We start from the raw sequence: 130,148 nt of genomic DNA on the forward strand, positions 1-130,148 counted from the left end.
ATGGACAGATTCTTCTTAGTATGTCATACTTTAAAAAAATCGGTGTTTGCAAAATGATACCTATCATTTTGATATGTCTCTAAGGCGATAAGATAAGGGAAAAGAAAGAGAGAGCTAAGTTCTGATAGAAACCTGGCAGGACTGCCCCCCCAACATAAATGATACATATCAGTTATATCTCATCATATATATGGTTAGACATATATATGAGAAATTATATAATTCATTGTGTTTCTCTTTTTCTTTAATTTCCAGGAAGCCCAGTTCTAAATTTTGTACTCAATCCCAACAACTTAAATTGGGTTCACTTTCAATTACCTATTACATGCTTTTGATCACTTATCATTATTGCAACATCCCATAGAGCTAGCTATCTTTTATTATAAACCAGTTTAATTCCTTGGTGTAGGCAGACTATAAAAATTAATGCATACATACTAATTTATTGATACACAGATATTAATAGTTTCTCCAAAAAAAGAACTTGTTTCTCCAACATGACCAAGCTTCTTGAAAACAAGCCTACATATAATAGCCTTTCCTATAACCTCAAGCACAATCAAAAGGCAGAGTTTAGGGGCGCCTGGGTGGCTCAGTGGGTTAAAGCCTCTGCCTTCGGCTCAGGTCATGATCTCAGGGTCCTGGGATCGAGCCCCCCCACATCGGGCTCTCTGCTGAGCAGGGAGCCTGTTTCCTCCTCTCTCTCTCTCTGCCTGCCTCTCTGCCTGCTTGTGATTTCTCTCTCTGTGTGTCAAATAAATAAAAAAATCTTTAAAAAAAAAAAGGCAGAGTTTATTATATTTGCTTGATAACATTCTTAATGTATATTGATTTCTTTATTGATTGATCAAGACCAACATCACATTTTGGTTACAAGTGAGTAAGCTAAGTTGCACAATTAATTGTTATCTCCCTTTCAAAAAGTGGACAAAGATTTGTTATAAGTGAGAGAGCAGGAGTTATCTGCACAAAAAAGAGAACCTGACTTGGTGAGCTAGATAGGAAGGGTCCACAGGCACAGCTAAGCCTGACACAAAGTTTAGTAGGAGACAATCTAGAAAGTTGAAAAGTTCTCCAAGAAAATTCCCTTGGAAAAAACTGGTGGAGAGAGTGAATTAAGGGGGAGAAAAAAATTTGAGGATGTCTCAGGACTGCCTTGAAGAAAGGTGAAGGTATTGGTCCAAATCTTGCTGGAGTAATAATGAAGAACCCTTGGCAGGGTGGATGGGGTTGAGGGGAGTTGGGATAAATTGGGATTAAAGGGATGGGTGCAGTAGATGACTGTTACTAACACTGATTGAAAACTGCAGGTGGAGACACTAAAGACATCCCTTTCATCTACTTGTGGGCCCCAGACTCAGGTTAGAGAGACAAGATAGGGCAAAAGAAAGGGAGAGCTAAGTTCTGACAGAAACCTGGCAGGACTCCCCCCTCACTGTTAATTCTTGACATTCAGCCCAAAGTCCAGCAGAAATGTTAAAGACCAGCACTAACCACGAAGGCCAGCAGCAGGAGTAGATGTTGGCATGATAGATAGAGCAGTTGTCCCCACTGGCATCTTTCCAGCTGGCTAGGCCCTCCACATCTCCATAAAACTCTCTGGCAGTGGCCACAGTACTAGACAAGAACAAGGTTTTGGATTTCTGTAGGTATTTCCCCACCACTCCCCATATGCCCCAATTCTACAATTTGCATTCCTCACACCAAGAGAGGGCCTTGAGATCCTCCTCATTAAATAAGACAGACAAGCACAATCAAATAAAAACGGTAAACATCCCGCATCCACGGCCTGTTTCAGCACCCAGAGCCCTCTAATGGACACTTTGCTCAGACATTAACATCTTCATAGGAGCCCAGAAATAGCCAGGACAAAATGTAAAGTTTCCTCTGAAAATTGTGCTAAAATGACTGCATGTTAGTCAGAGGGACTTACATAATACATCAGGGTCTTTGGACAGTTTTTTTATGCTCTTGGAGTACAGTTCTCCACTGCTGAGACATTTACCTATTTCAGAACAGAGAACAGATGGGAGGGGCAGTTTCAACACATCAGGGAGAGAACTCTTGCTCAAAGGGCCTTTGCCCTAACATTGGACCAGACCTAGAACCAATAACATCTTTAAAACCCCTTGTGATTACTCATTAAGAGATGCACTATTAACCACACTAAGAAATCAAGCTACAATGATGTGAGAACTGAGAGATCATTCATAAATCTAATAGGTATAGGCAGACCAATTGGAATACATTCACGATAATCTTGGAAGAAATCACCCACTAACAGCTTCCACTCCCCTCCATATGGCACAGCCATATCCATACAAGATCACCTCCATCTTTAACACACATCTTCATGCATACTTACCCATGTTCCAAGCATGATGTTACAGCACCATCTTATATGCCTCTCAACAGCCCTGAAAGGTAAATACAACTATTATCCCATTTCACAGATGAGAAAACTCATCAAGTAAGCCCTCACCTCATTGATAGAGCCAGCATTTAGACCCGAGTGTTCTGTCTCAAGAGCTCCCACTCTCAGTCTCTAGACTACACAGACTCCCACAGGATGGCACAGGGCCATTGACAGAAATGTCAAAATGAAGCACATCATCCCATGCAATGGCCTCTGAAGACAAAGATGGTCGCAACTGACCAGGGTGGATTTACATGTCAGAGGCAGAGGAGATACATCCTCCTGAAGCTCTGAAGACAATAACTCTGAATACAAGTGGCTTTGTTTGCTAAATTAAACCATATTGTGAGCTAAAATTTTAGTAATGCAGCAATCACTTTAACTTTCATCTAGTTTATATTTGAAGTTTCCTTCTAAAAAACGAACACTTTAAGCTTAAGAAAATACCTTCTAAATGATTTCTGAAGAGATGAAATAATTGTAAGGACACTGCCAATTGGTCTCAATGCAGAGATACGCTTACACTAAAAATTTTAAGCTCTGGGCCTCAAATCCCTGCAGAATACCACTACACACACACACACACACACACACACACACACACACACATTTATCACATAAACATCAAACACATACACAAACTACACAAACAACATACACCACAAGCAAACATATACACACCACATATAGTACAGACAACAAACACACACAAAATCCACACACCGCACACATACCACACACTCCACTCACACACCATGGCACACACTTATTCAACACAAAAAAATACACCATAAATAACACACATACACCACACACACATACATAACACATATATACGCAACACACAAACCACACGCTCATCACATGTGTACACATATACCACAAGATACCCGTGCCATACAAACACACACTCAACATACACACACAGAACACGTACCAACCATAAAGTTGCCTGGGCTGCTTGTGCTTGTGATACTTATTTGTGGTGTGATATTTATTTATGATGAAATTCATTTTCAATTTGAAGAGTACAGCTCTGTAGGGGCAACTGTTTTAAACTTGAGGATAACTTGATTAAATGACAAGTTTAGTTAATTGTTATAGACCAAAATGCAGTTTATATTAGCAAAAAAGAAGTATGGGGCTTCAAAAAAACATACCCTTAAGCCTACTAAATCACTGCAATTTTAAAATCTTGAATCTGCCATTAGTGGGGAAAGGAAATCTATTTTGCAATCTGGCACACTCTTATGATGAGTTTCTTACTGTGACTCATGCCATAGATGCCTTGTGCAAATGTATAAGAAAATAACCAGACTGATATGTGAGGAGAATTTCAATGATAGGAGAAAAGCTGTTTGAGCAAACCAAGCCCTTCCCAGTCTTCCCAGTCTTCCCAGCCGTGGGGCTGTTCTGGCTATACACATCATGCTAAAAAAAGGAAAGTATTCTCAGAAGGTAGGGAAGAACTTCACAGGACACCAGTAGAGGAAAAAAAAAAAAGAGAGAGAGAGAGAGAGAGAAGGAGAGAATTTCTAAGTTTGCCCTATGTCCACTGAAAAACACTCTTAAACCTAGTAGCCTGCATTCTCTTTTCTTCCCCTAATTCAAAATCTTACAGCTAAAAGCGAGCAGCCTCAACTGCCTTCAAGCTTAAAGCTGGGGAGAGAGAATGAAGGTGAAGCAAAAGAAGGAAGTTGAGGAAGCTAGTTAATGGGAGATTAGGCTGAATGGCTTCCTCCCTGAGTGGGTTTCTCAATGGGGGGGTGGCAGAGAAGAAGGGGTGAAGAACATATGGCCGAGGAAAGTATGAGATGCACATAACTAAGAAGTTCTTGCCTAATTTTTTTTAACTTTATTATATTTAAATTGAGTTGATTGGGGAGCCTGGGTGGCTCAGTGGGTTAAGCCTCTGCCTTCGGCTCAGGTCATAATCTCAGGGTCCTGGGATCGAGCCCCACATCAGGCTCTCTGCTCAGCGGTGAGCCTTCTTCCCCCTCTCTCTCTCTGCCTTCCTCTCTGCCTCCTTGTCATCTCTGTCTGTCAAATAAATAAATAAAATCTTTAAAAAAACTGAGTTGATTAATATATAGTATATCATTAGTTTCAGAGGTAGAGTTCAGTTATTCAGCCATTGCATATAGTTCTTTCCTAATTCTTGACATAATATGTGCCAAATAACTTTATTAAGTCCACTTTGCACATTGCTTGAGTGAGTTTGGTTTCCATTACAATTTGGGGTTATCCAGGACCATGTAATTATCTCGCCCCATTACTTACCACATTGTGTTAAAGTTGACAGGGGGCAAAACTGTCAAGAACTTTTTTACCTTTTTTTAATCTACTAACATAGAAGAAATCAGATTTATGTTTTTATATAAATGTTGATTAAGATCAGCCTTTAAGAAAGGGCTTAGAAGTTTACAACAAACAATGTTTGAGCCATTCATTAATCTTCTTAACAAAAACCATTATTAAAATAATATAATTTGTTTAAATAATATTTCATAAGTGTTAGAGACAGTAAATTAAACAAAGGGATTATTGTGTGCTACAAGAAAGGAAGAAATTTTTTATTACTAGAAAAATTCTTATCTTCTCCTTGGATGTCAGAAGGTGCACAACAGTTAGTTCAATCAAAGCAAACGCATTTGTCTTGGAGACTTTTCCTGAATGTTCAAAATCTAATTTACTGATAAGTTGACTTCTGTTCTTTTTTTTTTTTTAAGATTTTATTTATTTCTTGCCATTTGCGACAACGCGGATGGAACTAGAGGGTATCATGCTTAGCGAAATAAGTCAATCAGAGAAAGACAACTATCATATGATCTCCCTGATATGAGGGAGAGGAGATGCAACATGGGGGGTTAAGGGGGTAGGAGAAGAGTAAATGAAACAAGATGGGATTGGGAGGGAGACAAACCATAAGTGACTCTTAATCTCACAAAACAAACTGAGGGTTGATGGGGGGAGGGGGGTTGGGGGGTGGTGGGGTTATGGACATTGGGGAGGGTATGTGCTATGGTGAGTGCTGTGAAGTATGTAAACCTGGCGATTCACAGACCTGTACCCCTGGGGATAAAAATATATTATATGTTTATAAAAAATAAAAAATTTTTAAAAATTAAAAAAAAAAAGATTTTATTTATTTATTTGACAGAGAGAGAGAGACCCCGAGAGCAGGAACACAGCAGGGGGGAGTGGGAGGAGAAGCAGGCTTCCCACTAGCCGGGAGCCCAATGTGGGGCTCGATCCAGGACCACGTGATCATGACCTAAGCTGAAGGCATACACCTAATGACTGAGCCACCCAGGTGCCACTGACTTCTGTTCTTAAAGTAAAAATTCATATTTTTGTTCTTATAATTTGTTTTCTTTCTAAAGAAGGATTTATGTGATTTTCTTACATACCCCAGTTGACATAATTTGAAAATAACACATTTTCATGGTACAATTTCCATCCTCTAGTAATCCATTACAAAGCATTAAACTTAGGGAGCAATTTCCCTCATTTAACTAAATATACATATGCCTAGAGTACCTGGCTGGCTCAGTCAGTGGACCTTGTGACTCTTGATCTTGGGGCTGTGAGTTCAAGCCCCATGTTGGTTGTAGAGATTACTTAAATATCAAGTATTTAAAATAGGAGCACTTGGGTAGCTCAGTCTTTAAGCATCTGCCTTTGGCTCAGGTCATGATCCCAGAGTCCTGGGATCAAGCCCCACATCATGCTCCCTGCTCAACAGGGAGCCTGCTTCTCTCTCTCCCTCTGCCTGCCACCCCCCCTTCTTGTACCCTCTCTCTCTGTGTCAAATAAATAAATCTTTAATACATGTGCACACATGCACGTGCACACACATACACACACGCTTGAACAGAAAATAAGAAATCAAGCCCCCAGGGCACCTGGGTGGCTCAGTGGATTAAAGCCTCTGCCTTTGGCTCAGGTCATGATCTCAGGGTCCTGGGATGGAGCCCCGCATCAGGCTCTCTGCTCAGTGGAGAGCCTGCTTCCTCCTCTCTCTCTCTCTCTGCCTCTCTGCCTACTTGTGATCTCTGTCTGTCAAATAAATAAATAAAATCTTTTAAAAAAAAAATCAAGCCCCTTATAAATACAGATTAAAGTTTTAAGATCAAGACAGATCAAGATCAGACAATATTACAGCTATTACTTAACAGTTCCTTAAATATTCTGGCAAATGGGAAGAGTGAGAAGGCAATAAAAAGAAACAAGTATAACTATCAAAAACGAGAAAGAATTTTCACATGAGAATCTATCTAAAAACTTCAGGATAGCAACAAATCAGAACTCATCAGAATATTCACTGAGGAGCTAGTTATGAAACAAATTACCCAAATTACTAACTTTCCTATGTATTAACAAAAAGTCAAAAATGTGATGAAAAATTTAAATCCCACTCCAACAGCAAAAGGATCTCTTTACATATAAAGAATTGTGGGGCGCCTGGGTGGCTCAGTCGTTAGGCATCTGCCTTCGGCTCTGGTCATGATCCCAGCGTCCTGGGATCGAGCCCCGCATCAGGCTCCCTGCTCAGTGGGAGGCCTGCTTCTCCCTCTCCCACTTCCCCTGCTTCTGTTCCCTCTCTCGCTGTGTCTCTCTCTGTCAAGTAAGTAAATAAAATCTTTAAAAAAAAAAAAAAAAGAATCATCACAGGACACCTAGGAGGCTCAGTCAGTTAAGCGTCTGCCTTCGACTCAAGTCATACTCGCAGGGTCCTGGGATTGAGTCCCACATTGGGCTCCCTGATCAGCCAGCAGGAGTCTGCTTCTCTTTCTCCCTCCACCTCATCCCCCCTGCTCATACTCTGCCTCTGTCTCTCACTCTCTTTGTAAAATAATAAATAAATCTTTAAAAATAAAAATAAAATAAAGAATAATCACTCTGAATAAACTTAAGAAATGTGGAGGACATACATTGAGAGAAAATTACAAAATTATGCTTAAGACATAAAGGAAGATTTCAATCAATTTCCAGGAAAGTTCAAGAGTTGTACAACTGAACTCCATCCAGGCCCACTGAGACCCCACCTAAGGCCAAAACCAGTGACTTTGGGATACTCAAGCCTGGAGAACTGGGCTTCTTTCAGGACCCTAGTTATCTGGACAATAAGGACTATGCCAAAAGGCATTACCTGGTCCATTTGTCCATGTTTTAGTGATAATGAGACTTCACTCACACACACACACACACACACACACACACACATAGTGGAGGTGAACTGTTTCCATAGGCTGCCTTCCTGGACTCGGACTATGTTACCCTGTATTAGTTGACAGCAGTGCTTGCCACTATAAAGATTAGCCACATTTTTTCAATAGCTGAAGAAATGAAAATAACTTTCTTGCTTATTAAAAAGTCTAATCAAATTGGGATAAGGAGAAAGGACAGGAACCAGGTTGGTGGGGACCCTGTATCATCAATACAAATAAGAGGACGCCTATTTAATATTAATATGAGTTAATCAAATAAGCACTGATTTTTTTTTTATAGACCAAAAAAAAAAAAAAAAAATCCAAAAAAACAAAAGTAGAGTTTTGACCTCAGAGTCAATCTGTTAGAGAGAGCAACTTCCAGGAGTGTTGATAACTTTCCCCTTGGTAGACTTCTGCTTAGAAATCTGCTGGATTCCATATTTTTTAGATACCGCATTAAAAAGAGTTTCAAGAGCCCATAAAAGCCCTAGCAAGCTCATAATAACCTAGTCACTCTCTAATCTATACTAGAATTACAATGAAAATGTACTTAGTTGGGAAATAATTCTGGATAACTATACTGTTATAAAGGCTTTTCAGAATCTACTTCACTTTTCTTACAAAAACAGTGATCATTAAGTGTGCAAAACCAATATACATTTAGTAGGGTTTTGCCTCCTCTTATATACGAAGGGGATCCCACAAGATACCTTCTGCCCAGCATTTTCTCCCTACCATGCATGAATCTCTATAGTCATGCACATGGATGAAGGCATGAACTCCAGAGGACTCCTATTTAAATGAAAATACATTCACTGGAAAAGTAATATATCAGTTAACTCTACCACAAAAATGCTGCTGCTGATTTACCCAAAACCAAGAAGAATGCAACAGGAATTATTTATTTTTATGTTCATAAATCTGCAGATCTGCTGGGACAGCTCAGCCTTATACTGTGGATGTGTGAATTGATTGGGGCAGCTCTGCTCCACATGTCATCATTCTTCTGGGACTACAAAGGAACCCAGGATATGTTTATGGCAACGCAGAAGCACAGGAGACAGGAGAGCAAGCCAATCATGTCAGCACATTTGAAGCCTTTGTTGTCATCATGTTCGCTAACATCTCATTGGCCAAAGCAAATTACATGTTCTATCCCAACATCAGTAGGACAGAAAAATATATTCCATCTCTAGCAAGAAGAACCACCACAAAGTCATCTGACAAAGGGCTGACACCCAGGGAGGGTTGGAGAATTGGGAACAACAATGCAATCTTCCAAATGTAACATGAACTCACTCTTAATCAATAATACAGTAACATTTCAGGGCACTTGGCTGGCTCAGCCAGTAGAGCATGAGACTCTTGACCTTGGAGTTGTGGGTTCAAGCCCCACACTGGGTGTAGAGATTACTTTAAAATCTAATAAAAAATAATTACTCAGTAACATTTGTTTTCATACTTATCTAGTCATAAATGCAGGACACTAAAGAAATAGAAGGAAGGGAGGAAGTAGGATCTAAAAATGTGTCACAATTCTAGAAGGGAGGTAAAGGTAGGGGAGGTGCCACAGTGGAGGTCCTTGGTAGAGAAAATAATAAAGCAGAACACCCTCATGAATGAAATTCACTGATAAAAATTTAAAAATGAAGAAAAATAAGATATGACAGTAGAAAGACAGGTAGGGTAAAAGAAAATTCTAGAGAATGACAAGTTTTAAAAAAAATGCACAGAGAAATGTAAGTGTTCAAGCATAATTTTTTCTCCTTTTGAACCTGGAATTCCTTTTATGGCCATCCCTAATCTATTATCTATGGCTTGTGATTTATAACCTGAAAGAGTTTGCAATTTATAATCTATAAGAATCTCTCTGCAACAATCCTTTCTACAAGAAAATAAAAAAATTCTGTTTGTGTGTGTACACAGAATTTTTCTTTCAAACCAGGCAGATCAGAAACTTCCTAGAATTTAAACCTTGAACGTAGGGACACAAAACTGAAAATGGTAAGAGTTCATTTATTCTTCCTGAAGACGCTGTCTTGTGATTACTGCTTCCCAGGTTCTCAGAGTTGCTCTATATTCCAGACTCCACCCCCAAAACCTCCTGTTCACACTTCCTTCAACTCTGTGAACCATCCTTTCATCCTACCAGTAAATATATTTTTGCTTCAATGAGTAAAAATTTATTTCTGTTGCTTTTAATCAAAGAATTGAATCAGGTATAGGTCCCTTTCCCATTTTCTATCCTCCAAGGAAATGAGAAAGAAAGAGAGAGAGAGAACACTAAAGATGCCTTAAAGCAAGTAACAAGGCATGCCATCATTCAAGAATCCAGTATCTATGTGCTCGCTTCGGCAGCACATATACTAAGAATCCAGTATCTAAAATCATTTCATGAAAATGACTGTTACCACGGCAACCTTTCAGTGTGCATTCAGCGATTTTATGTGCATTCATTAACATTCTAATGTAAACCAAACCGTATTGGGTTATTTGGCCTTGATTCCTTTTTAAATATAGATTGCTTTGTCTCATAAAAGGTATCAGAGCTTCTATTCAAGAGGGCTGTCTGTCCATCAGTAAGGATGAATACCCAACTTTTGTATCAAATGGATGGGACTGGAGGAGATTATGCTGAGTGAAATAAGTCAAGCAGAGAGAGTCAGTTATCATATGGTTTCACTTACTTGAGGAGCATAAGGAATAACACGGAGGACATTGGGAGAAGGAGAGGAGAAGGGAGTTGGGGGGAATCAGAGGGGGGGATGAACCATGAGAGACTGTGGACTCTGAGAAACAAACTGAGGGTTTTGGAGGGGAAGGAGGCAGGGGGTTGGGTGAGCCTGGTGGTGGGTATTAAGGAGGGCACGTATTGCATGGAGCACTGGGTGTGATGCATGAACAATGAATCTTGGAACACTGAAAAAATAAAGTTAAAAAAAAAAAAGATGGTTGTCTGACTAAACAAGTAAATTTACTTAACCCCTAAAATTCTACTGAGATGACACTGTAAAGAAAAGCCCTCCATGTTTACCTCCCACCACCACCACCCCATACACACACACGCACATGCACACACACACGTACACACACATACTCGTAAAATCCACTACAGTCCCAACTCCTGTCATTGGAATCTGTTCTGCTTATCCAACATGGTCAAAAAGGTTAATATTCCTCCATTAGTTGATAAATTAAATACGATCAAAGTCAAAATCCTAAGTTTTTTCTTTTTATTAGACTCTGACAAGTTGAATAGGATGATCATCTGGAAAAGTGACTATAGACAAGCCAATAAAATATTGAAGAACAATGATCAGAGAGGCCATTACCATACAGAAAGTCAAAGTGGGCTGAGCAAAGTAGCCCAAAGAGCCTGGGGAGACAGAGCCATAGGGAGAGGTGTGCCTATTTCTCAACCTGCTGAACCACACCCCAGCATTTCCTCATTATCTGCATCCAGGACAAGTTCAGCCAAAACTTGAGGTAGCAAATGGTTTCTACAGCCATATGAAACCAGTAAGCATCTCGGAACTCTCATGTGCCACCTGGTTCTGAGATTCGGCAGCTCACTGACTCAGACAACAGCTTCATCCTTCCTGAAGATACCAGTCAGGCAATCAAAGAAAATAAACAAAAGGAAATACAGAGGTGACTCCGCATATACTGAGATCAACAATCATTTTTACATCTTCAGAGAACTTAGGGAAAATTTTAGAATATAGTGATAAAGAGAAACAGATTTTATACACACACAGTATCCAAAGGATTGAAAGGATGAAGCACAAAGAACAAGTCAACTAAAAGCAGCAATCCTTCCAATGCCAGCCTCCCACACAATGCAAGACCTGGAAGGGGTGACACCGGGCAGCAAAGAAATGGGAGGCTGCTGAGTATGAAAAGGATGAAAATTCTACAGTGAAGGAAACAGAGATGGAAGCCTATGTTCATTTGTCTCATCTTCATAGGAGCATCCAACAAGCGTGGCTAGGTAAAACAGAAGTAGAGAGGAGAAGGGAGGAGGAGCGGGGAGAAAAAGAAAAAGAGTGAAAAATAAAGAAACTCTGCAAAACTATGGTAATGAAAACTGAGGTGTGAGTTTAGTAATAGCTCAATGGAAATGGAATAGGGAGCCCATAACAGACTTGTGTACATAGCAAAATTTAGTTCACCGTACATATGGTACTTCAAATGAATGAGAATGAAGACTAGTTTAAAATGAGTTGGGAGTTCATTAAATAAAAATTTAAAAAATAAAGATAGATCCCTATGTCACACTAGATCAAAATTTATAAATACCAGATATAATGAAGACCTAAAGTTAAAAAAAAAAAAAAAAAAAAAAGGCATAGGGCGCCTGGGTGGCTCAGTGGGTTAAGCCGCTGCCTTCGGCTCAGGTCATGATCTCGGGGTCCTGGGATCGAGTCCCGCATCGGGCTCTCTGCTCAGCGGGGAGCCTGCTTCCTTCCCTCTCTCTCTCTCTCTCTCTGCCTGCCTCTCCGTCTGCTTGTGATCTCTCTCTGTCAAATAAATAAATAAAATCTTTAAAAAAAAAAAAAAGGCATAAATGTACCAAAAGAAAATATGAAAACAGCAATGTCTGGGTGGCTCAGTTGGTTAAGCAACTGTCTTTGACTCAGGTCATGATCCCAGAGTCCTGGATTTGAGTCCCACATTGGGCTCCCAGCTCAGCAGGGAGTCTGCTTCTCCCTCTCACCCTCTCCCCTCTCATGCTCTCTCTCTCTGTTTCTCAAATAAATAAAATTTTTTTTTAAATAAAAGAAAATATGAGAGCATATGGATAAGGAAGGACTATTTAAGCAAAATATGAATTCCAGAAACAATGAATTTTTTTAAAAAAAGGAATGCATGTTTCAGTGACATAACAATTTTAAAGCTCTATATCATGAGATAGCATACACTAAATTAAAAGATTAAAAGATCTAAATTTGTAAAATATTTGCAATATAAGTAAAAAATAAGAAAGAGAAAGGCAACTCAATTTTTTTCATGTGCAAAAGAACATTGGCAGAGACTACAGAGACTGTTCGATATCTCCGATTTTCATTCTGTGCTGCTTCTGTACTAATAAAATTTTTAGTTGGATATAGATTTGCCCAAAATAAAGGTTATATTTCACAACCTCCCTTAAAGCTTGGTCACCTGTGGCTTGTGGCTGAATTCTGGCCATGGTAATACAAAAAGAAGAGTCATGAAGGAGATTCCAGGAAACTTCTTCAGAGAGTATTTGTGAGTCCTTAATCCCCTTCTTCATCTTTTCCTCCATCCTCCTGCCCAGAACACAAATGCTTCCATCTTGGACTTGAGGTAAAGATGAGGAGTTGGATTTGAACAGGAAGGAATTCCCTTTATCCTGTGGAAGAAAGTCAAGAATGGTATGTGTGTAGGTAAGTCACAATGAGGGGATGGAAAGTTGAACAAGATAATGCTTCACAGCTTCAATTTGTTTGAAGAAGCAGGAGAAAACCTAGCTAAGAGTAAGAGAAGGGAGAAATTAAGGAAAGTGGTATTGGCATGGCACTATTGTTGAAGACAATGAAGAAAGAACCTGAAAACAGCAATGCCACAGAATGGAAGGAGAGCCTGGCAAGAGTTTAAGGCCATAAATGTGTAGTGATAGCCATCTGTAAGGTTTATTATAAAGTCTACTGATTTTTTCCCCTAACCTTGATTAGCTAATCTTTTTTTTTTAAGATTTTATTTATTTATTTATTTATTTATTTATTTGAGAGAAGGCATGCACATGTGCAAGCAATGTGAGAAGCAGAGGGAGAGGGACAAGCAAACTCCGTGCTAAGCGTGGAACTCAACACAGGGCTTGATCTCACGACTCTTAAGATCATGACCTGAGCAGAAATCAAGAGTTGGAGGTTTAACTGACAAATCCTCCCAGGTGCCCCCGATCAGTTAATGTGAAGATAGGAGCAAAGAAAGCAAACTGAGGCATCAATTCAGTGTTAGGATATAGGACAGTGGGTTTAGCGTAGAAGTAAAAGGGGTAGTTGTGGGGAAATTATTTTAGAGAATCAAATATGAGGTTCATGGAGAAGAAAGCAAATCTAAGATGGGGATACTAAACTGGGAGGAAGTGAAAGGACCGAGAAACTGAAAATCTAGACAATGGTGAAAAACAGATATAGTGGAAATGAAGCTATGCAAAAGCAGGAGGCTGGAGTCAGGGATCAGGATACCTGAGTTTTACTCTATACTGGAGTGTTCTCTATATTTTATAGAGAATATTCTATATTGGATATTCTATAATGTTCTATATTCTATATTCTATAATGGAGATGAGAGAATGAATATTTATAATGGAGATGTTCTAGAAGAAGGCAAGTTTCAGAATATGACCACACAAAAGACAGGAAAAATATAACGCAGTGGTAAAAAGCATGGACTTTGAGCCAGGAAGAATTTTAGTTTTATTACTTACCTTCATTTAGCTTTGGTTTCTTCACCACACCTGTTCATTAGATTGTTGTGAGAATTAAAGGAAATTTTAATTTCTTTGAATTAAAGAGCTCTGTTCAGTGCCCAGCACATACTAAACTCTCAGTAACTGATAGTTTAAAAAAAAAAAAAAGGAGAAAAAAACACACACATCCCCTATTATTCTGTCTACCATTAATTAAGATGTACAACCCAGGGGCACCTGGGTGACTCAGTCAGTTAAGCATCCAACTCTTGGTTTCAGCTCAGGTCATGATCTCAGAGTCCTAAGGTCAAGTCCAGCATCTGGCTCTGCGCTCAGCATGGATTCTGCTTGACATTCTTTCCCCCTCGTTCTCCCTCCCCACCACTTGCTTGTACACTCATATGCGCACTTTCTCTCTCTAGAGCAAACAACAAACAAAACCTTTTTTAAAAAAGATGCACAGGGGCACCTGAGTGGCTCAGTGGGTTGAGGCCTCTGCCTTCGGCTCTGGTCGTGATCCCAGGGTTCTGGGATCAGGTCCCACCTCAGGCTCTCTGCTCGGTGGGGAGCCTACTCCCCCCCCCCCCCCGCTTCTCTGCCTACTTGTGATCTCTCTCTGTCAAATAAATAAATAAATAAAATCTTAAAAAAAAAAAAAAAGATGCACAACACATCATGTGGGTGGAAAAATGTAATACCTATAATACCGATGCTGATATTGCCTATGGGCAACAAACATTTCCAAATTTTAAGCAAATGCCTAACAGGAAAGAAGTGAAAAGCCTAATCCAGTTATAAGCTCTTCCTTTCCCTTCATTGTAAATGTCTAAGAAAAAAAATGTCTAAGAAAATGAGTACACACAATAGTGATTAGTATTCCAGCAATTAACAAGTCAGCAATTACAGCAAAACTCAACCCCATCAACTAAGCCAACATTTTGAAGAGGAAAGAAATATTTTTAAATGAAATATATTTTAAATGAAAAAGAACCTATTTCCAGATAACAAGTAAAAAATAATGGTAAGGGGCGCCTGGGTGGCTCAGTGGGTTAAGCCTCTGCCTTCAGCTCAGGTCATGATCTCAGGGTCCTGGGATTGAGGCCTGCATCGAGCTCTCTGCTTAGTGGGGAGCCTGCTTCCCTCTCTCTCTCTGCCTGCCTCTCTGCCTACCTGTGACCTCTCTCTCAAATAAATAAATAAAATCTTTAAAAAAAAAAAATGGTAAGTAAACAAAGAGCCAGTGTGCTTAGAGATAGCAGAATTTTTCCTGGTAAAGCTGAAAAGGAATGTCAGATTTACCTAGTGCAATCAGTATGTTCAACGTCAGAAAGCTTTCCCTACTCCATATGTCCTTATCACTCCTCCCCCCCTCTTCATCATATGAAGTGTGGGAAATGTATACCTATACATCAAAAATATTAAATAAATCAATTCACCAGAAGCCCTTACAGTGCAGCTGGAGACCAAGTATAACTGGGTCATGGGCTAAAGGAATGACTGCAGACTTGTTGTCTGTTACTTATGTGTGAGGGCACATGGTTTGATCTGTGACATAACAAACTCCATTTAACTCAAATGGCTTTAAACCACACAGCTGGAGGGCACTACCTGCTGTTCTCTGCCTGGCACATAGTAGGTACTCAACAAATATTAAAATCCATTGGTTCATTTATGTAGCCAACATCTTTTAAGTCCCTAATATGACTCAAACATTACTCTAGATATCAGAAATAGAGCAAACACATTTTTAAATTTTTTATTTATTTTGCTGTTTGCATATGAAAGTAATATATGATTACTGCAAAAAGTAAAACAATACAAAGAAATGTCAAATTTTCTTTGTGGTAAAATATGGAATCAACTATTTTAAATGTTCCATGAACATATGGGTAATAAAGTGTTTCTTCTCTATTCAAAGGAAGTACGGTCCTTTTCCTGTATTCAAGAGTGTATATGCACACTCGGGTGTATGCGCACACATGCACAAAGTTAACTTGTTACATTGTTCAATTCCTGTATGTCCTTACTTATTTTTTTAACTACTGGAGATGCCCAATTTTCATATGCACATACTAAAATCTCTTACTATAATTATTTTATCTCACTAGTCAATGAGAATTAAGGTTAAAGAATCATAAAACAATGAATCGAGATGCAAGAGCTAAAGTAACCCCTTTGTTAAGCACCACATGAATCAGAAAAACATTAAATGAATCTATCTATATTAGTAGAATGTCTGTAGCTAAATACATTGTGGATTAAATTATAAGATTTTTTTTTCAGAAAAATCCTTTTTCTGTTAACGTCAAATTAAATCCCTCAAGCATAAGCACTATATATCAGATCATTTACCTCTTCTGTGACTCATAATTATTCCCACTGGCTCATTTTTTTTTTTAAGATTTTATTTTTTTATTTGACAGACAGAGATCACAAGTAGGCAGAGAGGCAGGCAGAGAGAGAGGGGGAAGCAGGCTCCCCGCTGAGCAGAGAGCCTGATGCGGGGCTCAATCCCAGGACCCTGAGATCATGACCTGAGCTGAAGGCAGAGGCTTTAACCCACTGAGCCATCCAGGCGCCCCGCCACTGGCTCATTTTTAATGCTGGCTTTTGTATGGTTGAAAACGACTGTGCAATTAGGTTAATTTTGTTTCTGTTAAAAGGACAAAAATTCGGTTTCTCTCAAGAAACAGAAGCCATATGAATACAGTGATGAGAAAGTAAAAAAACAGTTCAGAAACACTTTTAACTGTAATACAAAGTCCTATTAGGCTAGCCAACAAACACGATTGTGAGAGAAGAGCCTGCCTGCATTGTCCATCTTTAAAGGTCCTTCACTTTTCTTTTGGACAACTCCTCTTCAGATCTTAAATAAGGAGAAGATAATGTGCAAAATACTATTATTTTATGTAGTCCCATCTAGAAAGCAATGAGCCACAGAAGGAGACGCCCAGCTGACAATCTATGCTATTAGTCACATTGGTTTAAAACCTCACAAGTTTTGTGAGGATAAAACAAAAAGAAAACCTTCCCATAAGAAAGAATCCAGAGGGTGGACACTATAATGACAAGTGTGTATAATTATATAAAATGTTCACTTTTCATACAGGCACAACAAATTTCATCTGCACCAGGCCAAATGGCAGCGAGTTTAATCTTGAAGTTGACTATAGCTCCAAACGCCAGTGAAGTGAATTCACCTAAAATCTTCAGATTACCGTCCCACTTAAAAACTTAATAGTTTAGGGTATCTGGATGGCTCAGTCATTAAGTGGCTACCTTCAGCTCAGGTCACGATCCTAGGGTTCCAGGATTGAGCCCTGTGTTGGGCTCCCTGCTCAGCAAGAAGCCTGCTTCTCCCTCTCCCACTCCCCCTGCTTATGTTTCCTCTCTCGCATTGTCTCTCTCTGTCAAATAAATAAATAAAGTCTTTTTTTAAAAAACGTAATAGTTGGGGCGCCTGGGTGGCTCAGTGGGTTAAGCCGCTGCCTTCGGCTCAGGTCATGATCTCGGAGTCCTGGGATCGAGCCCCGCATCGGGCTCTCTGCTCAGCGGGGAGCCTGCTTCCTCCTCTCTCTCTGCCTGCCTCTCTGCCTGCTTGTGATCTCTCTGTCAAATAAAAATCTTTAAAAAAAAAAAAGTAATAGTTTATTAATTAATGTGGAAACTATTGCTGTAAGCTCTTATCTTTAGAAGAGGGACTAAGTTATTTTTCTTGAAATTCTTCTGCATTAAAAATAACTTGTTTTGTCAAGGATGCCTTATTTGGTCCTAGGGTATATATATATTTGGCATCTACTAAAATGAGTATTTTAAGACTGTTCATTGTTGTATATAGTTCCTTTTGTCAGCAAGCAAACAAGAATCCCTACGAAGAGACTGAACCAATTCCACCAACAAGTTTCCTTCAAAAACAACTCTTAGCCATAATCATCATAGTTATTTAGTGACCATCTACCAAGCGTTCTACCCACATTACTTCATGTAACCCTGCAAGGTAGATGGTATCTCAGCTCTTTTATGAAGAGCTCTTTTATGAAGAGCTCAGCTCTTTTATTCTTTCTTTTAAGAAAGAATAACGTAACATGCCATAGGCATCTGAGTTACCACCTTCACCTCACCAGGCTTGGTCATTCTCAACTTGCCTGCTAACACACCTTGACTGAAATTCAAGGCTCAGGAACCAGTTTAAGGGAGATGTTATGTGTGGATACAGGAAGGGAACCTGGACATGGGGGAAGAGCTCTGTCTTCAGATTATCCAATCCCTCACCCCACCTTAATCTGTGTCAGAACCATGCTGAGTTGTAGATTCCTCAGCAAAGTGAAACTAAAGCCACCTACCCGATGGCCTTATTGCCAAGGCTGGTGGCTGGCAAAAATGGAGCCTCGATACAGTTGAGTTAGTGCCTCTATGGCCAGTGGACCATATTACTTAGGATCCAGCAGAAGTGAGGGGAAAAAAAAAATCTCATCTTGAGGGGACCAGTTTCTATCTCTCATGGCAAACTTAGCACGGGAACTCCTTTTGTCACCAAAGACCTCCATGTCCTCACTGCTTACCCACATGCCTGGGCAGCCTGAGGCTCTCTGTGCCCACCTCCTTCTCATGAATGAGTTCCCATCTCTTTCTCAAAAAGTAGATGCCACTCTGGTGTTCCTGCCACCACCAGTAACTGAAAAACAAACTCTTCCATTAGAGGACACTGTGCTCAGCAGGTCAGCCAGGCTCCTGGAAATGCAAACTGGAGTTTCAAAAGATGAAAAGATTCCTGGAGGATTTTGTGGTGTTTTGGAGAGTGCCTCTGCGCAGATCGCACACTGTGACGAGTTCTTCCCAAATTGTGACAATTCAATCACACCTTCTACAAAGAACTGACTTTTCACACTTAACCATTGGTGGTAGCTGCCCTTGTTCATTTTCCCCCAAATCTTGAAGAGAGTTTGGGATTATGATACCAAGACAAATGCATGGTTTTCTGACCATTCCTCCCATTCCATGGTGCCTGTGAACTGACAAACAGGCACAGAAAGGAGGTAAGGGAACTCTACTGATGGTTACACTGGAGTTGGAAAGTTTGGCACATAGAGCCCAGAGAATGCATCCCACCCCTCTCAGCCCCACAGGTGTCAGGGGGAAAAAAAACAAACAGTTGGACAGGAAGTAGTCTAAACTGCATGGCCTTCTGCTAGCAGTTTTATGCTTTTCCCTTTAAATTCTTTTCTTTAATCACAGATTCTCATTACAGGGATGGAGACATTGGGAAGGAAGGAAGAAAGAAAAACGTCATATAAAAAAAATTACCCCATCAGGTAATGCTTAAAAATCCTTTAACTAGATAGTCACATTCAAAAAATAAATAAATAAATGAGGAGCACCTTGGTGGCTCAGTCATTAAGCATCTGCCTTTGGCTCGAGTCATAGTCCTGGGGTCCTGGGATTGAGCTCCCAAGCCCCCACACCAGGCTCCCTGCTCAGCGGGAGGCCTGCTTCTCCCTCTCCCACTCCCCCTGCTTGTGTTCCCTCTCTCATTGTCTCTCTCTGTCAAATAAATAAATAAAATCTTTAAAAAAATAAATGAATGAATGGATGAATGAATGAATCTAGACACAGACTTTACACCTTTCACAAAAAAATTAATTCAAAGCAGATCACAGACCTATATGGAAAACACAAAACTATAAAACTCCTAGAAGACAACATGAGATAAAATCTAGTGACCTTGCATTTGGTGATGACTTTACAACACCAAAGGCATAATCCATGAAAAAAATAAGTTGTACTTCATTAAAACTAAAAATCCTTTAACTGGGGACAAAATTTTTTGTTGTATAAATAAAGTTGAAATGTGAATTCCTATCTTGAAAAGATAATGTTGAAGTTTAAAACCATACAAAATAGGGAAGCCTGGGTGGCTCAGTTGGTTAAGCATCTGACTCTTGGTCTCAGCTTAGGTCTTGATCTCAGGGTCATGAGTTCAAGCACACTGGGTCCCATACTAGGCATGGAGACCACTTTAAAAAATAAATAAATAAAATCATACCAAATGTAAAAGACTAATCGGGGCACCTGGCTGGTTCAGTTGGTAGAGGATGTGACTCTTGATCTTAGCATCATGAGTTTGAGCCCCATGCTGGGTGTACAGAGTACTTAAAAATAAAAAAACTTTAAAAAAATTTTTAAATAAATAAATAAAAGACTAATGGCAGATCCTTGTCCAGGTCATATTGTTTCATGGTTGTGGTACAGGTAAGAAGAAAAGAGATGAGAACACCCTAACACAATTACTCATTTGTAAGAGAACAGGAAAAAATATTTGTGAAACATACAAGGTACAAAACCTTATCCTAGGGATACCATGCCATTTCCACTTTACCATCTTGAACACATGCCTTCTCTTAGAGACACAAGGAAACCTGATGGTTCAGGTGTTGAAACTAGATTAAATATTTCCTTGTTATCAACAGCCAAGGCCATCTCCATAAGTCTCAGGTCCAACCCAGCATTCAATTCAAAATCTTTCATATTTTTGCTATTTAAAAAATTCAATTAATAAGAAGAAAAGAAATGTTTTAATAATAATGTATATGAACTCAGTATTTGACTCAAAAAATTTAGAAAATATAAAGAGAAAAGAAATAATGCAAAAACAAATTATAAAGAGAATCATGAAAGTAACAAATTCAAGAATTACTTTTTTGAAAAATAACAATAATAAATATAAGGAAACATCTAGCAAATGTAATCAGTAAAAGAAATACATAATGTAAAACATAAGAAACAGAATTAAGAACAGAAATCAAAACTTTAAAAAAAAAAAGTGAAGTATGTAGCATTTGCTCACATTTATCAAAAACCATTAAAGAGATCAAGTTCCTATCCAGGGAGAAAAACCCTTCTTCAAACTCCCCTCACTCATCGGCAGTTTTCCAGACGACTCTAAAGCTCTTACTTCCCAAATGCCTCAAAGTCTTCCCCAAATGTTTACCTCATGTATCTTTTTTTCATATTTCTCCTCCCTCCCTCTTTACCATGCAGGGTTATCATGGAGAAGTCAGATCACCTTTCCCATTACTTGAATGTTCTACCACAAAGGATATCCTGGGAACTGACCCAGGTCTTAACCATTCTCCCCGATTTTCTGGTCTCATTTGCTCCCTGCTCTTCTCCTGATACTTTATATCAGAAGTCTGGGTTCCAGGCCACAAAACTTTCACACATGAATCAATCTATAGAACTCACCCCAAACCCCATCCATCAAAAATGTTTCCTGGAGTCCAAGCAACATTGAAAAAGTAGCCCTCAGGGGTGTCTGGGTGGCTCAGGTCATGATCCCAGAGTCCTGGGATGGAGCCCCACGACAGGCCCTGGAGCCTGCTTCTCCCTCTTCCCCTCCTCCCCCCAATTATGCTCTCCATCTCACTCTCTAATAAATAGATAAAATCTTAAAAAAAAAAAAAAAAAGAGTAGCCCTCAGGATCTAAGAGTTTCATTCCAAGAATTCAAGGATGGCTCAATATTGGAACTTAATAGAACATGCCACATCAACATAACACTCAAGAGAAATTATGGGACCTCAGTGGCTGCTAAAACACATTTGAAAATACAGTTAAGTAGTTCTAGAACAACAATTTTGAACAAAATGTAGCTGACATCTCTGTGAAAGAGATAGAGATTAAGGTTGGGAGCAAACAGAAAATCTACTTTTCTAGATCTAGTAACAGGGAAATCAGATCCAAAACTTGAATTACCTTCATTTGTGTCATCCTCAGGCCCAAGTGAACCTGTTACAGCTTGGAATTTGGCCTTGCAGGATGTCTTTCTGCCTCTAAAGGGCTGGAGAACTGATCTGACTTATTAAAATTATTAGCCACTTTTTATCAGCTATTAATATAAGTAACTAATGTTGATTGCATTCCCTTGTGATCTATTACTTTAAAAAATAAAATCTGGGTTTTTTTTCACATTCCCAAACACATATTCACTGAAGCTAATTAGAAATCTGCACAATATAACAAAATTTAAATTACCTACCTTCTCACCATCCAAAACCAACCATTAATTAACATTTTGTGTATTTTCTCCAAGCATGAATTTGGGAATATAAACACTCTTGGTGTTTAATAAGGATATAAGTTTGTCATGGTATTATAATAATCACTTCTGTGTCCCAAACCCCTCAATGGGACACCAGAGGCTACTCGATTAAAGAGAATTAACAGATTCTCAGGGCAAGAGATTAAACACTTAGCTGCCCAAAGCACCAAGGGCATTAGATGCCTCTCCCTGGTAGTAAAGTGACTTTCTGTGTGTGGTTTGGAAAAAAAGCCCTACCAGATGGTTCAGAATAATCAGGGCCTATGGAATGCGTGCACGCGCGCGCACACACACACACACACACACACACGTACCAGTTGAGAACCTCTGCCCTAGGAAATTCATGGATAATTGGTATGTTGAAAATGTTTGGAGACAGGGTGCATAGCTTTCACCAAATTCTCTGAATCTGTGACTCCTTCAAAATGTCAGAAGTCCTGGCTTATAAAATTCTTTCCAGCTCTAATATTCTGGCCCTATTTGAGGCTGGGGGATTTATTCTGCCTGCTTAGAAGACAAAAGTCTCAGAAGAGCTGGAGGACAGAAGTGAAGCTGGGTTCTTCTATCACAGAGAGGTTTTGAGGGAAGCTGACCCATGGAAAATGCACATATAGCCCTTTACCGTATCTGTGTATCAGTTGTCTTGCTTTGACAGTGTTTCCTCTAATATCAAACCATCATAGACTTAACAACTATGTCAATGTAAAAATAACACCACTTTTCAGCTTCTCGGCCTTTTGGCTAAGATCAAGTGTAGTAAAATAACACCACTTTTCAAGGATATGTCCAGAAGTGTCTGCTCCCAGTGCTGCTCCCAGTTATACTTGTGATGTGAACAAGAGTTACTAATCTTGGGGTCAAATTAAGAAATGGGAGGAAATGAGCTATCGTATTTTCAAGGCCTACCATGCATTTGAAATTCCTCAAGACCCTCATTTGATAAATTTCAGACTCAGCTTTGAACCCTGGCTCTAGCTACTTTTAGAGTCTAACTTTGGGGCCAAACAGCCTCCCCTTAATAATCATGTATGTTTTGTATTCTTACCTATACCCTGGTTTTCTCTCAAACATCTCTTTTGATTAGGACATCAGTTAAACACACATCAGCCTTATTAAAAAAAAAAAACTTACATATTTTATTTTGAAGCACTGATTCTGAAACATAAAAAAATTAGGTGAAACTAAATTTTGGATTAGAAAACAGATTAAGAATTTAGTGTTCAAATGCTGCCATCTGGTGGCCAAAGATAGTAACCAAAAAAATAAGCCTCTCCTTGAAAATATATGGAATTACCCCAATAGTCCTAATTACCTAGTTTGCTAGCAAAGATTAAAATCTGGAATGTTATGTAGGAAAATATTATCTAGAACGTTATATGAGAAAATATTAACATGTTTATGTTCCCCTAATTCTGATCCATATGAGATACTGTGTCCATAAACAATGGCAACAAGGTTTATTAAATGTTTCTAAAAGCCAAAGATGCAGTCTCACCAGACACACTTGACAATTAAATTCAGCTGCAACAGAGAGGGTTGTTTTCTTCATGTTTTCAATGAAACATGAGGTCTCATCCACTCAAAATTTTATTGGGATCCTATTATGATCCAGGTACAATGAATTTCATTGAGTACTTGATGGAGAACCAAAAAAACAGCGTCTGTTCTAGAGAACTTCATGGTCTGGTGAAAAAAAAAAATGGGTTCCCAGAAGCCTGTAAGGTTTGGCATCTATGTGGGCTAAAAACCTGCCTGCAAGGTGCGCCTTTTCTCATTCACATTATCAGGACTACGGTCGATCAGCTTCTCAAACAGGTAATTCAGACAGGTATGCCTAAGAGGGTCTCTTCCCTAATGCCTGACCAGCCGGAGGGATCATATTTTAGTATTTGACCTATTTCCTATCCCCGTTCTGTCATGAACATTTTCTCTTTTCTGGGTTCTGGAAAGCAAAAATAAGTTTCTTTTCCCTAGTCATTGGGCAATTCTCTAGGTATTTAGTAACCCAGAGAATATTTGTGATAGTGAAATTCCTATCCATAGTGGATAAGAATCCAGCTGCTCAACTGGCTTTTCAGGCAGCCTTCGAGGTCCTCTCCTCTGCCTTGGCCCTGGCCTCCTATCTCCAGAATCCAGCCAAGGAAAGGGCAGCAAAGGTGACAGTCTACTGGTAACACACCAAGCAGATGCCCTAGGACGGCAACTCCAACCAGCATTTTAAGAGGACGTCCTATAGCTTTTGGGGACATTTCTGTAAAAGGTCCTTGGCCAGTAACTAATCATTAAATTTGAAAATACGATCCAGTTTTTCTTCCAATCAAGGCAAATACAGGTCAGCAGTGGGGGCAGTGGATTGTGTCAACTTTTCAACTTGTAGCTGCCACAAGTCCAAGACAGTTTGCCTCCTTTTTAGTCTTAGATCCGACGGCAACAGTGTGGGGCCAAAGAAGTTCCCAGCTATGGGAATTACGCATGCAGTCCAGGAGTGGTAAACAACGAGTGTTTTGCAAACTGCTCCTCCTCCTTCCGTGAAATTCTAGTGTGGCCCTCCACCCCTCACCTCAAAATGTCCTGTTACTTGAGATGGCCAGAGTATGCCATCCACCAGAGACAGTGATTATTCTAGAAATGATTATGTGACTTAAGCAAAGAAGTCAGGGTGCTTCCTGTGTTTTGGCAGAAATGTGGAGGGGGGGATGGATGGGGAGGATCAAGCTCAGCCTGCAGCCAGAAGCTATTTGTGCTGCTCCCTGGACAGAGGCAACACAGGAAAGCAGAACTGAGATGAAAAGGGAGTTTAATGGTATCATTTAAACCCCTAGATTCAACTATGCCCTTTGCCTTTCCCATGGGTTCAGAATCAACATAAAACCGGGGAAATGAAGACTTCTTTAAAAACTTACTTTACAGGTTAATGCATAAGTGCAAAGAATTTCTTGCACTTTAGAAAGCTCATCTGCCAATTTCAGTCTTAGTGGGGGAAAAAGACCTTGAAGACAGAGCAATGGGAACTAATCACCTGAAGGCTGAGGACTCAAATCTTACACAGAGGACTTTAAATATAATCTAATCCAAGGCTCTGGTTTTAAATATATAAAACCAAGGCTGGAAGGGGAAAAGGGCTTGCTTGAGAGAATATTCACCAAGGCTTTACAGATCAGATGGGGTTAGAGTTTGGCAGAGGAGACAGGATTGAAAGCTGGACCACCCCAGTGCCTGGCCCTTTCATGTTCATGCTTGTTTAATCCTCAGTTAACCTGGGAGGTACATACTTTATTTCCATTTGATAGACGATGAAATTGAGGCCAGAGAGGTTAAATGATTTCCCTAGTGCCACATAGCTAACATGGAACACAGCTGAGCCTCAAATATAAGCCTAAGGTGATTTTTTTTCATACTCTACATTTACATGAAAAAAAATATTATGAAGCAGGACAGAAGCAAGTGGGACTTAGGAGAGCAGCTAATCCTTATTCTCAAGATGTCACTGTCTAGGGCACTTGGCTGGCTCAATCAGTAGAGCATGGGACTCTTTATCTTGGGATTGTGAGCTCAAGTCCCACGTTAGGGGCAGAATTTACTTAATAAACAAACAAACAAACAAACAAAAGCTGCCAGTGTCTAAGAGGATCTAGGAAGAGTCGAGAGGAGGACTGCAATAAAGGCCAAGATCTGGTTTAAATTGCTAAATGAGCCCCTTAAATCTCCAAGTCCCAGCTGCCTTCTAAAAATTGAAGAAGTTGAAATAGATGGTCTCAAAATATTGAAGAAGTTGAAATAGATGGTCTCAAAATAAATTTTTTAAATGGACAAGGAAAATGAGTTGAGTAGTGAATGGCCCAGAATCTTAGAGGTCTAAACTCCTAAACTCCTTTCCCACGGCTCCACAGCCTCACATTCCCTTCCCTGAGGTTTGGGTAGTTAGCAGCTGCTGATAAGGGAACACTCTGGCCCTTGAGTGTGGCTCTCATTTGATGAGTCATTCAACAATGGCCTAAACAATGCTAACAATGCATCAGACCACTAATTAGTATACTCTAAAACCCAAAACCCATTCCTTGATGGTAGAGTTTATTTGCTAATAATAATAATAATAATAATAATAATAAATGAAAAGATATAAAGAGTAGATTACTCTAGTTCAGAGAGTCTAATGCAATTTGAGGGCCTTTTCTCCAGCTCTGACTTAAGATCTGTTATAAACTATTTAAGGTTTACTCTTCATGGTCTCATATAAAGTATTCACTTGCTCAGTTTCAGGTTCCAGTTCATCTCAGTCATCATAGTACCTTCTCTTTAAGCAACAAAAGAACTCAATTATAAACTGGCTTCTTGGCTAGGGTTAAAGTAACCGAATAATATTTGACCATTTTATTTTAGTAAAACTGCTGCCTTGCCTGGCTATGATGGGGCTAAGGTAGAAAAGAATAACCCCTAATGGATGAAATACAACTTGGGAGTCCCAAATATGAGTTATATGCATTTGCTCTGCTTTTTCATCCCAGTATGCCCTGTACCTTGAGAAGACTCCATCCAATTGTAACATAATAATACATCTGGGATAAAAGGCAAAGAAAGATCACTTTTTCTAGTGATAATGTAACAAAAGCCCACTTGAGAGAGGGGGTGGTAAGGGGTCTATATACCTCAATATTTCATGCCCTTTGCCTGGCCCCTCAAAGTCGTTATTCACATTTGCTGTCCCAAAAATTCAATGACTCAAGGTCAGAGTAGCCTGGCTGAACAAAAAATGTAGAGGTGGTCACCTCACTCTTCCAAATTTCCCTTCATTATATCTCACTGTGATATAGTTTCTATTTGGTTGCAGTTTCTTATCAAATATTTTCATTTTGATTTTAATATCAATATGCTAAGCTACATAGCATTGTTGATAAGGTAGAAAATTAAATTGAATGTTCTTGCAATATCTATGTTTAAAAAGTTCACTGGGCACCTTCTCTGAAGTTTAGCTAAATGTTCTACTATTCTCAAGTACACTGGCTGAGGCCTCAATGAAATCTTTGCTGTAGTCAGAGATTACTTACAGAGTCCAGCACAGTTTGGACTATTAACCTACTGTACCCAGGAGATATTGCAACTCCCACTATCCTGGGATACATTCACGAGGTGGCTGATCTATTAATGCAGATTACTGCTTTTAGGAGTGTAGATTCACTGCCTTTTAGCTAGCTCACGATAAGTCTGTCAGCCACAGTTCCTGAACCCCTCAGACCCACGGAGGATTTCTCTATTTCCCAAGATTCCTGTCTCCATGTGGTGGCTGAACTAGAGCCAGAAGTCAGAAGCCCTCAGGATGTACATGTGCCAAACGTTGAGGGAGGAGCATTGAGATCAAAGGAGAGCATTCCAGGGACATCCTAGAGATGAGGTCTCTCCCCTAGTCCTCCATAGTGATCCCAGACACCTCCTAAAATCCCAGATGCTTAATGATGACTTTTTTCTCCAGAGCAGAGGTTCTTAAGTTGGGATCCACAGACCCCTAGGGAATCTATGGAAGCAACCTCAAGGGTACATAAGATACGTATACCTACATTATTCTGGGGAGTGAACTTCATAGCCTTCATCATAATTTTTCTTCCTATCTATGGAATAATCTTCAGAGCACTGTGGAAATCTTTAAGTTATAGTTACTGAGATAGAGAGAGGCAGTTAGGCCAATTCTGACACAGATCAGCCCTGAATCTCTGATATCCAGCCATATCCAGCATATGTGACTGACTACTATTCCAGGCTCCAGAAAACATCCCTGAAACTGCAAGGACTTAGTGACCATCTCAACTATGGTCTGGTCCCTGAAAGGACCATTTGTACCTGGATATCTCAGAGACATACCCAGAAGGAAAATATATATGCTCTGAGCCTAAGGTTAGATGAGTTCATCACAGATCCCAGGTCACGCCTTTGAGACTGCCCTCTGAGCAGGAGGAAGAAATGGGAGTCACTCAAGAGGAAGAGTCATCAGCTCTAGGCCTTGCCCCTAAAAGCATGGGGCCCAAGGGCCTCTTCCCAATCCCTGTAGAAACAAAGTACTGGTCCCAATAACAAGTCATTCTCCCTTATCTAATGCCCAGGGTTTCCCTGGATTCTGAAATAACACTGACCCTGCAAAGGGAAGGAAAGCCTACAACTAGCCCAGCAGGGCAACCAGAAAATGGTGTGTCTATCTTCACAGGGCAGAGTCAAATCCAGGAGTTTCAGAAATGCAAGGTGCTTTGAAGCCAGAAATTCATTTATACTGTGATTCTCAAACTTTAGTATGAATAACAGTCATCCTGAATGTTTTTGTTGTTTTTTTGTTTGTTTGTTTTGACAGAGAGAGAGAGAGAGAGTACTTGAGGAGGAGGGGTAGAGGGAGAGGGAGAACAAGACTCCCAAGCAGGTTCCATGCTGAGCACGGAGCCCAATGTGGGGCTCAATACCATGACCCTGAGATCATGACCCAAGAGAAAAATCAGGAGTCAGACACTTAACCAACGGAGCCACTCAGGTAACCACTGAATGTCTGTTTTATAATACAGGTTCCTAGGCCCAAGAGATTGTGATTCAGGTTGTAAAATGAAACTAGCAATTCTGATCTCAGGCATCCACGGAATATATCTTTAGGAAGTATTCAAGGTTTCTAGGGGCTTTTAGGCATCAGATGTGAAAAAGGGGCTTTAAAGGAACTGACAATCCTCAGAGAAATCATTGAAATGCCATGGACAGCTTTTGGTCAGCAAAGGGGGTCTATGGGGGTCTATGGGCTCCTACTGGTTAGTATTACATTTATATTCTTCAACTAATAGGGAAAATGAGTTTGACGCACCAGAACTAAGACCAACTTTGAAGCCCAGCAACCTTTATAGATGATTAAATTTTTATCCTTTAAAGGGTCATCACGAAGGTACCTACCCCACAGAATTACATACAAAAGTAAATTAAATGATTTGAACAAAGTGTTTAGCATAATGCCCAGACACACAGGAGCTGAGCAAGTGTTACACAGTAATCAAGTGTAATCATTAATTACTACTAATTATGACTATATCCATGCTCACCAAGAAACCACTATAACATCTTGTTTGTGAAAGACTGAGGTTAAATGTGGTCTCTACAGATTGAGGTTTTCTCCAGAGAGATGTTATTATTAAGGGTATTTTTTTTTTTAACTCAAGAGCAAAAAGAATCACATCCTCAAATAGATCACCAATGTAATTAGAAACATTTTAGAATTCCCTTTACCTTCAGTTCTGACATTAACCAAAAATCAAAATGCTCCAACAGTGCCATCTAAATTTGCTCTGAGTGAAAAATGAAGCTATGGGGTTCTGTGCAACTTTTCAGTCTATAGTGACCTCTGCATGCTTCAAACTAAATCTGTGACTGTTACCTGAACTCCCAACAGTTTCAACTACCTAAGAGAGCTGCCCCAAACAAATAAATTTAACTTCCAGATGAAAGATCCAAGCAGATCACCAAGAAGGCTTGACAGCCGAACCTGATGAACATTTGGCCAAGTATTTCCTCACCAGCCAGGAACCCCTGATATTAGAAAACCCCATCTCTCCACCCCCTCACGTAGCCTGTTTGCTTAAACTGTGTAAGAACTGGTGAGACACACAATTCCTGAGAAGGGAGCACTGGTGGTTTTGGATAGAAAGGGCAGAAAAGACAGATGAAGATAGAAAAGACAGAAGCAACTAAGTTTCTCCATGAAGAAAGTAAAGGGAAAGAATATTACAGAATAGATTAATATCAGAGAACAAGACCAATTTGAGCTTTCAGGATAAATATGAGACCTCTTTAGCTGCTCTGATGAAGGGTACCACATGCCTCTGGGGAGAAAGGATGAAATGCATGGACAGAAATATATAGCTCACCCTCTCCCATATCTTCCATTAGGTCAGTGTGAACATGGCTTTGCCCCTCATTAGTCATACTTGACATGGATCCTGGAGACTGGGGGTCAGGCCTGTCCCAGCCACCATCACCAGAGAACACATCCATGACAAACCCAAATTCCTAATTCCTAAACTACTTCAAGCCACCCCATATTGTAGCCACTCAGGAACAGAAGTTTTGTTTTAAAAAAAAAAAAAAAAAAAGGCTGCATGTTTTAATTCAAGAAATAAAAGTTCACAGGCAATCCAGAACAGGTGCAAGGAATTTGTTCTAAACAATCAGCCACACCTGCTGCAAAAGTCCAGGCTCCATGGAATCACTTTGGCCAATGCCTCCTGAGATGCTCTTTCAGCTGAGGAATGGAAGGCAGCAGCTGCTGACACTCGTGACAACGGAGAGGCAGCTTCAAGAGCTCAGGCATCCCATCTTGGACACTCACTCTGCCAGTGTCCTGTACCATCTCTATCACAGCTGCAAGCAAAGAAAAACGTTCAAAGCCCATCTACTCTGAAAAGCCAATGTAGGATAACCCCCAGAAAAGCAAATCTGACTCCAAATAAAAACATGCCAGGTATCCTAAAGCTAGTAAACTTGAGGTTAAACTCACTGTGGAGAAAATGTGTTTGATCAGATTCTAAATCTGAGCAACCCGTTTTTGAAATAATTATATTCCTTTGGGACACACTGTAAGCAACCCATGTTATTATGTCAAGCACTTACCACAGTGCTTTATCGCTGGTAAGCCTCTGGTAGCTGCCATCATTAATGTCCCAGCATACTGCAGTTGCACAGTATAGACCCTGGAAAATGCCCTCTTCCACATACACACAACCCTCCCCTGTTAATTAACCACTCATGACATAAGGCAGCCCCCAATCTCCTATCCAGCTGATGGCAGAAAAGACAATTGTTGAGAGCTTTCACATCCATGAACTCCAATAATTCTCAGGACAACCTTTAAGTCCCCTGTCTTTACAATAAAACACCTTTCTGGCTCTGACATAACAGCTTTCTAGGTCCACCCCCGCCACTTCAAGAAGGCTGCTCAAAGCAAAGTGGCAACACTACTCAATTCAAATAATCCAGTTTCTCTTAATGGGTCTCTCTTTCTAGGGACAGAAAGTTGTATGTGGGCTTTTAAGGTGGGGTAATTATCTAGGGAAACAACTAAATCAAATATAAGAATAGCTGAGAAAATGAAACAAATGTGAAAACTAAAGAACTCTGTTTACCTTGTGATTCTAGGAAGTATTCTGTATTGAAAGAATTCCAATGTTTTTTGTTTTTAAGGTAAGGAGAATCAAAATCCTGGCTGATCACATGAAGGTGTACATGGCTAGTTGAAAGAGAAGGAAAATGACCATTAAATCCATTAAAAACTATGGCTTAGTCAAAATGACAAACAATAAAAATATGGGTATACAAAATATTGCTAATGTTTCCACTTAATCCAATTCATTCAATCCTTCACTTAAGAACATTTAATGCTCATTAAGTACCTACTAGAGCCAAGCATTATTCTAGCACTGGGAATTTAGCAGTGAACAAAATGAGAAAGGCCTCTGCCCTTATAATTATAGTCTAATAAAGAAAGACAAATTTTGAAAAGAAAAGAAATATATGGGGAAAATTCAAATCATTAACTTTGGTTTTTTGGGGGGTTTTTATGTGTGTGTGTGTGTGGTTTTTTTTTAAGATTTTATTTATTTATTTGACACAGAGAGAGAGAGAGATCACAAGTAGGCAGAGAGGCGGGCCGAGAGAGAGAGGGGGTAAGCAGGCTTCCCCGCTGAGCAGAGAGCCCGATTCGGGGCTCGATCCCAGGACCCTGAGATCATGACCCGAGCTGAAGGCAGAGGCTTTAACCCACTGAGCCACCCAGGCATCCCAATCATTAACATTGTTAAGGAAAAACATAAACCAGGGAAACGGGACACAGAGTGCTCAGGGGTTAGAAGTTACCTCTTTAGCTATAGTGTTTGGGGAAGGCCACTCCAGGCAGTGATTCGAGCTGAGTAAGCAGTCAGGCAAGCAAAGATCTGGAGAAAGAATGTTTTGGGGAGCCAAGTGCAAAGACCCTAAGATAAAAAAAGAACTTGCTGCAATTAAGGAACAGAAAGGTGATAGGTAAGGCTGGAATGGTTCCAGCTGAGAAACAGAGACAAGGTAGGAGTCAGAACATAAAGAATCTTACAGGCTGGGGCAGCTGGGTGGCTCAGTGGGTTAAAGCCTCTGCCTTCCGCTCGGGTCATGATCCCAGGGTCTTAGGATCGAGCCCCACATCGGGCTCTCTGCTCAGCGGGGACCCTGCTTCCCCCCTCTCTCTCTGCCTGCTTCTCTGCCTACTTGCGATCTCTGTCTGTCAAATAAATAAATAAATCCTTAAAAAAAAATGAATCTTACAGGCTGACAAGAGGTCTACAGTGTATTCTGCTTATATTGTCCCTGATTTGCACTTTTAAAAGATCAATCTGGGCTGCCCTGCAGGGAAAGAACTATAAAGAGGGTAACAATGGATACAGAGACGAGTTAGGAAACTACTACAGAAATAATCACGCCTTAGATTAGAGCTGTAGTGTCTGGAATATAGTTTGCAATGGAACCAACAGGACTTCCTAATGGATTGGATGTGGTTTGGGGGAGGTGCCACTTACAGAGATGCAGAAGCTGAAAGGAAAGCAGGTTTGGGGCAGAAAACCAAGAGTTCTCTTTTGGATTTGTTAAACCCGTAGGATGCCTTTTTGCATAAATTTGACTCTTAGAATCATTCTGTTCTATTCTCCCAATAAATAATCAAAACCAACCAATACATCCAAGAATCCAAAATGGAATGAAGGCAGTAACAAACAATAAACCTAACAGTATTACAAACGAATAAGGGAACCACACTGAAGGGGGTCAGGAAGAAAATAACTTGGGAAATGAACTTTGGAAAACTAGTCTGGATACCATAAAGATGGAAAGAACTATATAGAAATACTGTGAGTAAATGTCTAGCAATTCTGTAACTATTTTATGTGTATACTAAGACCAAACAGGAAAATGAATTTATTAGAGCTAATGAGAGCCAGATTTTTCATCCTTGGAGAAAGAAACTAAAATAAAGGAAAGGGGGAGACAAGAATGAAATTTGCAGAATTAAACTGGAGTCAGAGATATCAGTATAAATATGTGCTTTTCCATACATATACACAAGTAGATAAAAAAACAGGAAGGTTTGTCTATCTGTGTGGATTAGGATTCATTCATGTACTTCCTGGCCCTATCTGCCGAAAGGACCTAGGAGCAAAAATACTCTGGGATCAACCAACTTCTCTCAATATAGAAATATAGAAATATAGTATCCAAGTCTTGGTTTATAAATATCTCCAATAAAAGGAACTAAAGAAAATAAAAGTTTCATTCCAGGGCTAGAACAGGAAAAATACAGGATGAGCCTGGAATATCTTGTTCCAGAAAATAAAGAAGTGTTCAAAAAATGTCGGGGCCCTGTCAAATGATTCAGGACCCAACTTAAAGGAGCTTCCAAGGACTAAAGCTAGAACAATTTGAGCAACAAAATGAATAATGATAGGCTAAATTAAAACCTATAGAATAGGGGCGCCTGGGTGGCTCAGTGGGTTAAAGCCTCTGCTTTCGGCTCAGGTCATGATCCCAGGGTCCTGGGATTGAGCCCCACATCGGGCTCTCTGCTCAGCAGGGAGCCTGCTTCCTCCTCTCTCTGACTGCTTCTCTGCCTACTTGTAATCTCTGTCTGTCAAATAAATAAATAAAATCTTTAAAAAAAAAAAAAACCTATAGAATATGGGCACCTGGGTGGCTCAGTGGGTTAAGCCTCTGCCTTCGGCTCAGGTCATGATCTCAGGGTCCTGGGATCGAGCCCCACATCTGCCTGCCTCTCTGCCTACTTGTGATCTCTGTCTGTCAAATAAACAAATAAAATCTTAAAAAAAAAAAAAAAACCTATAGAATAAAATAAATATCCGTAAGTCCACATTGACAAATAGCTGAATAAATACATACTGGGGGAAAGGGACAACTCTTTTATACAGAAGTTAAAAGAAAATGAGGGAAACATAAAATCACCAGTAGGTAAACACCACAGTAATAACTCTCACAGGCAAGACCTTCCAATAAATGCTAAAATCACTGGGCAAAAAAGTTTGGGGAGAAACGAGATACTAGCATAGTCCCTAACTATCCAAGACATTCATCAATAACAAAGGGAAAAATAGTAATTTTGAGAAGAGAAATGTGGCAGACATCACCATAACAAAGTGATCAAGGTTAATATGAGTAATAAGCCATCTCAACATCACCTACTCCTTGATATGATGTACTGAGAAGGAAGCAACATCACCTCTGTGGTATTTGGGGAATTAAAAAAAAAAAAAAAGGCATAACCTCAATCTAATCAAGAAAAAATATCAGATAAACCCAAAATGAGAGATATCCTATAAAACCAACCAGTAATCATCAAAAGTGTCAAGGTCATAAAAACTAGGAATGGAGGAAGAAGTGTCACAAGTTAGGGGAAACTAAGGAGAGACAACAAATAAATCCAATGCAGGATCCTGGATTAGATCCTGGAGCAGAAAAACCTAAATATTAAAAAATAAAAAAGGTGAAATTCAAATAAGATCTAGAGTTTAATTAGTGGTGATATTATGGAAGATCTTTGTTCTGCTTCACACTTTTTTTATATTTTCTAAATGGAAAATATATTACTTTTACAAAAAAAAAAAAGTTACCTTTTCCTTTCCATGGTGTTTATTCAAAATTATAAATAGTGATTGTAAAAGAATATGTAAAACGGCAACTTACTGCTCATTTTGCTTCCCACCAACAGTTGCCACGGCTCTTTTTAAAATTCTTAGAATAACAGTTTTTATTACATAAAAAAAGTACGGACACTGAGATTACCATGTGTAAAGCACTCTACAGTCAAAGATCTCTTTTAGCCATGGGCTGTGTAGCACCAGAGAAATAGGATTATGATTATGGGTGACTTCTGCCCTAAATTTCTGAATAAGGCTTTAACAATAAAAAGTTATATAGAGTTGATCCTTAACTGACCCCCCACACGATCAAAAATCCAAAAATGTAATTTTTGACTCCCCCAAAACTACTAATATCCTACTGTTGACCAGAAGCCCCACCAATAATATGAACAATCCATTAACATATATTTTGCATGCTACGTATATTATATACTGAAATCTTACAAAAAGTAAGGCAATGAAAAGAAAACATTAAGAAAGTCACAATGAAAAGAAAATACACTTACAGTATTTTACTGTATCAAAAAACATGTGCATATAGGTGGACCGGCACAATTCAATCCTATGTTGTTCAAGGATCAACTGCATTTTTTAAAATGAGGCCCAACATACATCAACCCTGTGACCTAGCAACTTCATTTCTAGGAAGTTACTGAAGACCAAAAAAATGGAAGGATGTGCATGACATACACAGCAACATACATGAATCTCAAAATCATAATGCTCAAAAAGGTCCGATAGAAGAAAAGTATACATTGTATGATTCCACTTATATAAAATTCTAGAATAGGCAAAACTAACCTATGCAGAAAGAAATCAGAACAACGCTTGAGGGTTGAGGGGAGGATTAACTGAAAAGAAGTGCAAGGGAACTTGGGATATGACAGAAATGTTCTGTATTTTTATCAGAGTGATGTTACATGGTATATATGTTTGTCAAAACTGACCAAACTATAAATCCTGTGAATTTGTTGTTTACAAGTTATGCCTCAATTTAAAAAAAAAAAAAAAAAGTACTGATGGGGAAAAAATGTGGCACAAAAAATTCATTTGGTTAAAGTGGTCCATCACATAAGTCATAATTACCTGAATAAAATGTGAAGAATCTTGGGCACTTAAAAAAAAAATAACCAAAAGAAAATTTGACACATGCTACAACAGAGATGAACCTTGAAGACATTATCGTAAATGAAATAAACTAGTCACGAAAAGACAGACAGTGTTATGATTCCACTTGCATGAAGCACCTAAAGTAGTCAAATTTATAGAAACAGAAAGTAGAATGGTAATTGCCAGAGACTGTAGGGGAATGGGATGTAGTTTGGGAAGATGAAAAAGGTTTGAGAAGCAAATGATGGTGATGGTTGCACAACAATGTAAATGTACTTAATGCCAAAGAACTGTATACTTAAAAATGGTTAAAATGGTAAATTTTGTTAGGTATATTTTATCACCAAAAAAACAAACGAACAAATACAAGATAAAAACTCCAAAATCCAATTAGTCTGCTTATCTTGTTGCTTAGCTCTAAAGAGCTATGGAGATCTGCCTTGCTTGCATTCTTTAAAAAGACTCAGTTATTCCTTTCTGAGTCCTTCTGGGTATGAGCCAAAGGCAAAGAGGCTCTATATTTTTCTCTCATTTTATTTTAAACCCTAGGTCTACTGAGCTGTCAAGACAAAAGTCAGTGATGTTTGTCTCCTTCAAAGCAATGGTCCTTAATCGTTTAGGGGTTTATAGATGCTTCTGAAAAATCTAATAAAAGTCACAGGCACGAAAAACTACAGGCAAGTCAGGCAGAAGGATGGAAGTTTCAGCCCACCTTCCTTGGAAACATCCCACCCTAGTTCCCTGGGCCTCAGGACTATCAGCACAGGCTGATATATCAGCACAGGACTATCAGGCTGAATCCATCTGTCTGCCCAGACAGAACAAGAATACGCTAGCACTACCCACAACACTTACCTCATGCTGGGAATGGCATGGTAACCCAATCGGAAGCGGAGTTTGCTGGACCCAGCAAAATCTGTGATCATCTTTTCCCCCACAGTGTGCATGTGTTTGAGAAGCTCAAGGTGTTCTCTGGTCACAACCTTCAGACTGGAAATGGCAGCCCACGGTAAGACCAGCCAGTGGTGACGAGCCTTGGGATATTTATCCTTAATCACCACCACCTGCTCATCTTTGTAAACCTAGAAGAGGGGCGTAAGAGAAGGAAACAGACATCTACCACACATCTTCTGCATGCCAGGTGCTGTCATATTCACTAACTCACTTAATTTCCAACACAGTCTTATGTAAAAGGTTTCCATATCACAGTTTTATCAGATGAGAGCTGACACTTGGATGAGTGTCTTGCAAAGTCACATAGCTAACAAAGTGGGAAGTCTACGACTGTAAACCAGGTTGACTCCAGAGCATGTGTTTTCAATCACCACACTACAAAGAATACACAGAAAACGCACAGTACAAAATAGTTCCTAAGGATCTGCTGTAACATCCTTGCAAGCATTAATTCAAATGCACCCTTCTCCACTCTAACCCAGTAGACCATTTGTCACATCATGTGTTCCAAGAAGCCCTATCAGATCTGGCTCCTTGTCACCCAGGATGTAATTTAAGAACTCAAAGACCCCTCCCAGGATGATGCCTGACTATTAATCCCAGGGCAGCCCAGCAACTACAGTCACAATATATTACCTGACACTCCCTTGAAAGAAACCCCACTAAGGTTAGCACAACTTCCCTTAATAGCACCCAGAAGTTTAGAAGGAACAAAGAAGAGGGGATATTCATTTGAAGAACTTAGCTTCTCTTCGAAGAATCCAGTTGCTAACTTACTAATAATGGGAAAAACCACTTGTTCTCAGAAAATAGCCCAATAAAACGAACCTCATTCAGAAGGACTGATCTCCTTTGCTTTCATTTGTAGTTATGACCTCTGTGGATTAGCCACTTAAAACATGAAGTGTATTTCAATGCCAAAATGTTATTCTGACCTGCATTTTGGGATCCTGCATAGAAATTTTCAAGCCTTGACTCCAGTGGCCCAATGATTCCTGAAACAAAAAGGGGCAATACAAATTGCAAATGTCAAGTTATATTCAGGATTAGTTAATATTGTACATCAGCAAAGCCCAACTGAACTTAGTAATGAGATTAGTTTTTAAGAATTAAGCTATATCCCCTTTACTCAATCACTTGCCTTTATAATCTAAACCAGCTCCATTTTCTTCCTATACAGGATTCACAGTTGTGTGTCTAGACAAAGGCTGGAGATGCCAGAGTGTCAACTGCATCTTCTTTGCCCTCTCCCACTCCACCTACAGCCTAACTACACTTCCACTTTGACATGAGGATGCGAATCACATGATCTATGAACAGTGTTCCAATGCTAACCTTCTACAGATAAACATATGACTGACCCATTTCAGCAGTTCAGTGGTAACTACACCACCATTATCTCTCTACCTTCAAGTGGCTTACCTCAGGAATTCAACAGTAAAGTACACAAAGGGACCTTCACTCGTGACTGGTGACACAAACAAGTGACTCTTTCATCGTGGTTAATAAGCCTTTTCATAGTTAACAACCTCTTACGCATACCTGGGCTTTACAGTGCACAAAACAATCAGGCAGTCATCACATCTCATTTAATCTCCATATCATCCATCAAGCACATGGCCCTCACCTTTTTGGTAGATACATCTTTCCCCTTTTTTGAGGGCAGAGCAGATTGGCTAGGATCACTCCCAGGTTCCAGTCCTGTACAGGACTCCGCTTCCTGGGCAGCATCTCTTTCTATAGAATCACTGCTGCCTGACCTCTTTCTCTTCCTGGGTGTTTCCAGGCCAGGGTTCTCTGCCTCTTCATCAAATTCTACGATATATGGATAAAGTTCATTCACCATGTGGAGAACCTGGCCAGGCTGCAGCTTCACCTCTTGGTCCTTCCCAATTATGACTGAGTCAATGCTGGTGGGATTGACCCCTACCTATAGAATAATCAGAAAATAATCACAATGATAGCAATAATACCACTAGCAGCATAGCCACTGCTATGTTAACCACTTACAGCACGCCAAGCACCATGCTTAATGCTCACTTCCACACATGACAGAGAAGCTTTTATTGGCTGGCACAAACACTGTAAAATCAATAAGAAAATCATCAAGTATAAAATGGAAATCCAAATTACAAATACACATACCTGCTTTACCTTGACGTATCCTTTGTTACACTCTGCTTTCAACTGTACTGAAAGAGATATTAAAAAAGTTAAACCTAAATGCCACAAAGAACCAAGCACTTGCTCCTATTCTCCCTACAGGATAATGAAGCCTCACTCCAGGAGGCAACTTGACTGGGGTTTCCTCAAAGGCCTATGAGCAAAACTGCCTGTTATACAGGTGGCTGGGCTCCAAATCCTTCCATAAAATGTCAACAGCACACATACTCCTTTAGCTCTTGCTAATATCCCTATGAAGCAGCTTCACAGAATCCTCACAAGTCTTGCTATTCCAGCACCCTTAACCCACTCAGGATAACAAACTCTACAATCAGGAAAGGAACCCAGTTCTCTCACAGACTCTTGGTTCATGATTACATCAGGCTTCCACTATTTAATACAACTATAAGATGCCTTCAATAGAGAAAGCCAAAGGATCCATTCCTGGAAAAGAGAAGTTCAGCTGGCCTTAGTAGACACAGTGATTATTCTAGAAAGAGGAATGCAGGAACAGAACAGTCTGAGCATATATGGGAAGAAATAACATTAAACACTTGTGTTCAAAGAAGTGAACAAAATTTCTAGGGGGAGACAGGGTGCAGAGACACCACAGCTGCTATCCGGGAAGGACAGGCAGAAAACAGGATGACACACAAGTCCTTACAGTTGCTGTTATGAAAAGGGGACAGAGAGTGAAAAGCAGTGTCTGCTTCTGTATCTTGGACCTAGACAGCTCAATATGGCTTTTTTCCCCCCATTTAGATTAACTCATGTGGGAAAAATCAGTACTACAGACTCCAAGCACTGAGAAACCCTGTTATGGGGAACACACATGTGGGGGCCTGGTAGCAGTGAGCATGTCCAGAGTTTACATGTGAAAAATGAGGTTATGTGCTAAGGCTTTTTCCTAAGGACCTTCATTTCATCAAATCCCAGGAAAGGCAAATTTAAGAGCTAGATGCCAAAGTCTTAAAAAGATAACCCCCTCTGTGTGAGCCATCATGTAAAGGATGGAACTACCCCATCACTTCTCAGACATGGTTTCAGGCTGGAGGTCCCAGAATTCAACTGTCTCACTGCCCAGTGAGAGGAATCTTCCTGGGCAAAGCAGAGTACAGGATTCAGGTCCACCACCCCATAGTAACAGGAAGGAACCTGCCTATTCCCAATACTGAATATTAACTACTTCCAGGGGGGAGAATCAGGGGTGAATGGGTCCCTGGTATTAGCTAATAGAACGGTTTCTGAGTTTTGTTTATGGCAGACAAAAAGATCCTACCAAAAGCATCCAAGAAATGTGCATCTTTGGTTATCATTATCCTGAGGAACAAAACAGTAATCTGCGCATTGCTATGACCAATTACCTTGTTGTCGAGAACATTTCTTGTCAACGATCTTGGTCTCTGGACCACGCCCAACCATGACTGCTTCCAAATGTGGAAGTTTGATTCGCTGGTGCCGGTTATCCTGTCTCACCAACCAGCACACCCGCATCATTACTCTGAGAGAAAAAAAAACACACAAGAGAATCACTGGAAAAATTAGCACAAGTCCTCCAGAGCCATACTCCAGCACTACCACATACGCCATCTACCAGTGACTTCACCTAGGTCTCAATTTTCTCACCTATAGAACATGACAATGACAGGACTCATGAGGCTCTTCTGAGAATTAAATAAGATAATGTATATATTTACCTCTGTGCCTAAATCAGGCTAAGCAATCAAAAAATTTTTTAAAGATTTTATTTATTTGTCAGTGAGAGAGAGAAAGCGCACAGGCAGAGGGAGAAGCAGGCTCCCCACTGAGCAAGGAGCCTGATGTGGAACTCGATCCCAGGACCCTGGGATCATGACCTGAGCTGAAGGCAGACACCCAACCAACTGAGCCACCCAGGCATCCCAGTAATCAAATATTTATGTTTATTGATATACTCTATGTGCTGACCATTAGCCTACACGCTGAGGATAAAAGAATAATTAAACAATGTTCCTATCCTTAAGGGACCTGGAGTTTAGTGGGACAGATAGAATCAAATATCAATTATTACAACATAATGTGATAAGCACCATAATAAGGGATTAATTAAATATGGCATTAGCTCAGGGAAAGGAATAACTGACTCTTGTAAGGAATATCAAAAACAGCTTAATAGGAAGGGATATTTATGCTGAGTTTTAAAGCGTGAGAAAGAGTTTGCCTGGCAGAAAATTAAAGTCGTAGGAATGGAGGATGTTCTTCAGTCCAAGGGCATCTTTATGTGTATCAGGTTTTCCTCCTTAATCATTGTAACATACCAGTATTAGAATAATAATTTTACTGCCATCTACCAGAAGACTGTCATAAAAAATATATAAACCTACAATGTCTAAAGTGTGAATGTGGCCCCTCTGTGCAATACAAACCTTTACAATAGTGAAGGAACCAGTTTTCTTTTGAAAACCACCTTTAGAGGCACCTGGGTGGCTCAGTTGGTTAAGCATTGACTCTGGATTTCAGCTCAGGTCACAATCTCAGGGCCAAAAATGGAGCACTGTGTCTGGCTCTGTGCTCAGTGAGGCATCTGCTTAAGATTCCACCCCTTAAGGGGTGCCTGGGTGGCTCAGTGGGTTAAGCCTCTGCCTTTGGCTCAGGTCATGATCTCAGGGTCCTGGGATCGAGCCCCGCATCAGGCTCTCTGCTCAGCAGGGAGCCCGCTTCCCCCTTCTCTCTGCCTCCCTGTCTACTTGTGATCTCTCTCTGTCAAATAAATAAATAAAATCTTAAAAAAAAAAAAAAGATTCCACCCCTTAAAGATTCCACCCATCCTGCTCACCACCCCCTCTGCATGTGCGTGTGAGCATTCTCTATCTAAAATAAATAAATAAGTCCTAAAAGAAAGGAAGAAAACAACCTTGAGGGCCACATAGGGTATGAGTAGAAGGGAAAGAGACAAGAAATTTGGGAGAGAGATGAGACCTAACAAAGACAGGGCAAAGGGAATGGAGAGGAAGAAGAAGAAACTGTTACTGTAGACTTAATTACCGACTATATTTGGAGAATGACAAAGGAGTAAAGGCGGAAATAAATCAAGACTTCTAATTCGGAAATAGCCATTAACCACAATGAGAAATACACAAGAAAACATAATTTGAAGTTAAATAGCAGATGAAGAAGGGATGATTTCTGATTGAAACACAATTAGATTAAGATACACAGGTCAAGGTAGGATATATGGGCAGAAGGCTCAGGGAGAGGAATAGGCTGAATATATATATATTTGAGAGGCATCAATATGTCAGAGAAGGTGAGGCAAAGAGAGAGCATGAGATCACCCAGAGAGGGAGAGCAGGGAATTACGGGCAGGGACAAGAATAGGATCTTTGGGATGCCTCCAGAAACATATTGCTCAAGCCTCTAATACCCTCTCTTTGAGAAATGTGCTCTGTAGGCAAGGCAGCACTTATCAGGCCTGGACAAGCATTGTGTCCAAAGGGAAGAAAAAAAGGAACAAGATTTTTAAAAATCAGAATTTCATTACAATCTGCAAAGAAAGGATAATGCAAAGGAGTGAGCAAATGAGTGCTGAGGAGGTGCAAAGTTACAGAAAATTCCACCAGTCAGCAAAGGGTTTGGAAACCACCCAAATGAAAAGGTGGAGAGGACTGATAAGAAAATAAGTGGGAGGGAACATTCCATTTTTAAAAGCACAGGCGCCAGGGACACCTGGCTGGCTCAGTCGGAAGAGCATGTGACTCTTGATCTCTGGGTCATGAGTTCATGCCCCAAGTTGGGTGTGGAGGTTACTTAAATGAATAAAACTTTAAAAAAAGAAAAAAAGCACAAGTGAAAACACAGATTTCAGCAATAAGCCATGGGTGAGGGGTAGAAAGCAGACCTTGTTGGTTGACCCAGAGGAGCTGCCCCAGAGAATCACCAAAAAATGGCAGAGGTATTGAAACACCAGGCTGAAAAGTTTTGACTTAACATTATCAACAAGGAGACAACTGCCAAATTATTGAGCTGCCTACTGAAGTGAAACAACAGCTGTGCGTAGGCAGATTGGAGTGGAGAAGCCTAGAGTCAGAGTCACAAAGCTGTCAACATAATGACCACAGTGAGGTCCAAAAGTTCAGCAGGTCTTTGTGAAGGAGTGGATACAAGAAGCATGAAAAGTCAGCTGTAAACCTAAAATCTTAAACCTGGAGCCTCAAATGATGATGATACTACAGGCAAGTCCCACTTTTAAATGCTATGTGTTCAGAGGAGCATCTGTCTGCACTTGCTGGAAACTGATGAATGAGCAAGCAATGGGATGAGAAGTGAAGTATGTCTTCATCAGGCTTTGGGAAATAAGTCATGGTGACTGGCTACTCACATAATAACCAAAGAAATGTGGAGAGAGCACAGTTTGAGAGCAGGGACAGGAAGGAATCTGATGGGCAGCTGAGAGCATGGCTGGCTGTTGCAGGCTAATAGGAACTACCCCTCCTGCCCTATACACACACTCATTCCCACCAAAGTTCTCAAGTTATGATGTTCCCATTTACTACTTCTTGAGAAGCTAAAGCAGTGACTGCACAATGCTTACACAACTAACCTTAAGCAACATTTTGGCCCATTTTAACCTCCAGTTCCAATTTCTAGGAATGAAGCATTTTAGAATATGGGGAGTACATAATGATAGGTGCTCCTGAATCTTTAAAATAGTCCATCCAATAAAACTCCATAAACTGCAAGTACTATGAAAGAAGGCAAGCCCATTTTTTTTGCTTACCAATGTATCTCCAGAACTTAATATTTGGCATGCAAGAATAATATATATTTGCAAGTAGGTCACCAAATGATAATCCTATTCAGGTTCTTGTCCCTTCCTTCTCTTTCCCCTGCTTTGGCTCCACTTCCATGTGGTCCTTTGCTCCTCTCTTTGGGCAATCCCATCCTCACATCTATGAGGATAAATCCTAACTCTCTGTTTTCCAACTCCCTACTTTTCATTCCAGAGTTCCAGGGATTGGTCAGGAAAAAATTCTGGTTACATATTAAGGAACCAAAGTGATCTGATAGGCCACACAAACCCAGCAATTTGATAACATGGAACTGTGCTGTCCAGTAGAACTTTTTGCAATAATGGAAGTGTTGTAAACCTGCATTGTCTAATAACGTAGCTACCAAGTGACTATCAAGCACCCAAAATGTAGCCAGGTCAATAGAGGAACTAAAGTTCTTAGATTTTTTTTTAAACCTATATTTAAATAGCTACATGTGGCTGATGGCTACCATGATATCCAACCCAGCCCCAGAAATTTGCCCAGCCTGGTAAGTCCCAAATTCCTCAGACTTGAGGTGAAGACCCTCATACTCTAACCCCACAAAGGTTACTTATGTCACCTCCTACTTCCTTTCATAGAACTAACCCACCCTCCCCTTCCCCCGGACTCACATAACTTTATTTTTATGCGCAAATACAACCCTCAAGCTATGAGGTACTGAGTCATGTCTCCCAAGTCATTCTTAATATGAGGGCATTGGGTTATACCCTTTCCCCCTTCCTAGAATCCCAAATCCTCCTCAATTTCCAAGTCCCACCTCTTCCAGGGAGGCCTTCACTGAACTATCTTGTCTTCTCTACATCTTGCCATAGGGTGTGGTCAATTTATCTTCACAGTTCCCTGAGAATTAAATGTGGATGTAATTCTACTCTCCAAATGAAATTATAATCTCCTTGTAAACAGCTTGCATCACTACCCATCTATACAGAAAACTCAGGTCTCTAACCTTTTTTCTGCTTGCGTTGTGGCCAAGCCTGGGGCTGGGCGGGAGGAGGAGTGAGGGGCACGGGAACGAACGTGAGGTGGGACAGCGACCAACGAGAGGGCCTTCGAAAAACGGCCCATGGGAGCTTGAGCAAAGTGAGACGCCTGGAGCCCAAGGACTGTAAAGCCAGGCCGGAAAAAAGCCATAAAAGCGTCATTCAAGGACCATCATTCAAGGGCAGTAACGGCCCCGCTCCGGGGCCCACAACTACGGTTTTCCACCCGACAAGCAGAGGTAGGCCGAGAAGTGCCTTACCTCGACACGGCGGACACAGACAAACCCAGGTCACTCTTCGAAGCCTCACCACTTCCGGCGCTGCGTGATGACGTCACGAGCAAGCCAGCGATCGACCAGCAACATCACCAGTACCCGTCCAAAGATTGGCTGAAAGGGTCTCTCCCAATGCCCGGATCGGGAAGCGTCGGCCCCGATTGGTCCCTCCGGTCCTAAGGCGGTTTCCCGCAACGATCCCATTGGGGACGAGCACTGCTTCTCTCCATACGAGAGCCTCTTCACTAACACCTCTGTGTCTGAATCCGGAGAGACTTCAGGCAACTATCCTCTCTGGGCCGTTTCTAGGCAACTGTGCAGTGCCTTAGCACTCCCTTTGTTAGTAGAAGCTCGCTACCTTTAAAGCCATCTTTTCCGCTGTAGAAAGTACCTGCTGTGGCATTGTTTTCCTACCTTCTTTCGAAACTGTAATCGACTTTCTCTTTTCTCTAGGGAGAAATGTCTGGAGAGGCTTGCCGTGAGGAACCTGATAAGGTGTTTTGTTTTTTTTTTTAAAGATTTTATTCACTTATTTGACAGAGAGAGATCACAAGCAGGCAGAGAGGCAGGCAGAGAGAGAGGAGGAAGCAGGCTCCCTGCCGAGCAGAGAGGCCGATGCGGGGCTCGATCCCAGGACCCTGAGATCATGACCTGAGCCGAAGGCAGCGGCTTAACCCACTGAGCCACCCAGGCGCCCCCTGATAAGGTTGTTTTAATGCTGTCTTTACTAAACGAACTGGCTGACAAGCAGTTAGGGAGGAGAGAAGCAGCGGGCTGCTGGGATGAGATGGGTTTACCGATTTTTATAGCCATTCCGGGATGTTCCGTAAGAGTTATGTATTGCAGTTATTCGAAGGCATTTTGGCAGATAGAAAAATTCCTATCTTTGGGTGAAGGAATAGTTTATAATTTTTCTCTAAATAAAGACCGAACCTTAAGGAGTCAACATTTCTTGATCAAGACGGAATATTATTTCCTTTCATAGAAAAGCAGTTAACGGTATGATAGAGATACCAGAGCTATCAAAATAGGGTGAGAGAATCTTCCAGGAAACACAGAAAAGAGGCAGATGCAGGTTTTTAATAGGGTCACACCAGGAAGTAGGGGGGCACAGGAAGCATGTTAGCGACCCCACAGCCCTCATGGTGGTGGAATGTGATTCACACTACTGAAGGTAAAATGAGATGGCTCTGGTCACCTGACCAGTTCCCTTAGAATTAAGCTTCTCTTAGCCTTTGCTAAGACCTGACCTGCCTTAGTGTGTCTCGCATTCAAAATTGGATTGGATTACTCTATTTGGATTATTTACTATATATTGTGCAAAATTGTGCAGAGTATCCATGCCCAGCCTACTAGGTCTAGCCCTTTGTCTATAGCATATTACTGGCCAGAGAAACAGGGTCACATGGCATGAAGGCATGACAAACACTTAAGAGTTTCACAGACCCCAGAACCAAAAATGTATCACAAACAGATGCATAGAAATTAATAAAAAGTCGTTTGTGCCGTTATCTAATGTGGCCCTCAAAATATAATTCTTGGATCAGTAGCAGTAGCCTCAAAACACCTAGGAACTCATTAGGAATGCAATTTCTAACTTTGCTGGGTGTGGCCCAGCAATCTGGTTTTTCTTTTTCTTTTTTAAGATTTTATTTATTTAGGGGCGCCTGGGTGGCTCAGTGGGTTAAAGCCTCTGCCTTCGGCTCAGGTCATGATCCCAGGGTCCTGGGATCGAGCCCCGTATCGGGCTCTCTGCTTGGCGGGGAGCCTGCTTCCTCCTCTCTCTCTGCTTGCCTCTCTGCCTAATTGTGATTTCTCTGTCAAATAAATAAATAAAATCTTTAAAAAAAAAAAAAAGATTTTATTTATTTATTTGAGAGAGAGAGAGAGACCATGAGATGGAAGAGATCAGAGGGAGAAGCAGACTCCCCCCGACCCCCAGCAGGGAGCCTGATGTGGGACTCAATCCTGAGACTCCAGGATCATGACCTGGGCTGAAGGCAGTTGCTTAACCAACTGAGCCACCCAGGTGCCCCAGCAATCTGTTTTAATAAGCCCACCAGGTTATTGTGATGCATGATCAAGTTAGAGATTCAAGTTAGGAAGGCAAAGACTTCAAACTGTACATCATGATAAATTTGTTTTGTTGGCCTGCTCAGGGCTTTTGGGGGCTTTTTTTACTTTTTCAAATTCAAAACAAATTATGTTTATTTGTAACAAAATACCCATAAAACTTATAAACCATTTTTAAGTATACAGCTCCGTAATGTTAAGTATATCCACATTGTACTGTATCTATCTCCAGAAAGTTTAATCTTGCAAAACTGAAACTATGTGTTAATTTTCTATTTTCTCTTCCTCCAGCCCCTGACAACCACCAGTTTACTTTCAGTTTCCATGAGTTTGACCACTCTAGATACTGCACATAAGTGAAATCATGTAGTAGTTGTCTTTCTGTGACTGGTTTATTTCATTTAGCATAATGTCCTCCAATTTCATTACCTGTAATGTGTCAAAAACTTTCATTTTAAGGTTAAATAACACTCTATTGCATGTATATACCATACTTTGTTTAAAATTGATTTGTCTGTCAGTGGATCTTTGGATTGCTCCCATCTTACTGCTATTATGAATAATGCTGCTATGAACATTATTGTGCAAATACCCCTTCAAGATCCTGTCTTCAATTCTTTTGGATATATTCCCAAAAGTGGGACTGGTGATATGATAATTCTATTTTTATATTTGAGGAACCACCTGCTGTTTTCCATAGCAGCTGCATCATTTTACACTGGACACAAGGGTTCCAATTTCTCTACATCCTTGATAATACTTGTTATTTTCTGGTTTGGGGTTTGTTGTTGTTTTTAACAGCAGTCATCCTAATGGGTGTGAGGTGGTATCTCATTGAGGTCTTGATTTGTATTTCTCTAATGATTTGTAATGTTGAGCACTTTTTCATATGTTTGTTGGCATTTTGTATATTTTCTTTGGAGAAATGTCTGTTCAAATCATTTGCCCATTTTTTTCTTTCTGGGCCCCCATTTTTAAATCAAGTTATTTTGTTGTTGCATTGTAGAAGTTCTTTTTATATTCTAGATATTAATCCATTGTCAGATATATAATTTGCAAGTATTTTTTCCCATTTCATAGATTGGCTTTTCATTCCATTAATTGTGCCCTTTGATGCACAGAGATTTTTAATTTTGGTGTTGTCCAATGATTTATTTTTACTTTAGCTGCCTGTGCTTTTGCTATCATTTCCAAGAAATCATTAGAAGCTTTTCCCCAGTTTTATAGTTTTAGGTCTTATATTTGGATCTTTAATCCATTTAATCATTTTTTTATATGGTGTAAGGTAAGAGTCCTACGTCATCATTTTGCATGTGGATATCCAGTTTTCCTAACACCATCTGTTGAAAACATTGTATTTTCCCTATTGCATGGTCTTGAAATCTTTGTTGAAAATCATTTGACCATATATGCAAGGGTTTATTTCTGGCTTCTCTATTCAATTCCATTACTCTGTATGTCTGCCCTTATACCATTACCACCTGTTTTGATTACTGTGGCTTCATAATAATTTCTGAAATCAGGAGTTATGAGACTTCAAACTTTGCCCTTCTACAAGATTGTTTTGGCTATTCTGCTCAGGAGGTTTTGATTGTTTTTTAATTCCAATGGAAATTAGAAGATCGCATATGAAAATCAGGATTCTTGGTCTTTTTAAAAAAATCAATAAATTCAGCAAATTTTGGCAACAAATAGCCATTGTGAGTGACTGTCCTGTGCTCTCCAGGCTACTGTGTCCACCCACTAATTTATATAACCTGTCTGGTCCCTGAGGGCTCTTCTTTCTTTGAGACTTTGAGAATCCCAGTCTAAGGGAACAGTAGTTGGAGCCAGAGGACCAACCTGGGGAGACTGCAGTGATTAGGTCCAGAGATTAGCTCAGAAGGAAAAGTACAGAATCCTAGGAGAGGGTAGAGCTAGGAAATTTCATTTTGTTTTTAGGGGTTTTGGGGGAGGGCAGAGGGTGGATAGGGTGACGGGAAGGTTGGGAGGACTGTGAGAAAAGACCTGTGTAAGAAAGGAAAATTTTAAAAGCCCAGAAAGTTCAAAAGGAAACAGATAGGTGAAGGCTTGGGAGAAAAATATTCCAAATCTATGATCTACACTGAAAAAGGAGCAATACACAAAAGCCCTACAGTGGACCTCAAGCACATTCTTTCAGGTATGATACAAGTCCTGTGGAGCTGAAAAGTCGACAGTGAAAGGAAATGGTGAGATCTGAGCAAGGGTCAGATAGTAAACCATTTAGGAACTGTATGTGGGTTCATCTTATAGCCAATGAAAAAGCCCTGAAGATTTAACCCGGGGAATAACATTATTTGATTTTTGTTTCATTGGAGGCTGTGGCTGCTGTGAGGAAGAATGGATGGGTGGGCAAGAACAGAAAGGGTGAGAGCAGTTAGGTGTCTACTGATATAGTGCAAAGGATGTTGGCAGCCTGGACAAGAGACAAAAGGTAGATAATTCAAAAGATATTTTGGAGGCAGCATCAACTGGACAAGACATATTCTTCTCTGTAGGGAGACCTAGGTGGAATGCCAAATAATAAAAATCCCTTAATGGGGAAAGGAACAAAACCTAGTGAGCTATAAATTTAGTTGCATGTTTCATATGTCCAAAATCTTCTCAGGTGGCTCAGTTGGTTCAGCAGTTGCCTTTAGCTCAGTTCATGATCCCAGGGTCCTGCTTCTCCCTCTGCCTGCTGCTCCCCCTGCTTATGCTTTCGTGCTCTCTTTCTCTCTCCCTGACTAATAAATAAATAATCTTTAAAAAGAAAAACAAAAACAAAAACAAAATCTTCTCACTGTAGACACCCACAACTCTACCTGCAGTTTTCCTCTGGACCCAAGAGCCTTTCCCCAGTGCAAACACACCACAAATGAGGGGAATCTATGAGCCTGGGAGCATTTGAGAAATGATGTAAAGAAGTGGATGAGTAAACTTGTTTCCTCACCTCGGGGTGAAACAACTTTGAAGTATGTATCACACTGTCTCCCAGAGGTTCTCTGGTAATGCTAAGCCTCGGTTGCCCTGAGTGGTAGCCTACACGTTGGTTTCCTTCCCACCCCAGCCTTGCTTCTCCACACCCTACAGGAGCTTCTTCGGATCATCTCCTAAATGACATACTGAAATCATTGCCTTAGTGTCTGTTTCTGGGAGAATTCAACCCCATAAACTCCTTCTGACTATTTTCTAAAGGTACCATTTTATTTCTCTTTTTAGATAAATTAATAACTCCTCCTGCTTCCCAACTTTTTAATGTCAAAGCACAGAGATTAAATCATATTCACAGAACACTGGGGTAAACTTATGTGGAACTAGATTTAAAAAAATTATTACATTTTCTTTATAATTAACTATGGTAAGAAAAATTAAAAACAGTATTTGGAAAAATAGTACTGATTTTGGCTAAATATTCAAATAAAATATCTTAAAATTTTTTCATTAGAAACTTGAGCATGTCTCTATGAATAATAGTTTTTACTCTTTTTTAAAAAAGATTTATTTGAGAGAGAGTATGTGTATACAAGTAGGGGGAAGGGCAGAGGGAGAGAGAATCTCACACAGACTCCACACTGAGCACAGAGATGGATGCGGGGCTCAATCCCACAACCCTGAAGTCATGACCTGAGTCACACACTTAACCAACTGAACCACTCAGGCAGCCCTGTAAATATTACCTTTTTAACATTGGATTTCATAATGAAATAAAATATATATTTTCTGATTAAAATTTCTTAAGCATAATCTTTTCAAGTTCTTGGTCGTCACCACCTATAACTGGCAGACCAGTAGAGACGTTCTGTCCTATACATCACAGTGTAAACATGCTAATGCATCCATAAACTATACCCTATAATTTACTTTAAGATGTTCCACCTATAATTTAAACCTTATTGTTTCCAACTCCTGCTTTTGGGACTGGTTAACTTCCTACTATGGGCTAATTTCAGGGCTTAACTCCCTCAAGTTTCTAAGAGTTCAGGAAATAGTCACCAAAATCCCAAATAGTGACATTCATACCACTGATGGTTTATGTTAGAACTTTTATTTCAATTCAGCAATTCTAATTTGCGTAAATCATAGATGTGTTGGTCTCTCCTTAAATTTCTTATATAAACGGGTGCCTGAGTGGCTCAGTGGATTGAGCCTCTGCCTTCGGCTCAGGTCGTGATCTCGGGGTACTGGGATCGAGCCCTGCATCAGGCTCTCTGCTCAGCAGGGAGCCTGCTTACCCCTGAGTGGCTCAGTGGGTTGAGCCTCTGCCTTCGGCTCAGGTCGTGATCTTGGGGTCCTGGGATCGAGCCCCGCATCAGGCTCTCTGCTCAGGAGGGAGCCTGTTTACCCCTTCTCTCTGCCTGCCTCTCTGCCTGCTTGTGATCTCTCTCTGTGTGTCAAATAAATAAAATCTTTTAAAAAAAATATTTAAAAAAAATTTCTTATAAACAGATTAAGAAGGTCACAGCAAGTTTTCACTTGTTCTGCCTTGTCACCCACCATCTCTTCATTCCCAGCCTTGGACTAGCAATACTGAACTGCTTACCCTTAACTCCCTCTTCCCCAGTATTGAGATAGATGACTGTCTCTCCTTTTCTCCACTTACTTAATATTTTTGAGTACCTGCTATTAGTAGGTACAGTTTCAGTTATGAGGAATACAGAAATGAACAAAATAAATACCCCTTTTCAGTCTAGTGGGAGGAAAGCTGACAATAACACACAAAGGTATGTTACATGGTGATTTAAGTGTTATTTAAAAAAATACAACTTACACCATGCTGATTAAAAGAATCCTACTCAAAAGCATTCATTCTGATACCATTTATGTTACTTTCTAGAACAAGAAAAACTAACCTAAAATCTACAGTGGAAAAAAAAATCATAACAGTACTTGCCTCTCTAAAAGCAGAACCAGGGATTGACTGAAAAATGCACTTGAAAGAACTTTCTTGGTGATGGTGATATTCTGTATCTTGATAAGGGTTTGAGTGATATATGATAGATGTGTTTGTCAAAACTCATCAAAATGGTACAGTTAAAACTTGTGCATTCATTTTTTTCTATCTAAACTTTACCTTAAAAACTTTAAACAAATATTGAACTCCAGTTAATTAGATGCAAGCTGAAATGGTGAAACGCAAAATGTACTGATATCTGCACTTTATTTAATTGCATCTAAAAAGTAGATGAATAGATAGATGAAGAAAAATGAAATAAAGCAAGCAGAGTAAAATGCCAGTTCTAGAATCTAGTAGTAGTTATATGGGATGAGCTAAGCCCTGGCCCAACTGCGGTACTCAAATGCATTCCTGACATTCATGCTATTTTCTGGAATGTTCTTTTCTCCCAGATTCACTCTTGCCCTTCTAATACATTCACAATGCATCTATAGAATATATTTCAAAACACAAATCTGACCATGTAACTCCCCTGATTAAATCCTTCATGGGCCTCCATTGCTCATCCAATTAAGACCAAACTCACTGTTCTGTCTTCTTTTTACAGAAGACCTAATCTCATCTACCACTCTCCCCTTGCCTATCAACATACCCAAACAAAGGGGTTCTGTTTCAATTTCTTGAACCCCTTCAGTCAAGGTTCTTGAAAACTAGTAGAGTAAAAACTACTCCAGAAAACTTAAAGATGGTGGGGCTGCCCTTGCTGCCATTCCCAAACCATATGAATCCTCTACTATCCAGGCCCTCAACCTCATAATGACAGATGGTTAACCGTAACTCCCAGAACAGAAGGACCTGAGCTCTTGGCATTGTCAAAATCAGCTCTTCCCACTAGTAAGAGGGACGGTGGCTGTAGGAACCCACGCAGACACATGCATCCCACATTTTCCAGTGTCTTGGCCTCCAGCCAGATGAAAGCAGAGAAGTCCTAGCTCTCCATTGGCTGGTACATTTATTCATTCATTCAACAAGTATTTCTGAGCACCTTCAACTTGTCTGACATTGTTTTAGGTACTATGGCTACCACAGCGAACAAAAAGTTCCTGCTTGTAAAGAGCTTACAATCTAGTAAGGGGAGGGGCAGATCATAAAGAAGTATACAGGTCATGTGAGGATAAATGCCATAAAGAGAAAGCAGTATAGAAAGTGATGAGGGTATTTTGTGTATTATGAAAGGCCTTTTTTGAGCACAGACTTAAAAGAAGAAGTCACGTGGCTATCTAGGTGAAATGGGAAATCATTGAAGGATTTTAATCAGAGTAGTGACCCTTTTTTTGGAGCTCTGCCACCACCAACATATACTTAAGTGACATAGCAACTACATTCTACTACTCCGACTACATATATTTAAGTGATTTAGCTACTACATTCTCTCTCCCAGATTCCTGTCCTAAGTCTGGCAGAGCCATTGCTGTTGAAACAAGAATAAGGTAAGGTGACATATCAGAAAATGAAGAGGAAAATTGTGATAAAGACATTGCTGTGACTCTGTAGATAGAAAGCTGCACACAGAGACTAAGTTCTTGCTCTGAAATACCTTTACAAGGTCAGTGACATCAGGAATGAGAGGTGGTGACATCCTCCAGGAAGACCCTTATGCCAGGCCCTACCCCCAAACCTCCAACTCTGCCAGCTAAAATGACTAAACACCAACCTGTGAGCTCAGCTCAACCCCATTCGGCCTAGGGGCTATAAAGAGCCCTGAGACACTGCCTGCTAGGTCAGCACTGCGTCTCTTTTAATGCCCATGCTTCTGAACCTATGACTGGGTCTTCCTGAGGCTCAGCACAGAAACCAATGGCAAGGTGCACCCTGGCATCATCACAAGCCCTACCTCTCCTTAAAGGAAAGTCTGGATGTTGGAGTCTAGATTTAAGCCAGTAGCACTCTCAAGGTCACCTGCAAACTGACCTCCCAGTTTGATGAGTATAGTACTTTCCTAACCCAACACTACCACTACCACCACCAGCAAGTGTGTATACACACACATAAAATGCCTCTGGCCTCACTCCCATACTTGGAGAAAACATAGGAAATTTAATGTTAAAATACTGAAATGGCAGAGCACCTGGGTGGTATAATCTGTTAAGTGTCTGACTCTTGGTTTCAGCGCAGATCATGATCTCAGAGTTCTGGGATGGAGCCCCAGGTCAGGCTCTGCATGCAGCGTGGAGTCTGCTTGAGATTCTCTCTCTCCCTTTGCCTTTCCGGCTTGTGCTGTCTCTCTCTAAAATAAATAAATAAAATCTTCTTTAAAAATACTAAAATGGCAGTTTAACCCAAAAGTAGAAGAATTACTTCATAACTCTATTGCTAGATAGATACAAAAGGGGTACAGAGCTGGGGAGCAGGATTTTAGGTCTTGGAAATTAGAGGGACCTTTCTAGAGAGTCTTCAGACTGGGTCTTCTCCATTTGACATTCACTCAACAAATACTTTTGGCCCCCTTCTATATGCCAGTAACTGTGCTAGGTGCAGGAAATAAAACATTGTGAAGCCATGATCACTGAGACAGCACCCACCCCAGCTCAGTAACCCACTGCATCTGTTTTGGATGTGCTGCCATCCAGCTGTAAGAGGCATCCTTGTGAACTGGCCACCCTGTCAATGATGCTGTCAAGGACACTGCTCCTGATGTAACACACTGTTCTCTTAAGAGCAGCCCCTGGAAACAGTCCAATCTGATCTCTGTTCAGGGAACAGTTTTACTTTTGCAGAGTAATGGGTTTGTTTTTTCACAATGGACACCATGAATTGTGGGACCAATGAGACTGTCAGTTTAGAGATAAATTCATGGCCCAGCTGTAGCAAAATGTGAAGGTCATTCCTACATGCATTTTTAGCTTTGTCCCTCATTATGTTTTGTCTCTATCCATGTATTTATTTCTTCATTCTCTGCACTTTTAATATATGGCATCGTGTGTGTGTGTGTGTGTGTGTGTGTGTGTGTGTGTGTGTGTGTGTGATTTTTGTTGTTTTGGGGTTCTTCTTGTATCCTTAAAAATGGCTATGAACTCTTCCAGATGAAGATATTACCATCCATGTTTATAATACACTATACACATATACATATATGCTATGTTAGAGATGGGTCCACAGCATGATGTGGGAACATGAGAGGGCTTATAATTCTCTTAAGAACATGAGAGAAGACCTTGCATAAGGATCATGCTTGTTTGAATTGAGTCTTTTCTTTGTTCTTTGTTTTGTTAAGGATGTTAGTTTATTGACAATGTGACAACCATTAAACAAAATTAAGTTGCTGCCAAGTACAAGACTTAAAAAAAATATCTCACAGAGTAGATTTTTATGTCGTTTCATGGTTTCATGGGATACTATAGAAATTGTTCACAACAGGGATGCCTGGGTGGCTCAGTTGGTTAAGCAGCTGCCTTTGGCTCAGGTCATGATCCCAGCGTCCTGGGATCGAGTCCCACATCGGGCTCCTTGCTCATCAGGGAGCCTGCTTCTCCCTCTGCCTCTGCCTGCCATTCTGTCTGCCTGTGCTTGCTCTCTCTTCCTCTCTCTCTCTCTGACAAATAAATAAATAAATAAAATCTTTAAAAAAAAAAAAAAGAAATTGTTCACAACAAACTGAGGCTACTTCCACAAGTTTTATTAGGTTTTTTTTTCTGACAAAAAGATTAAGGGGACAAAAAATTCATATCTACATCAGAATTTATGTGCAGAAAAGGAAATTCAGATGGAATATCAAAATAAAATTGAAAATTATTTTATTACAAAGGCAGGTGATGGATTCAAATGTTTACCATACACACACACACACACACACACACACACACACACACACACAATGTCATCAACTGGCAAATAAAGGAGGACAAACAAGATTTAGGAGTTAAAATGACCAAGATCAAGAGTCTCAGTTTGGATATTAAGAATTGGAGATATTAAGAATCATTTAGTTCAGTTGTATACCTGTGCAGCAGTATTCTTCCTTAATTCTTCGTTCCATTTTGCATGTAGACCCCTGGCTTTGTACTTTCCCTGGATTGTGTGGCTGCCTGTGTGAGAACAGGGTGAGAAAAAGAATAGTTGCTGACACATTGTTTTAAGTGTGCTGGATCAGCAGATTATTGTTAAATATACTCAGTTTGAGCTCTCTTTTTTCTTTTCTTAAAAAAAAAAAAAGGAGGTCTGTCAATATAAAAACTCATATTGACCACTGCATACAGAAGACCTCAAAAAAGAAATGTCAGGATCATACGGATGAAGTATTCCACAATTTTAAAAAAAAAGCTATAAACATGTTTCTATCCTTTCATTCTTCAGCAGTGTGAAAAATTACAACCATCATCCTTCATTTTAGAAAAAGAGACCAAAAAGAAAAGGTAAACCAGACAGACTCATGATCTCTTTCAATTACCTACAAGGCCTGGCACTTTAAAGGGGATACTATTCTGTCTTTGCATTGGGGAAAATTACTGACTTTTAACTTAGAGGGACTAAAGAGAATGCATTACTCTTTTTGCCCATCTTCTTTTCTATTACAGGTTTTTTTTGTTTTGTTTTTGTTTTTGTTTTAAAGATTTTATTTATTTATTTGTCAGAGAGAGAGAGGGAGAGAGAGCGAGCACAGGCAGACAGAATGGCAGGCAGAGGCAGAGGGAGAAGCAGGCTCCCTGACGAGCAAGGAGCCCGATGTGGGACTCGATCCCAGGACGCTGGGATCATGACCTGAGCCGAAGGCAGCTGCTTAACCAACTGAGCCACCCAGGCGTCCCATCTATTACAGGTTTTTAAAAACCTCAAAAGTAAAATTACCAGAAAATTTCTCACTGCTAAGACCATAGGCTACTCTGAACTCAGCAATTAGTCACACTGACGCTTCCTGGAGGAGGGCAGACACAGAAATGCCACCGTAGCGCTAAGGTGGACGCTCCACAAGGGCAGGCATACCTCTGCTTTTTCACAGCTTTAGATATTCAGCACCTGGCTTAATGTCTGGCACAATGCATATTCATTCATTGATTCAGTAAATATTTATTGAGTAAATGCTCTGTGCCAGGCAGTGTTCCAGATGCCCGGGATATATCATAAAACAAAGATTCCTACCCAAATGAAATTTTAGTTCAACTGGGAAAGGGGTACAGAGAGAAGAGACAATAGGTAAATACTGTGTTTTACCAGGAGTACAATGGAAACAAGAAAAAGTAAAGCCAGTAAAGGGGGTTTGGGAGTGCGGAGAAGGAAGGGCAGATTGCAATTTTGAATAGGGTAGACACTGTAGGACTCACTGAGAAGGTGACATTAAAACGAAGCCTTGAGGGAAGTAAAATGCTCAATAAACATTTGTTGATTAAATAAAGGAATTAGAGGGATGCCTGGGTGGCTCAGTAGGCTAAGCTTTTAAGCATGTGCCTTCAGTTCGGGTCCTGATCCCAGTATCCTGGAATGTAGTCCCAGATCAGGCTCCTTGCTCAGCGGGGAGCCTGCTTCTTCCTCTCCCTCTGCCTGCCACTCCCCCTGCTTGTGCTCACTCTCTTTCTCTGACAAATAAATAAATAATATCTTTAACAAATAAAGGAATAAAGGAATTAGAGCAAAATTAAGAAAGCAGAAAAGTATAAGGCATGTTCAGGGGATGATGAGAAAACAACTTTGAGAAAGTAGACTATTGGATATAAAGCTGGGAAGGAGGGGGGAGGCTCACCAAGAAGAGCCCTGGGTGTAAAGCTAAAGGATATGGATTCACAAAATTTAGAACTTACAAAGAATTTTGTTATTTAATTATCTTATTTAATTATCATATCTCCAGTAAAGTTAATTTCATCTCCATTTTACCAACAAGGAAACTATGCTCAGAGAAGTTTAGTAATTCTCCTGACATCACATGGTCAGTAAAATCCAGAGCCAGAACTTAAACCTGACTTCCAACTTTAGGCTATCCCTACGGCCCTGTCACCTCCCCAAGAAAAAGTACACAGGAAATAGAAGAAAGTATAAAATATATACTAAAATATAAAAATGATCACATGCCAGGGCACCTGGGTGGCTCAGTGGGTTAAAGCCTCTGCCTTCAGCTAGGGTCATGATCCCAGGGTCCTGGGATCTAGCCCTGCATAGGGTTCTCTGCTCCACGGGGAGCCTGGTTCCCCTCTTTCTCTCGGCCTGCCTCTCTGCCTACTTGTGATCTCTGTCTCTCAAATAAGTAAATAAAATCTTTTAAAAAATGATCACATGCCAGTTATCAAAAAACATAGATAGGATATAAAAATAAAATCTAATGTAAGCTTTTATTTTAAAAAAATTTTTAAATATAAGTTTGTAGGGCGCCTGGGTGGCTCAGTGGGTTAAGCCGCTGCCTTCGGCTCAGGTCATGATCTCAGGGTCCCGGGATCGAGTCCCGCATCTGGCTCTCTGCTCAGCAGGGAGCCTGCTTCCCTCTCTCTCTCTCTCTCTCTCTCTCTCTCTCTGCCTGCCTCTCTGCCTACTTGTGATCTCTCTCTGTCAAATAAATAAAATCTTTAAAAATATATATATATAAGTTTGTAAAATTATACACTCTGTAGAACAACCAATAGATTGTGGGTACACAAAAAAATTAAGACAGTAAACTAAGATCCTGTTTTGAATCATGTACTGTGGTATTGGCAACAGAAAATATGTGATTACAAATCTATCATAAGTACTTTTCTTTTTACTACAAACTTTTGCAAACTTTTACTTCCAGATTGATTTTCTCTTATAAACACAATAATACTTCATAATTTGCTTTTCATCATACAAATATTATTTCTCAATTACCTAAGAAATACATCAATACTCTCCATAAAAAGTTAAAGTCCCTAACCTCAGAAATAAGTAAGCAGTACTATCAGATTAGGGCATATCCTCCAACTCTTTCTCTGTGGATACTTGTATATCCAAGTACCTCCTGACTACATGTGAGGGGTAATATGTTTAAAACTGAACTTCCCATTTTCCCCTCAGAGCTAACCAGGTCTCCTGATTTCCTGTGTCAGTAGATGGCATCACTAATCAGAAACTTTACCTTCCATATTTTATCTGCCCACTCACCTATCATATCTGATCATCAATCTATTCTTATAAGTTCACCTCTATAAGGTCTGGTGTTACCACCCTCTCTTCTCCAGTCTCACTTCCACTGCTTTAATATTGGCTCTCCTTATCAACTACTTCTACTACAGCCCAGCCAGGTTCATGGGTATGTGACGTGTATAGTCACTCAGGGTCTCACACTTAGAAAGGCCCCGTGCTTGGTTTAATGCTCTGCTGTTGCTATCTTAAAACTATTAATAATTTTTTAATAAGGGGCCCTATGTTTTCATTTTGTACTGAGCCTCACAAATTATGTAGCCAGTCTCATACTATCGTAATAGCGTCCTAATGGTACCCATTTTCCCAGGAAGGCCCTGCCCTGCTGCAACCCACCCTCCACCACTCTGTAGGAAATTAAAAAGAAGATATTCTATTGGAATTAGGTTGAGCAATACATGGCACAGAGGTCTGCCAAATTTGAGGCTGAGACTTCTGAAGTAGGGCTTTAAATTGAAAAGATGAATTAAATTTCAATATAAACAAAGAACTAACCCCATTATTTGTGGATACTCTTTGCATTACAAGTACTTAGGGGAAATAGGCAAGGTAAACACAACCCTCTGTGAAGCCAGAGTGGTGTGGGGAAAGACAACAGGCTTTGCATTCAGAGAGACTGAATTCAAATTCCAAACTTGACCAGTTTGGTGGTGGACTTTGGGCAAGTTACTCAAATTCTCAAATTTTTATTTTCCTATTGATAAAACAGAGAAAATTCTCTGGCAGGACCTTTGTGAGACTCACAAAATAATAGAGACCCAGTTCAGTTCAACAAACACTTACCGAATGTCTACCCTGTGCCAGACCATGCCTTTATGCCAATGACATCAAGATGAATAAGACTCCTTCTCAAGGATACATTAGGGAAAAGAGGAGTGAACTGAGGTGAGGAATAACTTTATAATGGAAAAACCTAACAAATGCTACCTCACCAGGTGTGATCAGGTAAACATCAATAGGGATAAGTCACGTTCATAGTATGTACCTTGGATATGATATGATGAAGCTAAACACTTTAACCCTATGGTCTTACTCCCCCAAACCCATTGTAAGACCAAACTAAAATGGAGTCACTTATGTCAGGGACAAAATGGAGATGGTCAGTGCAGACATACAAGGGAATTAATTAATTAATTAATTAATTAATTTTTAAACTTAATTTTACAGGAATTTATAGCTTTTCTCAGAAATCAGCAAGTACATCAGCCGATCCCCAAATGCCAGTCTGTTCATGCCATCTCTGGACTTTCTTATTCCCAACTCAGCTACCCTAATTAAGACAAGAAAGAAGACCACTAGGCAACCAATCACCTGAAAAAACCAAGCACTTCCACATTTACCCCATGAAAAATTCCTTCCAGTTGCCCTGAGTTCCCCAGCTGTCAAGTAGAAAGTCTTGCAATAAACTCACCTTTCTGCTTCATCTTATTCAGTGTGCAGTTTAGATTCTGACACTATAAATCCAGTCTCACCAGGAGAAAAACATGAGACAAACCCAAACTGAATGACAGTCTACAAAATACCTGGCCAGTGCTTCTCAAAACTGTCAAGGTTATAAAAAATATGAAAAACAAATTTTAAAAATCTGAGAAACTGTAACAGTTAAGAGGAGTCCAAGGAGACATGATCACTAAAAGAAATGGGGTATCCCGGATGGGGTCCTGGAACAGAAAAGGGACATTAAGCACAAACTAAGGAAATTAAAATAAAGAATGGACCTTAGTTACTAATAATGTATCAGTATTGGTTCATTAGTTGTAACTACTGTTATCATTTTAACATGACGACAATAGGGAAAACTGGATACCAGCTACAAAGAAATTCACTGTACTGTCCTTTTAATTTTTCTAATCTTAAACCATTCTAAAATTAAAAGTATATTTAAAAAATAAAAACTGGAGGCACCTGGATGGCTCAGTTAAGCTTCTGCCTTTGGCTTAGGTCATGATTTTAGGGTCCTAGGATCAAGCCCTACATAGGGCTCCCTGCTCAGCTGGGAGCTCCCTGTCCCTGCCTCCTGCTTGTGCTCTCACTCACACACTCTCTCTCTCTCTGAAATGAATAAATTAAAAAAAATTGTTTTAAATAGAAAAATAGGGCATCTGGGTGGCTCAGTTGATCAAGCGTCTGCCTTCAGCTCAGGGTCCTGGGATCAAGCCCTAGATCGGGCTCTCCATTCAGCAGGGAGTCTGCTTCTCCCTCTCCCTCTGTACTCTCTCTCTCAAATAAATAAGGAACCTCTTTTAAAATAAATAAATAAATAATAACAACTGGAATGGTGAAGGGTTGCAAGGAAGAGGAGCTCATAAAGAAGATAAACCATGTATAATTATAAAGAGGAGAACAAGAACAAATTGTTGATATGCAAAAAGAAATATCTCCAGCCCCACTAGGCCCCACAGTCAAAAACTAAATGTTTTAAGAAATTTAATTTATACAAGCATAAGAAACAGCATTTTAGCTATAATTTGCTTTCCATTTTATACTCTCCAATAAAAATTTTCTCTTTTTAATCTAAAGAAAAATGTATACAGTAATCCTACACATCCAAAACTGGACTCATCTTCGCCCTCCCTAATTCTGTCCCACCAAAGACCTCGCATCCTCCTCTTTCTGGGCTCCCTTATCTCAGAAAGGACATCCCCAATCATTGTGTTGCTAAGGCCAGAATGCCAGAAGTCAGGCATGACGCCTTCTCCCTCACCTCTGCAGCTGGTCACCATGAACTGCAGATTCCACTTCTATGTTTCTATTTCTCTTTATTTCTATTTCTATTATTAAGCCTCACCACTTGTAATCTTCGCTCTCACAATAAAAGCTTCCTAGGAATCCATCTTTCACATCAGTACCAAATGATTGTTCTAAAATGTAAATATCATCAAATCACCTGTTAAAAAAAGGGTAGCTGTGAGCATTAATATATGACAATTGCAGAAAGTTTAGCACAGTGCCTGACAGGCACTCAGGAAGAAAAAAGTCAGCTCATAGAGTTATATCACCATCCTCCTGAGAATCCTCCAGTATTTTTTTAAGATAAAATTCAAACTACTAACATAGTGCTCAAGCCCTAATGACTTGGCCTCTACCATGCGTCTCTCTATCTCCAGCTACCTCCTTGAATACCTGTAATCTGGCCACATGCTTAGGGAAAGTTATGATGCATACCACTGAAATAAAATCAATGATAAGACAAGAGACCATTCATGATAACAATAAAAAGACAATCTTTAGTAACAATTTCAAGAAGAAATGATCAGGACCTAGTTTTTAAAAAACACTAACTATAAAACACAGTAAAGGGAATATGCAGCTGTATGCATAATATACATTGTTCACAGGTAGGAAGATTCAACCTTATAAACATGACTGATGTATAAAAGCACTGTGACTATAATCACAATCAAAGTCACATTGAATTTAGGGGGAACTGGCCAGAAATATTCTTAAATTCACCTGGAAGGATAAACATACTAGAAAGTGCCAAGAAAAACTGTAAAAAGGAGGACCAGTGAGGGAAACTAGCCCTCCCAGACATTAAAATGCATTTTAAGGGGCATCTGTATGGCTCAGTCAGTTATACGGCTGCCTCAGGTCATAGTCCTAGGGTCCTCGGATCGAGTCCCACACTGGGCTCTCTGCTCAACTGGAAGTCTGTTTCTCCCTCTCCCTCTGATCCTCCCCTGCTCATGCTCACACAATCTCTCTCAGATAAATAAAATATTAAAAAAATTAAAAATGTATTTTAATGTAAATTTACTATATAAGAAAAATGGCAATTTCACATTAGGCAGGAAAAATAGAGTATTAAAACAGAAAACCTAGCTTTCCATTTGAAGAAAAATAAAACTCAGTTTCTTATAAATAATCCTCAGTATTTAAACCAAAATCAATTATAGGTGGAATAAAGATTTAAATGTAAAAATTGGAACCATGAAAATACCAGAAGAAAACCTGGGAGAATATGTTTATAATGTTGGATTGGTGAAAGCTTCCTAAGCATAGCAAATGAACAAAAGGGGAGAGAGGAAAAGAAGGAAGAAGAAAAAGAAACACAAAAGCCAAAAAAGGAAAAGGGTAGTTACTTATTAAATTTTAAACCTGTACTTACGTTGAAGGGATTTCAATTCTAGATGTCCATCTTACAGAAATACTGGCATGAGTGTCTACAGCTGTATTTGAGAATACTCTGCAGCACTGAATGTAAAACACTGGAAATTTTCAAATGTTCACCAATAGGGAATGGTTAAATAAATTAAAATACCTGCATACTATATACTATGAAGCCGTTAAAAATAACAAAGTAGAGGGATGCATGGGTGGCTCAGTCGTTGTGTATCTGCCTTTGGCTCAGGTCATGATCCCAGGGTTCTGGGATCCAGCCCTGCATCAGTCTCCCCACTCAGTGGGAAGCCAGCTTCTCCCTCTGCCACTCCCCCACTTGTGTTCCCTCTCTCACTGTGTCTCTCTCTGTCAAATAAATAAAATCTTAAGAAAAAAAAGGTAGATTTATTTATTCTAACATGGTAAGATGACAATAAATTAAGTGAAAGGGGCAAATTACAAACAGCATGTATGATGAGATACCATTTCTTAACCAAAAAAAAAAAAAAATCACATACTAAATTATTGCCATCTTTTTGTATTTTATATAAATAAGAATCCTTAAAAGCACTAAGTTCTCTTACTGAAAAGCTAGAATATTCATCAAGACATATTTTTAGCATCATTAAGTTTCTATGAAGGAAAAACATTAGAACACATGTAATGATGGTTTTTTTTTTTTTTTACTTTTCATAATTTTTTATTTTGTTTTCTGTGACAAATTCAAATAAACTTTTTCAAAAAGTTTTTATCTAAATTCCAGTTAGTTAACATAGAGTGTAATGTTAGTTTCAGGTGTACAATATCATGATTCAACACTTCCATACAATACCCAGTGCTCACCACGACTAGTGTAGTCCTAAATCCCCATCACTTTTTTTTTAATTAATTTTTTATTTTTTCAGCGTAACAGTATTCATTATTTTTGCACCACACCCAGTGCTCCATGCAATCCGTGCCCTCTACCATACCCACCACCTGGTGCCCCCAACCTCCCACCCCCCACCCCTTCAAAATTCTCAGATCGTTTTTCAGAGTCCATAGTCTCTCATGGTTCACCTCCCCTTCCAATTTCCCTCAACTCCCTTCTCCTCTCCATCTCCCCTTGTCCTCCATGCTATTTGTTATGCTCCACAAATAAGTGAAACCATATGATAATTGACTCTCTCTGCTTGACTTATTTCACTCAGCAGTAATGATGGTTTTTAAGGCCACCAAGAATTACCTAACTTTGTTGTTGGGGTGACAAATTACTAGTTCAAAGCCTGAATTGGGAGGAGAGGATTCTATACTTTTTTAAGTTTAATTTTTTTAAATAAGTGGTACATTCAAATAAGCTAGATATTCTAAAGTTACAGAATGCTATGTTCTGAAATGTGTCCTTCCCATTTTCCTCTACCAGCACATATATCTCCCAAAGGCAACCATATTACAACTTTTTTGGTATCCTTGAGAGATATTCTATAAACATACAAGCAAATAAGCAATGGTTTTCGTTCTTTTAAAACCAACTTTTAGGGCGCCTGGGTGGCTCAGTGGGTTAAGCCGCTGCCTTCGGCTCAGGTCATGATCTCAGGGTCCTGGGATCGAGTCCCACATCGGGCTCTCTGCTCAGCAAGAAGCCTGCTTCCCTCTCTCTCTCTCTCTCTCTCTGCCTTCCTCTCCATCTACTTGTGATCTCTCTCTGTCAAATAAATAAATAAAATCTTTAAAAAATAAATAAATAAATAAATAAATAAAACCAACTTTTATGCCCCTTGTTTTAGTCTTAATAAAGAATTAAGCTCACTTAGCTTGAAGGATTTTTGATATCAAAAAAAGCTATTTCATAGCTTTATGTTGACTTCCATCTTTCTCAAAGTTGTAGGAACTTCAATTGGATTCCTGAGGCAAAAAGAAACACTAAATACAGTAATATTTAAGAAATACTAGAGGGGGGGGCGCCTGGGTGGCTCAGTGGGTTAAAGCCTCTGCCTTCGGCTCAGGTCATGGTCCCAGGGTCCCAGGGTCCTGGGATCGAGCCCCACATCGGGCTCTCTGCTCAGCAGGGAGCCTGCTTCCTCCTCTCTCTCTGTCTGCCTCTCTGCCTACTCGTGATCTCTGTCTGTCAAATGAATAAATAAAATCTTTAAAAAAAAAAAAAGAAATACTAGATATAGTAACATTCATTGCGGAAACTCTCAAAGTGATTTGATACATATATTCTACTTATTATTTCATATGCCTAACCGATGTTAGCTTAACAAACACGTGGCTTATAATATGGTAAAATTGGAATGCCTAGCCCACTGCCCTTAGCTGTGACAACATCCAATTACTTGCAATTCCCTAGAAGTATCACATTCTTTCACCCCTTACCCTTCTCTTGTGCTTCTATGTTGGGAATGTTTTTCTCCCTTTAAAAAATCAGCTCAGTGGAGGTTCCTCAAAAAGGTAAAAAGACCCAGGAATTGCACTACTAGGTACATACCCCAAAGATACAAATGTAGTGATCTGAAAGGGCATGTGCAACCCAGTGTTCATGGCAGCAATGTCCACAATAGCCAAACTATGGAAAAAGCCCAGAAATTCATCATTAAATGAATGGATAAAGATGATGTGGTGTGTATGTGTGCATACACACACACACACACACACACGTGTGCACGTGCATATATATACATATATATGCGTGCACGCACACACACAACTCCCCATCAAAAGAAAATGAAATCTTGCCATTTGCAACAACGTGGATGGAACTAGAAGATATTATGGTAAGCAAAATAAGTCAATCAGAGGGGCACCGGGGTGGCTCAGTGGGTTAAAGCCCCTGCCTTCAGGTCAGGTCATGATCCCAGGGTCCTCAAATCGAGCCCTGCATCAGGCTCTCTGCTCATCAGGGAGCCTGCTTCCTCTTCTCTCCCTGTCTGCCTCTCTGCCTACTTGTGATCTCCCTCTCTGTGTCAAATAAATAAAATCTTTAAAGAAAAAAAAAAAAAAGTCGGGCGCCTGGGTGGCTCAGTGGGTTAAAGCCTCTGCCTTCGGCTCAGGTCACGATCCCAGGGGCCTGGGATGGAGCCCCACATCCAGCTCTCTGTTCAGCAGGGAGCCTGCTTCCTCCTCTCTCTCTGCCTGCCTTTCTGCCTACTTGTGATCTCTGTCTGTCAAATAAATAAATAAAATCTTAAAAAAAAAAAGTCAGAGAAAGACAATTACATGATTTCACTCATATGTGGAATTTAAGAAACAAAACAGAGAAGCATAGAAGAAGGGGGTAAAAATAAAACAAGGTATAATCAGGGAGGGAGACAAACCATAAGAGACTTAACCATAGGAAACAAACTGAGGGTTGCTGGAGAGGAAGGGGGTGAGGGATGGGGTAACTGGGTGATGGACATCAAGGAGGGCACATGATATAAGCAACTGGGTGTTCTGATGAATCACTTAACTCTACCTCTGAAACTAATAAGACACTATATATCAACTGAATTTAAATTTAAAAAAAAATAAATAAAATCTTCAGAAAAAGCGGTCAGCTCAACTACTTTTCCACAGATTCTTTTTCTATTCCATCAGATTTGATATAGGAGTCTCTTCCTTGCTGACCTCTATTTTGTGGTTCTTTTGAGTTAGTTGACATGTCTGGTTCCCTACTAAAATCTAAGCCATGTGAACCGAGCTTTTTCTACTTTGCATCTCCAGTTTCCTTGGTGGCAGATAAATACTCCTATGTTTAGTATTATTGAATGTAACACTCCATTTTCCATTATGGCCCCCATCCGGACACTTAAAAATGCAAGGACTCACTTTGCAGACTGTAAATCCAAGTTTACAGACTGGTGGGGGTTAAAATTTAGGTAATTAAAACGATTTGTTAACCACTCTTGGTGCCTCTCACTGGTCAACAAAATGAATGCCAGGCCAGTAGCCCAAGGCCCTCAGTTTGGACCAAGGTATTCCAAACATTTTCCTGTGCCCAACGTGTAGCACACGGTCAGGACCAAGGTAAATAACATACGTGCATGGCCCTGGACTCGCACAGAGTTATTCCCACTCGCAATTTGGTGGATTACAAGGCCACGGACTACGCGTGAAAAGGAGCAAGTTCAGAGACCTGGGAGATCGTCCAGAACAATTCACTTCTTCCTCCGCGGGTTCCCAGAATCTCAGGACTGAGGAGCTAGGCCAATTACAGATGCTCAAAGCGGCATAAAAGGAGTCGGCAGGGAGGAGGTAGGGCAGGGTTTTGTTCTGAGAGGTTCCTCTCCCCAACTCAGCTCCTGCATGGGGCTCTGTTCCCAAGCCCTTCTCGGGTCACAGGCCGTTGCGGACCCGCGGGCTCGGGAATCCGGAGTTGGGCTGGTACTGTCCCGCTTATAGCTACCCCCGCTCCCGCCCGAGACTTCCGCACTCTGTGGCCCACCTGGTGGAGAAAGGAACTCCAGAAAGTTCCACGAGCTCCAAAAACCCAAGCTCGCACCCAACCCCATAAGGCCCTTCGGCACAGCTCCTCCCAGGCCGATTGCCCCCGCGCTGTTGCCTAGGTAACCACGGGGCGGTGGCAGCGGCGAAAGGGGCGGGACTTCCGTCGAGTGACGCGTCGGGACTCGGCTACAAAAGACGACGGCTGCGGCGCGCCGGGCGGAACTTTCCAGAACGCTCGGTGAGACGCGGAGGAGCGGCGGCTACCCGAGCTGCGCCCAGCAACGCGCTCCTTCCCGCTCCCCCACATCGGCCTCGGCCCTCTCACCGGTGAGTTTCAGCCCTCGCGCTTCCCCTCGTCCCAAGGCCGGCGCCATTGTTGGCACGGGAAGCCGGATGGGACCGCGGTCGGAGGCGGTTGGCTCCGCGTGGGCGGGAGGGTTGTCGGTTCCTGTACTCACGATTCTCATTTTGGGAGGGCTGGTGTGGTGCCGCGGCAACCCATCTCCGGCACGCGGTGAGTGGGCCCGAGACGTTACTGAAGCATTCTCCACTCTCTGTTTAGCCTGAGGTCCCCGAGGACTTGCCGCCTTCGGCTTTACACCCGCCGCCCCCCGCCCCGTGCGCGCCCCCGCGTCCTCTCCGCCCCAGCTTGTTGGGGGTGGGCGACCATGCGCGCACGCGCGAGAGGGGCGAGGGGCTGCGGCGGGGAGCGGGGCGGAGGCTGCGGCCGCTTCTCTGGTCTCTCCTCCTTCTCTTTGTTGAAGGCTGGCTGGGGTTCTCCCACCCCTTCGGTCAAGGTGGAAAGAAGAAAACCTTTAAGATCTGCCCTTAGTGCAGGGGAAACCTAACGGCATATAAACTACGCTGGTTTGTGGGGGCGAGAGGGGTTCGGTGGTCAAAGTGGAGATGCTGTAAATTCTGTGATTGAGAAACATCCTTAGGAGGGGGGAGGGGAGGTTGCTTTCTTGTGCTTTTAATCAGTTTCGTAAACCACTCCCTTTACTCCTCCCCCGTGCCCACATTTTTTTTTTTAATCTAGGGAGTGTGCTTATCAGATTTACCAAAGACAATGATAATGTAATAACCAATAGGCTGAACCTATTGGTGCCCTTTTTGATTACTGCTGTCAGTACTGGAAAGAGAAACAGGAAGAATCCAGATAATAGTGGCATTAGTATGGAGCTTTCCTGTGGGAGAGGGGGAACCAGCTGCCGTAGAAGGCCTTTGAATTATCCCGATAATTATTAGCTAATACTTAGTTGGTTAGAATTTACAGCTGAGTTACCAAAGAATGGTTACCTTCTCCGAAGTTTAGGGAAGGCAGGCTTTTTAAGTCAGATTTGGGGAAGAAGCAGAGGTCTCTGCCTTAACTCTGATTTTTACTAATTAAGATTTCCAGTTGAAAGTTAAAACTGCATTTTATTTCAGGCTGTAGAAAATGGTGAAAGAAACCACTTACTATGATGTTTTGGGGGTCAAACCCAATGCCACCCAAGAAGAACTGAAAAAGGCCTACAGGAAACTGGCCTTAAAGTACCACCCTGATAAGAATCCAAATGAAGGAGAGAAGGCAAGTGATATACTCAGACTCTTAAATGTAGCTGTGTGATTCTTTGCCAGGTGTATAGTACTTATTACAACCTGACAATGAGTACGTGTAATACAGTGACTGCTTTGCAACTCTTTCAGTGAAATTTTTTTTTCTCAAACAGTTTAAACAGATTTCTCAAGCTTATGAAGTACTCTCTGATGCAAAGAAAAGGGAATTATATGACAAAGGAGGTGAACAGGCAATTAAAGAAGGTGGAGCTGGTGGTGGTTTTGGCTCCCCCATGGACATCTTTGATATGTTTTTTGGAGGAGGAGGAAGAATGCAGAGAGAAAGGAGAGGTAAGAATAACCTAGTCTAGGGTGCCTGGGTGGCTCAGTGGGTTAAGCCTCTGCCTTCAGCTCAGGTCATGATCTCGGGGTCCTGGCTTTGAATCCCACATCAGGCTCTCTGCTCAGCTCTCTCTGCCTGCTGCTCTGCCTACTTGTGATCTTTGTCACATGAATTAAAAAAAAAAAAAAAAAAAAAGACTAACGTAGTCTACATGGAGCAAATTAAAGTAGCCATTAGTGAAAGCAGATTCTTCAGAAAGTATTTATTTGTAATGCTTGTTTACGTGTTGGTGTAATGTTGCAAACTGACATATACTGCCACTTTGATTTATGATGTTTTTTAAACTGGGATTGATGTAGCCAAAAATAGGCCAATCAAGTCCTAACAAGTAAATGCTTGTAGGCCACCTGAGTGACTCGATCAGCAGAGCATGCAACTCTTGATCTTGGGGTCGCGAGTTCCAGCCACATGTTGGGTATAGAGATTACTTAAATGCTTGTAAAGCCCTCTGATACCTTTATCAAGCATTAATTAAAGGAATAGAGTAAAGGACAAAACACTTTCTAAAGAGCTTTTTTGACCCCCACCCCCCCCCCCCATCCAGTTGGAGGTACATCGCCTTGTCCAGTTAAAAGTGAGTTAAATTAGAAATTAACATTTTTTCAAGGTCATATATTGGAAGGTAGAGTCAGGAATGGATGGAACACAGGTTTTTCTTAACTCCAAATAGCTTATGGCCTGTTTAATCTTGTTTCAGCTTCTTACTAAAATACGTGTGCTTAACCTTTAACAAATGTGGTTGCAGAATTTACTTCAGAAAAATTTGCAATCATAGTTAATTGTTGAGGATGATTTGTCCCACAGAAAAAAAGAGTGGTTTTTATTTAGAAAAGAAGAATTTTAAGGAATTGGCTGGCAGACTTTGACTTAGATTAATGAAAGTTGGGTTTTGGTGTGATACTGAAGGATATGTAACCACACTAAAGGAGTTTTTGTTTTCCTTCCTTGTGTTCTCAGATCTATAAAGCTAAAGTAAGAGGGGCAGTTTTTAGCATGTCAGAACCAAGTGCATGGACTATATCTGATACAGAACCAAAGGTGGAACGAGGAACAAAAGGATATAGTTAATGGTGCTTCACACTCTTTGGGGAACTAAAAGTATTCATTAGACATGCAGATACGAGAAAATAGGTTTAAGGCAGTACTGTCCTGTGGTGGGTAAAAGTCTCTGGAAGAATCACTAACTAGGAATTTACTAACCATTGGCAGGTGATTTCGTTTGTGTAGCCTTTGTGTCCTTATGCAATCTCCACCTTCCACTTCGCATTTTAAGATGAGATAGGTCACTCCTTTGTATCCCCTGGCTGCATTTAAATTTAGATTAATTTGAAACAAAGAATCCTTTATCTGTGGTATTACTAAGGTGCTAAATCGCCACATGTGATTAGCAGCTTCTGTATTAGGTATCGGGGTTATAAAATATTTGTGACTGCAGGAAGGTGTATTAGCACTGTATGAGAAATACAGTTTTTAAGTACTGTTGTCCCAAAAGTAAGTGTGCTACTCCTGTGTCAGAAAGAAGTGAGAACTAATGATCTTCTGCAGAGACTGGATAAGTATATCTGCTTCCCTGGCCAATCTTGCTTAGTTGGACTTACTGTGTTGAATTTTTTAATGAAATAATTGGTCATATCATTGCTATACTAAGTGAGATTCAAAGAATATATTACAACAGAGATGCAGTTTGAATTAATTTATTGGGAAACCTGCTATTTAATAACTGGTTTCCCAAGTGATTTTGTAGTTGACATTTTTGATTGCTGTAGTTTGTAAGATGGCCGCAAATATGTCCGTAGGCAATTACTTTCACCTAATTTTCCTCATCTGAAACTACATCTCATTTTGAGATCACAAGTGATAATGTGACCTTTTATGTATGTAGTAGGTGCTCAACAGATGTATTTTGTGAACGTCATCTTTCATATCTTTCTTTGAAGTGCAATGAACACAAAGAGGAGTAGCATCTCAGACTTTTAATGAGTACTGTTTTTGTTTTAGGTAAAAATGTTGTGCATCAGCTCTCAGTAACCTTAGAAGATTTATATAATGGTGCAACAAGAAAACTAGCTCTGCAAAAGAATGTGATTTGCGATAAATGTGAAGGTACGGTCTTTTTTAACACCTCTAAATAGAACTGAAAATGAAACTTAAACTCTTCTGGATATATAAAATTGACAATACACTACCTAAATCTTGCAGGGTGCAAGTATGAAGAAAACATGAGCCTACCACCTTGAGAAATATTGGCAAAACACCACCGTGTGTGTGTGTGTGTGTGTGTGTGTGTGTGTGTGTGTGCGCGCGCGCGCGCGCGCGCGCTAAATACAATTGGGATCAATCAAATTCGGTGTCTTTTCCTCAATGTTGTTTAGAGGTGAACAGTTGCTGTTCCCTCTAAAACGTAGACTCAAATTCATATGGTTTCAGAGTCTATAATATGATTTTGATAGTGTCCTCTTTTTGGGACCACTTAGCTGTTCAGACAAATTCTTTGCTAAGAACCTCTGATCTTTTTTTAAGTTATTTGTTGGAAATGTTCTTTCCTAAAGAGTGAATGCTTTAAAATGGTCCCATCTCACAGATAAAGTAGTCCTAAGAATGGTGCTTTGAGAGTACATGCTCAAAACAAGATTCTGAGTTGGCACTTTAAGACAGCAGTCAAAATGTCAGTAGATAATTGAAGCTGATGGTGTCTGTATTTTATTGAATGTGAAAACCTGAATTGTAGGGGCGCCTGGGTGGCTCAGTGGGTTAAGCCGCTGCCTTCGGCTCAGGTCATGATCCCAGGTCCTGGGTTCGAGCCCCACATCAGGCTTTCTGCTCAGCGGGAAGCCTGCTTCCTCCTCTCTCTCTCTGCCTGCCTCTCTGCCTACTTGTGATTTCTCTCTGTCAAATAAATAAATAAAATCTTTAAAAAAAAAAAAAAAGAAAACCTGAATTGTAGACTTTCAGGGCAGAATTCTATCAGATATATGTAAAAACTCATTTAAAACCTTTGTTGTTGTATCTAATACTAATTCAAACATTTCTTTTTAAACTATTTAGGCCGAGGTGGTAAGAAAGGAGCAGTTGAGTGTTGTCCCAATTGCCGAGGTACTGGAATGCAAATAAGAATTCATCAAATAGGACCTGGAATGGTTCAGCAAATTCAGTCTGTGTGCATGGAGTGCCAGGGCCATGGGGAACGGATCAGTCCTAAAGATAGATGTAAAAGCTGCAATGGAAGGAAGATAGTTCGAGAGAAGAAGATTCTAGAAGTTCATATTGACAAAGGTGAGTTCTGAGCCACTTTCTTAATTGTGAGTTCTTGAGTGTTGTAGCAAGTTTATTAATACTATATTTTGTAATTGTTAAAAACCGTCTTTAATAGGTTTTATGTATGGTATCACTCAAGGATAAGTCTTAGCTACATATAAGTGCTTTTTTATGCCAAGCTTTTGTATAATTGTAGTGAATACTTAAAGGATCTCCTCACTTAATATGACACATCAGCAAATGATTGAATAGTGTTCCATACTTAACTCTCTTCTATTAAATCATTAGTTCTTCCACTTTTTGTTGCAATTAACTTCACACAGTGGTAATTTTCTTGGGAACTGCTAAATTTAAGGGATATGCCTACCTTTTTTTTTTTTTTTTTAAGATTTTATTTATTTATTTGACAGAGATCACAAGTAGACAAAGAGGCAGGCGGAGAGGGAGAGAGGGAAGCAGGCTCCCTACTGAGCAGAGAGCCCGATGTGGGACTCGATCCCAGGACCCTGAGATCATGACCTGAGCTGAAGGCAGCAGCTTAACCCACTGAGCCACCCAGGTGCCCATGCCTACCTTTTTTTAAGATTTTTTAAATAATCTCCACCCAGGGGGCGCCGTGGTGGCTCAGTCAGTTAAGTGTCTGCCTTCAGCTCAGATCACGATCCGAGGGTCCTGGATCCAGCCCCGAATCGGGCCCCCTGCTCATCGGAAGGCCTGCTTCTCCCTTTCCCACTGCTTGTGTTCCCTCTCTCGCTGTGTGTGTCTGTCAAATAAATAAAATCTGTAAATCAATCAGTCAATCAGTAATCAGTCAGTCTCTCCCCCAACATTGGCCTTGCAGTTAGAACGCTGAAATGGAGTCATGTGCTCCACTGACTGAGCCAGTCAGGCACCTGGAATATGCTTGCTTTGAAGGATGGAGGGTGGGGTTAGGTGAAGAATTCTGGAGATCTCATAAAGATTTCCTTAATTTTTCTAAACTAATGAGCATGTTTCATTAGTTGATATGTAAGAACTTAGATTATGAATATGTAGTAATGCCTTTCAGACTTTATTAATTTAAAATGAAACTAGTATTGCATATTGGTGGAACTATTGATAATATGAACATTATATATTATTACATACATTTAACATTAACTTAAGCTCGTGCAGTAGTATTCTTCCATATGAATCAGGATACCAACTCTCCCATCATTTTTTCCTCTTTAATTGGTCTGTGTTTAGTAGGATTTTTTTTTTTCTTTTTACTCCTGCTCTGGTAAGACCTCCCCTTTTGCTATAAGCAGTATGTATTTTGAGGGCATTAGTGGTGAGTGAAGCCATTTTTGCTGTATTTACCCACGGTCTTTAAAGTAATGGAACAACTAGCAAAAGCTAGTAGTTTAATTACTTCATCACCATAAAAAGACAGTTACTTGGCTTCATGAATGATTAAAGACTGTTTAGTTTTGTCAGTGTTGAATACTGGTATTGTGGTTTAAGTTCTTAGTTTTTTAGGGGTACATACATACTCTGAAGTATTATGTCGGGATTTTGCTTCAAAATATGTTGGGGGGGTACCACGGGTGGAGGTATGATACATGAAAATGGTAGTCATGCGTTGATCGCTGCTGGATCTAGTTTGGTGATTGTATAGGGATTCATTTTATTTATTATTTTTTATTTTTTTAAAGATTTTATTTATTTGACAGATCACAAGTAGAGAAGCAGGCAGAGAGAGAGAGGGAAGCAGGCTCCCTGCTGAGCAGAGAGCTCCATGCGGGACTCGATCCCAGGACCCTGAGATCATGACCTGATCTGAAGGCAGTGGCTTAACCCACTGAGCCACCCAGGTGCCCTAGGGATTCATTTTAATACTGGCTACATGTATGTTTAATGTTTTCTATAATGAGTGAAACAATTCTCATGTGGGTCACCTTGGTGATCATTATTTCAGGAGATAGAGGGATATGAGTAATGAAATTAAAATAATTAACATTTATAGTTAATAATGTTTGCTAGTCTGCTGATTCGCTGGCAATATGGGCCTTTTTTTTTTTTCTTTTTTTTTTTTTTTTTTAAAGATTTTATTTATTTACTTGACAAAGATCAGAAGTAGGCAGAGAGGGAAGCAGGCTCGCTGCTGAGCAGAGAGCCCGATGCGGGGCTCAATCCCAGGACCCTGAGATCATGACCTGAGCCTAAGGCAGAGGCTTAACCCGCTGAGCCACCCAGGTGCCCCCAATAGGGGCCTTTTATTTAAGGCCTTGGTGAGGTAGGTCTCTGAGAAAGTTAGTATTTATTTTGGAAGGTTATGCGACTTGCTTCCCCAGGGTAATCCAGCTAGTAGTAAGTAATAGCTCTAAAATTTGGAGACTTACCTCTGTAGAGTTTGTGTTCTCTACTACATCCACTTCGTAAGAAACGGAACTGATTTAATCATGTGGGCATTCTCAGTCATTTTGGTAAACCTACATCTACCAAGACCTTTTTTTTTTTTCCCTCCCACAGATTCACAAACGTGCATCAGTGTTTTTTTTAACAGATTGAGATTCTGGCATTAGTTGGATGTTAAACAAGAGTATAATGAAATCTTTTGTTTTTAGGCATGAAAGATGGCCAGAAGATAACATTCCATGGTGAAGGAGACCAAGAACCAGGACTGGAACCAGGAGATATTATCATTGTTTTAGATCAGAAGGACCATGCTGTGTTTACTCGGTAAGAACTTTTATGAACTACTCGAATTGACATCTTGCATATTTTTTTAAATGGGCTTTTCATTACCTTAAAGACATTTCTTGGAAATACTGTGAAATAATACTGTTTATGATGAACTTGGAGTGAAGCACAAGAATGATTAGCAACGTGTTAAATATCCATCTGTTGCTAATTTAAAGCATTGGATTAGAGTAGGGTTTCAATAAATGTGTTGGGAATGACACCTGAAGGAACTGGTTTTAATTTGATGAAAAGAGCATTACAGCAAATGTCTCAATGGAAAATGCTGTCATTCGAGGTGACTCTACATGAGTTTTTTGGTAGAGTATTCTGGGTAAGATATTTTACTAATACGGAATGGAAAAGAAAGTCTAAGCACAAGGAGGGAGTGGGATGATGTAACAGTTCAGGGATGGTAAGTAGTAGAGGCTGCCTAGAATGTCAGAGTCTGAAGTCCAGGAAACAGCTGGCAGGATCCATATATATTTGCTGTTTCTAGATCTCAGCTGTTTTGAGAATGGGGAAAGAAAGGACATCTTCGTAAAAGATCCCCATACACCCTTGCTGTTAAGAGAACATAACTGCCTGCTGTGGTATGTCTGATAATCGGTGATTTGAAAGATACATTAAGTATATGTCATATTGACATTGATATAGGCGAGGAGAAGACCTTTTCATGTGTATGGACATACAGCTGGTTGAAGCACTGTGCGGTTTCCAAAAGCCAATATCTACTCTGGACAACCGAACCATTGTCATCACCTCTCATCCAGGTATAATACTTCAGATGAGCTTGTCTTTCCTCTAGTATTGTCATGATCTGCTCCTAGCTGGTATGGGCACTGAGAAAACTGGTATTTTACTTGGTCAGTTACGTAACTTACAGGCTGAGCTGAAATTGTATAGGGTATTGGGTCTTTTGGGCAGCTCCTAAAAAGGTAATGGGATTGATGGCTTCACATAAATTTATTCCTGTCAGTGAGCTAGCACATTCCTCTGTTCTTTTTTTCCCCTACTCATAAAATTGTGACTATTTAAGGGAAAAACTTGGCTTCTGTGTTTTTAGGTCAAATTGTCAAGCATGGAGATATCAAGTGTGTGCTAAATGAAGGCATGCCAATTTATCGTAGGCCATATGAGAAGGGTCGCCTCATCATCGAATTTAAGGTAAGCTATAAAGTATTGTAGGAATACCGAAGAATGATTAGCTTATTTAAATAACAATTATATTTCCAGATAGTAAGGTGCATCAAACTGATACTCTTGTCCAGGAAGAAATAAATTAAGCTAATACAGGGCTATAACTGGGATTTTAAAGTTCACCAGAAGCACTCAAAATAACTACTGTGGCTTTTTGGCAAAATACTACAAGGCTTGGTTTGCTAGGATGGTTTATAAAGCAACCCTCAGTCATTTTTTTCAGTCTTAAATTGTCTGGCCCTTGATCCATAAATACAGCTTTTATTAAAAACATTTTTCAGGGATGCCAAGTGGGCAGTTTTGATAACTGAAATTCTGGTGACCATAGAGTTAAAAATACTATTTTTTAAATCATGTTTTATAGAAATTGAGAATTGGGGGAAAAAAAAAAAAAACTTTGGGGCAAAGAAAGAACTGCCTTCTTGAGAAAAAATAGCTTTTAAAAACCTGTTAAAAGGAATTAGTATGTATTTCAGGATGGGTTCTACTATGTGCTGAGTAGAACAGTGATCATCACAACATAATTTTGCGAGGATGATATTTTTTTTTAATGCCTTAAGTTCTAGTTCAGCGTACTAGCTAGATAGATGCACTGCCTTTTAGAACACATGTTCTAAACTTGGGACTGGCAGATTGACCAAAAGATCATCATGTGTGTCATCACATGTTTTTCTGGGGAAAAAATGGGTCAGTGGTAATATATATAAGTAACAAATGAAATACAGCAAACTGAACTTACAGTAGAGATTTCTTCTTACAGGTAAACTTTCCTGAGAATGGCTTTCTGTCTCCTGATAAACTCTCTTTGCTGGAAAAACTCCTACCTGAGAGGAAGGAAGTAGAAGAGACTGATGAAATGGACCAGGTAGAACTGGTGGACTTTGATCCAAATCAGGAAAGACGGCGCCATTACAATGGGGAAGCATATGAGGATGATGAACATCATCCCAGGGGTGGTGTTCAGTGTCAGACCTCTTAATGGGGCCAATGAATAACACTGCTGGCATTTTATGTGCAGTAGTGAATGAGTGAAGGACTATAATCATAGCTCACTACTTGCTATTGTTTTTGTTTTAATATTCAACTATAGTAGTGTTTTAAAAGTTAAATGAAGAATAAACTCAAATATAAAAGCTCTGACTTTGCCCTGTATGTATGATGACTTCAGTGTGGAAGATAAGTTTAATATTTGTAAAAACTGCTTTCAAAAAAAATCTCCCCTAGCATTTGTTAGGCCATACCTTGTAATTAATTTCAGTTCTATGTATATGAAATAGCTCAGACTGAAATGCTAGGTGTATGTATTGACTTCAGTGTATCACCCTTAATTGTTAAGCTATGAAGTTAAAACTTGTATTTAATTGGCATTCAGACAAAGAATTTGTAGAGAAGTGTTGGTCTGTAGTTATGTTAAGTGGGATTCATTGTGATGCCTCTGCATTTATTGCCTCAACTGTTACTTGAAGATGGCATGCTATGTAATTTGGCCTGTGGTATCAGTGATAGAAAGGATACCTCTTTAAAGAAGGGGTTTATCATATATGCTGCTGCTTGAGGGCTTGCACTTGTAGAATTGCATTCCCTTCTGTGCCATCTTTTTTTTTCCTTTTAAAAAAAAATATGTATATGCATATATATATATATGCATATATATATATATATGTATGTATAATATCAGTCCTGGTTATACTTTTTTTCCTTCTCTTTGGACCATGATAAGCTTCAGAGTAGTGGCTTCGGGAGCAGGGTAACTTACAGTGAAGAGACATTTATGTGGAGAAGTTTGCATGTATGAGATAGGAAGGTTTTTGTTTTTTTTTTTTTGTTTTTTTTTTTTTAAGGTATGTTACAGGCTTACTTTAAATAACTTAACGCTCCGAAGTAACTGTAATTTAATGTTGGTAGTATAGCAAATTATGATGAATAGCTTTAATTGTATGTTTAAAAAGTCATGTTCACAAGCTTAAATCTGGTTATCAGAATTAAGCATTTGGAATGTATGAATGTGTCCTTAATATACTGATTACAAAGCATTTCCAGTGTGTCACTACAGGCTTTTTTTTCCCCTAGATTGAAAGCATTGTCTTTTCACTAAGTAAGATAGGAGATTTCTTTTTTAACTAGTTAAATGGGTAATACAAAATGTTACTTAACTACAGTTAAATGTTAAACAAGAGTGAATGTGGGTGAGGGGTGAGTAATGAGCCAAAAGGGATTTTAAAAACTTAGCAAACACTAGAGTGAGAATGTCAAGAGTGTTTGCCTGTTTGTTCTGGTTCTGCTATATCTCCCATAATCAGGAAGCTTAAACATTTCTAACCAAGAAGTGGCCCAGGTCTTAAGTTTCCTTGTAGGAGAAACTAAAACTTAGAGTATAAGAGTAGTTCCTTAAAAAAAGTATTCAAAATAATGGCTGTCACAAATCTTGAATTTCTAAAGAGAACCTATGTTGGCAATACATTTAATATTTTTTAAAAATAACACGAGCTCATGTTTCCCATCTCAGTCATGAGGGGAGTGTAAATCAAAACCACAGTGAGATACTATTTCACACCTACTAATCCAAAATGAAAACAGGTAAAAATACGGAGAAATTGGAACTCTGCCGTACTGGGAGAGTGTAAAATGCTGTGTCTATTATGGGAAAGTTGGGGCACTTCCTCAAAAAGCCAAACAAGGACTATAGGACTAGTGTGGTTCCCTCCTTGGCTAAGGAAGATTCTTACTGCCAGTGTTCATTGCAGCATTCAGAGTAGCCAAAGGGGAAACGAAACAAAGCCATATCCAACTAAGGGACAAACCAAATGCAATGGTGCATGTATAGGTGACAGAGAAGGACAAATTATTGTGTGCGTATAAATGTATGTATACTTAAATTAGGCACATTCATAGAGACTAATTATATAGGGGCTAGGGAGATGAGGAATGGAGAGTTAGGGCTTGTTTGTGGTGATGGGAAGGTTTCAGATACACAGTGATGGTTATACAACGTTGTGAATGTTACTTAATGCTACTGGGTTATACAGTTAAAAATGGTTAAAAAGTACATTTTAAGGGGCGCCTGGGTGGCTCGGGGTTGGGCCTCTGCCTTCGGCTCAGGTCATCATCTCAGGGTCCTGGGATCAAGCCCCACATCAGGCTCTCTGCTCAGCGGGGAGCCCGCTTCCCTTTCTCTCTCTCTGCCTGCCTCTCTGCCTACTTGTGATCTCTGCCTGTCAAATAAATAAAATCTTTTAAAAAAAATAGATTTTAAGATAAAAATCTAGAAGAAAAAATGCTAGAAGGAAATAGTTATCTGGAGAGGCAGAAACAATAAGTTTGTAGTCTAAAAACTGCCTCTCAGAACTTTGACCAAGGTCATCTAGGATTCCAACACTGCCAACAAGGGGGGCGCATAGTGATGTTAACTACCTAGGGTAGTAATGGCACTGCTAAGAGAATTGCTAGGGAAGGGCAAATAATGGCAGCCCTTATTACTGCTATTAAAAGTTTGAGACTCAGGGGCGCCTGGGTGGCTCAGTGGTTAAGGCCTCTGCCTTTGGCTCAGGTCATGATCTCAGGGTCCTGGGATCGAGTCCCGCATCGGGCTCTCTGCTCAGCAGGGAGCCTGCCTGCCTCCTCTCTCTCTGCCTGCCTCTCTGCCTACTTGTGATCTGTCAAAAAAAAAAATAAGTTTGAGACTCAGACCAAGGAGTTCCCCAGCTTAGATGGACTCTATCACAATTTCCTTTTTGAAGTAATGTGGGGAAATGAGATGTGTAGAATCTAAATAACCAGTGGATAAAACTGCTGGCAAGCTGCAGCACTATAAAAATGTTCTTTTAAGGGTTTTTGAACATTTATCACTTAATTGGGTTATCTCTGCAATCTGTGAGAACGAGAATCTGAAATATCTACTTTGTACGTGGAGAAACTCCCCACTAGTCTTCTGGTTCTCACGTTTGAGCAGTTGCTGATCCCTGCTGCCACATCTGATTCCATAGGTCAGGGACAGAACCTGAGAATTAGTTTTTCATGGCACTTAGAACCTCTGTTCTGGCAAAAGTGAAACAGAACAGCAAAAACTGGAATCCCAGTTACTGTAATTCATGCTCTTTTATTCCTCTCACTACTTGTGGTCAGTTAAGGTAAATAAGTTCCAGTGGAATGTGGCCTAATAATCCAAGCATTCTTTACTTTTTCCCAAACCTGAAGAGAAGCTGATAGTAGCTGGATTCAAAGAATAAAGAAATTGAGCTTTGGAATTACACCTAGTTTTTAGTGGGTCCTCCATGTGCAAGGTATGGGAATCTCTGGAATAACTTAAGCGTGCAAGTGTGTTTATTTGTATTATGGGAACCATAATAGACTGTACCTCATAGAGTAGTTCTGAGAATTAAATGAGGCTGCTTACATCGGAAGGAAGGGCTCAGTAAATGCTCTTAGTTTTAGTTAAGCTGAAAAATAACTGGTGAAGAAACCGAATAGGACCTGAGCTTTAAAAAGAAAAAAAAAAAAAAGGGGGCGCCTGGGTGGCTCAGTGGGTTAAGCCGCTGCCTTCGGCTCAGGTCATGATCTCAGGGTCCTGGGATCGAGCCCCACGTCGGGCTCTCTGCTCAGCAGGGAGCCTGCTTCCTCCTCTCTCTCTGCCTGCTTGTGATCTCTCTCTGTCAAATAAATAAAATCTTTAAAAAAAAAAAAAAAGTTACCTTGAAGTACCCTCAGATCTTCAGTGTTTCTAGTCACTTATTCAGCAGTTGAATGGGGGATAGGACAAATGTCCTTACCCTTACAGAGGTCAATTTACTGCCATGTACTTAAATTTTTAAGTGCTGGAGGGCAATAGCAGATCTGTAGTGGCGGCAGAGGGCCTCCCTAGGGACCTGACACAACTTGGCTCTTTCAGAAGAGCTCAGTTGTCCATCTCTCCTCTCCCACTATTTGCAGGGAATACATTCCAAGTCACCCCCCAGCCTCCTGTGGATGCCTGAAAGCAAAGACAGTCCTGAGCCCTATGTATGTTTTTACCTATATATACCTACCTACCTACCTGTGTTCCTATTTAGTTCATAAATTTGGCACAGTAAGAGATAGACAGCAATAATAAAGCATTTAGAACAACATGCTATAATGAAAGTTCCGTGAATGTGGTCTCAAACTATCTTACTGCACTGTACTCACCCTTCTGATGATGGGAGATAAAATGCCCATAAAAGGAGATGCAGGGAGGTGAATGATGAAAAGCACCGTAACATGATAAGCTACTGTGGACTTTGATGCTATGTCAGGGGAAGATCATCTGCTTCCAGGCCACAGTTGACTACATGTAACTGAAACCACAGATAAGGAGGGACTACTGTACGCCATTGCTTGGGGGTATCAAACTCCCTTCCTCTCCTGCTTATACTGGTAAGAGGCCAATAACAACATGATCTCTTCATAAGGTGAAAAGCCCAGCTGGTGCCATCAGAGACCTCCAGCTGCTGACTGTTGGCTCCAGGAGGTGCACAGCACCCACAGCTTTTAAGGGGCACCCTAGCCCAGGATGCAAGCCAGCTCCAACACTGCTCAGCTTCACCCAGACCTGGAACAAGGACAGAGACACCACTGTGTGCCTGGAGGGTCTGAGGCCCTCAAGCAGCTGGACACTGGTACAGGCTGGTGCAGTCAAGAAGCCTGGGTGGCCCTTCTCTCCCCTTGGCCTCAGTCGCTGGGGATCCCCCTTACATAAGAATAGTTAGGTGTAGAGTAAATGCACGCTTTTTAAGGTTTGTACAAAAGGAAATTGGAGACACAGCAGTTACCTGGGAAAGGCAGAAGATTCACAGTTTTCAACTTACTTGTTACACCAATTCATTAAGAAAAACCTACTTAAGAGGCTCCAAATCGGGCACCTGGGTGGCTCAGTGGGTTAAGCCTCTGCCTTTGACCCAGGTCATGATCCCAGGATCCTGGGATGGAGGCCCACATCAGGCTCTCTGCTCAGCGGGGAGCCTGCTTCCCCCCTCTCTCTGCCTGCCTCTCTGCCTACTTGTGATCTGTCAAATAAATAAAATCTTAAAAAAAAAAAAAAAGGCTCCAAATCCAGGCTTCTCTCTCCACCTGGTCTCCCAAGATGCTCCCATTTGTCCAGTATATATGCCTTGGAGCTAGAGCACACTGGTGCCTGGAAACGCTCTTGCTAACTTGGACTGGCCAAATCCTTTTACCCATGGGCTCCAGCTGGTCTTTTTATGGTCAACTCTTCCATGAAGCCTTTCCTAACTCAGAAGGGTTGATAAGGTGCCCTTCCATTATCCAAAAAACAGCAAGATTTCCTCATATCCCATTTTAAATACTCCCTTTAACTTGTATTTCTTCCCATAGAGATAGTGTAAGCAGGGGGAGCAGCAGGCAGAGGGAGAGGCTCCCCACTGACCCAGGGATCATGACATGAGCTGAAGGCAGACAACCTACTGGAGCCACCCAGGCGCCCCCATTTCCTGCCTATTCTATGACAGGAACTGGTCTTAAGCCATCCTCAGTACTAGGTACAGGAACAGACGTTTGATAAAAATTTCTAGGAGTAAGTGAACATGTGCAGACTAGATTCTTGTTCTTCATAAGCACAAAGGAAATACTGTTAAAAAATTCAACTGCAAAACTGACTTTATTCAATGATTAGTGAATCCAGCAACATCCTAATAAAAAGGAGGTCTGAAGAGCTGCACAAAATGAAAGGCATTTACTAACTTGAAGGGGGTGGGGAAAATAAATTTCCCAACAGAGTGGATTGTTTCATGCAAGGTCACCTTCCTGTAGAAGGGGCCTATCAGGCAGATTACCATATAAATGCTGAATCAGCTTATTCCAGATTGGTTAAAAATTAGTCCCGGGACAGGCTGAAACCGCAATTTGGGTAGGTATTAAGTCTGCATTTGCTAATGTGGGGCTTAGCAGAAGTGACTCCATTTTAGGCCTGTTTTTGTTTTGTTTTGTGAGAGCATGAACAGGGGGAGGGGCAAAGGGAAATAGAGAAAGCACACTCCTCACTGAGCAAGAAGCCCTATATGGGAATCTATCCTGGGACTCCCAGATCATGAACTGAGCTAAAGGCAGAAGCTTAACCAACTAAGCCACCCAGAAGCCCTTGGCCTGCTTTATTTTTTAACAGTACTGCTCAACTGCTTGCTTATTCAGGAGGTCATGAGCTAAATAGAAAATCCCAATTTCTTTAAGACTTTTCTAAGGAATTTTAACATAACCTGTTTGCTCTTTCCACCTTAAACCTTTTATTTATGTGAAAACTTATTTTCACTGGGATGGGACACCAGAATTCATGTGAAGTTGGATTCGTGACTATGTTCAACTCTCAAAAATGGCAGCAAATGACATTTCTGTCAAAAAGCATGTTTACAACTTTGGGGGTGACTGGAGAACAGGAGTGTGTACACGAGCGAGGGAAAGGGAATCTCAAGCACACCACGTTCAGCATGGAGCAGAGCCAGACATGGGGTTCAAACACAAGGACCCTGAGATCATGGCCTGAGCCGAAATCGAGAGTTGGACACTCAAATGACTGAACCACCCAGGCTCCCCAAAAAGCTGCAGATTTAACAGCAAAAGGAAAAAAAACTTTTGGGAATATGATTGGGGAAGAGTCATTTCTTAGTGCTGCCAAGGGATAGTTCAGCCAATATTGAACATTATTGCGCCAGGCAAAGGATCAGGCTATATTTCAATCAAAGGTAAATTATAACACTCTAAAACTTTTTAAAAACTTCCCCCATTAATTTGTACCTAATAAAGGCTAAAATTAAAAGGCATAAGAGCTGGCCTACATGAAAGTCTCAATTTCTTGAAATGATTCCTGCACAGCACCTTCAACATCAACATCCGTGCACTGAATATATCTTTGGTTGAAACATAAAGACACCCATGTGCAAAGTATTTTCAAGAGTTTTGTTGGCTTTTTTTTTTTCCTTAACTGGTAAGGATGCACATAGCAAAAAAAGACTTCTCTAAATCTCAGGTCCTTTTCCAACTTCCTTCAGAACAATAGCGCATTTTAAATGCCAAAACTTCAGAAACCAAAACTGAATTCTAATGGATCCTGCAACTGGTTCTACCGAGAAGATGGAGATGATAGTCTCTAGAGTTAGCCAGAACATATGAGAAGGCACAGCTAATAAGAGTGAGTGGACAGTGAAGGCAATGAAATGAGATAGTCTATGCAACACCCGACCCTTTTATAGTCAGTCTATCTTTCTAACTAGGAATGGACTTCCTGCTGTACTGGGATTAATGATGTTATGTCCCACTCTCCTCACCTGATTCCAAGTAAATATGTTAACTAGATAAGCACTTACATTTAAAAACAAAGCCTCCAAAAGGGTAAAGTTTATTAACATCTAAAAAAACCGGACCAGCAAAGAGCTACTGAATATGGGATAGTTACTTATTCACAAGTTTTACTGCAGGAGGTATGTTTTAATCACCATTTCAAATCAAAGTAGTTTTCTTCTAGAAAGAGCAGTATTTCACTCTTCAGGTAGAAGACTACTGAAAACATTACATGACTGCCCCAATTAGATAAATGAATACCTTAAAAATATATATAAAAGATTAACTGCTACTTGAACATGAATTTTCACAAAATTACTCTTGTTCCTAATTCAGACAATTGCTTAGAAAAGGTAGCCTTAAAAAAAAAAAAAAAAGCAATACATGAATATGTCTTCACTTAGGTACATGCTCTCAAGCAACTTTTAAAAGAAAAGTGGAAATTAGGGTTTCCAGAGCTTTAGGAGTCCATCTTCACTGTAGGTAGCAATCAGGTTCTGATGAGGGTGATGTGCAATACCAATCACATCCTTCTCATGAACCTGGGAAAAGTAAAGCATTGGGTTAGAGGATATAGGTCTATAAAAATCACCCTGAAGAGGCATCCAGAGTTGAGTGGGAGGGAGGAAGAGTGAAGCTTCCAATTCCCACCAAAGAGATCCAACCTAAGGCAGCCTCGAAGAGGGCTAAACAAAACGAAAACACATGAGGCTATCACAATGCTAGTTGACATTTCCGTACTGTTTTTCATAATGTGTGAATAATGCTTTGTTCCAAATCCATTTTGCATTACAGCTGATCCTACTCCCCATCACTATTTTGTAAATTCTAGGCCAAGACAGTGTCTAAGACCAAATGATTCCATCAACTCAGTGAACTTGTATTTTCCAGACCCCTCAGCTAGTCGTCTCTGAGACCTGCATGGAGGCCTGACAGAGCAGGTACATCAAAAGCTCACTCAAGAGTCATGTGAAACCAAGAGATGATTTTCTAACAAGGATTTGTATGTAATTTTTTATATGTTCACCATACCACCACTTCTGGACCACAGAAAATTACATTTTCCCTGTCCCTCCTTGCATTTAGTCAGCCATGTGACTGAATTCGAACCAGAAAAGAATGAGGAACAAAGTATCATAAGCCACTTCCAGATACAGGTCTTAAAAACATCCAGTATAGCCCGCAGCTAGTTTTTCTCCTCCTGAGATAACTGGAGGCCACTATTCCAAATGACACAAAAGATGGAGGAAGACCATCTAATTCCTATCACATTGTGACATAACAAGAAATAAGCTATATCTGTCACTCTCTGGTCCCACCGAGGAGGATACGCCTAATCTACCTGGCTAGTTAGGCATGTTCCCTTTCTTATTGTCTGCTTTATGTACACCCATCCTATTCACTTGAAGCTGAAGGTTCACTGAAGGAGACCTTTCCTGAGAGGAGGTAATTTTTTATCATTACTAATGGGCCCTTTATTTTATTTAGTCATAAAATTTTTACATTTTTTATACCAAGGTTCACAGAGCAGTCTGGAAAAGGTTTACTTCAGAATTCAGAAAGACACAAGTATTAATGCAATTTCTTGATGGCCTTAAGTTAGTAATACTCACCGTCAAAGTTCTCTCCAGTTTGCCAGTGACTGTGCTAAAACAGTAGAGCACAAAGTCCTCCCCGACACAGTAGATCCATTCACCACGAGGGGACAGGGCACAGCAAACAAAATCCCCACCTTCTCTCTTACCAGAGCTGAAGCTCCTGACAATCTAAATCATACCATACCCCAAGGCAAAAACAAAACATCTGGATTAGCAGCAGTTCAAAAGCAGCAGTTTTAACTAACACCTTCACATTGTTAATTTTGCATTTTGGTTTACTGACACTTATAATTAGATCACCAGTTACACTCACCATGTGCTAAATCCTCTTGCCTGTGAAATATTCCATGGATAAGGTATCTAACTTAATCATACATCCCAAGTTACCAACCCTGCTCTTTAGTCTACTGAGTCATTTTACCCTGAAGTAAATTCATTACCACCTAAATCAATATACTACCAGTTGTCAATGCTCTGTGGACTTACACTCCATTGTTTCCTCTTTCTAACAGAATGGGATGCTTTCCTTAAGCAAGATGACCTCTGTCTCCAAGACCTTGCTTGCTGTATTTTACACACCATATCATCATAAATCAAGCTGAGCAAAACCAATTTCAACAGGTTATAAGGTTACATAACATATGATTCCATTTTTACACCATTCTCAAAATGACAAAATAATAATGGAAAGCAGATCAGTAGTAGCCAGGGGCTAGGGACAGAGGGGAAGTTTGACTATTAAGATGTAGCATGAGGGAGTTCCTCTGGGGATGATGGAACAGTTCTGTATCCTGATTGTTGTGGTAGTTACAAAAATCTATACATCTGATAAAAACTTCATAGAACTTGTTGCCTCAACATGAACACATATAAAGACTAGTGAAATCCAAATAAGGTCTGATTTAATAGTATTGTATCAATGTCAATTTCTTGGTTTTGATCACTGTACTATGGTTATATATGATGCTATCACCAGGGAAAGGGTGCATACACAGGCACTCTTCATCCTGTATCAGCAGAAAACTAGGAAGTGGGCAACAACAGGTGTTATACAGGGGACCAGTAGATAATGCAAACCAGCTAACTCAACCATGGGCTCTTTTTTTTAGTTAGTTCAGTCAGTGAGTCAGTCTGTCTGCCTACTTAATCTGTACACTCAATGTGGAGTTTGAATTCATAGCCCCAAGATCAAGAGTTGCAAGCTCTTCCAGCCAAGCCAGCCAGATGCCCCTCAACCATGGATTCTAAACTACAAATTTATCAGTTACAAGGACTAATGGAAGGGAGAGACAGTTCCAGGCACCAGCCCCTGGCTCTTCTCCACGCTCAGCAAGATCCCCAAGGGCCCAAGCCAACAGTCTAGTAGCACCGCAACACATTCCCAGGGCTTGAGACTTTAATCTTGACACTCCTAATGTCCCTGGTGCTACAGAAGTGAGGTTCCTTGGGAACATACAGGTGTTCTGATTACAAATACATATCATGAAGCACTGTTGCCCTTCTTCTATGAGAGTTCTAACTTAGATCGTGTGGTAACTGGGAGATGTACTGAGTTAGTAATCCACATATTGTAGCTCCCTTACTCAGGGATTGTTATCAACAACACAGGTTTGAACTGCGCATGTCCACTCATATACAGATTTTTCTATTTAATGTTTATTTATTTATTTTACTAATCTCTACACCCAGCATAGGACTCAAACTCATGACCCTGAAATCAAGAGTCACATGCTCTTCTGACTGATCCACCACCCCATGGATTTTAAAAATATATATATATACAGTATGGTACTGTAAATGTATTTCTCTTCCTTATTATTTTCTTAATAACATCTTTTCTCTAAGCTTACTTTATGATAAGAATATATAATACATAGGGACGCCTGGGTGGCTCAGTTGGTTGGACAACTGCCTTCGGCTCAGGTCATGATCCCGGGGTCCCGGGATCGAGTCCCACATCGGGCTCCCAGCTCCACGGGGAGTCTGCTTCTCCCTCTGACCTTCTCCTCGCTCATGCTCTCTCTCACTGTCTCTCTCTCAAATAAATAAATAAAATCTTAAAAAAAAATATATATATATATATAATACATGTAACATACAAAATATGTGTTAATCAATTATTTATGTTATCGGTGAGGCTTCCTTCCAGTTAACAGTAGGTTATTAATAGTTAAGCTTTGGGAGGGGTCTAAAGTAATATGCAGACTGCTATCCAGGGAGTCAGTGCCCCTAACTCCTATGTTGTTCAGGGGTCAACGATATATGGTTTTTGGAGTGATTAACCCATATTTTGTTACTGGAAGGGCCAGAACCAAGGGATGACTTAGGAATGGCCCACAAGGACCATGCAAAGTTCCAAGCACTCACCTGCCCCTGCATGTTCATGATAACCACGGTATTTGATCTGTTACACACCACGAAGTGTTCTGGATTTTTAGGAAGCAGGATCACACTGTTGACAGTGATATCTGTCCCCGCAGTGCTGCCCAGGGATTTAAAGGTATTTGAACATTCTGTGGTCTTCATATTCCAGATCTATGACACAAAAGTTTAAGGCATTAACATTTCTGGGGTATAAGAATTTCTAAAAGTTTGGGGATTAAAAAAAGGAAAATGTGATTTAAAAAAAAAAAAGCGAATAAAACTGATTCAGAAAAAAAGCTTCTTGATTTTTAGTCCTATCAGATACCTAGCTTTGCCATATACATAGTAAGCACTTATCGTATTTGCTAATTAAGTGGTATCAAAAAAATCACAAAGCTATATAATAAAACCTTTTAAAATCTATGATCTTCCCTTACAAAATTTTCCTAATGAGCTATGTATCTTTAAAATTTACTATGTATCAACACTGCTACTGTCAAATAACCAGAAAGCTACTTTTATCTGGACATCAAAATAACTTTTTAGAATTATATGCTCAGGACTCTATCCTGAGCTCTAGAGTGGGGCATAGGCAGGTCCATTTTTAAAAAGTTCCAGAAATGGGACGCCTGGGTGGCTCAGTTGGTTGAGCAGCTGCCTTCGGCTCGGGTCATGATCCCGGTGTCCTGGGATCAAGTCCCACATCGGGCTCCTTGCTTGGCGGGGAGCCTGCTTCTCCCTCTGCCTCTGCCTGCCATTCTGTCCGCCTGTGCTCGCTCTCTCTCCCTCTCTCTCTGACAAATAAAATAAAATAAAAAAAAAAAATCTTAAAAAAAAAAAAAAAAAAAAAGTTCCAGAAATGATTCCAGCGTACAGCTCGAACCACTGAACAGAAGCCACAGTGCTGACGCACACATGAGGATCCACGAAGTAGAAGTCACTCTTGGCCACGTGTATTACCTCTCCTAGCCCAACTTCTCTTCTGCTAATAGGCCCCAACCTAATGCTCACCTGGCCATTCTGGGCTGTTACAAACTGATGGAGCTAAATCAGACATCACAGTTCCTGAAATCTGAGATGAGCTGAGAAAAGGAATGGACCAAATCTTCCATAGCATTGTCTGGACACTATTCACTTACTGAGACGTGTGTATATATATATACACACACAAAAGCCTCAAAGGCACAGACTGTGTTGTTTCCTTTGTGCTTCCAACAGAGCTTAGCACTAAACGAATGTTGAATACCTATAAACAGGAAGAAATAACTGCCCCACTAATTGCCCCAGTGTTTATTTTCCTAATTTATACGTTATCATCTGGCCCAATCTCCCTAAAGCCCAACTGTCTTCAGGAGAGAAATGAACTTTTCAGTGAAGAGTTATAAGGATCCCAGTGTTTTCTGTCCAAAAAGTCAGTGAGATGCTTTATCTGACTCATTAATGAACTAAAGGAAAAGACCACAAACATTTCACAGATTGTTTAGGCCCATATACAAAGCACAACGAGGGCAAATCCCATGACTAAAGTACTAAGAGCTTTGTATATGGCCCCAACCACCCTGAGGAAGACTTTCCTACCCTCAGGCTCCTGGTTCAATTCCCAAGCCAGAACAAGCAATTTCTGAGGGGGGTCTTTTAGGCATTTGTGTTAAAATACTTCAGTCTTCTGCTACAAACTACACAGATACCTAAGGCGATTTAAAAAGCAGGTCCAGGGTACCTGGGCAGGTCAGTCAGTTAGGTGGCTGCTTTCGACTGGGGTCATGATCCTGGGGTCCTGGAATCAAGTGGTACACCCAGCTCCCTGCTCTGAGGGGAGCCAGCTTCTTCCTCTGCCTGCCCCTCTCTGTCTCTCATGAATAAATGAAAAAGTAAACAAAAGCAGGTCCAGAATTTAAATGGATTGTCTCAAATATCTCCAGCAATTTTCTATTTGGAATTCTCATCTCTGCTAGGAAATGAAGCCTGCCATTAAAATAACTAAGGCTTGGGGCGCCTGGGTGGCTCAGTGGGTTAAAGCCTCTGCCTTCAGCTCAGGTCATGATCTCAGGGTCCTGGGATTGAGCCCCGCATCGGGCTCTCTGCTCGGCAGGGAGCCTGCTTCTTCCCTCTCTCTCTGCCTGCCTCTCTGCCTACTTGTGATCTCTATCAAATAAATAAAATAAAATATAAAAAAAAAATAACTAAGCCTTGGGGGCCCTGGGTGGCTCAGTGGGTTGGGCCTCTGCCTTCAGCTCAGGTCACGATCTCAGGGTCCTGGGATCGAGTCCTGCATCAGGCTCTCTGCTCAGCAGGAAGCCTGCTACCCCCTATCTCTCTCCCTCCCTCTCTGCCTACTTGTGAGCTCTCTCTCTCTCTATCAAATAAATAATCAATCTTTAAATAATAAATAAATAAATAAATAAATAAATAAATAAGCCTCTGAAGTTGCTGAATGAAGATCCACTACTTTCAGCTAAGAGCTGAGATAGTAAATGAGTATTTGAGAGAGGGCTCCCCTGCCTCTCTATAAATGTTGAGAAGGCCCCTAAATGTTGGGGGGTCAGGGGTAGAGTGAGACTGTGCAAGAAAAAAAAAGATCTATTTATCTGGCCACTAAGCCCTTTGTAAACTTGACTATTGTGGGTGAACCGTACCTATATCTAGACAGACTTTAACTGCTATAAATGGGGTGTGACTTAATGTAGGCCTCCACACCTTCCTCTCTTCCTACACATGATAAAGTCTGTTCTGAATATGTAAGTTTGAAACCCGAGATACTTCAACAGGGATTCACCCAAGAATATTACTATGTCTCAGACTCACCTCATTTACAGCTAAAAGAGCTAGTAAAGAAGTTTATTCACCACAAGCATCACCATTATCACCACTGAAAACTCTTCAAAGGACAAAAATAGACACCCCAAAATAGACTAGTAGTAAATACTTAACCTTTACAGTGCCATCAGAGGATGCACTAATAATATAATGTCCATCTTGTGTAAAAGTTGCTTCATTAACAAAGGAGGAATGGCCACGAAATTCCTTCAAAGTTTTCCCAGATTTTAAACCATGAATTCTATCACAAACAAAAAGAAATGAACAATTAAAACTCTACAGACTGCAGGGTGCCTGGGTGGCTCAGTTGGTTAATCGTCTGTCTTTGGCTCAGGTCACGATCCCAAGATCCTGGGATAGAACCCCACTCAGCAGGGAGTCTGCTTCTCCCTCTCCCTCTGCCTCTGCCCTTCCTGTCCACTTGTGTGTTCTCTCTCTTGCTCTCACAAATAAAATCTTCAAAAAAAAAAAGAAGTGTTTATTAAAAAATATATTCTAGGATGCCTGGGTGGATCAGTCCGTTAACGTCTGCCTTCAGCTCAGGACATGATCCCAGGGTCCTGGGATCAAATCCCATATCAGGCTCCTTGCTCAGCAGGGAGCCTGCTTCTCCCTCTGTCTGCCTCTCTCACTCTCTCTGACAAATAAATAAAATCTTTAAAAAAAAAAGTGTTCTATAGACTGCAATTGGGACCAAATGTTGAATATTCTTTCAATGAGTTAGAGAAGCTCAAGTTATAATATCAGGTGAAGAAAGAGGACAATGCAGTATAATTTTCATTTTGTCAAACAAAATAAAAACAAAAGCTTGGCACAGAGACTGGAAGAAAATATGCCCTCTGTGGTACTTCTGATGCACATGGGTCAAAAAATCACATTTTGAGAAACATGAAACACTGGTATAATCCCTTTCTAATCTCTCTTCTGGGTAGACTAAAATGAACAAAATAATAATGAGGTCTCACATACACACATTCTTCATATAACACCATCTAGGTGAAAGCATAAGGAATCACAACTACCTCCCACCAGTGCTTCACCATAGCAAACCCAAGTGAGGGAGTTTGGAGACTCTTACTTACCTAATTGTCTGGTCAAAAGAGGCACTGAGGATCTGACTGCTATCCTTAGAAAAGCTTAGACAGGTGACACCTTTACTGTGGGCCCTTTCAAATCTCCTTAAACACTGCCCACTCTGAATCTTCCATACCTTTATAAAAAAAAATAGTAAAAACTTGTAAACAGAGTCCCACTCCTGCCTGCAGAGCCGAGCAAGATGCAATGCTCAACAGTGTATTAAAAATGCATGCTAAGGGGCGCCTGGATGGCTCAGTGGGTTAAGGCCTCTGCCTTTGGCTCAGGTCATGATCCCAGGGTCCTGGGATCGAGCCCCACATCGGGCTTTCTGCTCAGCGGGGAGCCTGCTTCTCCCTCTCTCTCTCTGCCTGCCTCTCTGCCTACTTGTGACCTCTCTCTCTCTCTCTGTCAAATAAATAAATAAAATCTTAAAAAAAAAAAAAATGCATGCTAATAGCTGAATATGGCTGCTTCACATAGTGCAATAACCGAATCCTCTGAAACTTAAATCTCTTTACTCATAAATTATTAAAACAAAAGTTTAAACTGAAAGTTCACTTAGCAGAGACCATTTCTGTATTTAATCTAGCCCAGGGTGTTTTACCAGCAATTAAATACAAACCACAGCTAATCAACTGCAGACCAATCCCATTCTCTAAAAAAAATCCAAAGTACAACACATCTTTCTAAGGTGCGCCAGGGTGGTACAGCAGAAAGGGCATGAGGAGTAGATCTGAGTTGAAGTCCCAATTTATCACTTATCAACGGTGTGACCTTAAACTGATTTTAGGACCTCCCTAGGCAGAGTTATTAGGATTAAGCAAGAAAAAGTAAATTAGCATAAAGCTGATGCTCAAAAACAGCAGGTGTTATTAAGCTATCACATGTGGAACACTACCTCATTGCAGAAGTCTCAAATGTCTACATATAAAAGCTTGTGCCACTAATAAATACCTTAATTTTTCCATCTTGGGCCCCAGTTGCTAACATTTCTGTATCTCTGCTGAAACACATGCAGAGGACGGCATCATCCATCATCATAAAGTTATCCTGGGCCTGGTATTTAAGATCCTAAAGGAAACAAAGATAAGCAGTTACCAAAACAACATAAACTCCCCAGTTACGCTAGATCTCTATAAACTCACTGAAAGCAGAGTAACAGATTGTGCCTACCCTAAATTTCCCAAGCAAATACTAGTGCCATGCACATGTTCTCCTAATGAACAACTGATAGTGGTGGGAATAAGTAATTTTACACACTTCAAATTAATACTCTAAAAAATTCCGATATAACACCCTACATCTTTTGCTTACTGAGCCTTCTTCTGTGCAAAATTCCCCTACAGGTCCACAACTGTACATTTTTAATGTATCTGAATTTATTTCAGAGGTATGATGTGAAAAGACAATGTCTTTTTCAAATCGTCAGCTACTTTTTCTAAAACCATATACTGACTAATGTACTGAATCGTAATGTTACTTTTATCATCCATTACTGTTCAGAACAAAGTATCCATCTTTTCCTAATTACAAAGTAAGACTGAGTCATGGTTTGTTTTTTTTTTTAAAGCAAACTATAAGGAAATATGTGAAGCAGAAAATGAAAATCACTTATGAATTCACTACCCACGGAGTGGAAGTTAGTATTCTATGATAAAGGTTCTATTTTAAATCAGTGAATAGTCAAATACCTTTTAGGGAAAAAATTAGTTTGTATCTACACCAACTTCATCTCCTTGAACAAATTCCAATGGATCAAAAATTAAACATAAAATGAAACATGAAAGCACTAGAAGTTGTAGGAAAAAAAGATGGATAAATATGATACAAAAAAACTAAGTCTGTAAAACAAAATGATAAGCAAAGTCAAAAAACAGCCAAAGCTGAAAAATATTTCCAATACATAATACAAAAACTGTTCCTAAAAATCAGTAAGAATCCAAAAGAAAAATAGGCAAAGGATACGAAGACTTCAAAGAACAGGAAACACTGGTAGTTTTCACATATAAAAAGATAATAACTTCTTTCATAATAAGAGAAACAATCAATACTACAATTAGATTAGAAAAAAATAAGTAATTTCTTCCACATACCTAGAAAGTGAAGGAAGGTTACGTAAGAAACTGATAACCCTGGGTGGACCAAGGAAGAGAACTGACCAACTGAGGGACAATAGGAACGAGACTCTCTATTTTTTTTTTTATTTTATTTATTTATTTGACAGAGAGAGAGATCACAAGTAGGCAGAGAGGCAGGCAGAGGGGGAGGGGGAGCAGGCTCCCTGCTGAGCAGAGAGCCCGATGCGAGGCTCGATTCCAGGACCCTGAGATCATGACCGCCCAAAGGCAGAGGCTTAACCCACTGAGCCACCCAGGTGCCCCGGAGCAAGACTCTCTTACTGAATAACTTTTCTATTTATAAAATGTCTTATCAAATGGGGGTACCTGGGTAGATCAGACGGTTAAGTGAGGTCAGGTCAGGTTAAGATCTCAGTGTCCTTGGATGGAGCCTATAGCAGGCTCTGCACTCAGTGGGGAGTCTGCTTCTCCCTTTCCCTCACCCTCTGCCCCTCCCCCAACTCATACTTGGGCTAGCACTCGGGTGTGCTCTCCCTCTCTCTCAAACAAATATTATTTTTTAAAAATGTATCAGATGTACATATTATTGATTTAAAAAATAAATTTATATTGTAAAAATAAGGTAATTTAAAAACAAAAAATAGATAATTCTGCCACTAGAAAAGTTAACATATTTTAATACTTTACCTTTCTGATTTTTCCAGTTGTAAAGTTCCAGACTTCAATGAATCCATCAACAGACCCAGTGACCAAATACTGACCATCTGGAGAAAATCGAGCACACTCCACATGTGATTTCTGACCAAACTGTTTCAAATGAAACAATGAAACAGATGCATTTTTATCTACTGACCTTAAGACAATTTCCATTTTAACCTTTTGAGAAATCCTGCCCTAGGACAAAGTGATAGCTAGCCTCTATAACAGAGTATTGGAGAGTTAATTCTGTATCTGGACAGAGGCAATGGATGTATTTTCTCTGACCAGTTTTAGGTCTGGGCTCTCAGTTTAAACTAGCTTTTTTAATGTGAAATTGGTATTTCCAAAGCAGTACAAAGGAACTATTTTAGCACAGGACTTGGAACAAATAATTCTATTAAAATACTCAATAAGTTTTTACCTGACGCAGCCATAGTATGACTTTCATATTCAATGTGAGACAATATGTTGTACACCTAGGGGACAACTTTTTTTTTCCCCCAAATAAATGCCTATTTTCCTATATTGTTTTGTAAACAAATTTTCCATCCTGTTCCTTCTCATGACCTTCATTTAATCAAGTGATAACGTGTGGCTAACCGACTCAAGAACTAATTAGATCTGACAGACTATTTGCCTAGGAGATGTATCCTGAGCATTTCCCAGCAATGATGTTCCCAGTAAGATGAAAACTACAGAACATTAGACAAAGGAAAACAGAGAAAAGCTCTATTATGAATTTCATTTTAAATACCAGAAAAGGAAAGTTGTTCATAAAAGAAAATCTTAGCCCAGCAGCGTAATTATAATGGATTTCTATCTGTCTCAAGGCTTCACCCAGGTAAATATAACAGTGGTACTTAGAAATATCTTTACATGGGAATCAGAACATACAATCCAGAAAAGGTAAAATTTAAAGCTCTAAGCCAAAGCCCAAGATTTGAGGAATATGAAATTATGTCAAAAGCCATAAATTCAGTAAGACCACAAACCCAGGGAGAAACTAATATAAAGGAGATGCTGAAGTAGCAAATGCGCTTTTAGTTTTGGGAGCTACAGCAATTACGTGAGTGTGCTTTATCCTAGAAAAGTCTCAGATTAAAAAAAGAACAACAACAACAAAAAAAAAACAAGAAATAGCCATGAGATGATAAAATTATTTTCCTCCAACACCACACAAGCCTGCTTTACAATCCATGCCTGGTAATTTGCCAGACATGGAGCAGGCAAAAACTGCAACACTGAACAGGATGAATACACAGAAAGTTCACAGTGAGTTCCAGGCTTACCCAAAGAGCTAACCATTTGGACCATTTGGCCAGCTGCCAAATTTATGGATATACACCTGAGGTGTGCCACTGCCAGAGCCCAGAAAGACGCCAGTGATCACCAGCCGCAACCCTGAATGTTGTCAGAGCTGGAGAATGAGCTCTGCTCCCCCACCCAAGCCCCGGCACACGCCCTGGGTGGGTAGGCATGAAGTTCTTGACAAATGATTAGCAAATGGCTGAGTATCTAAGGATCCTACCTTAATATGCCTGCTCAGCTGTGTAGGAAACTTTTCTTCTTCCACATCTTTGACAGCTGCTTTGCCTCGGAACAAATCTATGGTCATGCCAGGAGGAAGCAATCCCTGGTGCTGCTGCCACTTCAGGGCCTGTGAGCAAAGAAACGTACATTCGGGACGCCTGAGTGACTCAGTTGGTTAAGCAGCTGCCTTCGGCTCAGGTCATGATCCCAGCGTCCTGGGATCGAGTCCCGCATTGGGCTCCTTCTTGCTCAGCGGGGAGCCTGCTTCTCCCTCTGCCTCTGCCTGACATTCTGTCTGCCTGTGCTTGCTCTCTCTCCCTCTCTCTCTCTGACAAATAAATAAATGGAATCTTTAAAAAAAAAAAAAGAAACGTACATTCATCTGCTTGGGTGCCTCTAAGATCCAGTCCTGACTCCTCAAAGCCAGCCCAAAAGGATCAGGTTAACACGAGTCTTTGGCCATCTGAAGACAATATAATCAATGCAGCTCTGTGTCTTAGGAACACACACTGATGCCTGGCTGCAGGGAACTCTGAGAGCCAACAGGTTCGTATTTCCATATCGGTTATCTTAGAGGTTTAACCTTTACTAGAAACAAAATTTGAAAAACAAAAATCTCCCAAAGTCCCAACATCCAACTGTTAGTTAGCATTTTGTGTATACCTTCTAGTGTTTCCCCCCACCCCATGTGTTTATTAATTAACATACCTGTAATGATGTTCTATATAAAATTTTATATTGTTTTCACCACCTATCATCAGGTCATACAATGACATAACTATCATCTCAATGGCTATAAAATATACCCTACATGGTGAAGGGCTTAATAGTTTAATTAATACATTAATGGACAGTCACACTGCTACCAATTTTTTACACGGCTAAATTATGCCACAACAAACTCTTCTGAACATAAGGCATTTTCTATTTGAGGGATAATACTCACTCAGAATAGATCCCTAGAAGAATTACTGAACCCAAAAAAGAATATGAATGGTTAAGCTCTTGATACACACTGCCAAACTGGTTTCCCAAAAAGTTGTAACTTCAGTAGTGTTTAAGACTGCATTATAAGGGGGCGCCTGGGTGGCTCAGTGGGTTAAAGCCTCTGCCTTCGGCTCAGGTCATGATCTCAGGGTCCTGGGATCGAGTCCCGCATCGGGCTCACTGCTCAGCGGGGAGCCTGCTTCCTCCTCTCTCTCTGCCTACTTGTGACCTCTGTCTGTCAAACGAATAACTAAAAAAATCTTAAAAAAAAAAAAAAAAAAAAAGACTGCATTATAGGGAGTGGAAAAATCATGCATTTTGGAGACTGATGATCCTAGGGTAGATCTTTTGCCAACTCTTTTAATGGCTCCCAATTTATTTCCTCTTCTTACTGTTTATTTATGTTCTTTGCCCACTTGTCTACTGTACTTTTACTATTTTTCCTATCCATTTGTGAGGTTTTAATGTGATCAGGCTCAGGAGTTCGAGGCCCACAATGGGTGTAGAAATTGTTTTTAAAAAAGTCCACAGGGGCGCCTGGGTGGCTCAGTGGTTTAGGCCTCTACCTTTGGCTCGGGTCGTGGTCTCGGGGTCCTGGGATCGAGCCCCACGTCGGGCTCTCTGCTCTGCGGGGAGCCTGCCTCCCCCTCTCTCTCTGCCTGTCTCTCTGCCTACTTGTGATCTCTGTCAAATAAATAAAAAAAAAATAATAAAAAAAAAAAGTCCACAAAAGTTAGGTAACATGTTAAAGACCACATTAGTTGGTAATTGAGAGATCTTGGATTCTAACCAAACATTTATTCCTATTTGCCTTTGACAGTGTCCTGGCACAATGATCAACAGTACCATCTGTTGGGGCACCTGGGTGGCTCAGTGGGTTAAAGCCTCTGCCTTCGGCTCAGGTCATGATCCCAGGGTCCTGAGATCAAGCCCCGCATCGGGATCTCTGCTCAGCAAGGAGCCTGCTTCTTCCCTCTCTCTCTGCCTGCCTCTCTTCCTACTTGTGATCTCTGTCTGTCAAATAAATAAACAAAATCTTTAAAAAAAAAAAAACTACCATCTGTTGATAGTACCAGCTATCCCAGATGGAATGATAAATTCTACAATCATCCTAATTCTAACTAACTCTAGAGCCTGTGCTATTAACCATTAATCTATACTCCTTCTCCCAGGAAAGATGAAGGTGGCATGGCACACGTGCTGGTACAAGCAGCACTGTAGGCTATCCCCAATTCTAAGGATATCTGATTTCTCTAGCCTATAGAGTTTATATATAGGAAACTACCAGGAGTTCAACTCCACAGACTTTTTTTTTGTTGTTCCACAGACTTTAATTACCTGCCCCAGCAATGCCATGAGACGAGATGGAGGCACCACACTGACTTCCCCAGCTAAGGCCTGGGCAATTGCTGCTCTTCTCTTTTCTTTGCTACTTCCATCTGGGTATGCCTGAAAAAGGAGATGGGGTAGCATCATTCTAAGAAGTGGCTACAGGATATGAGTATGCTTATTTAAAACCAATAATAATCATCAAGCAGAAACTTTTTTTTTAAGGTTTTATTTATTTGGGGTACCTGGGAGGCTCTGTCGTTAAGTTTCTGCCTTCGGCTCAGGTCAGGATCCCAGGGTCCTGGAATCAGGGTCCTCCAAACTGGGCTCCCTGATCAGTGGGAAATCTGCTTCTCCCTCTTCAATTCCCTCTGTATATATTTGCTCTCTTGCTGTCTCTTTCTGTGTGTCAAATAAATAAAATCTTTATAAAAAAAAAAGATTTTATTTTTTTGACACAGAGAGAGAGAGAGAGAGAGAGAGCAAGCATGCACAAGCAGGGGGAGGAGCAGGCAGAGGGAGAAGCAGACTCCCTACTGAGCAAGGAGCCTGACATAGGACTCCATCCCAGGACCCCAGGATCATGACCTGAGCCAAAGGCAGAGGCTTAACCAACCAAGCCACCCAGGCGTGCCAAGCAGAAACATTAAAAACAAAAACAAACACAGAAAGAAACTACCTGGTGAAAGAAGGGATTGATTATATTAATTAGTTAAGACAACTTCCCAACTCTCCCCACTTGCATTTCAAAAGTATAAGCTGGGAGAGAGTTGAAGTCAGCCAGTCCACATTGTTATTTCTGAAAGGGTCTAAGTAAGTATGTTAAAGCCAGAGTTGTTTTTCCAGTTTTTTGAAAAATCTGCAGAGTTGAGGATTCTTTTAATAATTTTTTGGTAATTTATTTCAGTCCAATGACTCCCAACCCAGAAGTTTTTCACCACCTCTAATTTGAATCCTGTCATGGTAATCTAAATTTCTTTCCTCATGGCTTCTGTGAGTTTACCCTAACTTTATACTCTCTAGGACCTATTAAATTCTTCTTCCTCCTATTTAGACTAGTAAAAGGCTGGGTGAGCAACAATGAAACATATAATGAGGTTTGGGAAGAAGATAAGAGTATCAGTCACCACACTCTACCAGTAAGCATAACCTGCTGAGACAAAAGCACAAGCTTTCCAAGAACTAAAAAAGAAAAGAAAGAGAAAACTGCACTTGTTGGGCCAAGTGACACAAATGCTCAGTAATATACTAGCAGTCAGGCAGCACTTCAGGGTCAAGTAAGTACATGGGCTAATGCAGAAATTTTATCAGAGTAAATATTTTGACTAATCAACATACAACCCTCTAAAATGGGGTGTATAGGGAAGACCTTCAAATACTCAGAAAACTGAACGAGGTATTCTTTTTAGCATATGTAAATTTCAATCAACATACATAAACAGCTAAGCCTCATTCTCAAAAATTAAATCAAAATCAGTATCCAATAAAATGGTTAAAAAACAGAGTACAATATTATATATTTTTTTAAGTTAATAAGAGCTTCTTGTCATACCTCACGAGGATCAAAATAAGACCTGGCCAAGAGGTTCTCCAAATGAATATACCGCTCTGGCTGGGTTTGTTTTAACATGATCATGGGGTCTGTCTGTCTCAAGAGTGACCTCGCAGCTCCCAATTCACGCAGCTCTATCAATTCTAGAACAACCTAGAAAATGGAAAGAAAATGTCTGTTTCAATGCATTCTTTTAGTACTCTTTCAGTACAATTTCTGCTTCAAAAATGGCCTCCCAACATGATTTCCAAAATTAGGAAATATTCCTTCCTCTTTTCCCTAGTATTTTCAGGTGGGTGAATGAAGCAATTATAAATGATAACTTCAATCTTTTTTTTTTTTTCAATCTTAAGATCTTATTCATTTATGAGAGAGAGAGCACAAGGTGGGGAGGGGCGGAGGAAGCAGACTGCCCGCTGAGAGGCAGAGCCTGTTACAGGACTCAGATCTCAGGATCCTCAGATCATGATGAAGTCGGACTCTTGCTTAACCAACTGAGCTACCCCAGTCTTTCAACTTCTGTCCTTCATTTTTATCTACCGATCTCCTCTCCTCTCAGGCTTCCTGCTCAGAATACAGAAACTGGGGGCGCCTGGGTGGCTCAGTGGGTTAAGCCGCTGCCTTCGGCTCAGGTCATGATCTCGGAGTCCTGGGATCGAGCCCCGCTCTCTGCTCAGCGGGGAGCCTGCTTCCTCCTGTCTCTCTGCCTGCCTCTCTGCCTGCTTGTGATCTTTCTGTCAAATAAATAAATAAAATCTTTAAAAAAAAAAAAAAAAGATGGGACGCCTGGGTGGCTCAGTTGGTTAAGCAGCTGCCTTCGGCTCAGGTCATGATTCCAGCGTCCTGGGATCGAGTCCCACATCGGGCTCCTTGCTTGGCAGGGAGCCTGCTTCTCCCTCTGCCTCTGCCTGCCACTCTGTCTGCCTGTGCTCACTCTCGCTTCTCTCTCTATGACAAATAAATAAATAAAATCTTTAAAAAAAAAAAAAAAGAATACAGAAACTGAAGAAAACTAAAGATGAGAATATTTCCATGAGCTCCAGAGAAACCTTTCTCCAGTTAACAAAATTTTCTTTGGGTAATTACTAAACTCATATGGACTGTAAATAAACAAACTATCCTATTTTTATTTTAAACAACAACTACATAGTTATTTCCAGAAAGCCCATTCTGTTATTATACAAGTGTATAATAACTAATTTGTATGATCTTTGTCCTCATTTCCTGGCACGGAGCTTCTAAAAACCTTGGAAATTTCCTAATGAGAGGAATATCTTCATTATTAATGAGCCCTGTGCATTACATCTGAGTTTGTGCAATGAAGACAGTTCATGGAAAGGGCTGGTTGCCAGAAAAACCAAACACATTAGAAGGTTGAGGTTTTGAGTGAGCCCAACCTCCAAGGAGTGCTGGGGAGCTGAAGACTGAATGAAACCCCAATAAAAACCCCAATGGAGCTTTTGGTTGGTAAACACATTAATACGCCAAGTGAGATGCTCTGATTCCATAGGGAGAGAGCATTAGAAGCTCTGCACTCAGGACCCTCTGAGACCTCTCCTTTACGTGTCTCTTCATTTGGCTGTTCCTGATCTGTATTCTTGATAATAAAATTGTAATCATAAATATGGCACTTTACTAGTTCTGTGATTCATTCTAGTGAATCATCAATTCTGAAGGGGTCATGGGGACCCCAGATATGCAGCCACTTGGTAAGAAGTGTGGGGGGCCTGAGACCCAAAAAAAGTGCAGCCGGTGTCTGAAGGGGCATCTTGGGGAGGACTGAACCTTTAGCTTGCAGGGTCTGCACTAATGCATGGTTAGTGCCAGCAACAAACTAATATACTACTTGGTATCAGAACAGTTTATTTAATGATTACTTAAAAAATAATCCTAGTTAAGGAAAATCTTGGCTTTTCAAGAAAAAAAAAAAAGGAAAAAACATACAAAGTAGTACTCAAGCCTTGACAGTGTAAGTTTTAAGGGCTGTTATACTCCCACAGTGCTTCAAGAAATGCTCACCGATGCTTCCCAGTGAGGGGACCCACAAGAAACCAATTCAAGGAGATCAGCATCACCTCCACTCTTACCTGTTCATAGAGGTCAATGAGGGTTTTGTCTGGCAATTTCAGAGACTGTATAGCCTGTAAGACAGTATCCCAATGGCCACTATTAATGTCAGCTACAAAACTCTCGATGCTGTCCACGGTATTCAGAGACACAGTAGTCTCTTCCTGTAAGGTTGCTAGTGCCCGATGTAAACTGTTCTCCTTCAGGTACTGCATGATAAGACGGATCACACTGGGGAAAAAAAAAAGAGCAAGTCACTTAGCTCAGTAATCCTCACACACCAACGAGTCCACAAATAAAACCCCCACCCCCCAGCTTATTTCTTCTATTTGGCCATCCTCCTTTCACTGTTTGCTTTCTAGTTCTTTATTATATCATATATCTTATCATATATTATCCTATCATATAAGTAAAACTTTCCAAAAATCACAGAAGGAAAGGCAACTGAAGAAAACCTTAAGTATGCTCCACAGCCAGAATGGAGCATAGAGCCTGTTGTAGGGCTTGGATCTCACAACCCCAAGATCATGATCTGAGCCAAAATCAAAATCAATCAAGTTGAACACTTAACCCACTGAGCCACCCAGGCGCCCCTCACACCATATTTCTACAGACAGCAGGAGTATAGAGGGTTAGACTGTCCTGGCTGGAAGAAATTTCAGATAGGAATTTAATCAATTTCCTCTATCAGGGAGAAATAATAAACATAAAACAATGAACAATGTTTCTTGTTTATTATGTATTTACTATATACCAGATACCCTTTTAAGTATCTTAGGCATATTGATTCATTTATTCTTCAAAACAATCCTATGAGGTAGATATTACTATTATGTCCACTTTTCAGATAAGAACTTGACCAAGTAACAGAGATAAATGGAAAAATGAAGGCTCAAACTGACAATGTGGCTCCTGAGCACACATCCCTGGACAGGAAAGCAAACACCCTCTTAAAAATTCATGCAGAAGGAAAGTGATTACTGCTACTTCTGTTAAGTAGTCTTTTCTCTCATGGCCCCTTTAAGAGTTACTCAGGTTTAGATTCCTGCTGTTCCAGTTATCTACTATCTTTCTTAGCATACTTCCATTTGCACTCCCAAAAAAGGTACCCTCCCTATAAAAATCTTGTATTTGACACACCTCAGATCAAATTTACTTTCTTCAAACACAATGTACAGCTGACTCTTGGAAAAACGTGGGTTAGGGGCACGGACCCCCTGCACAGTCAAAAATCTGTGTTTAACTTTTGATTCCCCAAAAACGTAAATGTTAGTAGCCTGCTGTTGACCAGAAGCCATGCTGAGAACATAAACAGTCAATTAACATATATTCTGTATGTTATATGTATGATATACTGTATTCTAACAATAAAGCAAGGTAGAAAAAAGAAAATCGTTAAGGAAGAGAACATACATTTATAATACTGTACTATAAAAATATCCTCAGATTAAGTGGACCCCACAGTTCAAACCCGTTATTCAGGAGTCAGTTGTAATACATAAAGACCTAAAAGCTTTGGAGATAGGTTGGGATTTGAAACAGAGTTTGGTCACTTACTGTGAACCCTGGGCAGGTCAATTAACATCTCTGTGCCTGTTTCCTCATCTGTTAAGAAAAATACCTATCCTGTAGGGTTGACTATACTGTTCATAGCATGACTGGCATAGAAAATACTAAAGAGCAGCTATTACTGATAATAAAAACATGCAGGGACGTCTGACTGGTTCAGTCAGTAGACTGTGAGGCTCTTGATCTCAGGGCTGCAGGTTCAAGACCCACAATGGGTGCAGAGATTACTTAAAAATAAAATCTTAAAAACAAACAAACAAACAAACAAGCATGCAGCAGCCCAAGGATGGGAGGCTGAGTGGTGTCCGCTATTACTGAGACCCCAAAGCATGGAATGCTTTGCAACTACTGCCCTTAGTTGTCTTAGTTGCCAGCACCATCACTCTTCTTTGCTTTATTTTTCTCCACAACACTTACTACCATCTGTTAAGTCTCTTACTTATTGTGTTTGTCATAATGTACATTTTATAAAGGCAAGAATTTTTGTGTTTTGTTCGCTACTGCATCCCCAGGGTCTAGAACAATACAGAATAGACTTCAGTATTTGTTGAATGAATAAGCCTCCCTTTCTCCTGTGGCAGGCTTCAGGACAAGTCTTCTCCCTTAATTACACTCGGGACACAAATGTTGTGTCTGCTGGTTTAATTATTAAGCATAGGCAAGGACAAGGTAGAGGGTGGAGTCCTAAAAAAGTTCACTGAAGACCTTCAGTCATTAGTCTGCCTCCCTCACAAGTCGATCATTCATTCTTCTGGCCTCGTCTTCACAATCTGTCTCTCCTTTGTAGCTACAGAGAACTCTCTGACCAATCAAAATTCAGCGCCAGATACCGCTTGATAAAACAGCTAATTATTCATTCGTTCCGAAGGCAGTAATTGAGCATCTACGATGTGCTAAGAACTTGGACTATTAGGACTCCTCGGCGCCTACACAGGCCTGTAGGGTGGGCAGAGAAACAGCTACAATGCTGGGTAAGTGCGAGGCAGAGAAACGCAAAGGGGCCATGTAAGCACAGAGGAAAACGAATCAAACCGTTTAAGGGGGAGCGAGAAGAGAAGAAAGCTTAGAATCCAAGCTCCCTTGTGCAGGTAATCAGACTGGAGTTCAGCATGTATGCGCAGTTTGACCGACCAGTCACAGAGCGCGCCAGGAGTCAGCGATGGCTAGAACTCAGATCTTCAAGGCCTATGCTTCCTCCCAGCCCCCAGCACTCTCCCATGGGGCTTTGGGCTTCTCATTCGCTACTTTCTAGCGGGCCCGCCTCCGAGGTAGCCAGATCCAAGAAGCTTCTTTGTGGGCAAGGAAAAGCCCTCCACTCTCAGACACCTCCCCCTGAGCATCTTCCACTCCACACCCTTTACCTCCCCGCCCCCACCACCTCGCGAACTTCCGCCACCGCACGACTCACTCCGAGGACTCGATTTCGATCGACATAGTGATATCTTCACAGGGACACACACCAGTCCACCCCTAGGCCCAGTCGCGCAACACACCAAATACACCTCCGGCGGCCGCCTTACACCACTTCCGCTCTACGTCCGACGCCCTCTCCGGAGACGACGTGTACGACAGAGGGGCGTGGAGTGCGTGGGGGGCGGGGCTTCGAGCTGCTGTTAGAGGTCTGAGTCTGCGCGCCTGCTCCGCCTACTTGGGAGAAGAATTCTCTCATCTCCCTGAGGGAGAGCTGCTTGGAAGCAGTGGTTTGGAAATTTTGCTTTCCTTTGATGCAATTAGTTGACTAGGCTTAAAGATAGGATTGAATTCACAATACCTGACTAGGAGATTAATGCATTCGAAACTAGTGGAACGCTAGCCAACATTTGTAGGAAGAGTTAAGTGTTAAGAAATAAACAGAGGGGCGCCTGGGTGGCTCAGTGGATTAAGCCACTGCCTTCAGCTCAGGTCATGATCTCAGGGTCCTGGGATCGAGCCCCATATCGGGCTCTCTGCTCAGCGGGAAGCCTGCTTCCCCCTCTCTCTCTGCCTGTCTCTCTGTCTACTTGTGATCTCTCTCTCTGTCAAATAAATAAATAAAATCTTTAAAAAAAAAAAAAGAAAAAAAAAAGAAATAAACAGAAAGGGGCGCCTGGGTGGCTCAGCGGGTTGAGCCGCTGCCTTCGGCTCAGGTCATGATCTTGGAGTCTTGGGATCGAGTCCCGCATCGGGCTCTCTGCTCAGCGGGGAGCCTGCTTCCTCCTGTCTCTCTGCCTGCCTCTCTGCCTGCTTGTGATCTCTGTCAAATAAATAAATAAAATCTTAAAAAAAAAAATAAACAGAAAGATTTAAAAGCATAAGACTTTAAAGCCGAAACAGTTTAGTCAATCTAATTATGAAAAGTTGGGGACATAGTTGGGATTTGCATACCCACTTCTTGGAAAGATCGGAATGATTTATAGCATTTCCAACTAAGTATTTAGTTTAAAAGAGTTTCACTGCAGTGGTAGGTTACTAGAAAAACAAAGAAACTAAATGCAAATGTTCAAAGGGAGACTTGAGACTCCTTTTTATAGACTTCAAACCATACATTGTTAAATTAATCCAGACAAATGAAATGTAGAGATGTTAATGAATTTCATAAAGGCTAGTTTTTAAAATATTGTATGGCCATTCTGTATAAATTAAAAAATATATATTTGCAGCAAAATGGTAAGAAATCTATGTTGTGAAAATTACATACTGAAATGATTTATTTGGAGATTTCCTGTTGGCTTTCAGTCTTATCTGATACTGTGTGTATCCCCAAAGATCTGCACACAGCTTCTCTCTAGCCTCTTAAATACTGGTTTGTGTTTTGTTTTGTTTTCAAATCTTTCTCAATTTCCCATCAACTCTTTGGTCTTCGATATCACAAAGAAAATCCAAATATTTGCTCCAGCATGTGGTGAGATAGCTAGATAGTTGTGTGATTTCTGAGATTCTTGCACTATCCCATCCCATGACACAAAATGGAAGATTATTACACATCCTCCTTGAGAAGAGCCAACTCATTTTCAACAATAGGATATTCATTATCTTCACCTAATACTTGTCATGTTGTTTTTACTTCAATCAAGGCTGCTTCCCTATTGCACTTATACGAATAAGTCTTCTCTATAATTACTTAACCACACGTTTTATTCTAGTGTCTGCTCCACCTTTGCTTTCATTTTAAATGGAATGGCTTCTCTTCTTGTAACTCCTATTAAATCTTTAGGCCCAAAGATTTAAATATTGAAACACACATTACTATATTTTATACCAATTTTTTCATATGTATTAGGCATTATATTTATTCTTTCATTATGTGTATGAGTAGATTATATTACCCAAGAATTTCAAGATACCAAAGGGAATGTTACCAAATATTTGGAGGACCTTGAGCCTAATAGTACTTGAGAACATGTAGGGAAGATCATCACAAATAATTCCAACATAATGACTCCAATGTCTTATTCTTTTTCCTTTTTTTAAAGATATTTGTTTGTTTGTTTGTTTGTTTGTTTGACAGAGAGAGAGAAAGAGCACAAGCAGGGAGAGCAGCAGGCAGAGGGAGAAGCAGGCTCCTCGCTAAGCAAGGAGCCCTATGCAGGACTCAGTCCCAGGACTCTGGGATCATGACCTGAGCTGAAGGCAGCTGCTTAACCGACTGAGCCTCCCAGATGCCCTCTTATTCTTCTTACTCTCTCTCTCTCTCTTTTTTTTTTTTTAAAGATTTTATTTATTTATTTGACAGACAGAGGTCACAAGTAGGCAGAGAGGCAGACAGAGAGAGAGGAGGAAGCAGGCTTCCCGTCGAGCAGCCTAATGTGGGGCTCGATCCCAGGACCCTGGGATCATGACCTGAGCCGAAAGCAGAGGCTTAACCCACTGAACCACCCAGGTGGCCCCTCTTTTTTTAACCTTGGAAAAATAATTTAGAAAATACTTATTTTGAAAATGAAACATTTATGTAAAGTGAGACAGCTCCTTTGGTTTCACTTTAGTTTCTTTTTATTCAGTCAGTTACAGGTAAAATTAAATAGGTTGTTTTTTCTCTAAAAAATAGCATGTACTATATATTACCCTATTTTATGAAAACACAGGTCCACAACTCCTTATCTCAAATTCTGAAATCTAAAAAGCTGTGAAAATTAAAGATATTTTATGTTATTTGGCAGTACAATCTGTCCTGAATTTAAGTAAGGCTGTTTGCAGTTTTTTAAAGATCTTTTAGTGTGAATATTCATGTGCAGAAATGTTAGCATATTTAATTATGGAGTACTCCCTAGAGCCTGCTCAGAGATATTATAAACATATAGCATATAAAACATACTATCTTTCCAAAATATAAAAAATTCTAAAATCCAAAACGTGTAGCCTCACCATTTTCAGAAAGTATTGTGAGCTTCATCTTCATCTATCTAATCTAATCTTCTATCCATCTAATCTTCTATTGTATGTGTGTGTGTGTGTGTATATATACATATATTCTTCAAAATGATACTCATCTAACATCATCTGGATGATAAGATTTGGACTAATATTTTATCCTTTTCACTTTTCTGCATCATTAAAATTATTTTTCATAAGCATGTAAAACATTTTTCTGAATTTTAAGAACAGTTATAGTACTTAACGGTGCAGATATCAGTTATCTCAAAATTTAACTTATATGGAAAAATTCAGTCTGATAATTCTAACTTCAGAGAAATAAAAATTGCTTCTGCACTAACAAAAAAAGAAAAAAAAAGTGTGAGGGGTGGGAGGGTGCACATAATCTGTATTCTATCTGCACTGCCTACTGCTTAAAAATAATCCCTGTTGTCAGGCGGCCTGTTTCAAGTCAGAACTTATTTGTGGCTGTGTCCGTAGTTCATGCATCCATGACAAACAGACACCATTCCTGAGAAATGAAATTTTATTACAGTTGGCAGCCTCATCCTTTATTTCTTAGATGCGTTGGATTTGTAATCTCTGATTAACAGCCAATAGCTCTGACATCACACACTGTCCTCTTCCATGTTTCCTCTGTAATAGCAGATTTAAATATGACGTCTTTGTTACTGTGTCCTAAAACTGCAGTCTTTACCCAGTTTAGTTGGGAAGGGTTTTTTTTTACCCCTAAACTAGCTGCTTACTAAGTCTTCTGTATCCCAACTATATAACCCATCAATTTCCATGTCCTCTTCATACCCAAAGCATAGACTTTTGTCATCTTGCTGATCCCTTATTAGCAAGATAATAAACTATAGCAGTTACTAGGAGACCAATTTGTCTAGGAAATTTTGTTTTTAATACTAGACAAATGAGGCCTCTCACATCTCTTTTTTATCTGTAAAGAAATTCCGCAACACAACTTCTAACCTCTAAACCAGGCAGTTATATTCATCAGGAAGCTTCCCACCTTGCACTCAGGAACTAGGTTGCAGCCTCCTAGATCTGATTTCTGGTGAACAAATGGCCAAGAGTGACCCCAAGAGAAAACTAATTTACTGATCATGTCCCCTTTCCTGGAAGCTGGCTCTTCCCAGAAGTCTGCATCTCTGCAGTCTATTTCCTTAATCCAGCAGAGGGCAGGCTGACCACAGAAAAACTTGCACTGTAAAGTGGATCTCCAGATGTCTAACTCGGTAGGAAAAGTATAGGGGAGAGAGATCCTCCAATGAGCAAATGAAGTATAAGGCAGGTCAATATTTGAGTGCCAAAATGGGCCAAAGGATTGACCCTTCCTATTAAATGAGATCAATTTCATCTAACATAATAATAAAGCGAAGTCTAGAGGAAAAATTATCACACAATTCTACCTATTCGAGGCAGGACATGACTTATAGGTCTTCTAACTCAACCTTCTCCTTTTTAATTTGCACCTCCTTCTCCAGAGCAGGAATCTCTGCATCATCTCTGATGAAGGACCTTCATTTTTTTTTTTATATACCCACTTGATTGAAAGCCACCTGTTCAACTTGGAACAAAATGGGCTTTTCTGTAACTCCCAAAGAGCAAGTCTGTTCCCTTCAGAGATTACAGTGTGACTCTGGCCCTATAGTCAAATGGGCAGTTTCTCCACATGGATTGATTTTTATCAGGAACAAAAATCTTTCAGAAACCCCTCCCCCTTCAGCTGCTACATTGACCAAGATGGCAGTATGTGTCCATGGTGAAGTTGAAGCCATCAGTGGCAAGGGGATTGGAATTACCGTGGTCGACCTGACATGCACATTTGCCACTTGGGGCTATGAAGAGATTGCTTTCCTGGGCATCAAAATACAATCGCAGATCATCCAGCAAGGAGGAAGAGATTGAGCTTGTTGGGTGGACAGCCAACCAACCCTGTCTGCATGGTCTGGTCTCTGAGGCTGGTAGGAGGCGCTGAAGTGTCCCAATTCGTGAACAAGAGAGTGGAGAAGAGGAACGAAGGGATCAGCCCAGATTTCCCAGACTCACTCACTTGAGTGAGTCCCAAGCTTGTAAGAACTCATTTATGCTGATTTCTGTCCCTTCCTTCCCTTCTTTAACCAATGCCCAAATTAATGGCTGCAGATGCTGTCGGTGGACCAGCCAAGTCCAGGCTTACAGGACTAGAGAGAAGCAGAGGGGGGAAAGATGCCTTCCTATGAGGGCAAGGAAATGGGACTGACTTGGGGCACAGAGAATAGTTCTAGCCTGATGACACGATGCTCAGACAGACTTGAGTTCCACATGCCTACCATGGAGGCACCTTTGAAGGAAACAGCCTCACCATGGTACCACCTAAAAGGCCAACCATAGGCAACCACATTTTATAGCATGTGACACCAGTCTCCATCTCAGTCTGAAGAAATTACACTAGAGGGAGATACCATATACAAGAGCAGACAAACCGTAGACTGACTGGCTTCCTATGATTTGAACTGACTCAAAAAAATGAGTTGAGCCAGTTAGTTTTTCTCTGTCTCAGAATTATGACCTTGAAAATGTAGAGAGATCAGCTGAAAGGTTTTAAGGGAGGGAGAGCCATGAGATGAGTAAGACAAAAGTGTGAGGCAGCTTTAGCTGAGAGAGCCGGAAGATATTTAGCTGAGGGAAGGAAGGCCAGTGAGTATATAAGGTGAGCGTGGAGCAGACACCTGAGTATGTTGCATGGTGTTAATAAAGGGACTCTGGAGTGGTAAGCCCTGAGCTCCACCTTGCTGCTGAGGATGCTGGAGTGACTTCTGAGCCCTAGAGAACCTCCATTTCCAGACTCCTAAAGGCCTGTACCATGGTGTCTATATTTAGACTTCCAAGCTCTTTCATCTCTTTCTTTTAGCCAATTTCTATCCTTGAATAACTCCTCCTTTCCTTGAACTAGCTTGTGGGAAGCATCTCACTTCCAAAGAGTCTGAGCTCCTTGCTTCCAAAGAACCTAAGCAACACACACCATTAGAGTGAGAGCAGCAGTGCTGAGAGTGGTTAACAGCCCAGGTCGCCCAGGTTGGAATCCCAGCTCTGCTCCTTACCATCTGTGTGACTTTAGGCAAGTTACTTCTCTCTGCCATGTCTCTTCATCTGTAAAATAAGGATAATGAGAGTACCTACCTCGAAGGCTATGAAAATTAAATGAGTTAATATATATGAAACAGCATTGTCTGGCATATAGTGAACACTGAATAAGGGTTTGCTATTATTTTGATGATACATTATGAAGTAAAAGCCCTTCTCTTATTTATGTTTCTTAAAGCAAGAAGAAAATTAATACTGAGGGCACCTGGGTGGCTCAGTTGCTTAAGCATCCAGCTTTTGATTTCAGCTCAGGTCATGATCTCAGGGTCATGAGATCAATGCTTAGCATGGAGTCTGCTTGAGATTCTCTCCTCCTCCCTCTGTCCCTCCCCCTACTCGTGCTTGCGTTCTCTCTAGGAAGCAAGGAAGGAAGGAAGGAGGGAGGGAAGAAGGGAGAGAAGGAAGGAATGAAAATTAATTACCGAAAGTCAAAATAAAGTCAAATTGGTTAGTTTTAGAGGGAGGGACTCCTCCCCTCTTTGATGCAATGCTGCTCTCACAGATGGGTTTGTACCTTTTCATGTGCCACCAGCTGGTAGATGGGTGGTTCCCCATAGTCCTCCATTTTATCTAGACCCTTGGAATCCCTGTTTGTGTCACTACTGACCAAGTCAGCATCTGTGACCCAATCTCATAATGGGGGTGCGGCCAGCATCTCCTTTATTTACACAGAAAGGTTTCTTCCCACAAGCCTGGGGGCTTGGATGGGAGGCCAGGGTTGGAGAGCCCAGTTCCCTACACCTTGACTTGTTAGCACTTGTGGTTTCCAGAGGTTTCTCTTAGCACTCTTTGATGTATTATCTGTACAAATAGATTCAACAGGGCCAGGCCAGGACGAGCCCCAGCAGCTTCATGTACTTCCCCCACAGGGACTTCCCACTGTTGTCCTTTTTTGTAACTAGTATTTCTGATCTCCTTACCTAGACTACTTTTCTTCAACCTCTAGGAACTCCAGGGAATAGAATAAGGACTACACTTATACACCTGGAATGCTTGGCCTTTCTTTACATTGATGGGAAGCTTTTAGCTTCATTCCCCATATGATTCTTACTCATAAAGCAGACCAAGTTGCCCCATTCTCCAAATGCAATGGACACCTTTTGGGATGGCCAATCCATAATTTTCCTTTCTTTCTGAGGTGTTCCAGCCACCCCCTTAGGGATGGGCCTGCTGCAGTCGCATTTTACAAGGCATTACTCTCCTCACCGTATTAGAATGGCCCAGTAGTGGACACTTAACGCAAACTAAGCTGATAGGATTTTCTCTCCCAGGTATTAAGATTTGGGATCTAAATATTCTAGTTCTAAATGGTCTGATATGCTGAGGAGTTGTGGGTGGTCACTTTCTCCTGCATGACTGCAGAGCAAAGAAAGTCAGGCTGCAGAAGAAAAAAAATGAAACCAATGCATAGAAAAAGACATGATAGACACCAGTAGTGCTCTCTGGGTTTCTGATGTCTTTCTTCCTCACAAAACTCTATGTGGTAAGAACTATTAATATCCTATTTTAGAGATGAGGAAACAGAGGCACAGAATCATGACATTTCCAGGAGGTATGACGTAAGTTCCTGGACATAGCTGTTCCTAAAAAGAATACATCTTGGGGCGCCTGGGTGGCTCAGTGGGTTAAAGCTTCTGCCTTCAGCTCTGGTCATGGTCCCAGGGTCCTGAGGTCAAGCCCTGCATTGGGCTCTCTGCTCAGCAGGGAGCCTACTTCCTCCTCTCTCTCTGCCTGCCTTTCTGCTTACTTGTGATCTCTGTCAAATAAATAAATAAATAATATTTTAAAAAAATAAAAAGAATACATCTTGAGCCATCTTAGTCATGTGAGCTGGTAGAGGATCCCTCTTTGTCTCTTTAAGCTGGTTGGTTGGGATCTGTCATTTTTGTTTAAAGACTTTATTTGACAGGAACACAGCAAGAGAGGGAACACAAGCGAGATGGGTAGGAGAGGGAGAAGCAGGCTTCCTGCTAAGTGGGGAGCCAGACATGGAGCTTGATCCCAGGACCTGAACCAAAGGGAGACGCTTAACAACTGAGCCACCCAGGTGCCCCGGGATTCTGTCATTTTTGATTAGAAGAGTACTGATGGGGCACCTGGGTGGCTCACTTGGTTAAGCATCCAGTTCTTGATCTCAGCTCAGGCCTAAGTCTCAGAGTTGTGAGTTCAAACCCTATGTTTGGCTCCATGCTGGGCGTGGAATCTACGTAAGAAATAAGTAAATTAGGGGAGGGGATGGGGTAACAGGGTGATGGGTACTAAGGAGGGTGCACATGATGTGATGAGCACTGGGTGTTATACACAACTAATGAAGCATTGAGCATCACATCAAAAACTAATGATGTGTGGGTGCCTGGCTGGCTCAGTGAATTAAGCCTCTGCCTTCAGCTCAGGTCATGATCTCAGGGTCCTGGGATGGAGCCCAGCATCGGACTCTCCGCTCAGCAGGGAGCCTGCTTCCCCTTCTCCCTCTGCCTGCCTCTCTACCTACTTGTGATATCTCTCTCTGTCAAATAAATAAATAAAATCTTTAAAAAAAAACAACTAATGATGTGTTATACAGTGGCTAACTGAACATAATAAAAAAAAAGGAAATAAGTAAATAAAAGGGTACTGACGAAAGAGAACTGAAATAGATTCTTTTGGGTAGATCTAGCCTTGATGTGAGAAAAGACACCAAGATACAGAAAAAGGAGATGAGAATGGGTACAGCTACAGACAAGTTTGGAGGTCGGGGGCCAGGAAGTGGCGGAAGTTTACACCCATTAACCTCAGGGTTTATTTTGGTTTTTTTTCTGTGAGGTGGTAGGAGGCAAAGCCTCTGTGTTCAGATCAACTGAAGCACTTGCAGTGGGGTAAAGGTTGAATTCGAGAAAGGAATAGCTTTAAGTAGGAGAAGAAAGACCATTTGTATCAGGTAAAGGATGTGTTTATAGGTGATAAACTTTATTTAGGTAGACTCATCCCACCCAACTGTGTATGATATTTCTCCAGTAAGGCTCAACTACATCGCTGGGGATTAGCTAGGTGAGATAAAAGTGGGAGGTTAGGACCTTGAGGATCTGAGGAGAGAACTGAGGAAGTGATACACCTGGAGACCAAGGCTGAAGGGGGAAGGGAGCCATGAAAGCCTGGAGGCCCCAATGGTGTAAAAGACCTGTGGGGTGAGGGTCAGAGCAGAAGAGAACTGGAGAGAGGGCGTGTCAGAATCCGAAACATTGGATCTTGAAACTTCTGAGATAGAGCCCTTCTCAGTGAAGACAAGTTTCAGGATGTGACCACAAGAGGGAGTGGCTGAAGTGAGTCAAAGAGAAATGTTTGAGGGGAAGAAGTCATGGAATTTGGGAGCTGAATACACATAAACATAGAGGCTTAGAACACATACAAACATATATCAGATACACCCAGAAACATGATACAGACATACATGCAGATAGACACAGGCACACAGAACAGGCAGCCATCACTAATTCATGGATGCAGGGCACAATCCAGACTCCCCTTTTCTCCCTCTCAGCATACAACACAGACAAACACACAGCCAGGAACATAGGGACACACACACACACAAACACACACACACACACACACACACACACACACACACACACCACAGTGATATGAAATATATATACAGAGACACATAAAGTCCTATGACAGACACGGAAAGTTTGACACATACACACACCACAGCGCTCTGACTTAAGGGAGTAGGTTTTTCCCCCGGGTATCATTTTTCTTGTTGATTTTGGCCGCTGTGGTACCCACGTGGCATATCCCCCATTCTTAGAAAAAACACAGAAACCCGAAGCCTCTCCTAAGTTAGAAACAAAGGCCCTGACACAGCTCAGGCATGACTCACCAGTCCAGGGTGTCCGCTCCTACTTTTGTCTCCCCAGAACTGGAGTTCGGGCTCAAATGCTGCCCCAGAGACTCCCAGCCCTGGGACAGTTAGCTCAAGCTGGGCAGAAAAGCTGGGACACACAGAGCCTCTGCCTTTCTCAGCCCAAGTATCTCTCTCCCAGCCAGGCCTGCTTTACACCACATAGTGGCCTGCTGAAGAAAGGAAACAAGGGTGAAGAGGGGCAGGCTAGAGAGATAGGTAGAATGTAAGGCTTCAGCCAGAGGAAATGGAGAGTAAAGAGGTATTACTAAGTGGGAGACTGACGTGTTTACATTTGCATTTTAGAGCTCCCAACACCTAGAATAGTACCTGGCACATAATATATATGAATCGCTCTGGTGACTTCTTGTGGGAGGGGCTGGGAACTATGACCCTAATGGTAGGAACCTCAGGAGAATCAGATCAAGTAAAAGGGAAAGGGGGCTTAATCTAGGACCAAGCATGGTATTGGAGTGCATAAAAGAATAAATGAAATTGACTAGGGATATGATAAGAAAAGCTAGCTAGAGCTGGACCATGGGGCTGGCAGGGCCCATGGGTTTTGACTCATGCTAATTAAAACACCACTATGTGGCAGACATGGAAAACCAACTTGTTAATTTAACTGTCATATGGGTATGAAATATACCTATCATGAGGATGACAAATATATATATCATCTTAAGCATTTCCAGCAGCATACAAGCATGCTCTAGTACTCTGTGTCTTAAAATTCTCCTTTGACCGGGCGCCTGGGTGGCTCAGTGGGTTGAGCCGCTGCCTTCGGCTCGGGTCATGATCTCGGGGTCCTGGGATCGAGTCCCGCATCGGGCTCTCAGCTCAGCAGGGAACCTGCTTCCGTCTCTCTCTCTCTCTCTCTGCCTGCCTCTCCATCTACTTGTGATCTCTCTCTGTCAAATAAATAAATAAAATCTTAAAAAAAAAAAAATTCTCCTTTGACCAACATCATTCTTCATCATCTCCTACCTCGTTTTTCTTCTTTCCTTCATAACCAAATTTCTAGAAAGAATTGCCTCCAAATGTTTCTACCTCCTCACCCCACTCACTCCTAATATTCCAATATGACTTTCCCCTCTACCATTCCACAAAAAAATGCTTATGTCAAGGTCCCTGGTGACTTCGTGTTGCCAAATCCAACAAACACATCTAGGTCTTCGTCTTGAGAAAATTAAGGTTCAGAAAGTTAAGGGAGTTTCACTTCTTGTACTTTGACCCATTCCCCCCTACTGAAGACAACTGGGAAGTATAAAACAAATCTGCCAGAAGGCATAGAAGAGATAATAAATTAGTGTTTCGGTCTATTTTTTATCCCTGAGGGCTATTTGTCAGGGACAGAATGAATGACCAAGAGACAGATGGCTTTTTGGAACAGAGTACAGGGATTGGAGTTTAGGAGTGGTCAAAGTGAGGAGCCCTGATGAACTACCCTTGGGTTATTATACTGAAAGGCTGAACCTTAAAAATAATGCTGAATTCAAAGTCGATGGGCTCTCCTCATGGGGATCAGTTTCAGATAATCTCAATCCTTAAAATTGGAATAAAGTGATTCTAAAATGCCAGTAACTCCCCAGAGCCGGGCAAAAGCAAGTAAAGGTAATCCTCTCTGGAGGAAGACCAGTTAGGCCTCAATTAATTACCATAGACAATTTTTTGCATTGTGTTTAACAAATACAAATACAATGGCCCACAGATTATCTGGGTGGCTCAACTGTTAAGTGTCTGCCTCAGGTCATGATCCCAGGGTCCTGGGATTGAGCCCCATATCGGGCTCCCTGCTCAATAGGAAGTCTGCTTCTCCCTCTCCCACTCCCCCTGCTTGTGTTCCCTCTCTCTGTGTGTCTCTCTCTGTCAAATAAATAAATAAAATCTTAAAATACAATGGTCTATGCACAGACAATAGGGCATAAATGAAAATCAGCAAAAGCAACAGACAATAGAAACCACTCACTGGGTCTCCAAATATTGGAATTATAAGATACAGACTTTAACTGTGTTTACCATGTGGTAAATATACCAAAGGCAAGATTGAGATTTTCAACAGAGGACTGGGAAAAAATTTAAAAAAAAAACAAAACAAAAAAAAAAAAAACCCAAAAACTAAATGGAAATCTCAGAGATAAAGATACAGTAATAAGAAGAAATAATGGATAGGTTTTGTTATGCCCCAATAATGGGTCCGTGATTAAAGGAGCGAGACTGATAAAAGCGAAGGTCAAGCAAAGCTTTATTTTGCGCCAAGCATCAAGAATCTAACCGAACATTTGGGGCTGCACCTCTTACAAGAGAGGGCGACCCTTCTCTGTTTCACAGACTAGCTTTTAAGGGCAAAGGCCTTGCGGTCAGGCCTGGCCACGCACAGGTGGCCAATGAGATTGTAACACACACAGGAAACTCCACAGTGATGCTAGGTGACCAACTGAGTTACAATTTACCCTCGTAGACATTTGAACCAGCCTATTACACCTTGATTGGGATTGGCGCCCAAAAGGCTCCCAAAGGGCGGAGGCCCATACTCCTTGGTAACCAGGGAGACAGTATGCATCCCCCCACTGATCAGACGTCTCCACCTGGCCTGACCCACCTTTGTATCTGGGCTTTGTTACCTGAAGCTGGTTTATCCCCTGGGGGAAGGGGAGCAGGGACAGTTTCTAAATAGGTCCTTACAGGTTTATCCATTCATTTGACAGGTTAAAGAGAGAATTCATGAATTAGAAAATAGTCATAAAATAATAACCAGAAATAAGTGCAGAAAAACAAAAGTTTTGAAAATACAAGAGGAGAATAATTCATAGAGTGTGATGAAAGGATCTAACAATGGGTAATTCAAATTCAAGAAAGACAAAAGACAGACAGCAAAACTTGAAGGGCTAATGGCTGAAAACTTTTCAAAAAGGAAGAAAGTATCAAGCCAGAGATTCAAGAAGTCCTGGAAACCCAAATAGATTAAGTAAAAAGAAACCCACGCCTAGCTACATCATAGAAAAGCTGATCAAACCAGTGACAAAAAGAAAATCTTAAAAACATCTGGGCGGTGGGGGAGACTTATAACCTTAAAAAAAGAAAAAAAAGGCAAAAAGTAAACTAATATGTATCTTCCCATAAGGATCAATGAAACCAGTAGACATTGGGATTGATTGTATCTTAAAGGCACTGAAAGAAAATAACTGACAGGGGTGCCTGGGTCCTCAGTGGGTTAAAGCCTCTGCCCTTGGCTCAGGTCATGATCCTAGGGTCCTTGGATCAAGCCCCACATTGGGCTCTCTGCTCTCCAGGGAGCCTGCTTCCTCCTCTCTCTCTGCCTGCCTCTCTGCCTACTTGTGATCTCTGTCTGTCAAATAAATAAATAAAATCTTTTAAAAAAAAGAAAATAACTGACAAATTCAATTCTACATACAGTGAAAATATCCTTCAAGAAGAAAGGTGGGGAAAAAAAAGAAAGGTGGGATTCTGATTAAAAAAAAATTATAAATTAAAACATATGAAACAATTGGAGGAATTTGAACACTGAATATTTGATATTAAAGAATTACTACTTTTAATTATTTGGGTTTTTAAAAAGAGTATTTCTCTTTTTTGTGATAGACAATAAATATTTACAGATGAAACATTACAATGCTGGATATTTGATTTGAAATAATCTGAGACTGGGAAGGGATGGGTGGAATGAAACAAATTGAATAGGTACTGATCATTGTTGAAGTTTAATTATGAGCACAGGGGTTCATTATACCAGCATCTGTTTTTGTACTTGTTTGAAATTTTGCATTCTAAAAATGTGATCCAGAAATAATGAAGGTGAAATAAATAGACATTTTCAGACCAAAAAAAAAAAAAAAGAGAGAGAGAGAGAGAAAATTAACAAATTTTCTTCCAGTTGAGCCACACTGAAAATATTGTTCAGGCAAAAGGAAAATTACTCCAGAGGGAATCATTAAAAATGCAGAAAATAATGAAAAGCAATGAAAACAGTAAATATGTGGATAATCTCAAATTGATATTGACTATAAAACAATAACAATAATAATCTCTTGTGAGGTTTCAAATATAGTGAAATTAAAATGCATGACAACAATAACATAGAAGTCAAGAAGGCATAAAAGGAGCAAAAGTGTTCCAAAGTTCTTGCATTGTTCTGGAAGAAGGCAAATTCCTAGTAGAATTGATCAAATCAACAATTGATCTGGTAATCCCTGGAAAATAACTACTAAAAAAATAGTAAAAGAATGTAAAATTTCTAAGCCAATAGAGGGGAAACAGAAAAGTTAAAAATACATTGTCAATTCAAAAATAGGTCAAGGAAGGAAAGAAAAAGGAATATAGTGCATGTGAGACAAACAGAAACACTTAATGAAGTGATAGATTTAGACTGAAATATATCAGTAATTACTTTGACTATAAATGGAAAAAATTCTTCAATTAAAATACAGACATTGTTGGACTGGATTTAAAAACAACTAATGCTGTTTATAAGAGACACAGGTAAAACATAAGGATACAGAAAAATTTAAAGGATGAAAAAATATATAATGCAAAGACTCTAGCCAAAATAAAGCTGATATAGCTATATTAGTATTAGAAGAGGTAGATTTTCTCATACCTTTTCAAGTGTACAAGTTAACAATTTATTTTTATGATAGTCACAAGATTATGCAACCATCACCACTCTCTGATGCCTAGATAAAGTTGAGTTCAAGCAAAGGCTGTAAATCAAGAAGATGTAATCATTCTAAGGTTGTAGGCCTCTAACAATATACCCTCAAAACATGAAAGGTAGAAATCGATAGAACTACAAGAATAACCAGAAAAGTGTACAATAATAGTGGAAGTTTTTTAATAAAGGGTCTAGAACATCTGAGTTAAAAATTCATTAAAGCTATGAAACATTTGAACTATGCAGTTAGCAAATTTAACCTAATGGTATATGCAGAATGCTGTCCTTCAAAATTCTGACTACATTGTCCATTTTTTTTTAAAGATTTTAATTATTTATTTGACAGAGAGAGAGATCACAAGGAGACAGAGAGGCAGGCAGAGAGAGAGGAGGAAGCAGGCTCCCTGCTGAGCAGAGAGCCTGATGTGGGGGTCAATCCCAGGACCCTGAGATCATGACCTGAGCCGAAGGCAGAGGCTTAACCCACTGAGCCACCCAGACAGCCCTACATTGTCCATTTTATGCACACGAGAACATTTGCAAAAGTTGACCGTATGCTGGACCACAAAGCAAGTCTCAACAAATTTCAAAGGATTGATATACTGAGGATGCTTCCGGCTTACAATGAAATTGAGCTAGAAAGCCGTAAGAAACAGAAGCAATAATTTGAAAACCCAAATATTGATTCAAAAATTTAGGAGCTTTCTGGGTGTAATCTTAAATTGGCTACTGTGTGCAGAGGGCAAGGAGAGGCAGAAGCAGACCACTCCTGATTGGTAAGTGGCAGTTTTAATAAGCAAGGAGACTTATTTATGAGACTTGCCTTAGGCCACTGCAAAAGGAGTAGATTTCTGCACCCACCCATCCAATATTAAGAGTTTATATAGAGGCCTTAACAGGGTTCAGTAACATATACTGTCCAGATTTTCTCAATAACACCTTCGTCTCTCAAGGCTACGTCCTTGCAACAGTTCCCACTGTGGAATAGTAAGCTTAGTGTACATTCTAAGGACCAGGGAAGTGGTAAGGAGCCCCTAATTGCCCAAGGTCCAGCTCCTGGGTCAACTGGCAGTCACATTCGCTCCGTGAACATATCTCTACACACGAAAAGACATTTAAAAGGCATATTTGTATGTTATCATAAGAAAAAGAAATCTATTGGAATTAGAAAAAATTTCGAAGTAGAAATTAGATAGTAAGAAACGTGACACATAGGGGCACCTGGGTGGCTCAGTTGTTAAGGGTCTGCCTTTAGCTAAAGTCATAGTCCCAGGGTCCTTGGATTGTGCCCCACATCGGGCTCCCTGCTCAGCGGGAAGCCTGCTTCTCCCTCTCCCACTCACCCCACTTGTGTTCCTTCTCTTAATGTTTCTCTCTCTGTCAAATAAATACATAAAATCTTTTTAAAATTTACAGAAGGAAAATTTATTTTTTTTAAAAAAGGAACATGACACATAGAATACAGTTAAATATGTGCTTATAGGGAAAATTTAAATGAATATATTTATTTTTTTTAATTTTTTTTTTAAAGATTTTATTTATTTATTTGACAGACAGAGATCACAAGTAGGCAGAGAGGCAGGCAGAGAGAGAGGAGAAAGCAGGCTCCCCGCTGGGCAGAGAACCCGATGTGGGGCTTGATCCCAGGACCCTGGGATCATGACCTGAGCCGAAAGCAAAGGCTTTAACCCACTGAGCCACCCAGGCGTCCCGAATATATTTAAATATATATCAAGAGCTAAGCCCTAATCTCAAAGTATGAGAAGAAAAGCAAATTATATCCAAATAGAGTAGAAGAAAATCTTAAAAATTAGATCAGAAATTAATGAAATGGAAATAAAATACAATAGAGAGAATCCAAACTATAATGTTTTTCTTTGAACAGAAATGTAATATTGAAATAAAAAGGAAAAATAATTCCTTCAGAAATTATGAAAACCTGGGGCGCCTGGGTGGCTCAGTGGGTTAAGCCGCTGCCTTCGGCTCAGGTCATGATCTCAGAGTCCTGGGATCGAGTCCCGCATCGGGCTCTCTGCTCAGTGGGGAGCCTGCTTCCTCCTCTCTCTCTGCCTGCCTCTCCGTCTACTTGTGATCTCTGTCTGTCAAATAAATAAATAAAATCTTTAAAAAAAAAAAGAAATTATGGGGTGGGAGGTTGGGGGCACCAGGTGGTGGGTATTGTAGAGGGCACGGATTGCATGGAGCACTGGGTGTGGTGCAAAAATAATGAATACTGTTATGCTGAAAAAATAAAAAATTAAAAATTTAAAAAAAAAAAGAAATTATGAAAACCTGATGAGGATATTATGAGAAGGAAAATTACCTGCCAATCTCGTTTATAAATATAAATGCAAAAATCCTTAACAGATTAATCAATCAAATCTGGCACTATGTAAAACGGGTAATAGATTATGACTAAATCGATTCTGTTGTAGGAATGCAAGTTTGGTTTAATATTTAAAAATCAATCTGGAGCACCAGGGTGGCTCAATCAGTTAAGCGTCCAGCTCTTGATTTCAGCTCAGGTCATGATCTCAAGGTGGTGGGATGGAGCCCCATGTCAGGCTCCACACTCAGCAGGGAGTCTACTTGAAGATTCGCTCTCTCTGCCTCTCCCCTGACTTGTGCATATATGCGTGCATGCTCTCTCTCTCTCTCTCTCTCTCAAATAAATAAATTAACCTTTAAAAAAAAAATAGTATGGTCTGGCACAGGATAGATAAATAGAGCAACACACCAGAATAGAATCCAGAAATAGACTGTCACAGTTATGGTGGGATTTCAGCTTCATGACAAAGGTGGCACTGCAGAGCAGTGGGGAAAGGACAGCCTTTCCAAAAAATGGTGCTGTGATAATTGGATATCTGTATGGAAAAAAAATAATTTGCCCAATGCCCTAAAGGGGCTATGTGGTGAAATCATGTCTTTTTTTTTTCTTTTGCTTACTTATTTATTTAAGTAATCTCTATACCCTCTGTGGGGCTCGAACTCATAACCCCAAGATCAAGAGTCACATCCTCTTCCAACTGAGCCAGTCAGGCACCCTGAAGTCAGGTGTTTGAACCCAAATATATCTGGCCCTAATATAAGTCCATACCCTTTGCATTCTGCCAATGGCCCAGTCACCTCCCAAAGCTATCATGAGCAGCAAGACCAGAAGTTACGGAAGTGCTCTGTGAACTGGCAAGTGCTGGGAGCACCTGTGGGAAAGGCTGTGTCCATTGAGATGACTACTGCCTTCCAGAAGAGTGCACTGGCCTTGTTCCATAGCGCTAAAGCCTCTGGTGGGCCCCTATCCTCTCCTGTAGATTGCAGCTGGGCCCAAACACCAAGTCCCCTGTAAGAGAGTGGCCCTCTCTACCTGCAGGGGGAATTGAGCAGGAGGCTGACATTCCAGCACAGATGCTCAGGGCTGGGGCCCTCCCAGGGCATGGTGCAAGGCTGATGCTCTGATGGACCCCTGGGGTCTGTCTCTAGCAGCGTTTGGGAGAAAACAGAAACTAGGCCCCCAGAGACCCTTGGGACAAGACTGTGTTTCACCTTGTAAGCTGAACTTCATGGTTTTGCAGCCTCAGTCCAGGTGGTAATGCAGACTAAAGAAGGAAGAGCAACAGGGCCTTCCTGGAAGGTTGCAGCAAAGGCCTAGTTCCCTTTGGGCTGTGAACCATGCCCCTGGGAATGCCTCAGAACTGCCAGGAATTGCCTTTCCTTCCGCCCTCCCCCTCCCTGATTTCCTGGATTGACAAAGGGGACCTTTGTTTCTGGCCTTGAGTCCTATCTTAAGCACCCCAGCAGCAACCTCAAGCAGGCAGAAGGAGATGGACAAATAAAACAGCCTGGAGAGTTTTCCTAGAACCATGGCTGGCCACCCTAAAGGGCCCTCAGAGCCACCACGCGTTCCCACCCCCCCCCACCCAGTTTCTGGCCTTGGTCACCCATTGGATCAACACCGGGCTCCCCATCCAGGGCTTCCTTAGCTTCCTCTACTGCCTGCATCTCCCCAAAGCAAAGCAGTCCCAGCCATGTCCTCACCTAAGTGTTGGTGGCGGGCCAGCGAAAGGCCTGGCAGGCAGGCCTTGTTACTCATGAAGAAAAGCCCTGGAACACTCTTCTGGAAGGTGTGGGCAGTGAACCTGCAATAAGATAGGGCAGGCCCAAGATGGGGAGAGTGCCCACAGGCCCTGGGCAGCCAGCAGGCCAAGCTCAGCAGCCCAACCCACCAATCACGAAGCCCCCGGCCTGTGAGAGACAAAGTTGAGACCTAGCACCTGAGTCAGAGGCAGAGCGCAGGCTGGCTTCTGAGCTGAAAAAGCAGTCATGGGAGAGGTCTCTCCTGTCCTCAGCATCTGGTCTTCCCTCCTCATTCCACAGTCTCACTGCGGCTGGCTCAGCTCCCATCCCGGGCAAACCACATGAAACGTGAATCACTGAGGTCTGAGGTCTGATAAAGTCAAACCCAAAGACCAGCTTTTGAATGCTCTTAGCTCAGCCTGTCTAAAAATCAGGAACCATCAGCCCAATCAAAACACGCCCCTGGCTTCATTTAGGAAGATGCCTTTGGCTGAGAATTTTCGGGGGGCTTGGGAATGGTGTGGCAGCTGCCCTCCTTTGGGCAGAGGCAGGATGGTACTGGGGAGATAGGGGCCCAGAAGGATCCAAAGGAGGGCTGAACCCAAGTCCAGGGGTCTCTCTCTACCCCGAGCCACTGGTCTCCACAGCCTCGGGGCAAAGCTGGGGTGAATCCTCCTGGACGCCAGGTGTCAGCCCCGGGTAGGGGCGGTGCTGCGCAGCTGCATGAAAGAGCTGCGCCGGCAGTGAACCAGGTTGTTGCTTCCCAGAGCGATGCTTCCAGAGGTGGAGAGCAGCCCTGCTTCTTCAGGGCCATGTGGGGCCTCAGCCCTCAGGGGTCTCCCTTCCTCCTCATACCCCATGACCCGGGTCTCCTGCATCCTCGTGGAGAATTTCAGTGTCTGCCGCCCCACGTGTCTCCCAGACTGTGGTAGTGCAGACATCCCTGCTCCGGGAGCTGCTGCCAGGAGGTATGCCAGATTCCCAAGTCCTCTAAACTGTAAAGGGAAAACCAAACAAACTGGAAAACACACAAATGAAAAACCATGCTCTTGGGCCCAGTCCCTGACCTGCACTGCACTTTCCTGGGCACTGCTGCTGACGCCAGGCTTGCAGAGAGGGCCACATCTTCCTGCCGGGGTCGGGCGCCACTCAGCCCGAAGCCTCTAGCTGCTACCTGTTTTGGGGAGGAAGGGCTGCTGAGCCTGCATGAGTGGCAGGCTTATGGTCCAGCGGCCAGTGGAACTCAGGACATCTGGGTCAGACACGCACTCTGTGTGACCTTGTACAAGTCACATGACCCCCCTGAGCCTCTGTTCCCTGTGATGGGAAATACCTCTGAGCAGCGCAGAGCAGGTAGGAAAGTGCCAGGTGCGCTCCTAAGGACCCACACACAGCAGTTCACCTGTTCACATTCACCCTGTCTGCCTACAGCCTCCCTTGCTCGCTCCCTCACTGCTGACATGCCTTTGGTGAAGTTGCCAACTACAGAGCTGGGAGCTTGGAACTGGGCTGTCTCCTGGGCTGTTGTTATCAGAGCAGGCCAAAGTTACTGAGAGAACAAACAAGACTCGTTCACACCAAGGCCCAAGGCCCTGGCTGGATGACCTCCCCTAGCTCACCATGTCCAGATTTCTTAATACAGAGAACTCCACCTGGTGGGGCCTCATGGAGCTAGCTAAGCAGGGTGTGGGCACACAACTCTTGGCACTCTACCAGATAGGGATTCAAAGTTCGAGACATACCAAGGCCTGCTATCCCACCCCCTCCTCTGGCCCATACTCCCTAGGCAGGGACCAGGTCCAGGAGCACAGGCCTGTTGTCTAGCACTCACATCTGGACCGGACATGAGTCTGCAATAGCTCCATGCTCAAATCTGTGTCAGAATCCAGATGTCAGGGCCTCCCTCAGCAACAGAGCTCCTAGATTCTGGGGCCAAAGATTCGTGGGCAGTGGGGGGCCCCCTCACTTCCTCCCTCACTCACCTTCTTCACAGGGTCCTGATCAGGTGCCTCAGGCCAGTCTCGCTCCTTGAGAGCCAGGGAACAGTGTCCCCTCCCTTTCTTTTTGATCTCGAATACTTCCATTACCCCATTGTGCGCAGGGAGTAGTGGCAAGCAATGTTCTAACTTTATTTTTCTAAATCTGAGAGAATAGCTAGAAGCTCATCAGCCCCAGCTGTCTGGCCTCCGTGAACATCCCCACAGCATGCCGATTCCCACAGTATGCCACGTCCTACCACGGGTGAACAGGCCGAATCATTCCCTGTGGGAGGAAGCCTCAGCTTCCTTCCAAGTCAGGGCACTAGCAGGGAATGCAACCCCCACCCCGGGGACTATCCAGCTCATTCTTTCAATGGGGCCGGCATTGTTAATGGCCTCAGCCCTCAGGCAACCCCCAAAACCCTAAAGATTGTTACCCCCAAATGGGAGCCTGGCTGTCCAGTCTGTGCAGAGAAGGGAAGATCATCTCTTCATTCTACTGCTCATGCATCTGCTCCCAAAAACAATTACAGAGTAATTTCTGCCCTAAATTATTCATACACTTCCCTGCTGTATATGGAAATACCATTGTATAGTTTGCTTTTTTTCCTTATACCTCTTCCCAGTCGATAAATATAGATCTGCTTCATCATTCTCAATGGTCACACTGTAGTTAATTGCTTGGATGCCCCTCATTTTCCCTAGCACAGGCCCCCATTGACAGTAGCTTCTAAGTGTTCAACTTACGAGCACTGGCTGAGTAAAACATACATCTTGGTGTGCAGCTTTGCTTTCTTCAGATAAATTCCTAGAAGCTGAAGTGCAAGGTCAAGGGATAGGTCCGCTTTTAAGATTTACTTCTCTGCTGGGGCGCCTGGGGAGCTCAGTCAGTTAAGCATCTCGATTCTCGATTTTAGCACAGGTCATGATCTCTGGGTCATGGGATTAAGCCCCGCATTGGGCTGCATGCTCAGTGGGTTGGTGTGGTGTCTGCTGGAGGTTCTTTCTCTCCTCCCTCTGTTCATCCCCTGGCTCAAACACACACACATATGCACTCTCTCCCTCTTTTTAAAGATTGTATTATTTATTTGACAGACAGAGATCACAAGTAGGCAGAGAGGCAGGCAGAAAGAAAGGAAGGGAAGCAGGCTCCCTGAGCCGGAGGCAGAGGCTTTTACCCACTGAGCCACCCAGGCGCCCCCCTCTCTCTCTTTCTAAAGATTTTATTTATTTATTTGACAGAGAGAGACAGCGAGAGAGGGAACAGAAGCAGGGGGAGTGGGAGAGGGAGAAGCAGACTTCCCATGGAGCGGGGATCCCGACATAGGGCTCTGAGTATCTCAGGACCCTGGGATCATTACCTGAGGTGAGGGCAGATGCTTAATGACTGAACCACCCAGGTGCCCCCCTCCCTTCCTAAATAAATCTTAGAAAGAAAAAAAAAAAAAAAAGGAGTAACTTCTCTACAGTCCACTCATAGAAAGGTTGTACCAGTCTAGCAGCATGGGGGTGGAGGTTCCCCTGGCCTCACCCACACCATGTCATAGGACCATCTCTCCAAAGTCCCTCCTGTCCTCCAGAACTCATTTGTGCTCTCCCTGCTGACCCTTGGGGGACTTCCCCTTCATCTGGACAGAACCCGTCTAGGTGACTGTTTCCATGCCTAGGTGTAATCTGGTCCAGCTTGTCATTTCTTCCTTTAAAAAGCCTCCACTTCAACCCCTACTTTTGGCCAACAGTGAATGGGAACCAAGGGGGCACTCTGGGAATAAGCGCCTCCTTGCCCCTTAGTCCTGATATCTTAACTGCCAGAGTCCAAGCTTCACCTTCTCCACCCAGACCCCCTTGGCGAAGGGATAGTTGTGCCTATGTCATAGCTTTGCTGCATCTGGCTTCCTTAGAAAAGGGTGTTTGTCTTGGGCAAAGGCAGTGACTGAAAAGCTGGTCATGGGGGGCAGAGCACCAAGCTGGAGTCAGCAATCAAGCGGAGCACCCGTGGTTTGCACATCCCCAGGTGGCATGTCCCAATTGGCCAGCTCTTCTGACACTCAAGAGCTCCAGGGGGCTGCTGTACTCACACCGCCACACTCAGCCACCCCCAGAGCAGGAGGAGTTCAAGTTGGGCCACAGGGAGCTGCCTCCTTTTAAAAAAAATTGTGGTAAAATATACTATCCTAGTCTTATCAGGCTGCTATCGCAAAAATAACATAAACTGGATGGCTTATCAACAGCGGGAAGGTTATTTCTCACAGTTCTGGAGGCTGGGAAGTCTAAGATTAAGGTGCTGGCAGATTTGATGTCTGGTGAGGGGCTGCTTCCCGGTTCAGACTGCTCACCTTCTTGCAATAACCTCAGCGGGAGGAAGGGATGAGGGAGTTCTCTGGGTCTCTTTCATGAGGACACTAATCCTATGCACGAGGGCTCTGTCTTCATGACATAACCACCTCCCAGAGGCCCCAGGTCCAAATACCATCATATTGGGAATAAAGTTTCAACATAAATTTGGGACATATTCAGTCTATAGCAAATATATGTAACATGGAGTTTATCATTTTAACCACTTTTAAGTACATAGTTCTCTGGTGTTAGTACCTTCATATTGTGCAACTATCACCATCATCCATCTTCAGACCTTTTTCATCTTATACAACTAAAACTCATGACTCATTGAACACCAACTCCCCATTCTTCCCTCTGCTCACTCTCCCCTGTGGCCCCAGGGCAACCATCACCCGACTTTCTGTCTCTGTGAATGTGACGACTTAGATAACCTCATATAGTGAGTGGACTCCTGTAATATCTGTCCTTTTGTAACTTGTTTATCTCACTCAGCATGTCTTCAAGGTTTATCCATGTGTAGTGTATGTCAGAATTTTTTTTTAAAGATTTTTATTTATTTGTTTGACAGACAGAGATCACAAGTAGGCAGAGAGGCAGGCAGAGAGAGGGGTGGGAGGCAGAGAGCCGGAGGCGAGGCTTGATCCCAGGACCCTGGGATCATGTACCTGAGCCGAAGGCAGAGGCTTTAACCCACTGAGCCACCCAGGCACCCCAGAATTTTTTTTTTTTTTTAAGATTTTACTCCTTTATCTATTTCAGAGAGAGAGAGAGTGAGGGAGAGGGAGAGGAAGAGTCCCAAGCAGACTCCTGGCCAAGCAGAGAGCCCAACGCAGGACTTGATCACATGACCCCAAGATCATATGGGAGTTGAACCCGAGAGTCAGATGCCCAACCAACTGA

The 130,148-nt window shown here is 41.1% G+C and overlaps 3 protein-coding genes across 6 annotated transcripts; 1 reads left to right on the forward strand and 2 right to left on the reverse strand.

Annotated features, from left to right (window-relative positions):
• Positions 1–12,321: 12,321 nt before the first annotated feature.
• On the reverse strand, positions 12,322–67,767 carry APTX (aprataxin). Of its 4 annotated transcripts, XM_047701052.1 has the most exons (9): positions 67,446–67,767; positions 56,108–56,193; positions 40,437–40,573; positions 39,055–39,101; positions 38,537–38,839; positions 37,845–37,904; positions 36,811–37,037; positions 31,297–31,400; positions 30,261–30,535 (listed from the first exon to the last, which is right to left on the reverse strand). In XM_047701052.1, the coding sequence occupies exons 3-9, from the start codon at positions 40,567–40,569 to the stop codon at positions 30,381–30,383; spliced, it is 1,029 nt and encodes a 342-aa protein (XP_047557008.1). In that variant the 5' UTR covers positions 40,570–40,573; positions 56,108–56,193; positions 67,446–67,767; the 3' UTR covers positions 30,261–30,380. The 4 variants fall into 4 exon arrangements, with proteins under 4 accessions (XP_047557004.1, XP_047557005.1, XP_047557008.1 ...); XM_047701048.1 differs by lacking the exons at positions 56,108–56,193; positions 67,446–67,767 and adding an exon at positions 12,322–13,003 and having other exon boundaries at positions 30,353–30,535; XM_047701049.1 differs by lacking the exons at positions 56,108–56,193; positions 67,446–67,767 and adding an exon at positions 22,936–23,845 and having other exon boundaries at positions 30,353–30,535.
• Positions 67,768–67,926: 159 nt separating this feature from the next.
• Positions 67,927–78,889, forward strand: DNAJA1 (DnaJ heat shock protein family (Hsp40) member A1). The gene is made up of 9 exons (XM_047701053.1): positions 67,927–68,083; positions 69,185–69,326; positions 69,469–69,646; positions 71,697–71,801; positions 72,744–72,971; positions 75,542–75,656; positions 76,314–76,429; positions 76,723–76,823; positions 77,617–78,889. Exons 2-9 carry the CDS (start codon positions 69,195–69,197, stop codon positions 77,833–77,835), a joined length of 1,194 nt encoding a protein of 397 aa, XP_047557009.1. The 5' UTR covers positions 67,927–68,083; positions 69,185–69,194; the 3' UTR covers positions 77,836–78,889.
• Positions 78,890–83,465: 4,576 nt separating this feature from the next.
• SMU1 (SMU1 DNA replication regulator and spliceosomal factor) lies at positions 83,466–106,386 on the reverse strand. The gene is made up of 12 exons (XM_047701054.1): positions 106,233–106,386; positions 103,276–103,486; positions 101,189–101,341; positions 99,646–99,756; positions 97,319–97,447; positions 95,779–95,898; positions 93,968–94,084; positions 93,019–93,146; positions 92,051–92,177; positions 89,123–89,290; positions 86,771–86,923; positions 83,466–85,699 (listed from the first exon to the last, which is right to left on the reverse strand). Exons 1-12 carry the CDS (start codon positions 106,256–106,258, stop codon positions 85,601–85,603), a joined length of 1,542 nt encoding a protein of 513 aa, XP_047557010.1. The 5' UTR covers positions 106,259–106,386; the 3' UTR covers positions 83,466–85,600.
• Between the last annotated feature and the right edge of the window lie 23,762 nt (positions 106,387–130,148).

This window comes from Lutra lutra, chromosome 13 (genome assembly GCF_902655055.1).
Source record: "Lutra lutra chromosome 13, mLutLut1.2, whole genome shotgun sequence".
Classification (NCBI taxonomy): Eukaryota; Metazoa; Chordata; class Mammalia; order Carnivora; family Mustelidae; genus Lutra; species Lutra lutra.

Bases quoted from the DNA above. Each gene is read 5' to 3' on its own strand.
- APTX (XM_047701048.1), bottom strand. From the start codon at position 40,569: ATGATGCGGGTGTGCTGGTTGGTGAGACAGGATAACCGGCACCAGCGA. The intron at 37,905-38,536 runs GTGAGGGCCATG...TTTTTGTTTCAG, and splicing joins AAGATGTATCTACCAAAAAG to GAATCATTGGGCCACTGGAG. The intron at 37,038-37,844 runs GTCAGAATAACA...CCCCTCTTCTAG, and splicing joins TGCAGGATCCCAAAATGCAG to GTTTACAAAGATGAGCAGGT.
- SMU1 (XM_047701054.1), bottom strand. From the start codon at position 106,258: ATGTCGATCGAAATCGAGTCCTCGGA. The intron at 95,899-97,318 runs GTAGGATCCTTA...CATTTGAAACAG, and splicing joins AGCTGAGCAGGCATATTAAG to TTTGGTCAGAAATCACATGT. The intron at 94,085-95,778 runs GTAAAGTATTAA...TGTTTCCTTTAG, and splicing joins CAACTGGAAAAATCAGAAAG to GATCTTAAATACCAGGCCCA.
- DNAJA1 (XM_047701053.1), top strand. From the start codon at position 69,195: ATGGTGAAAGAAACCACTTACTATGATGTTTTGGGGGTCAAACCCAAT. The intron at 72,972-75,541 runs GTGAGTTCTGAG...TTTTGTTTTTAG, and splicing joins AGAAGTTCATATTGACAAAG to GCATGAAAGATGGCCAGAAG. The intron at 76,824-77,616 runs GTAAGCTATAAA...TTCTTCTTACAG, and splicing joins GCCTCATCATCGAATTTAAG to GTAAACTTTCCTGAGAATGG.